Source organism: Podarcis vaucheri, assembly GCF_965113315.1.
Source record: "Podarcis vaucheri genome assembly, chromosome: 5".
Taxonomy (NCBI): domain Eukaryota; kingdom Metazoa; phylum Chordata; class Lepidosauria; order Squamata; family Lacertidae; genus Podarcis; species Podarcis vaucheri.
This window is the reverse complement of record NC_138763.1, coordinates 27,054,150-27,198,328: the sequence shown is the minus strand read 5'-3', so window position 1 is coordinate 27,198,328 and position 144,179 is coordinate 27,054,150. Positions and strand designations below refer to the sequence as shown.

At 43.2% G+C, this 144,179-nt stretch overlaps 2 protein-coding genes and 2 long non-coding RNA genes across 11 annotated transcripts in view; 2 read left to right on the top strand and 2 right to left on the bottom strand.

Annotated features, from left to right (window-relative positions):
- ZIC4 (Zic family member 4) overlaps positions 1 to 14,444 on the bottom strand; it is a 15,293-nt gene extending 849 nt beyond the window's left edge. Inside the window, exons 1-4 of one of the 8 annotated variants that reach the window (XR_014220103.1) lie at positions 13,034 to 14,444; positions 7,734 to 8,201; positions 5,184 to 5,309; positions 3,480 to 3,914 (exon numbers count right to left, since the gene is read on the bottom strand). Coding sequence is in view for 6 of the 8 variants with exons in the window: in XM_082224291.1 (XP_082080417.1) it covers positions 7,197 to 7,341; positions 7,859 to 8,201; positions 13,034 to 14,222 (1,677 nt within the window). In the remaining 2 variants the exon portion in view is untranslated. The other 7 variants (XM_082224295.1, XR_014220102.1, XM_082224293.1 and 4 more) reach the window with 7 other exon arrangements.
- A 13,394-nt stretch (positions 14,445 to 27,838) lies between these two features.
- On the top strand, positions 27,839 to 33,362 carry LOC309533196 (zinc finger protein ZIC 1). Its single transcript, XM_082224447.1, has 3 exons — positions 27,839 to 29,898; positions 31,024 to 31,187; positions 32,102 to 33,362. The coding sequence occupies exons 1-3, from the start codon at positions 28,905 to 28,907 to the stop codon at positions 32,297 to 32,299; spliced, it is 1,356 nt and encodes a 451-aa protein (XP_082080573.1). The 5' UTR covers positions 27,839 to 28,904; the 3' UTR covers positions 32,300 to 33,362.
- LOC309533365 lies at positions 32,502 to 59,667 on the bottom strand. The gene is made up of 3 exons (XR_014220171.1): positions 59,461 to 59,667; positions 58,422 to 58,487; positions 32,502 to 39,158 (listed from the first exon to the last, which is right to left on the bottom strand). It is a non-coding gene; the product is annotated as an uncharacterized lncRNA (long non-coding RNA).
- On the top strand, positions 41,842 to 140,953 carry LOC309533355. Its single transcript, XR_014220162.1, has 2 exons — positions 41,842 to 42,160; positions 140,263 to 140,953. It is a non-coding gene; the product is annotated as an uncharacterized lncRNA (long non-coding RNA).
- The last annotated feature ends 3,226 nt before the right edge of the window (positions 140,954 to 144,179 follow it).

The window sequence follows — 144,179 nt, the reverse complement described above, 5'->3', positions numbered from 1 at the left end:
GTCGCCGACTCTCCAGCGTTGGGTTGGGGTTAGGGGGCGTTGTTTTGTTTTTTTTTTGTCGTCGTGCTTCCTACTCGCCAACCTTGCCGTCTGTAGAACAACCCACATTCCCCTCACTTCCTTGATCTCCTTTCCCACGTTCCACTAACCTGGTCTTCCTCTACCCCACCTTGGTCATATAGTTCGGCTTTCTGTAGATGCATAGTAACACAGATGCATTCTGTGAAGAATGCAAGCAAGGAGTGTGAGGAGCACAACTAAGGTGGAATGGAAGCCTCAACACACTTGCACAGGGGGACTTGCTTCCGAACACACCAAGGAATGGACAGTCAACCCTATCCCAGCTTTACTCAGATCTAAGCACCGTTTGTATAAGCACACCTTCCTTCCCAGCAGAAAGGAAGTGCTACAGACGCTAGCCATCACACACATTTACTTGGGTGTGAGTCTCGCTGATTTTAGTGACCTGTCCTTCTTTAGTGCAATGACAGCCCGATCCTATATATAGCTTGCTTGCTCCAACTGATTTCGACGGGACTTACTGTCGAGTGAGTGCGCATAGGATTCCGGTCTTGCACTGATAATATTTCCAAGCAGGAGAAAGGCAAATCAACGACTTGCACAATGCGCATGTGCAGCAAAACGCAGTAGTAGGCTAGCAGCGTTCGAAAGATAGATATATACAGTTGTGGGAAGGCGGAGAAATTTGAGGGGACTCATTATGGACTATTCACATTGAAAAAGGGATTGATTACTATCTGCCAGTGAACTAACTTCTTAAAAACAAGACAATCCCACCCCCGCAGTTCTGGAAATATTTATAAAAACAAAACACTAGTGTAGTAGAAAGCAGATATTATTTTCCTGCGCCAAACCATTTCTTGGGCACCATAGCTTTCCAACCCTAACTTGAGAGAATCGTTTATCATTTTCTAGGGGCATTGTTGAAGCCACAACGGATACTTGATTTTCAAAGAATCAGCTGGAAGGGGGGGGGGAGAGAGAAAAGAGAAAAGTAAAGACGAATTTAATCACAAAGAAGCAAGTTTTATATTTCTCATGGAGGGCTTTATTTTAAAAGTACAAATTATTTCTCCATAAGATTGAGTTTTCAGATAGCAATGATGTTTTCATCCAATATTCGTTTTTTTATTTATTTAAAAATCCATAACATGTCCATAATATTCCAACAACAATAATTGCCATTACATCGCATTAGAAACCGACCCAAATTATACATGGTTGCTGCGTAGAATTGATTTTTCCTTTTGCTGTTTAGTGTACAAGTGATAGGAGGGGATTGTTTAAAAAAACCTTTCAGAAATAGCACGGTAGGGCGAAAAATAAAACATTTTAATTCATCTTTATAAAAAGAAGCACCGAAGCTTCGTAAATATTTAAAGATACAACAATGCTACGCAGAATTTGTACAAATATCCTTTTCAAATAAAGAAACATTAAACCCCTGGGGGAAAACTGCATCTATTGGTAGATTGAAAACTGAATTTGGATTATAATCTTCCTTTTTTGAAATCAGTTTTTTAAAAAATGAGATATCCTTATCTACAGAAGTTCCTGTATTCAATAGTGAGGAATCATTCATTGTGTGTTTCCTTACCCAATGATCCTAGAAGATGTAACCTGAAATTTGGAAAGTACCTAGGAGAACCTCTCCCCCCCCCCTTTTTAAAACCTATACCATCTATGCAGAAGTAAGTGACACTGAGTTCAATGGGATTTACATTTACTCCCGGGTCAATGTGTATCTGATTGCAGCCTTACAGCTCAATCCTGGTTTACCCGCAAGTCTCACTGTTTTCAATGGGGCTTACTCCTATGAAAGCTTCATTAGGAGTCATCCTTACTCCGCTATCTTTTCTCACACCCCCTTTTAAGAATGACACCAACGCCACGATTTTTCTCTTCCCCCCCCCACTCCGTTTTGCTGAAGTCTCAACTTTTGGAGATCTCAAAAACTTCCTCACTATTTTGTGACATTTTTGTTGACCTAATAAAAGTATTGCCCTACTACTATAGTGTGGGTGGGTGGGAGTTGCGTTGTGTTTCTTCTTTTGTCTATATTTTTCATTCTGATTAAGGCAAGTGCTATTTAAACCTCAATCCTGAATAAATGCCTAAATTTAAGATGAATCTCACTTATTTCAAAGGAGCTTATTACTTCAGAAATTGTTTAGGACCACAGAGTCCCGCTGGAAACATTTCAAAACTAAACACGATACATAGAAGTCATTATTTATTTCACTAGGACTTATTTCACATATGGATTGGAACTGATGATGTACAATTGGTTTAAAGGACAAATCCTTCTGCTAACTGAGGTATGGACAGGGTGCTTGCGAATTCCTAAGACGGCCTCCATAATGCAAGGCCCAGTATCTTCCAATAAACAGGCACCAGTTAAACCACTCTTCTTTCCTCAGCCTCTGAGCCAACAAAAACTTACTGGGATCACTGCCAATAGTTTACACTCAGCACTTGGCTGCGACAAAAGAGGGCCCAACAACGATGCTACCATTTCATGGGGACCCAAAACTACCAGTGTGGCAGAAATGCTAAACTGGTGAGCAGTGCATTCTCCAAGCCACTATCTCATTCCCAAAGACATCTATGGACTCTTGAGTTTGGTGTTGTTGTTGTTTTTTCCTCCCAATTGAGAGTACCAAGTTGCGGAGTGAGTGGGATGCTGTTACTTTTCTTTCCACTCGCTGATAATAAAACACTGAGACATATGGAAGCCATCGCTTTGAAGGCGTAACCATTTTAGTGCACTGCAGTAGAGAAACGTGCTTTTTAGTAGGTAGTCTCAGCATTAACACGAGCCGAGCCTGCAATAAAGGCATGTACGAGCTGTTGCATTCTTTATACTGGGATAATGGGAGGGTAGCGAGGTTCAGCAGCTACAGACTTGGTGTTCATGGACGGCGTTCGTAGGAAGTTGGGTTTTGTGCAAAGAACAAAGGCTTGGGCAGAATTCAAGCCAATGAGTTCGGAATAGAAGATCCAGTTCCTCTGGGGCTGAGAAGTTCGGAAAGCAGAAGGTCTCTCGCTCTCGTTCTCCACCCCCTCTCGTTTTCCCCTCCCACCCTCCCCACCCTAGAGCTACACGCTCCCCTCCACCTACAGAGAGACAGACATAGGCAGACAGACGTAGGTAGATGTATGTATCTGATTGTATACTGGGACATTTTCTGTCTCCATCCCAACGTTATCTTTTAAGAAGTTTGGTTCCATCTCTTTAGAAACGGTCCCAGCTAACGGGGCAGAGGGAGTTTGACAGAGGGGAGAACAAATCGCTGACAAAGAACCTTTTTACGTTTCATCAGCGTTGTTAGGGCGACGAGGAGGAATTTCTCAGATAATAACTCCCACTTCAAAGATTTTTCAGCTCAATAGAAATTGGACCATCCTTTTTTATTCAGCCACAAGGGCTAGCACTAAAGACGACTCGACTGTTTGAATTTTTTTTTTTTTGTTCGGCGTGTTTATTTTCCCCCTATTCACTGGGGTACTTGGATAAAATAAACAAGAAGACAATTACTGGAACATGGACTTCTAACTTTCCCGGGACCGTGGCCCATCGTCCGTGGCCTCAGACTTGGGAGTGTCAAGTTCTGTAGCCCTGGAAGGCATTAAACCCTAATTTCTTGGGACATGGTTTTTGCCACACACCTAGGATCTAGTCCTTGTTTGTTTCCGTGAAAGAGTCAAGAAATTCAGAAGATTCCTCAGTCTTTGTTCTGGAAATGGCATCCCTTTCTAGTTCAGTCTCTATCTTCAGCAATGTGTGTGTGTGTGTGTGTGTGTGTGTGTGGATGTGACTGTGGGTGTTTACAAAGAAGGAAATAGTGTCAAAAAGCAACTTAAAGCCGCAGCATTCAGCAAGGAGCTAGATCCTAAGGAGGATGGAGTCAGACACAGAAATATCGAAATGTTACTTGCAAAGCAAAGATCAGCAAATATATACATTTTTGAATAAGAATAGTGACACCAGCTACTGTTTGGACCGTGCTTGTAGGATGTCTTAGGAGGGTTAAGACTAGGGGCGTGGAGACAAGAGTTTTGTGAGCTCACTAGTAAACAAAACTGGTCCACTACTGACTTGCTCCTGAGCAGTCCTATTCTAGCCAGATGGGCTACTTTGAACAAAAGTGGGTCCTCTACTATTGAGTCCCAGCCCCAGATTTCCATGGGTGCAAAATTTCACTCGACACTGGTAGCTCTTATAAAACCGCCTCGCCCCCTCCCGCCCTCCCCTACTTCGGTTTCTTAATCGCAAAGATCCAAGATGCTGCAACAAAAGCCCTCCTTAGAGAGCAAGCCAGCAAAGCAAGCCAAAGGGGACGAGATGGAGGAAGTCCATCTCTGAGGAAGAGCAGATTGAATGTATTAAGCTAGCATGAAACCAAAGGTCAGTGCAAATGTATCTTAATAGACTGTCTCGAATGGAGTGTGCCTCCTTTTCAAGGGCGCTTGCTATTGCTAGGCTCATTACCATAGCGATCCTAACGTGGCATGTTGATGCACCATAAAGCTCACACTTTCAACCCCCACCCTCCAACCAAAAAAAATAAAATAAAAATCAGAGCCTTTGAACAAGGCCGGGCTTGATTAGACCTTTCTCCTTTTCTTTTCCCTCCTTCAAACCCATTTCCTCGCCTTTAGAAAAGTCGCCATCAAATCCCAAAGGCCGTCTCTGATCATGGCCCAGAAGGAGAGAAACAAAAGTGAACTGGCGGACGGCGATTCAGGCGGCCCCCTTTTTCTTCCTGACATTCTTATCCATTCTGATTATGGGCTGGAACAAGGACCCCCATTCGCGTGGGGGTTTTCTTGCCCCGGAAATTCGGAGGGAAAATATGCATACTCCACGTCCATCACGAACACAACATACAAATGTGTGTGTGTGTGTGTGTGTGTGTGTGTGTGTGTGTGTGTGTGTGTGTGATGTGGTTTTGGCACTGTTGGGGTGTTTTCTGTTTTTTTATATATACATCGGTGAGGATGGGAGAAAGAAACTGAGCCGCGAGGGGATGGGGAGAAAGAGAGAGAATCTGTTAGACCTAAATATTATGTCCTTCATGAAAAGACTGGACGGGCTCCAGACTTCGCTTTTCACTCTTTTTAAGTATGACTTGCCTATTGCTATAGAAATCTTAACTCACCATGAAGATTCACCGTTGCGAAGAAATACTTTCATTGTGAGAGACTGCTTTGATGTCTAAGGCATAAGATGCGGGGCTTTTCAGCTGCCTCTGTCTAGATTACCTTGAGAGCAACGGGATAGACATCTGTAACAAGCAAATGAAAAATTAAAGGTGATTAGCCTACACATCCAAAAACCGCTTCTGCAAAGAAAGAAATCAAGAAGAAAAGGGAGAGGGAGGAGGAGGGCCGAGGGACGGAGCCGGGAGGGGGCAACCCAGCTCCAGACAAGGTGGAAGCATCTTTCGCAGATGGCCTCCATCCATCCATCTCTACCTTCTCATTTCCACGACGGCTCCACTAGATCAGAGGGAGTAAACGAGCAGCAGCAGTAATGGCAACGAATATCTTGTTTTAATTTTTATCCTGAGAATCGGGACGGGATGGTTATTTCTTTGTTTGCTATGTTTCGTCCATTTAACTCGGCGATCTATTAAGGATCTCTCGCTGAGGCAGTGAGAAGGAATGGGGAACCAAGTCATGCACATTGTTCAAAAGGTAGATAGGTGATAGATGGATTGATACCCAAATAGGTAGACTTTCTTCTATTTTTATTTTTTTTATTTTTTAAATGTGAATGCCTGAATGACACCAACCGCCCCATCTTCAGACGTAAGTACCACGGTGTTCACAGTTCACTGGGATGTCCCAATGAACTCAGTGGAACTTACTTCCGAGTAAATAAGCATATGGTCCTGCTGCACAAGGAAGATAGAGAGAAAGAAAGAGTTCAGAAACGTGGGAATGTTAAGGAAGGTAGGAGAGGATATATTGTTTTGATATAATCCCTCCTCACTCACGCTCAGAGCACATTCCCTTTGGAGCCACATTCCCCTGTGTGTCCATTCTAGGCAACAGGAAAATGTTGTACTTGACTGCTCTAGGGATAATACATTCCACAAGAAATAAGAAATTTCTGTTGCTGGTGGTGTGTACATGGCTAACCCAGAGACTGGGCTGGACGTTTTGCTTCACTCTCCTTCACTGAACTGAAGGAAATGGCTTTGTAGAAGTGTTTTGGCTAAGATCTTAGAGCGCCTACAGACAAATGGGCCTTTCCATAGTTTAAAAATCGATTAGAATGAACCACGCCCCCTCCCTCATTCCTAAATATACTGCCTGTAAATAAGTTTCATTGAAGTATATGGGTCTTACTACAAAGTGATGCGTTTAGGAGCTACAATCAGTAAATGAAATCCATATAATAATATTTCCACAAGCATTCCACCCCCCCGTCTGGGAAATTCGCTAGAGACAAGGACTCACATAGGGCTGATAAGAATCATATAGCTTTAGACACCTCGACATATGTTCAAGATTTTAAAACCATTTTATTTTTACCTTTACAAAAAATAATAATTAATATTTCGAATTGTTATTTTACATAACTACTGTTGTGCGTTTGAAAACCAGACCACCACTGGGTTTACACCACGGGTTCAGAAAAAATCGACACGTCGTGAATCCTTTTGGACAATCCAAGCAACTCAACACAATTACGTCACTCATAACAACTCCCCCCCCTTCTCTCCAATTAACATGGATCTCACCTTCCATCCACTAAGGAATCACAAGAACTCACAATTCAACAGAAATAATGCGAGGGAGGGGGAAGAGAAAAGGAGAATATGTTTATGCATTTAAATCCATTACTAGTGTAAATTAAAATGTACCATAAATCATTAAGCCACCCTTGGGTCTGTTTTATTAGTGACAAGTGGGAAGAATATACTGGTGAAAAAGGGGCAGTAAAGAGATCCCCCCCCCGAAAAAAACGTCAACTGAACTGGTAAATTAATCAAAGTATTTAATTGATCGATTTGTTGTACAGTTCGGTAACAAATAATATATTTATAGATACTGATGTTCCTTTTTGGAAAAAAAGCACACGCACACAGCCCCCCCACCCCCGCCAAGAAACCCAATTAAAATCCAGACACTGGGCTAATAAAACTGTCCAAGAAAAAACACCATCACAAGATACCAGCACCGACGATCGCAGCTGTACAGCTAGAAATCCGTATTAAAACACTTTGGTTCATTGATACAAAAGGATGTTTCCATTCAAATCGAGGCCATTGTAAACGTATGGGAAGGAGTTGGTCCGCGGAGTCTGCCCTGGGAGGGTGTAAAATAAAAAGAAGAGCTCATGGAAAGAGGTGCGGGGAGGTGGAGGTGGCGGGAGGGGGGTCTGCTGTCCTCTGTGCCATAATAAATACAAAACGGGGGTGGGGGAGAGAGGGAGGAGGTTTGTCCACCCCCCCCCCATGTATCTTCTCTCCGATAGCCTGTGCAGCATTTCTGATCGAAGGTGACTGACTGGGGGAAGAGGGAAGAGGCTGGGGAGGGGGGGAGGGGGAGGGGGCTTGCTCCCCAGGCCTGGGATCGATTTCCGCCCCTCCCCCAAGAACCGGGCCTTGCCGACCCGCCGTTCGTCCAGTGTGAGCCAAGGATCCACAGCACCCCGAAAAGAACAATGCAGTCTCGCCGCCGGCGGCGGGCCATCCTACCGTATTGACTTTAATAAGTGGGCCGGGGCTCGCAGTTCGTGTAAGCGGCCTCTCCCGGGTGAGGTGACGGAGAGTTACTGGGTGGAGTCGGGATGCCGCTGGCCCCTGAGCTCTGACACACGTACCATTCGCTCAGGTTGGCTGCCGCCTGGGTGGAGGAAGCCGCTGCGGGAGGTGGTGGCGGCGGTGGCGGCGGCGGCGGCTGAGGGGGCTCCCGGCCGCAGTCCGACGACGGCGACACCAGAGACGGGGTGGACGACTCGTAGCCCGAGCTGGGAGGTGGGGACTTGCAGTGGACTTTCATGTGCTTCCGCAAGGAGCTGGGGTGCGTGTAGGACTTGTCACAGCCTCGCACTTTGCAGTTGTAGGGCTTGTCGCTCGTGTGCACGTGGGAATGCTTCTTCCTGTCGCTGCTGTTGGCGAAGCGGCGCTCGCAGCCCTCGAACTCGCATTTGAAGGGCTTCTCGCCTGCAAGGAAAAGAGGGAATCCAGGGAGACTTTGCGTAAAGGACCAGGGTGGGAAAAGGTGCGGGTTTTATTGGGGTGGCGGGGTGGCGTGTCTGCAGGTCACAGGTTATTGAGCGATGAGCTCTGTGTCGCCCTCGCCCCACCTCGATTTCCCAGCAGTGGCCGTGGAGCCAAACCCAGCAGAAGCGCCTAGCAGCACTGTATGTGAACAGGATTACAAGGGTGTGAGGAGAGAGCTCTAAAGCTGTGGGGTCTTCTGAAATGACAAAGGGGGGAAGCTTCGTGTGTGAGTTGGTGTGTTCATCCCTATCAATGCCTGCCTTCCAGAGGAAGGGTGGAAATGTTCCAGGCCTTGGATGAAGGGCCTGGGGCGACGAGGTGGGACAACGCTTTCTCTTCCCTAGGCTCCTTGCCCATCTCGCTCGCTCCTCTTATCCGTACCGTGTCCGTATGGACACATATTTCCCATCTCACAAATGCCCCTCCAAGCTCTCTAACCTGACAATCCCTTTACTTCAGAGATGGCTACATAACCTAGGTTAGGATCTGAAACCCCAGAACCTACGGATTCGTGGCCTTGTGGTGCATAGCTTCTTACCAGTCTCGGGCACTCCCACATAAACAACTCCACATGCTGCAAGGCACCTTCTTCTTGCGCGCGCACACAGAGTCGCACAAGAGCTCACATTTGACCTTGCCAATAGGCTTTGGAGGAAAGTGGGGTTGCAAAGTAGGCTTCGGAGGAAACGATGAGCAAATGTCAGCAGCCAGCTCATTAAAACCATCGTTTAGATATACCACGGCTGAACCAGTGTTGCACAGGTTTAGAAATCTATCGATCTATCTATCTGTATCTAACTCTATCTATCTATCTATATCTATCTATCATCTATCTATCTATCTATCATCTATCTATCTATCTATCTATCTATCTATATCTATCTATCTATCATAATCTCTTTCACCTCTCTCAAATTCATATAGAAATAACTAAATTAATACATAACTTAACCTAAAGGCAGTTCTGGTAGTTTCTGGAGAATAATCTACGATAGAGTATCTTTCCACTTCATATCCTTAGTATAGATTAATGATCTAGAAGGATCTCAGTAGCATTTTGCTCGGAAAGCCAACGCCTTACTGAGTAGGCCAAGATTTCATTTTGCTATCAAGGAAAATCTGCAGAAACTAACAGACAGGGACCTATTTAGCAGCGGAGAGAAAGAGAAAAACAACGACGCAGTCCTTAGTGCATTGTCCATGGGAGAACTCATTGATCTGGCTAGATGATATGCATTGGAAACATATTAAACACCATAAGCGGGATGAGATATTGGAAAGGTGAGGAGGGGTGAGAGACGGAAGGAAGCCAGATTCCCCAGGAAATCTACTGGAGATAGTCTGTACACCAAATGCTGCATGGGCGATTTTTCACCGATAAAGGAAAACACGTTGAAGCCACGTGCTTTGATGTCTCTACGGAGCACGGATGCCTTATTCTGAAAAACCAACAGACAGAGACGCTTGCGTACGAAAGTCGCGCAAAAAATGATATAACGCATATTTGACAGGGATGGGAATGAAGGTCAGGATACTATGCGTTTCTTAGAGGCAAATGTTGCCAAAATAGCAGGGTAAGTGCATATGTGTGTTAGTGTGTGTTTGTTTGTGTAGCATTTTAAAAACATGAGTTCCTTAATGAGGCCATGTTGTATATTCAGACTTCAGCACAAAACATTTTTTTTTAATTAAAAAAAGCTGTGTCTACTGAATATGCTAAGGCTAAAGTGTTCTTTAAGAAATGTTGGTGGGGAGCTAAGCAACTGCTACTCCCCCCCCCCTACAAAAGCATTCTCTGTCAGTGTAATGATTCAGGGAAATCCGCCGTGCTGGACGGCTAGTTATTGCAAAGAGTAAAATATGGTTCCACATTTTAAAGAATATCGGTGGCAAATACCAATATTGGTCTCAGGCCTGCGAGAAAACGACGTTTTTAGCAGGCTAGGCATGACAAGTGAGGCTCCGTGTGTACCTGCATCGAAAGGTATTTACTCATTTTGCTTTGTTTTGGCGGGGAGAGAAAAGAAAAGGAAGGTCATCTGTATATTTTGACGGCTCTTTAAGTATTTTAATTATAGTTCCTTGTAAAGAAACAGTTTGACCTTCCGCTACTCAGCTGAAATAACAAATCAAGCGGATTGGTGTAGCACAGGCAAGCAGTAAGTTAGGAGGCCCTGGGGAGAGGCCCCGTCATAAACCCAGCGATCGGGCGGAGTGAGTTACATCGTGGTATAAGACCGGTCTTGTTTCTCGCGAGCAACAACAAAAAAATAAATAAAAATGGCCAGCTTCCTTCCACACCTCGGCACCTTGGCAGAGGTAAATAAAGGCCCCGGCCACAAGAAATGATTGCAGAAAGGGGCTCTTCCTTGCTGGCTGTAGCGCATTATCTATGAATGGTTTCAGGCCTAGGGTTAATGTTAGAGTTCCCCCTGTTAAAAGGATAGGATTCCCTGCGCGTAAATATGTATCGGTCAAAAGGAAACGTGCTTGAATGTTTGTCTCTGACCCGCCGCACTTTTGAAAGTGTGTGTTTGGGGGTGGAGAGATGCGGGCGGGGGGGAGAGGAAGAGAGGAAGCGAGGACTGAGGAAGGATGGGGGCAAGGGCGCGCGCGCGCGCACACACCGCAGCGAGTCGACACCGCCATTTTCTACCCACACTTGTAGCTCTCATAGGACTCGCTGTGGAGAGCAATACGTACAGCTTGGAGATTTTAGCATAATCCTCCCAACTCTGGGACTGGATTAAAGTATTTGCAAAATTCTCGAGGGGGAGGGGAGGAGGGATATTGAGCTTGCCAGCGCCAGCACTATAAATTACAAGTTAAAACATACCTCTCTTACTGCGGCCTAAACACCACCTTGGTCACAATTGTCCCTTGGCCAGTTCTGATGGTAAGGAAGTGATTTTTGCTTTCCTTCTTTTGATACCTGTGCTACGTTATTGTGAATTAAGTTCGTTCTCTCTCCCTCCCTCCTTCCCTCCCTCTCTCTCATCTCCAGAAACCCATTCCTGTCTGCCCAGGCTCAGGGAAACGCAACGTCATTAATATTTGAGAAGGCAATTATTTTCTCGTTTAAATCTAGAACTGTCTTCATGAATAATTTGCAGGAAGTTCTATTGCCATTTCAGAAACATTTGGGTTTGAGAACTTAGGGCGGGGTGGGTCAATCGAAAACGCTGCCTTGTAATAAGGCCTAAGGATTCCACCTCCACTTCTCCCTCTCTCCACCCCAAGCCTAGCCCACCACCACTGCAAAAATAAATTAATTAAGCAGGGAAGTTCAAGCGAAACGACTACATAATGTAGTACATTTTGAATGCTGAACTCCAAGCCCGCACCCTTCCCAGGCACTCAACTGGTTGCACTGATGTAGGTCAAATTTACCAAGAATCCGACCATTTTCTGCTTCATAGACTTCAAAGGAGAAGGCGGCTAAAGGGCAGTAAAAGTTTGTTTACTTAAGAAAAACACTGTAATTAAGGGATGAACTGTGCTCTTCAGTGCTTTCCTACCTAACACGAAGATGCCTTGGTGTCATTCGCATAATTAATATTTTAAATAAAATAAGTAACAAAATATTCTCCATCAAATGCACAGCTTTATTTTAAACGTAGTTTTTGGAGGGGGGTAGGAGACTAACCTAACCATACTACAGTTAAGGCTACGACATTTTAGAACTGCAGAGAGAGAGAGAGAGAGAGAGAGAGAGAGAGAGAGTGTCTCGTTGGGTTGTAAGGATATCTTACAATAGGATTATGTCGTTTTCCTGGGAGTTTATAAGGCTGTGGAGTGTGTGTGCAAAAAACTGCACAGTGGAACGGATTTAATTTTCCAAAAGGGCTTATTTATTATCTTCTGGTGTGTGTGTGTGAGAGAGAAAGAGAGTCGGATAGGAAGGAATGGAGTGGAGAAGGCAATAAAAAGCTAAGAAGACCGGCTGCTAAACTAACTCTCTACAACTTCACAGGCTGAATTTGGAAGTCTGAAAACTTTATACCGCCAGTTTCATTCATTCACCACAGATGCTTCTGTGGATTCCGAGGTCAAAGAGGGTGTTGGCAAGGTCTTCCCCTTCAAATAACTTTCCTTTCTGTCTTAACGAGAAATTGTTCCTATTTCTGACAAAAATTTACTTCATAATTCTGTCCAATGACCGTTCAAAAAGAACATGCTAGGAAGACAAAATTAACTCCAAACACACACCACTACTCCCCTCTTTCCTTCCCAGGTTCCTAAAGAGCACCTTCCCATATTTCAATCTCCGTAGCACTTTAAGAAGGAAAAGGCTCTTACGAAGACTTGGGATGAAACATCGCAGGGTTCCTCGTACAAAACAAAAAGAGGGGACCTTGCAGCTGTGCTTTTCTCACAAGGAAGGCGGCAGAAGCAGCATCCCAGCAGCATCACTCAAAACTGCCTAGACAAGTTGCAACTTCCATTGTTCGCTCCTAATTTGCGAGCTTGCATCAAGATTGGATGCTTTTCCGTCTCTATAGGGCTTTTTAACTCTCCCCTCTCCAGGAAATCCCGATCTAAATCATGGAAGACCTTTCTTGCATACGCACATACACATACACGTCAGCATTATGCACACACACGCCTCAATTCTTCAAACGAAAGACAACAATCAAAACAAACTATTGATCCGGTCTTGATTGGCTAGTATTAATTCTATGTAGAATCATAGCGGGCGGGGGTGGGGGAGATCGCACATGCAGCAGATAGTTGAACAAAACACGAATGAAGAAAGACCTTTCCATACTGACCTGTGTGCGTCCTTTTGTGGATTTTGAGATTTTCCGAGCGAGCGAAGACTTTCCCGCATCCCGGGAAAGGACAAGGGAAAGGTTTCTCCCCCGTGTGGACTCGGATGTGGTTGACCAGTTTGTATTTGGCCTTGAAAGGCTTCCCTTCTCTGGGACACTCTTCCCAGAAGCAAATGTGGTTGGACTGCTCCGGCCCTCCAACGTGCTCCACGGTGACGTGAGTCACCAGCTCGTGCATGGTGCTGAAAGTTTTCGAGCATAATTTTTTGGGAGTCTGGTCCAGTTCGATCCACTTGCAGATGAGCTCCTGCTTGATGGGCTGCCTCATGTAGCGGAAGAAAGCCCCAGGGCCGTGGTGTGGAGCTAAATTCACGTTCAGGTTCATGCCACCGTAGCCGTGGAAGGAGGAAGCAGCAAAAGGATCTGTCCTGGAGACTGGTACTGTCGTGAAAGGTTCAGACCTGGCATACATTTCTCCAGGTAGCCCCAGCCTTATCTGTCCGTTTAGATGGCCACCTGGAGCTGCATGGGGAGGTTGCTCATGGTGGAGTCCAGTAAAAAGCGAGGGAGTTCCGGCTTCTGAGTGGTGGTGGTGGAGGTGGTGGTGGTGGTGGTGAGCATGGTGTCCGGGGTAGCTACCTGTTGTTGAGACAAACATTCCATGGTGAGAACCTGTAGCAGCAGAGTGTTGATAAGGGAGTCCTGGCATGACTGGGGCTGTCAGATCTCTGCGCAGGAAGAATTCCCTACCTGATGAAAGAGCATGACTTGGGTGAGGGACTGCGTAAGGGACTGTTGTTGACTGCGCCGGGCCAAATGCTCCTGCTGGACTGGGTACCACCTCGGCTTGGCCTGTCACAGGATGGTGGGGATGAGGCTGAGGGGCAGGGCTGAGCTTAAGGGCCGCTGAGTGATGAGGAGGATGAGAGTGGTGGCGGTGGTGATGATGATGATGGAGAGGATGGTAGTGGTGCCCCATGTGTTCTGACCGGAATGGACTCAGCCCGAGGCGGCTTTCTGCAGCGTACTCCCCAGGGTGCGTGGGAACCATGGAGTGGGGATGCCCGGCGAAGCCTGTCATGCTCTGAGGGGAGTGGTGATGGTGGCGGTGATGACGATGACGAGGAGCCCCTGCCAAGCCTAGTAATTTCAGCGCCGTGTTCCGTTTGGAGAGTGAAGCAGAGTCCATTACTGGGCTCCCCCAAAGCCTCCAAGCTCTCCTGGTTCTACTACAATTCTAAAAAGTCACCTGACGCCGAGGAGGGGGGAGCGAGGGAGAAAGAGGAAGAGCGGTGGAAAAACTTTTTTGAAAGTCCCCCCCCCCACCCGCAAAGAAAAAAGGTTTTTCCCCTCCCTCTCTCTTGGTCTGGACTATTTGGCTTTGTTTTGTTTTTGCTCCCCGCTCCCCCCCCCTTCCCCTTTCTTTTCTCCCCCTCCTCTTCCATTATTGTGTGTGTGTGTGTGTGTTTTTCCTCCTTCCTTTTTTTTTTAATGCCTACGTGGAATCCCATACGCTTTGAGAAGCAGCAGCAGGACGCTGGGAGGCTACTGAATAGCGCTTCACAGACTAGGCTCCAACCCAGAGAGCTAAACAATCAGGGCGGTCGCTGATTGGCCGAAGCTGCCTGACCGAAGTCAGCGCTGACAGGTCCCCGCTGAAGTCTGAAAAGATTTAGGAAGGGGTAAAGGGGCGGGGAGGGAGGAAGAGGACTCGGGAAGCAGTGCGCCTGCGCTGCGTTTGTGGATAATCCCCCCCCACCACCAAAAGCTCCTTCCCTTTCTCCTCCTCCTCTTCCCCCTTTGCCCCCTCCCTCTCTAGCCCTAACCAGTGCGCCGAGCTTGTCCGATGTTTGCATTTACTCCCCGCATTTTGTTTTTATCTGCGTTTAACTGATTAAGGGCCGCTGGAACCGTCTTCCCCAGACGGAATGAGGGGTCCTCCGAGTCGTTTACGCGCTAATGAGCAGTGGTTGCCAAAGGAGGAACAAGGCCTTGAGCAAGCGGCGGCAGCAGCTCCTGGGAGCGCCGGGGAGGCGAGGCTGGCCGGCGGGTGGCTGTTGCTTTCTCCCCACCCCTTCCAAAGACGCTTTGGTTGTCCCCGATCATCTGCTAAGAAGAACCAGGCGCTTGGAGGTATCCTGAGTGATCTCCTGACTCCTGCACGGCTTGGATCGTGGCTCAAGCCCCTTCTGCTTTCTGTTCTCCTGCTAGCCTCCAACCATTTACTTACACACACACACACACACACACACACACACACACACACGTTCTCCTTCCACACCCAGCCCTGTCTCTTTTTCTCACTTAGCCTCGTAATGAGCAGACGATTTAATGGAGAGCTCAGATCGGTGTCTGCTTCGGGGCGGACTGCCTGCCTGATTGGCCACCGAGCAGCTCTTTGTGGACTCACCAAAGTGCAATTCTCAACTCCCTTCCAGTTTCCTTCCTGCAAGAGCAACAACAAAGATGGAGAAGGGGCGGGAGGGGAGGAAGGTAGCACACATCACACAGGGACTTTCACAAAACTTCCGCTCTCGAGGGACAGGGGAACGGGGAGGGGGGGTGAAATACGGCTAGGCCAAGCCGCCGCAGAAATCAGCAGGGAAGGAGGTAGGGAGGAGAGAGACTGCCCGGAGAAGGTCTGCCGAGACGTAGCAAGCTCTCCTCCGTCCCCTTTCCCTGCCCTCACAATCGCCCAGATTATGAATGAATCCGAAAGACAGGAGACGCGCGGGGCTTTCTGAGACCGCCTCATAAATTCCTTTGCCTATGACCCACCATTGTAGGAAGTAGAGAAGCGCGCAGGTTTGTTACCAGGCCTGTTTTGGGCCAGGAGCAAAAGTCTAGATTATTTTCTTTAAAGCAATACAGCGATGGTGGTGGACCCCAAACCCCGGGCCAGGCAAGATGCTTTCGAGGGATCCAATCCTACACACACACTACCTCCACCCTCGCTTCCTAACCTCCAGCCCAACCGCGCCATCAATTTGACTGCTGATTATTTATAGCACAGACAAATCTCCGGGACTCCCGTCCCCAACAGAAATGGGCACAATGTGGAAGAGACAGGCTTTGCATACAGAAGTCCTGGGAAGCGGAACTGGGCAGCTAGGTATTTAGATTTCTGACACTTGTTGGCGGCCCAGAGAACCAGACCTTTAAAACAACAACAACAAAGGCTAAAGCTCTGCCACATCTTTCATTTCCCACGATTACACGATATTTATGTCCCCCTCCCTTTAAAAGTAATACAAAAAAGTCATACCTAATACCTGCAATTAACTGGCGCGTATAACCCAATCCAAATATTGCAAATCATTTCAGGAGGCTTATGCAACTAATAAGTCTCTGACCATCTGAAGCAGCCCTGGATGCGTGTGAAACATCGTGTTGAATCCCTTTGCCTCTCCCTGTCAAACGCAATCGCCCACATTCATTTATAAGGAGCAATTAAAAGATCAAGTCAATTTAAAAAGCAACCTGTAGATTAATAGATAAATCTATCGGACGTTATGATGCTCACATTTGCTCACTGTCAAAAGGAAAATAAACCGATTGCAAGTGTACTGTATCCGTGATGAAAATAAAAGTATAGAGTTTATTATTTTTACCCCCACCAAAAAAAAAGTCATTGAAAGCCCTTCCAATAAATGCTGGAACCCGATATTACTAAATTCAGGTAATTCTGTTCTCCTCCATTTAGTGGGATAATATCAAAATTCGGCCTTGAACTCTGGACCTAAACTCCTAAACGTAAAAGTTACTTTAAGTATACCCACTTTCTGCAGAAGGGCAGCTTTCAATGTTACTTAAAATCCAGGAAGAAACACGGCAATTTTGAGAATGTTTCCCCCCACTGAACAAGCAGCATTTTTTACTTTTAAATGACATCCTGCGAAAAGAGCCCTTTATTTTTATTTTATTTTTAAAAACTGAACCATTTGGGCAAAAGTAAAATGCAAAATCGACACGTACTTTTAAAAATAATATTCTTTCTCGCTTTCTGTCCCGTGTTAATAGCTGCACAAGTGATGTCCTGAAACCGAAAGCCGCTCTTAAGTTACTTGTGGTAATGCCCTGAGTATTAGTGAGGTCAGTGTTATTAAAGATGCAATCACAACACTCACTTGAGAGTAATCCCAACTGAATTCAGTGGAAGTTCCGAGGAAACATGCATAGGATGGGCTTTAACTCATTTCAGATGCAAGACTAGGTGGTGAATTAAAAGTGCCCCCCCCTCAAAGGAAGTCACATATTAAAGGAGAATAACATCATTTCTCGGGATACAGAACTTCAGTTTCAAGAGTAAATATTTCTTTCTCTCATCCTCGCAAAATTTACATATTGTCATACAGTAAATAAACTATCTGAAGCCGCACTGAACACTTACAGCTTTTCCACCACTATCCCCTCTCCCCCCCCCCAAAATATTTGAACTTTTTGTTTTTATTTTTTAAAAGCAACGTTTAGCTATAATGTTGAAACAGTTGCCAGTCACTGCATTTTAGAAAAATCACCCCGGAGACAGACCTTAGCAAACATCAAAACAATTTCTTGGGATATTCTAAAGTTGCTAGCTAAATGTTGTTTTTGTATGCTTGGGAACAACAATTCCCGACTCAGGCAATTGCCAATCAAATTTACGTAAAGCAGAAAAATAGGAGCCTGCCTCCTATAAAATATTTTTGAATTGCTAAATCGTGGAATATCGAGTTCAAGATGTACGACATGCATAAATAATTATCTAAGAAGCATCTCATTACACTTTATACCATAGCGGGAGTTATATTCTTGTTTTTGACCATTTTTGTACAGATCACAATACTGAGGATAAAATAAAAGGCAGCTAAATCGGTATTTATTATTGTATGAATGTAACGCGCGCGCACACATTGATGCCCCGAGGACCTGAAAAGTTACACACGCTGTAATTAACTAGCTCTCCTTACGTAACATGTTTATGTAGACAACTTAAACCCCCCAGTAGTTCAAGACGACCTTCCCTTGCCAGTTTCTTCGCCCTAAGCCAAAAACATTTCGTCTTTTCCTTCCTCATCCCTGACCATCTCCGAAGAAGATCACAGAAAGAAAGAAACGTTATCGGAAGGAGGACTCTGGAAGGCTGTTACTTACAAAGGTACTGAGAGTGTGACTTCCAAATAAAGCTGTTTTCCTCATCCCTCCTTACAACCACTTCACCTCTACACTCTTGACATCCTTCAGTCCTGACAGTCCTCAGTCAAGGGAGAAAACATCTGGAACAGTTTATCAATATATATATGTTACTATCGGTTGGCTTAGGCCATTCTAAAATATTGGCATGGCTTCTTGTCAAACGCTAATGGCTTTATCCGCTCTTACTTAAAACCCTGAGGTTCCTCACAGGGGTTTCCCCCCCTTGTTCCCCCCTCTGCTTGCATGAGTCCAATGGAAAAGAAATGGCCCATGGTGTCTCTCTCATTATATTAGGTGAAGTTAGTGCTCTCACTCCTAGCATTTGTTGTGTACCTTGGGAGACATATCTCTGTGCGTGTGTGTGTGTGTGTGCGCGCGCGCGCGCGCGCGCATAAAGGAGACAGAGTAGACAAGTGAGGGAGGGTGGTGATGCAGATCGAGCTGTACACATGACCAGAAGGCGGAGGAAACAGAACGAGGAGGGCCTGAACAAAGTTGCAGAGTTATCCAGGAGACTTGCATCTGCGATGCAGCTCCTACCTGTCTAATGTGCGCTTTTCTTTGTGGTTCCCTCAGTGTGTGTGTGAGTGTGGGCGCGCGCGCGCGCACGGTTCATTTAGTAGTTCATTTTGCCTGCAAAACATGTTCTATATATTGAGTAGATAAAACGACCAGAAGAGCAGAATAGCTCACCCTTCCACAAATAAACAAATCGGGATGGCAGGGACTCCCCGCCTTAGATTTTTAAACTGTCATGGCCCTCATGGACGCATTCCACTTCTAATATAAATACTGGAGCTGAGGAACTTGATGACAAGGAGAGCTGCACTTTGCAAGAATAACGCCCAGCCCAGTTGCGTTAGCATGGCCACTAGCCAAAAGCAGAATCTAGACTCCCCAAAGGCAATAACACTGTTTGGTTACTAGCTCCATTGGACTACTACTGCTGCTGCTGCTATTAGCTTCCCACCGGAGGACCGCAGCCGCATACGGCGTGGAACAGACAATTAGAAGTCCTTGCACGTTTGTCCACAAAATGTTTTGCGGATCGCAGTTTCTCCCCCTACTGACTGTCCTGGACAATGTGGCCCAATTGTAAAGTATTGGCAAGATGCCCTTTACTCACAGAGCCCAGTTAAGTCCACCTATTGGGACTATGTAAGCGGGTTTCAATGAGATTGCTGCGGCTTAACTGTCTTGTGAACTGGTTTGAGGATCCTAACAACTTGAACACCGTGGCCCAGTGGTTTGGGGGGGATCACAGACTTGCCCTGCCAGACAGTTAGTAGGAGAGAGATGAGGTTTGTTGAAGAAAAACCCTCCTATTACGCACACACAACCACATTGATAGCACCTACTAATAACCATTGAAAAGCTGAACAAATGACAATTGACTTCTTCCGTTTCAGGTTTTGCTTATCATAGCCTAGGAAATAAATGCATACCAGAAAGTAGGCAGCAAAGCAGCCATTCTGCCCTCTGTCTCCCACTGACACCAGCGACAATTATGTCTGCTTAAGTGTCGGCAGGATTGCCGCCCAATGGCGTGTTCTGTTGCTTCCAGTGACCTCAGGCACGAACTGGAAAAGATGTAGTTAAGATTTCTGCATAAGAGAAACCACAGTATTATTTCTGTAGGTTGGAGATTCAGCAGAAATCTGTTGTGGGAAGGAGATTTAAACTCCCCCCCCCCAAAATACCTTCTCGATCAGTTCCAAGGACCAACAGCCTAAGAGTCTGAGGTGCTTTTCTGCACTCTAAACCCAGATATAATCACATTTGTAGTTTATATTATCCTATCTTCAGCAAGGAATAGATTACATTTCTGCATAAACACGACACCTGGCTGATTTCCCCAATAAATAAGTAAATACAGAATGGGAAAGTGTAAGCTTTTTTAAAAAAAACAACAACAAATAAATAAATAAACTTCCTGAACTTCCTGGTCTTATACGCTGCCAGTATTTTCTTTACCCCATCTCTTTAACAGAGTTTATTAGGCTGTATCTGCTAGCAGAATCTGACCTTTAGCTTTTAGTTAAAACAGCCAGATTCTCTGGGCGATTGAGACTCGCAGAAACTTTTTTCGCGTTTTCTATGTCTGTCTCGCTGAAGGGTCATTGAATCAGTGTAGGGAAGTGGTGACCTTTCCGAAGAAGGTCTTCACTGCTTATGAAGAAGGAAAGTCTTGTGAATAAGGGATTTCTATGCAACTCTACCCCTTCCCACTTCAAAAATCGCCTGTAAACGCAAATCTTCAGGGTGCACTACGGACATTGTCGCCTTAATTCGAATAGCAGCGTAGGAATTCATAGGAAAAGGAACCAGCCCGATAAGAGGCTTCCTTAAGCTGAAATATACGGGTGCAAGACTTGTGTCGTGCACATGATTTCGAGGGAAACAATCCATTTAAAACCCAAGTTATCTGGGGGATTAACTGAGTTGTTGATGGGCTGTAAGAGAATAATACAGAGGGAAGCCCGTGTTTCCTGATCACCTATTCAGCATTTAGGCAGCCGGGAGACTTAAGAGAAGGGACGGAATTCACCAAAATCAAGAAGAGCCACGTGGAAGGATTGGTGAAGAATCGCCGCAAGATAATGATGAGAATTAAACGTGAACCCTCCCTTTTATTCAGGAAGGTATTGGCTCAGAAAATATGACGGAAAATACTGATGTAAAATAAAGGAGAAATTCTGTATCTCCCCCCCCCCTTTTAATATGACCTGCTGAAAACTAATGTCTAACTGGGCTAAGCTACAGGAAAGGATGACAAAGCAGGTAATAGATAGAAGGTAATGACCAGTTGTGAAGATGGGATGGCTCCAAATCCTCTTCCTCCCACCAGTTCAGAACTTGAATTACTGAAGATCAACCCAATCAAATGTTTATTTCAAATGGAATACTTAATCTAGTGCCTCAGATTAAGGTATTCCTGTCAGATAAGATGTCAATCAATGCCCTACTTAACTCCTCGCATGGTGGAAGTTGGGTAGCCAGCACATTGTGGAAAGCTGGTATACCGGGTAACGATGATACATATCATGTAAACCCCATCGCCAAGATCAAAGCTTTCTTCTTTAATAGGATCCAATACATGTCAAACCTCATTCCAATCAAATCGCCCGTAAATTAATGCAAGATGAATATGTCATAGAATAATGTGACAATGCAATCACAGAGGGTCAGGGGTTGTTGTTTCAATGAGAGAGTTGTCAAATATTAATTCTAGAACCTCCAAATGAATAGGCAGAGAGCAGGATTAAGCGCTTGCTGGTGGGACCTTGTGTGGCTGATTTGCGTTCATGCAAGCAAGTTAAACACTATAGGGGAGGAATCATATATTGTCTTTGGGCTTTTTTTAAAAAAGAAAGTCATATTTTAACTTACTTGACTGTCCCAGAAGGTTTCTGTAAAGTCGTTTTCTTTTCCTCATTACAAGGGTAACCTTGTGCCTTATTTTCTAACTTGGTTCCTGTTCAGGAGAGAAAAGTGGCAATATTTTTTAAAGTGTCTAGTTTATATGCAAGTGATAAATAATTGAAGAATGGCGTGAAATCTTTTTTTTTTTAATACCCCCATCCCGAATAAAAACCTCAAATTGTTTTGGAACTCAAGTCTTTGTGTCGCCAAAATATGGCAGAAGTAAAGAAGGGGGGGAGGGGGAGAGATGGAAGAGGTGGAATATATTTACAATAAAACATTTCAAAACTTCGTGCATATATTACAGAACAACCCTAGGGCTGATTTAGAGGAAGAGATAGGACAGGAGATTTCCAGAATTCTGCTTTGATCTGACACATACCTCCTGGCTGAGCACTGAGAAGTGTTACCACCGACGACGCTGCATTGTTTATGGACTTTTCAGAACTAACATTAAACTTTTCAGCGCTAATATCGTCGTGTTTGTTTGCAAGGCTCTTCCAACCAAAGATGGGATGCTTTAAAGCTGCCACTTTTGCACCGTCCAACTCTTACTTTTCAAAGGAGAACCAATGGCCTGACGGTGCCAAGAGAGGAGCTCTCAGTGCAGATACTAAGACTTAAGAGCAGACTTCAAAAAGCAATAGATTCAGCCCATGACTTAGTGCTAGTGGTTAATGTGAACAGTACAGTAGGAATAATAGGAAAGAGTGACGATAACCCTTGTGCCAATTGCAGAGGAAGTAAATGACCAAGTCTAAATATTGTTGCAGGAGCTCTTTCTGGATATATATTCCTGAAAGGGAGATAGGAAGGAGAGGAACATATACTTTATATTATTTCATAAGAACCAAATAATGCAAATATTTGAGCTCAAAGAGGGATTTTGTATAGCTGTTGTTTTTATAAAAAACTACATTAGAAAGATTTCCAATGGGAGTGAAATAAATAAATAAATACTCTTAAAATGCTCAATGAAGTTATTGAATCAAGGAGGGGCTTTATATGGGATGCCCAAACTTGACACTTTTGAATCATGATAAATTATTATAATGCTATTAATTATTTTTATTCTGGAATACGTTTTAATTTTCAAAAATAAACAGATGTGGGGGGAGGCAGAGGCCAGATTTCCTCAAATACTATCAAGATGGAGTGCAACGTCTCCGCACATCATATAAAATTTGGGGTTATTATTAACACCGAAGTAGTGTTCTGACCTGAAGAAGGGAAAAGATAAGATTTCCTGTTTCTTTTTGGCTCGAAAAAAGGAGAGGAAATAGGTGCAAGGTCCATGAATGTGGAAAAAACCCTGGCATTATATACCTTAACTTCACTTATTAATACTTTTTTCCCTCCTAGTTTAAAGTTTGACACGCACCTCACCCGAAATTTCAAAATAGGGGGCACCGTAAACAGCGTCTGTTTACAGCCCGAACTCTTTCTTATATATTCCATTCCAGAAGTGCATGAGATTATTTTATTGTGTGAGATGCACTTCTGAGATGAAATGGAACAAGCCTGTGTATGTGTGAGTAGGTGTTTGTACGTGTGTGTAGTATTTACATCCAGAAAGGCTGGACTTCTACTGCAGGTCGGCTAGTCAACAGCCTCTATTTCCATACTAAAAACAATTTGGCAGCACTCAAACCATGTCCGGTAACCCGACTCTCGATGCAGCCAGCCATTCTAATAAACTTCCAGCAAATCTTTTACAGATCCAGCTGACTCTTTGGAATACCATGCGGAATTTGGGGGTTCTTCTTATGAACTATTTCCATCCTCAAACGGCCTAGTTGAGGCAAGGGAAGCTGCAATGAATCCACCTCCCCTACGCATATTGTTTTAAAAGCATAACATATATTTTTCAACGCTCTGAGACTGAGCATACAAGGCTCAAGGTAATCCTAAATGTCTTATAGAGTAACTCAGAAGACACTTGGACAGATCTTGCCTTTCAAGAGCTAGACAAATTGTTTGCGGAGAACATTAGAGCAACTCTATTCTTGGACGAAGGTTAGGAAGTCAGGTTGAGCTAGTCGTTCGAAACGGAAGGGCGAACCAATGTGCACAGAGGCGGGGGCGCGCGGGCGCGCGGGCGCGCGGCTACACACTCGAGTCATTGTCCCGGATACGGTGGGCCCGGCACATGTTCCCGGTCGCAGGTCAGAGGTCAAGCTCCAGGGGTGTTTCCAAAGCCGGCCACTTCAAGAACTCAAGCCTTCAACACTTATCCAAACTGATTAACTACATGATCAACAGTAGCCAAGGAAATGCAACGGGCTTCACCGGTCTCGCCACTGCGAGAAATAGCCAGACCAGGGTAGAGTGTGTGTGTGTGTGTGTGTGTGTGTGTGTGTGAGAGAGAGAGAGAGAGAGAGAGAGAGAGAGAGAGAGAGAGAGAGAGAATGGCGGGGGAGATGTGACTTTCGTGGAAATCCCTCTCGATTCCCTTTAAGACTTGGATAGCCTAAAGCTCTGTCGCCCTCCTCCTTCTGATCCAGATTTTACAGATATTCTCTTTAAAGAATAAAATAAAAATGCAGCAAAATAAATCAGCGAAAGGGTTTGGTGGTGGTTGTTTTTTTTAAAAAAAAACCCAAACAAAACACCATGCAGATTGGTAGACATTTTTGCACGAATAAAAAAAGAAACAAGGAGTTAAATGATGGTGGAGTGGGGTGCTTGTGTGTAAGGGAGGTGGGAGTGTCACCCGATTACGGAGAGCTCCTGATCGAGATGGGAATGGAAGGTCCATTGTGAAAAGCTTACGAAGTCTTGGCTACTAGACCTTTAGCCACAGACATGGTTAACTCCTTCCTAACTACGCAGGAGAGAGTGCCTGAAACAGAGAAACTGGTGCCGAGTTCTCAAGGGGGAGCAAGACCTGGGCTGACCAGTCCCCGCCTCTCGGTTCCCCCCTGCACCTCGAGCCCAAAGCAGCGACTCATCTTCCACGGTTGGGAGGCTGGAGCAGAGGTGGACCGAGACAACCGCACTTCTCTAACGCTCGGCACCCTAGGGCATTGTCTGCTTAGGATACACACTCTGATGTTCTCCGCCTCCTGTTCCCTCTCTTCCGAGGCAACCGCATCTCTTTCGCTGCCCTCTCTTTTCTCCGTCTGCCCTCCTGTAGCGGGCATTCAGATATAGGGCGCTTGTCCCAGCGGCACCATGGGAAGCACCTTGATCACAAACGCCCCGATCCACTTGGCGGCGTGGACCTTCGGGTCGGGGAAGGGAAAGCCCTGCCCGCCTTGGGCGGTGGGGCCAGGTGCAGCTTTACCTCCCAGCAGTCTCCCGTGGAGGAAAGTCTCTGCCCACGTGCCTGAAAAGGTGCCAAACCACATTCGCAGAGTGTGTGCGAAGAGGGGGGGGGGCTCCTAAGGTTCATTCATGCACATAACAAGCCTCCTGAAGGTGAAAGGTTGCTCCAGCGCTTGGCCTGACACTGGCAGAAGGGAAGCCGCATTTCCTAGCCCGCCCCGCGTCTCCCACCCCTTGATCACCACTTCAGTCACTTACCCCACTCCACCTGTTGAAGCAGAGATCCCCTCATTTCTGCCTAGCATGTCAGAACTGACCAAAAAAAAGAGAAGAAAGTCGAAAGACAGAGGGAGACGAGAGGAGAGGCTGGGGGGTGGGTGGGATAGAGGGGGTAGGGTGGGCAGCGGTTGGATCAAACAAAACCAAAACACCTCTTGGGCGACTTCATCGAGGCGGTCATCCTTCATTTCTTCTTTTCTTGCTTTCTGGGAGCAGCTGGGGATTGTATGGAGAGGCAGAAATGAACCTTCAGGATGATATTTTAATGGCTTATATGTCACGTTGGTGCATGTGGCTTTGAACTGGAGCAGCTTTCGTTTCCTGCAGAGAGCATGCCGCAAATCCCACTTGATAACTTCTACAGCCCACAACACTTGCACACAGAGCGCGCGCAGACACACACACACACACACACACACACAAATGGACTTTATATCTGAACATGTTCCCAACAGCAAACAAACAAACAAACTTTGGACTGTACCCTTCCACGGTTGTTGACTCTTGAGATGGGGTTAATTGTTGCTCTGCATTTTGGAGAGGCGAATCTATTCCCTTTTGCTAACTTCAAGTATGTGTAGATTATTCTCTCTGGGACCAAACTTTCCTGAGATTCTTGCCCGTCGCTCTGGGATTAGGCATACTAGAGCGAAAGGGCGAAAGAGCGAGATCTCATTACATATACCAAGTCTAACACATGAAAACTCTTTATATTCCTTATCAAGGGAAGATGCTTCAGACCTGTTGCTTTAGGACCTTAGATGTGTGCTTGTATGTATGTATGTATGTGTGTGTTTGTATGCGTCTGTGTACACACACACACAAACATTGTGTGTATGCGTGCGTGCGTTTGTGTGTGCAAGCCTTCTTTCATGCAAGCAGCATTACCTCCGCTATCGGTCAGAAACTATGAAGCCGTGCTAATAGAACTGCCCCGAATATCCTCCTTTATGCATTGAACCTACTCGGAAATCTGATATATAGTATTACACTGCCGAATGGCAGTAAAAAGGTGGTTTTTGTTTTACTTAAACCAAACAGTGTGCCCCCCCCCCACATTTCACTGAAATATACAGCTCTGAAATAGGAAATATTTTTCGTGCACTTTTATCTGCCAAGGGAATTGATTCCTAACTCCTTTAACAGAAAACAGGATAAATCAGGTTGGGGGAAAGTCATAGCGAAGTCACATAAAGGCTGGACAAAGGTTCAAAACCCGAAGGCGCTTTGATTTCTAGTTAACATTTATTAACATCCCTCTCCCTCTCCATCTAACACACAGGCTTACATTTTCTGTATTGGGGTTGGTCCAGGTTAAAATATTATTATTATGTGTTTTTTTAAAAAAACAACAACTAAAAACACTGTTCTCAGCAAAACGTACTCTTTCTCAAAACTACCCGGGCATCACAGGGAATAACATACCCAAGTTGCTTTGCTTAATTGATTGAGTCACAAAGATTGTCTCTTTTTAAGTAACCATACTTCTGCATCTCGACAATCATTTTAATATATAGTCAATGGGTCTTTGTAACAGGAACAAAGAAGAACTATCCGTAGTTTTTCAATAGACTTGAGTTGGGTAAAGGCAGGTTAATCGAGGGGTTGCATCTAGAAAACAAGCAAGTGTTGTATGTTTGCACTGAATCCAAATGTCTGCATTTTCCTAACTAAATCAAAGGGAGTGTTATTTCTTTTTCTGCTCACTCATCTGAAGGTAAGTAAATTTTCTCTGGCGATCACAAGCTTGGTCAGCAACAAAGGCGCCGCCTGCTTTTTCCACCGTCCTGGTGTGGCAAGTTGAGGAATTTCAATAAATGTGACAAGGGTGACTGATTTGTGAACTAGAAAAGGTTTGAGCGTCAGAAAATTTATATTGCTCCTATCTAGTGAGGATTTCAAACACATTATAAAACCCCAGGATCCAAAAGCTCCATGCACCACAGAAGAGACAAAAGCAACTTTGGGGGGGGGGGAATACAGTCTTTTTTTTTTTTTTTACCTGAATGAAAGAGGTCGCGTAAAAAAGAAAGAAAAACAAGAAACAAAGTGCAAGGAGATACAATAACAACACTACACACACACACACACACACACACACACACACACAGGCAGAAAGTTAAGCGCTCTCACCCACCTGCCTTTTGATGGGTGCTAAAAAATAATTCAGAAAAAAACAAAGTGATGGAACGTTACAGCCGTTTCCCCACAGAAATCACGCCTGCTGTTTTAAAGCAAAATCTAATGTAACCAACACATGCGTTTTGGAGAGCATCTGAAAGAAAACAAGGAGGAAGCCCAAATGGAAAAGGAGCAAGTCACAAAAGGACTTCCCTGGGCAACTCCTTAAAAAGTTGTGTTGTTCAAAGATCTCGATCTCCAGGAACCAAGCATCACCATCACAAGAAAGAAGGAAAAGATAGGCACAGGAATAACATCTACATCTTTCTCTATCTCCATAAAACAGTTATAGAAAAGAGAGCTTTGGAATATTGCCGAGCCGAAATATATATCTATATCTATATATTATATATGTTTATGTATATAAAAAGTTGCTACTCCTGTACAAGCCTGTTTGTCAAAAGCGATGTCAATGCGCTTCACAATACCTGGGATTGATGAGCTGAGCTGGCCAATCAGGAGAGAAGAAAGGTTTTGCGCACCCTTAGTTGGAGAGGAAGGAGGGAGTTGCAAGCGAAAGTGGGAACCGCCAGGCACCAATGATCAGCGACGTCGGTCTTTACGTAGCTCCTCCTCCTTCTCCCATTCATCAAGGGGGGGGGGGACGGTGTCGTCTTTTCAATTCATTTATCTGCAGGAATGATTGCCGCTATCAGTCTCGCGTTCACCGCCCGGCTGAGGAGGTGAAAGTTTCTCCCCAGGAAGATAAACCGCAAAAGACAATATTGTGCATGATTTGCGCCGTTTTTTTTTTTTTAACAAAGCAGGGGGAAAAAAGGAAAGTGAAGGGGGAAAAAAGCCCAAGGAGGGGGAAAAGAGACGGAAGGGGGAAAAGAGTGCAAGAACTGGAAGAGAAGAGAAAATTGCTCGCTAGTCCGCTACATTCCTCTAGCCTCTTTTTTTAAATTAAAAAAAAAAACCAGAACTGAAGGAAGTTTAATTTTTGTTTTGATCCCCCCTCCCCCGTCTGAGCCTGTTTCCTCCTCTCTCTTCACCATTGTTATTCGCGAGCGGAGTCTTCTGAATCCTTTCCCTCCTTCCCATTGAACCCCCCTGAAAAAGTGCAGTCCGAGAGGCAAGAGAGGGGGCGATCGGTTTTTCTGTGCGCGCGCCGATGTCTTTTTTATTCTTATTCTCCAATTTTTGCAGCTTCTAGATTTCTTCCGCGGGCTCTGCCCACCCCTAAGCCCTCACCCACCCTCTCGTTTTGTGTGTGCGTGTGTGTGTGTTTTGGGTGCGCGGGTGCCGAAGGGGGAGTTCCTGATGTGGTCGCTTTAGTGGTGAACGTCGCGCGGACTTTTGCAAGAGAAAGAGAGAGAGAGGCTGCTTGGATTGGCGGCGGCGGCGACGGCGGCTCTCTTCCTCGTCGGCTGATCCGGCAGTTTGTTGGCTGCTGCTGCTGTTGCTGCTGCTGCTTACCCCCACTTCTTCCACGTCTCTCCCCCCCCCCTTTCCTCCTTAATTTATATTTTCTTAAATCTTATTTCATTTTTGCATCACTTTTCCTCGGCGGTTGCTGGCGCAGCTGCCTGAGAGCCGGGAGAAGATGTTGCTGGATGCCGGACCGCAGTACCCCGCCATCGGAGTGACGACCTTCGGCTCTTCTCGCCACCACGCCACGGGCGACGTGACGGAGCGCGAGGTGGGACTGGGCATCAACCCTTTCGCCGACGCCGGGATGGGCGCCTTCAAGCTCAACCCCAGCAGCCACGAGCTGGCCTCGGCCGGCCAGACCGCCTTCACTTCGCAGGCCCCTGGCTACGCGGCCGCAGCGGCGCTGGGGCATCACCACCACCACCCGGGCCACGTCGGCTCGTACTCCAGCGCGGCCGCCTTCAACTCCACGCGGGACTTTCTCTTCCGCAACCGGGGCTTCGGCGAGGCGGCGGCGGCGGCGGCCAGCGCCCAGCACAGCCTCTTCGCCTCGGCGGCCGGCAGCTTCGGCGGACCGCACGGGCACGGCGAGGCGGCGGGCCACCTCCTCTTCCCGGGCCTCCACGAGCAAGCCACCGGCCACGCGTCGCCCAACGTGGTCAACGGGCAGATGCGCCTGGGCTTCTCCGGAGACATGTACGGCCGGCCGGAGCAGTACGGCCAGGTGACGAGCCCGCGCTCCGAACATTACGCTTCGCCGCAGCTGCACGGCTACGGCCACATGAATATGAACATGGCAGCCCACCACGGGCCGGGGGCCTTCTTCCGCTACATGCGCCAGCCCATCAAGCAGGAACTCATCTGCAAGTGGATCGAGCCCGAGCAGTTGGCCAACCCCAAAAAGTCGTGCAACAAAACTTTCAGCACCATGCACGAGCTGGTGACTCACGTCACCGTGGAGCACGTCGGCGGGCCCGAGCAGTCCAACCACATTTGCTTCTGGGAAGAGTGTCCCAGGGAAGGGAAGCCTTTCAAGGCCAAATACAAACTGGTCAACCACATCCGAGTCCACACGGGGGAGAAACCTTTCCCGTGCCCTTTCCCGGGATGCGGGAAAGTCTTCGCTCGCTCGGAAAATCTCAAGATCCACAAAAGGACGCACACAGGTACGTTCCCAAACCAACCGACCGGGCCGAGCCGCCCGTTGCCTGTTGAAGCGAACTCTCGCGCTTTCCAAGAAGGAGGCAGCTCAAAACAAATCAAAGGGGGGAGGGGGAGGGAGGGGGATTAGGGAATAAATATAGGGGTGGGGGGCTCCTTTCTTAAACAAATCCACACCAAGAGCTGGATTCAGTTCAGCTGGTGAATTAATTGGCACTATAAACCAAACATTGCTTTTCTTTTTCTTTATTTTTTTAAGTGGGAAAAATCAAATATAAGGTAGGGCTCTAAATGTTTCAGGGAAAAGGGGGGAGATTAGGGTGTGGGGTGGAGGGTGGAGGGGAAAAGATGGCAGCGATCTGAATTGTTAAAATTTATTGGTTTTAATTAATTGGTAGTCGAGGGCACTGACTGTCTTACAGTGAGAAATCCTGCTAAATATATGGCTACCTAACCTCAGCTTTCCTTGCTATCTATTTCTCACCCTCTGTAAATATTTAATTATGTGGGGCTATTGTAAGTAATCTGAGCTGTACGAGTTTATGTATTATTACAAGGAAACGTGGGGGCTGGGAGCGCTGAAATCACTCGCAAATCACCAGCTCCCTGTTCTAATATTTCTTGTGTTGTCTTTTCCTTCTCCCTCTCCTTTTGGAAAAAGAAATCCCACAACCTGTCGTGTGTTTATCTATTTTTTTTTAAAAAAAATCTAAAGCTGGCGCTATTGTGATTTGAACAGTTTAATCAGAAGTGTGCAATGCACTGCAAGTTTAATAACTAATACTACAGTGCAGCCGTGGAAGGTTATGTGTACACTACGTAATAAATAAGGAAAGGAAGGGAAGGTAAACAAAAGCCAAATTTAACCATAAAAGTGGCAACAAACCTTCCCCTCCTTCCAAAACTGTGTGCAAATGTACTCCTTTGCCAGGCGTTCATTTTCTGGTGAGATGCCACAGTTCGCTGTTTAAAAGAAAGATAAGAAAAATTGGGAAAGAAAACAGGCTTTGATTTAATTTACTCTTGTTCAGTAAAGTGGGGGTTACAATTGGCTGTATGTGTTGCTCCATACTATAAAAATCTAGGTGCCAGATTTCCAATTAGGTCGACTTTGTTTGTTTTTGTAATAGGTGAAAAACCCTTTAAGTGTGAATTCGAGGGCTGTGACAGGCGCTTCGCCAACAGCAGCGATCGCAAAAAGCATATGCACGTCCACACTTCAGACAAACCTTATCTCTGCAAAATGTGCGATAAGTCCTACACGCACCCGAGCTCCCTCCGAAAACACATGAAGGTAAATGCTAGACGCAGTTTCCTCCCCCCCCCCAAGCTCTTTTCATTGGGATCTGCTTGGGCCGGGTGGCCTTCGCCTCTCTCTTTCCACCAACGACTTTGCACACCGCTATTTACTGGAGGAGGGGGGAGGGGGGAGGGAAATAAACATTTATTCCTTATAAACAGTAGTTTATACAGTAGTGACGCGACGTTCCGGACAGGAAACTGGGAAACTAGCCCGTATTGTTCTGTCACTCTGGAAATGTTTATTAAAGGAGAAGTGATTACGTTTGCTTAAAGGCGTGGAAAGTCTTCGTTTCTGGAGACCCGGGATTCCAGTTCTTTACGCTGTAAATTGTCTCACAATGGATCCCGGTTTGGGCTAGCCTGGGGTTGTGCATTGCTTCAGGGGGAGAATTTAAAGAAAAAGACTCGATGGGGAGTCTGAAGGGACACAGGCAGGCATAGAAACTCTGGGTTTCTTGTTCAAGCCTCCGCTAGGATATCGTTCTTCTTTTGTGTATCCCAGGGCCGTATTTATCTTGCATGGCAGTTCCCTGAAATTAGCTGAGAACAGGCGATCTCGGTGTATAGTTAAGTTAAGAGCTCGGCGTTTCTATGAGATCAGCCAACATCCTGATTAGCGAAGCAGTATTTCAAACTTCACGCTTCCCCCGCGCCGCCACCCTCCCCCCACCGTGGCATTTAGAGTTCAATCTGTGAGCTCAGCTCCGTGATTTAGCAGGTTGGGCAAGTAAATGGGCCAGATGCATACGTGCATATTGTTTGCATGGGTATAACAATATTTATATATTTATCTAGCCAGGGGTGTGTGTGTGTGTGTGTGTGTGCACCCAGCGATACACGTATATCTATGTGTGAATCCACACACACTTCAAGCATTTCCCTTTGTTATTCATTTCTGTTTTCTAGGTCCACGAATCGTCCTCCCAGGGGTCTCAGCCTTCTCCCGCTGCCAGTTCAGGCTATGAATCTTCAACCCCCCCAACAATCGTTTCTCCATCCACAGAAAACCAGACCACAAGCTCCTTATCCCCTTCATCTTCAGCAGTCCACCACACGTCCAGCCACAGCACGCTCACGTCAAATTTTAACGAATGGTACGTTTAAACAAACGAACAAACAAATGCAAATCCAACCTATTTAAAAGACTCCAAAAATTAATGAACACTTTGAAAATCGATCTTTTTGTGTGTTTTGATTTTTTTTTTAAATGCTGCCCATAGACCCAGGACCGAATCAAATCAAGAATTCTCTCTTTCTCTTTCTCTCTCTCTCTCTTTCTATCTATCTATCTCCCTCTCTTCTTCAATTTCTGTTTTTTTGTTTTGGTTTTGTCGTGTTTGGGGCAAAGGCTTGGAAAGCAAATGGTTTTTTTCTAGAGTGCGTGAGAAGAGCAGGGTTATTGGGCCATCTTGCCGATGTGCAGGGCTTTTTAATGGAACCACTGACTGGAGTTTTTCAACTGCATGTCTCTTTGGGCAGCGCCTTGTTTTCTGTAAATACAGAAATACTAGCTTACAATGTACTGTTTGATTTTGTAAATAGTTATACCACAAGTTGAATAAGGGGATACGTGGAATTGTGGTCTTTGCATATATATGTGGGGGGAGGGGAATAGGGGAGGGGGATAGGGGAGGAGGTTGAAAAGTGGGGGGGAAGGAGGGAGGAGGTAGCAAATCATCTATTTGTACTGAATGGCAAGGATGTTCTAGTAAATGTGTACCAAAATGTGAATTACTTTGTATTATTACAGTCTAAACGTCGACCTAACAGAATATTATTGGTATTAATGTGCTTTTTCTTTTGTATAAAGTGCAAACATTTCGTCCCAAAGTCCAGTCTAAGTAGTGCAGTAAAATGTTGTTACACGTCCTGTCAAGAAATTCGTATAGTGCAAGCCTGGATCTGCGTGTCAAACTGTTACATTTGTTTATGTAAAGTGGTATTAAAAAAAAAAAGCTATAAACTATAACCTGTCCATTGCTTTTGGCAAATACAACCACATACTGTATATACTTCCTAATTTCCATATTTATCCGCATGTAAAGGTCCGGTTATACATGTTACAGATATTCAATATTTATGGCTAGAAGAATTGGTATGTACAATTTAGTTTACAGAACTGTTTGGTAACATTTCGTACCTTATTAAAGATTCTGAAATCCCATAATCCGTGGTAGGAATCCTTATTGACTAAGCCTGCTGCTCTGCTGCAACTTAGCTAGTTTTCAGGACAGTAAACTACAGACTGGACCAAGAATCCTGCCCCATGACTCCTTATCCTACTGTACTACCATTATGTCATCACTAGACCAGCAAATTTGATATTAATGTGATAAATTGATGTGCCCCTGCTGGCATTTAGGGTAGGATGTAATTAGTATTTATATAAAACCTTATGAAACAAAAGTTTTGGGCTGCAATATAATTTAAATGACCATTGCTGACTCCTAATAATAACAATAACAACAACTACAGCAGAGTAGCAATAGATTGCATACGACCATGCAAATCTTGTCAGGGGGGAAAAAAGGATGAGGTGTTGCCACAATATCATAAAATGGATTTGCTCTTTGCTACAACCAGTAATTGCGGATTCATATGTTTAAATTTGAGAAGCTTTTAGGTATTATTTAATCTGAGTCATTTGAAATCACAAGCAAAGTCTTTTTTTTTATTCTTGCAAGGCCTTCTGCGATCCTCACCTCTTCCCCCCAAAGCCACACCATTATATTATATTCCTCTGTTTAGATGCTCCGTTCTGTGTTTGCAGTTGGTATATTTTTTTTACTATAATTTTGCCAGAGTTGCTCCTTACAACAGCAGCAAAATAAAACAAACCCAGAGAGGGTGGGAGGGAGTTTATGTAGTTTGATTATCTCTTTTATTTCCCCCCATTTACTTAAGAAATTCGTTCCATTGGCTGGCGGTGATACAGTAAATTTGTAAATGAGAAGACAATATATATTAAAAAAAAATCTAAATTACTTGTGCTTAATGACTGTGGCAGAACGCCTTTTTCTCTAAATCAGATTGTCTTTCTTGCAGTTTAGTTTGATAGATTTGCAAGCTGTGGTGCTTCCGTTAACTTAGCGACGCTTGTAGGAACCGCTAGGCTTTGTTCCTTGGTGTATGTAGGTTGCTTGATCGCCCCATTAAGCAGACAACATATCAACAGACAACACAGATCACGAGCTCTCTGTGTTTGGGATATTATGTCACAGAGTGAATTGCACCTGCTGACCTCTCTTGTAGGCCAAGATGGCATTTTAACAGCTTCTTTTAAAATATAGATATTTAGAAGTTCAGCGAGTCAGCCGCAGCATCAACGGCGATGAGGATTTGGGGGTAGTGAAGCTGGTTTGGATCCCCAAGTTATCTCAGTTCTTAATACGCATGTCTACTAGCTACTCACAGTATATATTGACCTGGTATATATTTATTATTTTGTGCAGGATTTTTGTAAACAGAGTCATGGGGGAAGGAGAAGCTTGTGTTTTGGTGTTTTGCTGGAATGTTTTACTTAAATCTACATAGGCCTCTCTAGACCCTTAGGAAGTAGGATCTGGGTCGCGGAGATGTGCTGCGATGTCTTATAGATCTTTTCAGTCGGAAAGAAACAGTTAAGAAATGGTAGAGCCTGTTTTGTGTTGTGTTTTTTTAAAAACTTCACTTCCTAGAAAATGTTATTCTAATGAGAAGCTCATTTATCAGCTCTTCCAGTGCAAAGAGCGCCACCTTGCAGGGCCTACAGATACTGAAAGAAGTTCGAGAGAACCATAGAGGCTGAGCCACAACCCGGAGGAACTGCGGCCGAAAGACACGCTGGGTATTCATTTAACCCTAAAGAAATGCAGTGATAAAGTTTAGTCGTCTCCAGACCGTTAGCCTTAGCGGGAACGTAGCAGTTTCAGCGATTTAGTATGCGAGCCTAAATGGAAAAGGAAAGAAGATATAGGGCAATATACAATATTATCTCCCTTACCCGCCCACCCCCAGCATGATTGAAAGGGATCATCGTTTCATTTTTACAAAATCTAGAAGAATCTTAAAAGATAAATGCCATAGCTTCTTTGGGTGTAGATTTTATTATTATTATTCACCAGTGGTAGTTTGTTTTAGAAATATGTTTTATCTGAATGGATTGCCTGGCTACCAATACCGAGTATTCTGTCATTTTCAAATCAGACGATTTTGAACATCACTAAAACTAAGTTCTATCTATGCTTGAAGTTGTATTGTAACCCACCCCCGCCCAAAAAACCCCATAGTATCCCCACGACCTATAAAACAACAGGCTTCTCGGAATAACCAGTCAGCTATACATATTTGGTTACACAACTCAGCGATGGGCGCTAGAATGTTTTAAAAGTTTAATACATTTAATTACAATATTGCATCTGTCTGGTTTTGAACAGATAAATAGACACGCACTATTTATATGTATGTGTGTGTTTATACACACGCGCGCACACACTCTCTCTCACACATATATGGAGAGAGATCGTGGCTTCTTGTAAGAATGCTTAATTAACTCTTTTACTGAATAAATCAATACCTGGCGAAGATCATTATTTTTTTAAAAAAATACTTGACAAGAATGCTATTAAGAAGAGAGGTTGCATTAAATGGCCTTTTAAACTCCAACCCAGTCTCTCATTGTGCGGGTACTTTTAATGTCTGCTTCGTGAGATGTATATTTCATACTTTTCTTCATGGGCTATTAGGTATGGAAAGACGTGAACGCTGGCTGAGAAATATGAATTGTTAGAGTCTATTTAGCAGAAACTCCAGACAATGTAGAAGCGAGCTTGTGGGGCACGGAGAGCCGCGCGTTTGGATTATGGAGGCAGCAGCCTGTAGCTCAGATGATGTTGTTTTATTCCCAGACTCCGCGTCATCTTCCAAAGGATGTAAGATTTCTGTACGCCAATGCGGAACCTTTGAAGACCACCCAGAAACACTGTCCAAAATGTGTGGATACGATTATGTTCGTGCGGGTTTTATAGGCACACACGCAAACCGCAGGTAGACTTCACTGGCTGCAATCCTGTGTACATTTACTTGGGAGTAACACCCATTTAACTTAGCATAATTTACAGACGAGTAAACACGCAATAGAAAAGATCATACTTTTATCATGCTTGCAGACAGAAGCTGTCTGCAACCTGAAGTTTTCATAAATATTTACGTTTTAAACTATTTTTTCCAATGCTATCAATCACCCTCCCATACTTTCTGTAAATAGAAAATAGGAGCCCGTACTTGCGAGATATGGGATGTAATCAGAAGCAGACTTTGAAGTAAAAACCACTGATGTCAATACGATTAACTTCTGAGTATACATGGTTCTGTTAAATCTTAAAATTGAGCTTTTTAAGAAGGAGCTACATTCGGAATAAAGGGGTTTGTAGCGCAAGATCACGTGGAATTTCGACAGTAGTAGAGTGGCCAATCTGTTGCATGCTTTACAACAGGAATAATTGTGTTTACAAACGTAAAACATAAACTACAATTCTCTCCTGTTGTTGTTTAAAAAAGAAAGTTGCTTTGCTCGAGAGCATATATATACCCCAATCCTAAATAATGCAGACTCTTGGTTTCCGCCTGATATTCCACTGAAACGATCAGAAAACGAAACTCCATTTTGAATTATTGATTTTTCACGGAAATCTGACTGAAATTCCCATTTATTTCCCTGTGAAATTCAGTTGATTCTACTTCAAAGTAACTGTTTCGGATAGGAGTCTACGGGCAGGAGAGGGAAGAGGCAAATGAGAGGGCAAGCTGGCCTACAATGTGAGCTCTCTAAGGGAGGCGGGATGGGGAAGCAGGGATGGAATAGTTCTAAATAATAAACTTGACGCATGGTTTTCTTTGAAGTTAGTATGACAATCCCCCGAAAATCTATATGGGAAGATCTATATTTCTGGCAGAGGAGTGGTAGCTGGCGTCTTTTTGTCGAAAAAGGGAACACAGTTGTATTTAAAGGAACTGAGCGCAAGAAATGGACGGGCGCTTTTACGCTTTTCCTGCTTCATATACCTCCGTATACCTACACTATCCACCTATAACCGCATTAGTGCCCTGTTCGGTGTATTTATTTACTTGGCTGTGTTTATGTAGCCTTTATGCGCACATTAATATACCTAACCTGCTCGAATGATGTAAGAATAAAAAGATATTGAGCCATTCACCAGTTACAAAGAGTTAAAGAGAGTCAGATAACATTTTCGAGAAGAAAGCAAAATAAGGCTATGAAGCTTTTGATGGTGAGTTGCGGACAAAGGGTGCGTGCAGAAATTAGATTTTTTTTAATTTAAAGTAGGCAGAGGACAATTTATTTATCACTCAGAAATCGTGACAAACCCACTCTTTTTACACCTGCTGAGATTCCTTTACATGGGTTTTCGATAGGGCCTCCTAGTTATGGTTTCCCCTGTTTATATAAAACTTTTGTTTGGGAGCTAAAAATATACCAGATACATACATAACTGTTATCTAATGTGCATCTAATGGACAACTATATGGTTTAGCTGTAAATTTCATGCATACTGGTTCAAATCACATATCCCTGCTTGTTTTGCATTTGGTAACTTCGCATTTTAATTAATTTTTATGTGGCTTTCCTCCCACATTGCCTCTGATGCTTTTTTGTGTGGTCTTACCGTAGTACACTCTCCCCCTCCCCCTCTTTGCGCTGTCTATCCACCACACACACACACACACACACACACACTCCTCACTCTTAGACGTTTGCTACTTATTCCACTTGTTAACTTAAGTGTGTGTACATGTATGATTATAAAGAGACCAATATAATAAAATAAAGAAATGCTTACTTCTCTATTCATTTTATAAAATAAATAGGATGTGCGCACGCACACACACACACACACACATATTATGCTTCTTGTGTACAATTGTAATATGCCCATTTATTAATTTTATTATGTATATCTAAATCTATCTTTTCAATCTGTCTCCTACACAGTACATAACACAATACATAAGCACTAGATGGTCAGGATATAAATCTTTGTGTAAAATAATAAACAAATAATAAACAATTCCAAAATAATAAGTCAATTCAATCTTTAAACCCACCCTTCCCCTTCTAGGTTCTGTAAGTCAGGCCTGCTTCATCCTCGATTAACAAGAAACAGGATCATGTGAAACCAGAGGGCTATTTTTACCGTGCAGCTGGAAGCTGTCATCAATTGGTAACATTTATTTCAGCCTTAGAATGATAGTACAAAATAGCATGAAGTTTCCAGATGACACCCCTATTGGAGGCAGTGTTTTTGAAGAATAATAAATCAAATTAACTACCCAATCATGCTGGCTTCTCCAAGATAATGTGTGTGTGTGGGTACACACGTTATCCTGGGAGAGTCTCTATTTATATATGTGTAGTGTGTGATAATCTTGCTTGCTAGGACACGATCCGGCAAACATAAAGCACTTTGAAGTCACATTTATTTCAGTGGGAGTATGAAGCATGGGCTTATACCACGTCCCTTGCAAGCAATGTGCTTAATATTGTTATGCATAACAATTATTTAAATATGGATTATACAAGACAGACGTATTCAATACCTGTGCTTGTTTTTGTTCGAGAATGTCCTTCTACGACCCATTTTTTTTGGACAATACTTTTAATGATATTTATTATGTGTCACCCAATTCGGTTATTTCTCATGTACGTGCGTTTTAAACCGAGACAATTTAAAAAGGCAAAGGGCAACGACAGAAAAATAGGGAGGGAAAAATAAATAAATAAATAAATAAATAAATTGCATTAAACACACACATACACACATCCCCCGCCACACACAAAAAACCACAAATAAACCACTCTAAGGCCACGTGGTTTCTTTTCGATACTGCTTCTTTCACGACAAGTGAATCTGGGGATTTGGAGATAGGTAACGTATTCTGCTTTGCTTTTTGTGAAGGAGAGTTCCTGGAAAACAAGAAAAGACCACGTTTTTAGAAGCTTCGCTGTGCTTTCTGGCTACATCGGGGCTGCCAGCGGTCTCTTAAAGAGTTTTCCAATGCCACACATGAAACAGGCTGCTCTCTTTAAGAACACACAACGCTTGGCGTTAGATGTAGACTCGACGCGCATGCGCCTTCCTCAAGCTCGGGCACAGCTTCCACGTGCTGTTGCATATTTATAACTCTCAGCACTTCCTAAACTGTCTAGAGAAGGTATCCACACAGAGCCTAAATCATCGGGAAACCGTTGGCGAGGCTCCCAAAATAGTTTGGTAGGGGAATATGCACGTGTTTGTTTTCAGACATCTATGGTTTAAGCAATATCGTAATACAACAAGGCCCAGAAGGTTCATAAACCTTGACAGATAAACAACAAACATTGTAACACACACCCCCACCCGGAAAAAAAACCCGAGAGGCTCTATAAGGCGTCGGCAGCAATAGCAGCAGCAGCAGCAGCAACAAGACCATTCTCAAGGAGCTTTCTGTGATCGCAGCTCCTCCATGAACAATCATTCCACATCGGTTGAACCAGGAAGCCCTAGAGTTGCCACGCAGTACTGTTTCTGAAAGAAAACTTTATTTTTCACTCTCCTCACGACCCCATATATCCACATCACATAATGTTATCAAATGCATTTTATTCCACGGTTAGGTGGGCCCAACCACGCCTCTCCAATAGATCTTTCCTTAGGCCCCAGTGGTGGCTTTTTCGCTACAGAGTGAGACCCTAACGCTTAGCTCTGGCTTGTCTGTCAAATATCCTCCAGTCTGTCCCTCCTCCCTTTCTCCCAAGCCTACACGTCGGACGAGCACAACCTATCGCGTTTAATGATTCCTTTAGCTGGACCCCTCAGCACTAATAATTTTCAGATGAGATGTCTGCCTAGGCCAAACGCTTTCTCTGGTGCTGGGTGCTGACCAGGAAACCCGCACATTCTCTCCGCCATTCCATCTACAAAGGGGCGTAATTTACTTCTAGATCTGCTCCTACTCTTTTGGAATTAAAAGATAAACAGCGTGAAATATGACTGGAACCTCGGACCTGGAAGTGCAGTGATTTCAGTTGGCCTAACTTTCTAGGACTAGGTAAATGTGTCATTTACAACTATTTAACGTGTGTGTGTGTTTAAAATGAGAGTAGAGCCACCCTAATAGGCCAAAAGGGAGAAAAAGCTGCATAAATAAAAGATGACTTTCTTTTTAAAAGAAGCTATTGTTTTCTAGCCCATTGTCATAATGAGGAAATCACGCACCAGGTACGCAGCAGTGACTGCTCGAGCTATGTTTAGCCAGGCTTACAACTCGGTCAAAGCTCTTGGATTTCACCCTTCAGCGTGCCATTAAAGTCTGTAAGAGGGCACTGACTTAATGCTTAGCGGTACTTAAGCCTCTCTGAGTTATAGGTGGGACTAAAGGCGTGTAAAATAGATGGCACCTCATACAAGACAGTGGAACCTCACTCGGAGTCAGCTTTGCCTCTCTCCCTCCCCCCCCCAATATAGACACACACACACACACACACACACACACACACACGAAATCACCAATTGTCGATGACAATTTCCTCTCATCCAGTTCACCTCAAGGTGACATCAGGTTCAGACTAGAGACTCATTTTCAAAGTTAGTGGCTGGGCTATTATGGGTGGAGTGAAAAGGCTACATGAATAGCCTTTGACCACATCTCATTTGTGGACACTCTCTCTTCCTCCTCCCATATTTCTTGCCCCCCTCCTCCCGTAATAAAGGATCTGCCATTATGAAGATTATTTCGCCCTAAAAACAGCAACAAAATAAACAAATCTCTTTGGCGTTCCATTTCAGACCCCTGACATCTAAGCACTAGATGTGACAAGTAATAGCTCTGAGCCTGCAAATAGGAATACAGGCTTAAATCTACTGTCTCGACTCCGATATCATTTACAACCATTTGTTTACACCAGGTTGGAATTTAAAACTAGAGACCTTTTTTAAAAAATGTAGACTTCAACGACCGCAAATGTCTGTCGCAGTCCTACAACCCTGCGCCCACAGAGCATATTTTAGGCAGGATAACGTAAGAGATTTTGGTGACTTTTAAGAAGAGGATTGAAGCATAGAGAACCACACGCGCACACACCTTGATCACGTGTCCAGTCAATGTCTGTGTAAACAGATGGATTCGTTTTGTTCAAAACGTGGGTGGAGAAGCCTCCGCCTCCACAACTGTTGATCATCTTCCTTTTTATCTTCCTTATTTAAGATCACTGCATTCTAAAAACACTGTTGCAAGGTTGCTTTGTTTACGCACATTAAATTAGCCTCTTAATCTATACTTCATAGATCCAGTTAAACCCCGGTTTCTTCTTCCAAAATAAAGATGTATAGATACTTTTTTTTCTTGGGGGGGATATTAAAATGCTAGGGTAACAGAGAATAAAATGCAGAAACACTGAACAAGATCCATAGTTTGATGTTTAGACCCTTCCCTTTCAAACTATCTAGCCTATTTTAGTATCTCTTTCATTCTTTTGGCCAATAATTAACAAGTACCCCCCCAAAAAAAACCCTACACTAGCCTGGAGCTTTGTTTGAAAGCTGTTTTGTTTACAAAATAATATTTATTGTCAGGAGATTTCCCCCTCCCGCCACATCTCTTACCTCCGGAGCGTTTAGACTTTTCGCTTAGCTGGAGGGAATGTGGAACTGAGATTTGGCCCTGGATATAATCTCCCCGTCTCTTTCCCTCTCCCTCTCTCTCCCTCTCCCTCTTTCTGTATAGATCTGGCACGGCTTTGCTCTCTTAACTCCCAGATCTTTGTTTCGGTGGTGGCGGCCAGAAAGAGCAAGAGAGCGCTGTGCTCTCAACTTCCCTCTGGCTTCCTTTAAAAACAACAACACACAAGTCCTCTTCCAACTTTTCCTCCAGTTATTCACTTCTCAACCCTACTGACAGCATTTGCCGAAAATCTACACTCCAGCTTTGGTAAGTGATGCGTTGCTCCATTGCAAAATGGCACTGCTCGGATAGCCTCTGCGCGCGCGTGTGTGTGTGACGTGTGGAAGAGAGAGAGAGAGAGAAAGAGTGAGTGAGAGAGAGAGAGAGAGAGAGTATGTTTTGTTTTGTTTGCGAGCAGCGTTGCCCAAGTACTTTCACATCAAACAGGACAGAGTTAAACTATTGTGGCGTTTGAAATCGCAACAGGAACAAGCATGATCACTATCTGTTGGCTCGGACAGACTTTATGGCACGAAAACTGAATCTGCCCAGCAACTTTTTGTTGCTGGTATTGTTTTTGCTAGAGCTACTTTGAGGAGATCGAGGCCATGATATGTACATTTTTTATACCAGGGCGTAATAACAAAGCTGTCACGGTGCTCTGAGATAATTCATTTAGGATTTAAGGGCAATTTAATATTATTATTAATGTTATTAATACTAATCACACTAGCACACTAGCACTAGTATTGTTGGAAATAATGCACCTAAAATATCCTTTTGCAATTTAAATGATATCTGCATAGAGCGTTTTCCAGTCTCCTCCAAATACACGTATTCACATGAACTTAAACTATTCTTATGAATGGCTTCTTAATGCGCCCATTCTATTAAATTGTAACTCGGAGTGACTGGAACTCACAGGTATTTAGAAAAGGTTTAATTTGAATTCCTCCTTAGTACCCCCCCTTTCCTTTCCTTTCCTTTCCTTTCCTTTTTTTTAAGGAAAGGAAAGTGAACATAACTGCTGTGTAGAGTTGACCTTTCGTTGACACGACTTGGTAGGAGACAGTTTGCAAATGAGGACTGGATAAATTAGATACTAAAGTTAGCGGGGTTTAGATGGTACCCGGCGATAAATCCACTGGAATTAGCCAGAGAAGTAGTTAGCCCTCGAGGTCTGAAAGTTTAACAAAGTTCAAGGGAGTCTGAACGGCATCTCGAGAGAGCCCTGGAAATTACAATGGAAGAGAAGATGATTCCCTCGGGTGAAAAAGCACAGGCAGTAGCACTAGCGGCGGCGGCAGCAACAACAACAGCACCTTCAAGTTCATTGCACTTTCCGCTTCTCGAAAGCTTTGGCTTTGGTTGTTCTCACTTTTCTGTAGTAGTTATAACAATAGCGTGGGCGCAGTGATTTCAGTTCTTGGAAAACCCAGCGCCGAGCAAGCGTGTGAAACAGTATGCTAACAGTTGTGCTAACAAGTGGTGTTACTTTCTTAACGCTGGAAGTGTGAACGTATTGCATTCCTCAAAAACAGCGTCCTTTTAAAAAAAAGTGGGTCTAAATAAAGAACTTCGCGGTTTATAAAACTGCACACCGAGTTTACTCGTGGATTCAAATGGATCTCTACCAAAGGGAGGGGGAGAGGTTTGGCTTCCGGAACAAAGCAAAAGCTGCACAAACAAACAAACATCACAATAAAAGCCATTACTCTTCTTGCCCTCTCTCCCCTCCATTCTCCTTACGGTGTTTACACAGTTTAAAGGAGCTAGAGATAATCTCGCCCTTGAACGCTTGTTCGTGTTATTAAACTTTATATATTATAAGACCCTCATATCTTTGGGTAGGTCTTAGTATGTGCTTTGTTTTTTTATAGCATTGGTGTTATATTAAATTCAAGCTGTTTGATTTGATACGGTAATACGAGACTTCCCACTGTCTGAAGGGCGAAGACGAGGTTCAATGCTAGAAAATGTCAATATAACTGCAGAGGACCGCCCCCCCCACTTCCCTTCGCACACCTGCCCCCGGCTCTGTTAACTTGTCAAAGGTTACTTAGTGAAGTCGTGCAACGTACTGACAACTTTTGCATTGGACTAATGTCTGTAAGGCTACAATCCTATCGATACATACTTACCTGAGAGGAAGCCCCATTGAATACATTGGGACTTAATTCTGAGTATCACACAGCAATGCACTGTAAGTTGCTTTCGGTAGGAATGTTCCCCTCCCCCTCCGATCAACATTTGGGGTGTGTGTGTAGACATTTAACGGTTTTCTTGCCCACCTAGCACCCTAGAATGGCAGATTCCACGAAGTCCACGTTTTCAACCATTTTAACTAGCTAAAATCTTCCTGTGCCAGGCACACGTCAACGAAACTTACTTTTATGCAATTTTGAACAAAATCTCGGGCCAAACTTACTGTTTCTTGGAAACAGAAATAAATGATGTTGACTAGGTAAGAAGCAGCGGGCGATTTTGCATTCTCTAAGATGGCAAATTGTCTATTGTTAGACAAATTCTGGGGTGACTGGTGTAGAAGTGAACAGCCCCCTCCACCAAATTAATTATCAGCGAGATTCTGCTTCGGTTAAGTCCTTATCCTGCTCGGAAAGAGATTTCAGCTGTACATAGATAGATCTCAATACCCCCCCCCCAAAAAAAAAAGGTCTTGGACCTCATTCTTCCACACGATTTTGGGGGAGACATTGCCAAGCGTGCTGGGGAGCAAACCCCTTTCATAATAAATGCAATGGTCAAGGAATGACTTTAGGCTAGAGGGATGGTGGATGTCTGACAGAGAAGTGGAATCGCACTCAGGTCACATTCTTTGCAGTCAGGTTTTGGTAAAGTACCTGGCTTTCCCTATGATATATACAGTGCGCTATATATGTCCATAAAACAGCAGATACGCATCTGTTATTGCCCCCAGTCTTAGACTATGCTGACAAGGTCATGGCAGTCTATGTGGAAGAACGGCATTTCGATGCTAAGTACATTAACGGTACTGCATTAGAGTGAAATCAAGGGGACTCGCGTCCAAGGAAGTGTACTTAAGAGAGGAGTATAAGACGTAGGAGTCTTAGTTGCAGCAGGTTTCCTTCAGTGGATGAAGCGCCCTCCCCGTCAAATATAAAGTAGGTCTGGCCCTGGAGGCTCTATCTTGAACACTCGTTTTGGCATATCGTCTAGCCTATAAGTAAATGCGGAGTAAAAGGACAGAGGTATTGGGAACGTATTTTAAGTTTGGCGAAAGAGTAAGCCTCAAATCACAAACTGCAGCCTTTCCTGATTTAGTTCGGACCGCCCACCCTTAGTTAGCGCAGCTACCTGGGTGTAAATCGATCTGAAGTGCATAGGAATGACTACTCGATCCTAAACAGTATCTAAAGAAACGTGATTGACCTCATTGGGGCATAAGTGCTTTTCGGACAGCAGCTGCGATCCCATAGCCAGATCACATCACCTGAAAGTATTCCAATCCAAACTGAAGTCCACGAGACTGGAGTTCTCATTGAAGTCAGCTGAGAATGAGGCTCACGCAAAAGGACTTTCCGGTGGATGGTGCCCAGCGTGTTTAGGATTCGGGTGTAAACTGGTTCAAATCCAAGTATTGCAACGTGTTTGCGTTGGGAACAAGCTCAGATATCTGATTACATTGTTGATATTACAGAAATCTACCAATCCATGTTCAGGAAGGAGAGGTGCCAATATCGCTCTGTGCGCGTTCAGACCTCCACACACCCTAATACTGTCTTTCAGGTCGGATTTGAACTCTCTGAAATCAATTCAAATATATATTTAACATAAACGGGGTTTCTATAAACACAGTTTGGTCGGAATACAGTTTGGCTTGCTGGGGGAAACATCACCTTAGGATGGTGTGCGTGTATATAGAGCACTTGTGTAGATATACCACATGTGTATAAATTCGCCACCAACAGCCATAACCCGGGGAGAAGATGGAAACAAACTGGGGGGAAAATCAGAATAGAAAAATAATGGCAGGTTTAAAAATTGTCTTAGCAGAACAACTCATCTAAAAGCGGAGTGGGTGGGTGTCGTCTGACAATATCCTGAAAACAGGCATATGTTGAAAATAAATTAGAATTGCTATCAGTTCTATTTCAATCCAGTTTTTATTGCAAGGCACCACATAAAAGCAGTTTGTAAACACTGTCTATACTATCTTCATCCTGCAGTCTGTCATTTTTAGACGGTTCTTTGTATCTGCAGAACATTTAGTTAATTAATCATGCTTGCGTTTTTCTTTTCTTGTCTGGAATCCACAGTTTAAGGAATGCGAAATGGTTCAGCGTAGCGCACGCTTTTAGACGACTGTTTACTGTCTACTGCTGTTATCTCTACTTTAGCATGCCGGCTGTAAGAGAGAACTACGACATACCTATATGTCTGGGCTAATGTAAAAAGGATAATTTTAGGAAAGGGAAAATGAAAGATGGCCCATTCATGGAAAAAGGGCAACTCTTTCCCCCATAGCTAATGCCAGATTTTCTACTGACTACTCCAAGAATACAGTATCACCTAACATCACCCAACAATCAAGCACCATGGATTTCAGCATGATTTTCTTTCATATAACAAGGAAACCAAGATCGGTGTGCAAAGTTTTTATTTTATTTTATTTGGTAGACTCTTTAGCATCTTTCTGTTTCTTAGCCACCCCTGGGTTCTTCTTTTCGTTACTAAAGCCAGCTTGTTGGGGGGAGCCACTATGACGAGCACCTCTTTAGCCTAGTGTTTGTGAATGAATTCCATTGTGTCTATCTTAAAACGAAAATAAGTTGCTGTATGACGTAACTGTTTTGATGTAAAGTTTATGTAATCAGGAGGTGCAGAAAAGTCAACAGAACGTGTTCTAAATTTGCACCTTTCTCATATAATTAGTTTTCTCCCTCTAACGGGAGTTTAACCTCCCCCCCCCAATATCTTTAATTGTTGAACGTTCCTGGTTGCAAGTCATTGCAGCCATAAAGGTTAGATGTATGATGGTGTGTTTTCAGAGACTTGAAAGGGGTTTCCTAATCCATGCACTCCATATTAAGTGGCTTGTGGATTGGGCTCACCATTAGCAGCAAGAGATAGAAAATATTTTCAAGGTATTAACTTGCTAATAGCCATAAGGTGTGATCGCTAGGCTGCATTCATACATCTTCCCTCTGAATCATTTGAGAGGTTCCTGTTGTTTTATTGGGAACAGGATCAGACCTTAAATTGAAAGTGGGAAAGCAGTAAAAACGATTGCACAGGTACAGGGTTGCTTTTGATTATTATTAATTTTTGTATTGAGGACTTAATGTACCTGGTGGCACCAATTATTTTCCTGCAGTCACTAGCAAACATTTCATTTTAAAAATAAACATATTTGACTTCCCAAAAGACTGAGAAAGTAGAAAGTAAACACCTCCAACACCAGAATTCATCAGTTCTTTATCTACCTTTAAGGTAGAACCTTAACTAAATAAACACAACTGATTTCACTGTTTTGAAAAACAATCATATATCTATGTTTAGTCAGAAGCAAGTTCCACTGTGTTCAGTGGGATTTACTCACTTGTGAGCATGTTTAGGATTGTAGCCTTAGGGTTTTATAGGCCTGAAGGAGATCCTTAATAAGTACCATAAGTGTTAACATAATAAAAACGCCATCAAAATAATACCTGCATAATGACTAATATTTCTGTTAATTGCTTTAAAAATGATTTCTGACACTGTACTACAGAATCAAAAACAGGCTAATATCATTCTAGTACTATTATCTAATATTCAAAATACATGAAATAATTTTAATTCACTCACCCCCTTTTAAATGATAACTTTATAACAGAGGGTGTCAAAAAACCCCCAAAGAATTATGCATACCATAATTTTATGATTAAAATCTTCATGCAGAAAGATTTCTTTTGAGTAGGATATCTTCTACATCACAAATTAAAATACTGCAATTCATATGAGAATGCATTCCAAAATGTTACATGGGGCTTTACTCTATCATACCAGGCCAAATCGTTCCTAGTTACTGAAAAAAAAATCTCATTGACATAAACTGTATTTTCTCATATCAGAATTGCAATTATATTTAACCATTGAGATATTAGAACTCATATTAAAAGTCATACACACCATCACAAAGTTGCTTAATAGGAGATAAAGAGACCCTGGAATGAAAATATAAAAACAGAACCAAAACCCTACCCTCAGAAAACACTGAAAATCTATCTGGCAACCATATGGAGTGTTTCAATCTTTTCCACGCATCCTTTTGATTATCTTATAAATAAAGCCAGAACTCCCCCTACTTGCTTATTTAGATATATATCATTATCAACAGATTTTTAAAAACAATAAATAACTTCAAATTCATATTTGTGCATTTAAAATACACCTGTGGGCCACTAAGAAAAAAAATACTTGGCATCAAGTATTTTTCTGAACAATTGGCTCATATTCTGTAACAACTATGCCATATCAGATAAGGAATATGATCCAACACAGAGTTAGGTCTTAGTTAAATATTCTTAAATCTGTGTTGGATTGTGACCAGAAAGAATATGTACCTTAAAAAAACAACACCCCACCATCACTGCTACCGTCATAATGCTATACTAATAAAATGTATTATATCGCGGGGAATGAAATTGATGCCTTAGGAAAGCAATGCCAGAAAGCAAACAGAATAAACTCCATTCTTTATAACTGTGAATTTACTTGGTATTTCTTTATGTACTAGATGTATGTCTCTTTCTTTTTCCTCTTTTAAGTAAACAGCACAAAACACTAGCAAGTGGCTAATGTCAAACATTAACAAGCTAACCAATGTCAAATGCACACTTTATTTTGTAAATTAGTTAGAAGCATCTACATCACTGTTGCTTGTTTATAAGTTAACATGCCCAATATCAGGTCCCTTTGGGCAAAGATATGTTGTCATGAGCTATTTTCTTTGGTTATCTATTGATACATCATTTAAAAATATGTTATCAGTGCATGGTTCTTATTCAGATTGGGTTCTACAGTTATATGCATATAGTATTTTTGCCTGACAATACTGTATAAAAATACGGTGTTACATTGTATGTGCCAAAAATTCTTATTCTGTGATTAACAAAAAAGAAAACAACCGTATGTGTGTAATTTTTGTATTCTGTATAAATGCACTGTATATTTTATATTATCGACTCAGTATCTGAGGGTCTTTTTATGTGTGTGTGTAGAATGTGGGATTTGTTTTCTTGTATTTTTGCAAAAAAAAATCCTGTGCAGTGAAGTGAGAAAATGTGTTATTATTAAGGGACAGTGGGATACACAAGTAGGAGAAAATTAAAGCCAGGTAGCAAGTGAAATTCCCACTATGATCTATGAGGGCTAGTATCTTTCCTTTTTTTTTTTATTCAGAAGAAAAAGGATATCAGAGAGGAATGCCAACTCTAAACCCAACAGCAGATCCTATGCAGAATATTCGAGAGAAAGTGGGGAGAGGACAAACTAGTTTATAATGCAGCCTTATTGCATGTATTTTCATGGAAGAGAAATGATCCATTTGTTTTTGCCTTTATCAGATTCAAAGCAAGCAGTTTGAATTCCCCCCAATATGTGTACTAAGTGCATAAAGTATTTTGAATAAATGCCATGAAGCTCTTTGGTAGCTTGCAATTACTGTAGCACTGGGACTGTGCTTTGTGTGTGACTATAAATCCTGCAAGCTAGCACTGTTATTTCTAACACACCATGCTGGATTTTATATAAGTCTGTAGGTTTTGTTCCAAGGAAAACAAAATAATGAAAGAATATAAATATTAGATACCATTGCTCCAGTGTATGGTGCTGTAAATCTCTGAAGGTTTACAAAGAGGCACTGACAACATGTTGTGCAGCTGCATGTAACACCATTTAATGGTCTGATTTGATGAACTAGTTTCTCAGCACCTCATTGACAATCACTGATCGTACACAAACAAGTTTTGGAATGTCCCATAGAGCTTTTCTAACACCCTTATTATTTGTTCACCCTAAAATAAATTCAAAAGCCCCAATCCTTTGCTGCTCTTAACTCAGAGAACAATATTTTATGTGACTTCAAGGGGAGTTGCGTCTAAGAGGATGCTGAAATGCTGTCTGTAGCACCTCTGTGCAATGTCTCCACTATTTCCCCCTCAACAATTTAAAGGACAAGTTGACAGTACTCTTGGACTGTGTGAAAATAATACACATTTCTACCAGGGCTAGCCATAAAACAAGACGTCTCCAACTTCCATAGCTCAACAGGTAATTTAGGCCACCTTGTCATAGGGCCAGTAAGAGATGTTCCAATGCAATGCATTGTATATGCAATGCATTTGTGATAAGCAGCACACTGTATGCTGAAAACATTAGGGCACTGGAATAGTATTACAATATTACTATACAATCATATTAGATTGGCTTCAGAGTGGTTAAAAGGTTACAGACGTCCTCACTTTCAGCAAAGCCACTGCAGAAGCCCAAAGGCTTGCAGCCTATTTCTCTCACCCTATTATCATATTTTGTGCAATTGTGTGACCTTAGCGGATGCACCCCAATTGGACTCTATGGCAGAAAGTATAGAAATGCCAATTAAAAATAACAATCATTATTTATAGGTACAAAAACAGGCAGTTTTTCAATTCTACCAAAACTGAGTTTCAGAGAAACAAATGATGGGGAAATGTGCATGGATGAGGGAAAGAGAACAACTCTGTAAGTGTCCCGTGGTAGCTCAGCTGACTGAGAATCACCTGAACCACTTTTACTGGAGCAAATAGTGGACACAAATGTGCTAGAAAGCTATGAGCCAGCACAGCTCCAGAGAGGTGAAACAACAGCATTATAGATATAGACCAAGTGGGGATCTTTGAAATGTAATAATAAGCACATGCAAACATGATATATACATAACACACACACACGCGCGCGCGCGCGCGCACACACACACACACACACACGTTTGCTTTTCCAGCATTAAGTTTGAACTCCTTCATTAAATTCTGATTCTCAAATTAGGCACAGGCAGTGAACTTTTTGATTGAACTGCATATGGCAACTTAGTATACTTCAATGAGGTTAATTCAACTTGAATAAAAAAACAAAACAACATCTTTATTGTCTTGTGGATCACACTTTTATTTGGCTCTGTAACCTACCCTGTTCCCATGAACTCAGGGTGGTGCTGTAATTCTGAAGATGAAAAACGGAACAGAAATGTGTTGAAGCGGGTATTCTAATTTGCCCTGTACATGTTTATCGAATATCTTTTGTATGCACAGAATTCCACTGGTGCCTCTTCCTCTAACATGAGAGAGAATCTGCTTTATCATAAGGCAATGGTCGTGTGATGGAAAGTTTGTTCATAGATGTCCATAGGAGGAGGATAGCAGCAAGGCTTTTTATGATGGTACTCATAAGAAAGATCTATAAACACCACAAGAATGTAAGCACCTGAATTTGTGCTTAATTTTACATTGATTTCTTAGGTTTTTTTTAAAAAAAATATTTGTATACTATGCTACTTATAGTAATAAATTATTTGTATACCTTAGATTACATTCAATATGACTAATTTCTCTTAAATTCTCAAAGTTTTCTTAAATAATTTGTGAATTGTACCACTGGGCTCTGAACAACCACAATGATTAAATGAAGTTTCTGATATGGAGAAACATCATAGACATTAATGTTGCCACAGCTAATAGGGTTTAACAATCACATTGCTAGATGTTCTGTTAGTTGCATATGTTAAAATTGTAATGAAATATGGAGTTCTCTCTGTGCACGGTAAATGTATAGCTAGGCTATACAATAAATATGCTACATTTATTAAAGAAAACAAGGGATCACACTGCAATATTAAAAAAGGTGTGTAGGTAGAACATAATAGTTTCTATCTTTTCAAACAGCACCTTCTGAGAACATATGTGGGTTTAAAAACAGTTGAAAATTGAACATAAAAAAATCTCAAAGTATTGATGCATGCTTAAATAGTACCATAAAAGGAATGGGTTGTTTTCAGTACCCAGAAATTGCACTTGTTTTACTGGAATAAAGTCAAATGAATGCTTGTATCTAAATTTGGATGAATGAATGGGTAGACAGGGCCACCAGTAGGAGGGTACAGGGTATATACATGTACCAGTCCTGAGCTAGCAGGGTCCTCAGACTCGTAGCTTGAAGGAGGAGATTATTAGCTGGACATTCTGAAGAAAGTTAGAGCACAAAACAGAGTGGCAGCTCTAAGGTTCACCACTTGGCAGGCAGCACCATTGCTAATGAGATTTAATCACTGTTTCTAAGCAATCAGGGGAACTGCTCTCACCCTGGGATGTTGGAGGTGCCCCCTCCCAGAGGAGCAGCAAAAGCAAGAGAGGCTCACGTTTGCTAGCCTGATGCTGGAGGATCCTGGGGTTAATGTTTGTTTAAGCACTTACTGTCATGTCCAGATTATTTTATTCACTCCCTAAGTGTGCTGCCCATACAAAATGAAACACAATTTACTGGCTTTGATATGTTTTACTCAAAAATTGTGGGTTAAACCACAGAGCCTAGGGCTTGCCGATCAGAAGGTCAGAGGTTCAAATCCCTATGGCAGGGTGAGCTCCCATTGCTCGGTCCCTGCTCCTGCCAACCTAGCAGTTCAAAAGCATGAAGTGCAAGTAGATAAACAGGTACCGCTCTGGCGGGAAGGTAAACAGTGTTTCCGTGTGCTGCTCTGGTTCTCCAGAAGTGGCTTAGTCATGCTGGCCACATGACCCAGAAGCTGTACGCCGGCTCCCTCGGCCAGTAAAGCGAGATGAGCGCCGCAACCCCAGAGTCGGTTACGACTGGACCTAATGGTCAGGGGTCCCTTTACATTTAATCCTTTGAAAGAGATTAGTCTTCTTTCCTACAAAGAAAAAAGGGCTCTGTTGGACCCTGTCTCCCAGTTTTCCATGTCTCCCACTCAGCCACCATGGGTTCAGTTGTCATCACTGGGCTGTTATTTATTAATATGCAGTACCCATTTAAAAAACAAAAAAACAAAAAAAGAACCAGAAAACAACTTACGGCTGCAGCAAGTTAAAATTCCTATAGACCATACACAAATAAAGATGTAAAAATCATTTTGCTGTGCTTGATAAAAAGTATATCAAGGAAACCAAAATGATTTTCATATTGGTTTTGCTGAGAGTTGTGAAATTGCATATATAAGTTGCTTGTTGTATCTTGATTTAACTCCCAGGAGCTCAAGACTATGTCTCCCTCTCCCCCTTTTATCTTCATAACTGTTCTTGGAGGTAGGCTAGCCTGAGAGTTGGTGGCGCAGACATCAAGGCTGGGAAACCGCACACACTTAGAGGTGTGTGGGTTGTTGTTGTTGTTGTTTGCTTGTTATTAATCAGGGTTAGCAAACATTTTTGGTTTTGGTTTAATTTTGGTACTTTGCTGTAAATATCAGGACTATGAAGTGCTGCGGTTAAAACAAAGGGGCAGCTATGAATCACATTATATACTTCTATCTTGCTTTTCCACTCAGGAGTGCAAGGTTATGTACATTATCTCTCCTCCCCGTCCCACTTTTATCTTTGTAATAGGATCCAAATCAAAATAATAATGATAATAATAATAATAATAATAATAATAATAATAATAATAATAATAGTAGCCCTGAGAGGTAGGCTAGCATTGGCTTTCAAATTTTGTTGGTGCCTTGTGTGAAACCAACATTTGGTGCCCCACCACCTTCCATTCTAAGTCATTGTTGTAGCACCCTCCTGTAGTGCCCTCTCAGCTCAGCGCCCGTGTGGGTGAACTGGTCATGCTCCCCTAAATCCACCTCTGAGACTAGGATAAATTAATACAGTGGTACCTCAGGTTACTTACGCTTCAGGTTACATACGCTTCAGGTTACAGACTCCACTAACCCAGAAATAGTGCTTCAGCTTAAGAACTTTGCTTCAGGATGAGAACAGAAATCATGCTCCGGTGGCGCAGCAGCAGCAGGAGGCCCCATTAGCTAAAGTGGTGCTTCAGGTTAAGAACAGTTTCAGGTTAAGTACGGACCTCCGGAACGAATTAAGTACTTAACCTGAGGTACCTGTTTATGTACATAAGCAATAGTTCTTGCCAATAGATTGAGAGACTGGGAACATAATCCAGAAACAATGTACTGGGCCAAGGAAATCCTACTGGTACCTTTGGATAGACAAATGGAAGCTATTTGTGTATAGAGGATCATGTAGCCCTCTAATAAAATTATGCAAAAAAGGTATATGTGTTTGAGAGAAGGCAGACTTCATCTCACAAGTGTGCAAATGACCAAATGATTGCAACATAGACATGCTGAGGCTGCACATATATGAGAACAGTCTAAAAAATTACCCCAAACCTCAGCAGTAAGGAAGCACTGGCCACAGCAGGCCTGTTAAGATTGTATGACTGCGGACTCTTAAGCTTGTCTGGGTTTTTCTTATGCATGTAAGCCTGTACTGTTTTTGTATCATTTCAAAATCTACCAAATATCATATGCCGACAAGAGTCTTAAGGGAACAAATAGGATAAGAGGGAGCATTTTGTTCATTTTATGGAACTACTTGTCATTGAAAGTGTTTTATGATTCTTATCTCAATCACTGTTCAACGAACTTGTACAGTAAATTATATTATTATTCCTATATTTAGGACTTGGAGAACTGTGGCTGAAAAACAGTGGCATTTTCCATGCAAAAGAATTGATTAAAGCTGCAATCCAAGACTCCCCCTTACACTGTGGGGGTTTGGCTTGAGTGGAGGCATCTCTCTGTCTGCTTCTGCTAAGTCAGCTGGCCTCCTGCTACTTGCAAAGCATGTGGGTGGTGTGTGAGTGCAAAAATTGTTGTAGCCCAGAAGAAGGCACTGAAAAGTGTTGTTCCAAGGCAGGCTTATCAACTTCAGGATCCGCTGGATCCCAAGCCACTCTGACAGCCAGCCCTGGCAAGAACAGCATCTGATCCAGGGAGAACCACTATGCCAGACTGTGAGATAACAAGCCTCATATAACCCACTTGCTAATTAATGCATGAAGGGGGTTAACGCTATAAAGCAAGCTGTCCTGTTAGCAATATGGCTTCCTCTCACTTTGGGAAATAGGGTGTGAGGAGGTTTGAGCTGGTTGTTGCAGCTCAACCACATATCTCTCACCAGCTACTCTTGTATATCAATAATTTAGGAACTTTTACCACTTCGCACCTAAGCTAACTTTTATTGCCTGTGCAACTTTTCTGACTGATTTATGGGAAAGCACATGAACCTGACCTTCGAAGAGTTTGTAAGTAAACCATTTTTTAACTTACCAAATGTGTGGTCTTTTCCTCTGTTGGGGGAATTGGGAAATTTCAGGATTCACTTGGAACGGCGTATTTTACAGTTCTAACAGCAAATATTTCCCCACACTTTACTTGGCTGAATATTGTGTGACTTTAAATCTCTGCTGCAGCTCTCTCACCAAAGAATACTTGCCCCAAACTTGGATCTTGGCACCCAGGAATATTTGCATCAACACAGCCTGGAGATGGGTTAGGGATTGGGCCCAATCTGCATACCCACCCTTCTACCACAGTGGAAGTAACAGTCCCAAACAGTCTTGCGCTGTCTGAGATCATCACCCCCCCCCACTATTGAACAGGATGGTTGTACACTACCCTGATATTTTGTATGGTGGTATATGAATACTTAAACAAACAAACAAACAAATAAATAAATAAATAAATAAGAGAGCACATTTGAGGGATTAAGGAAACAATCCAAAGCAAAATCTGTTGAGATTTAGGGATCTGGCAGATTTCCAGTTGAACCAGGAGCATCCTGGCGTAGCTGGGTTATTCCAGTAACTCTCCTTCCTAGCTGGAGATTCACCAATGTATTTTCCCCACCCCAGCTGAGCCTCAGGTGGTTGAGCTGAGCATGGCAGATCTTAAGCTAGTTTAAGTCCCCCCCCAAAAAAAGGGGTGTGGTGTGGCACATGCAGGACTGGGGAGGGAAGACTTCCGATGGATACTAATCTCGTTCAACTCAATCACATGTGACCAAGCATTAGTTAAGCTGGCAGAAAAGATGGAATGGCAACCTCCCTAAAGAAAGATGGGAGTGAGCAACTAGGTTTTTTTAAAGGCATCCCCAAACTCAGCCCTCCAGAAGTTTTAGGACTACAATTCCCATCATCCCTGACTACTGGTCCTGTTAGCTAGGGATGATGGGAGTTGTAGTCTCAAAACATCTGGAGGGCCGCGTTTGGGAATGCCTGGCTTAGATTCTCCCAGTCAGAACACTTGAGATGTCTGCTATTATGTGTAAGTGATATATTTCTTAATAATCAGCAGCAAGGTATTTCAGTTATGTGAAAGGAGAACCTCTTATTCCTCACCCAAAGGATCAAAGTAAGGATGTGGCACATTTGAAACAGAACTGGAACTTTATTTACACTCAGTGAGGGCTACAGCTTAGTGCAGGCAAAGGCAAACTCTGGCCCTCCAGATGTTTGGGACTACAATTCCCATCATCCCTAGCTATCAGGACCAGTGATCAGGGATGATGGGAATTGTAGTCCCAAACATCTGGAGGGCCAGAGTTTGCATATGCCTGGCTTAGTGGTTACTCTCTTAAGGCACAACACTTCATTTCAACCAAACACTCTTTACAAAGATAGTTAAGAACTTTAAAAAAATTCTACTTTAAAACGGTCTCTGAATAGCCAAATTCCTCCTAGAATAGCTATTGGACTTACACTGCCAGTAAAACACTGTGAGACCCTTCTAGGATCATTACCCTCCCCTCAGGGAAACAATCTAGGTACTCCTGCCTAGCTAACCCCTAATTCAGCCCTAGCCAGTCTTACTGCTCAGCTAGCAGTAGCCCTGCTCCGGAACAGAGTTTGGATCTGGTGTACCTCACACCACCTTGTTTTACATTAGCTTCTTGTATACAAAATTGCTCCTTTCAATAGTTTTGATAGGACTTAAATGAGGTAATTCAGAACTCTATAGAGAAGAAACACAGTGAATTGTGCCCAGAGGACTTTAGGAAGCCACAGTACATATTGAATTATTGGGTAGTTATGCTTCTGATAGACCATCACCAGTTGTAGCCTTTTAATAGTCTTCAGTTTCACATGCAAGACTTTGTAACAGTCAGTCCCTGAATATACAAAAGCACACATGAGGGATGCTAGATCTGAATCCAAAACATCTACGTGGGTCACCACTGCCACCAAACATCCATATATTTGTATACCATCTATCTTTCCTCTTACAAAATCACACAAGGAAGGATATTCGGAAAGAAACTGATTGGCCTTGACCTGCAATGCACGTTTCATAGCTGAGCAGGAATTTGAACCTAACATTGTGGAAAGCTTTCAAACAGCTTTTAAACAGTGTGCTTTCGAACTGCTAGGTGGGCAGGAGCTGGGACCGAGCAACGGGAGCTCACTCAGTCGCGGGGATTCAAACTGCCGACCTTCTGATCAGTAAGCCCTAGGCTCTGTGGTTTAGACCACAGCGCCACCCGCATCCCCTTTTAATCAGAGCTAGATATGTGTAAACCCACTAAAGTAAATGTCCTTTTGTACGGCTAACTCCCTGGTGGTGACAACTGGCCACTACCTCTGCTGCTATTATCATTTAGCAAGTGTTCAGACACTGAGTTGTATGGTTAACTTGATTTCAGTGAGTCTACTCTCAGTGCCACTAAATCAGTTTTAACACAAATTTACAAGTCAACCAGTTTATTATTATTATTAATTTAAGTTGCTGTTCAAATTTTCAGTCTGATTAATGACTGGAAAACATAAATTTTAACAAAAGTTTTTACAATAAATTGTTAACAAAAGTTACTCCAATAAAGCTTATCATTTTCTACAATTTAGGATTATAGGTTTGTTTCCTAAATATTATACTTTTGAGGGTTTTTAAAGTAATATTTAGTATTTCACTATTCAATATTTAGTAACAGGTACTTGTACTTGCTGCTGTTAAAATTCTGCAGAGAGCATAAAACTTTTCTATGTATACTTTTATTCATTAAAGACAAACAGCTCTTCAATTTTTTTTTAACTCACTAAAGAAGACTGAGAGGAAAAGACACTGATGGCTAACATTTCAGGTGCCACCAGTGAATTATTTTTACATAAACCTCAATTGAGGTAAATCATTTGGCAGACTATTCTTCTTGCATGATAGAGCATGTGTTGAGTTAAAAGACATTTTTACAAGGTCGTATGGAAACGGGGCTAATACGATCACAATTTTTCAGGTTCTGACCTTATTGCTGTTGTGCACTGAGCCTACAAATTGGACACTTGCAACCCTATTACATGAAAATAAATTGGAAATGACATTTTATTCAAGCAGATATATATGTGCCTCTTGATATTCTGAGGAAAGGGCATTTAACTTTTATTTACTGCTCTAGTAAAATGTAATTAAATAGCAGCTATGTTGATATGTCAGGATAGGCAATGATACAATAGTCTCACTTACATGTCTGGGGTTGGTTCATCATTTTGCAGCTGAGTGAATCCTTCATGAAGTCAGTCAAGATCCACCCTGTAAAGCAGTACGAAACATATCTACATATATCTTGGATTCGGGCTTAAATATATTTGCTTGAAAGCAGTTCCTACAGATTTTAATGGAATGCATTTCAGTGGGAAAGGTGGAATAGCAGCAGCAGCAGCAGCAGCTGCAGCAGCAGCAACAACAGGGAAAAATATTTACTTCTGATTCTATCAAGATAGAATCATAGGTAAAGGTAAAGGGACCCCTGACCATTAGGTCCAGTCATGGACGCAGTGGCGTAGCGTGGGGGGTGCAGGGGGGCCCGGCCGCACCGGCCGCAACATCTGGGGGTTAGGGGGTGCAAATCCACGGGTTAGGGGGCGCAAATTACTTGCCTTGCCCCGGGTGCTGACAACCCACGCTACGCCACTGCATGGACGACTCTGGGGTTGCGGCGCTCATCTTGCTTTACTGGCCGAGGAAGCCAGCGTACAGCTTCCGGGTCATGTAACCTGAAGTGTGTGTAACCTGAAGCGTATGTAACCAGAGGTACCACTGTAATGTGGTTGATAGTCAATGTGACATACAGGCACAGGCCTTGATAACATATCCCCTCGTCTTTTTGCCATAACACAAAGTAGCAATTGAAATTAGTGATGTTACTGAAATTCATATTTACCCAGTTCAGTATACAAATGTGTCACAATGGTAATTCTTGGCTTCAATAAGAAGTAAGCACAATTTCCTAAGGAAATGTGTAAGATGCCACCATGTGAATGCGTCAGCATGAAGATACATCGTGTCCTCTCTAAAAGAGGACACGTGTTGCGGTGAGACCTGGAGGCTGACCTCCTGGTTGTGGGTGGGTCTATTGGATAGCCACAACGCCCGATTGGTAGGTCCCTCGTTGCTGGGTGTAATCTGGCCAATGGGGTGCAGTCTAAATGGTTTGAGGGACCTATTTAATCCCTTGCACATGACCCAGAGATTCTCTTTCGCCTCGTGCAAACAGAACACTCACTTGTGTTACCGTTTTCTGGCAAGAGATTACACAGGGTAGCTTATTTGCCTAACACATCCACCTGCTCTCTTCCTCACCAGCAATCTATAGTTATCATACTGGAGCCAAAGAGCTTAATATTCAGGCCTCAGCTGTTCACTTTTCCCTCAGCTTTCTCTAGTTTTTGCCTCACAAGTCCTTCATCAATGAACTTTTATCAACTCCACACTATTTCTTCCAACTGACAGTTAGCTGTCTTTTCTTCAATGACTGGAACATCCAACCAATCAGAGCCTGTTGCTTCCCAGACCAATCAAAATGAATCCAAGTGATCCAGACATTCTGTCTATGAATACAAACTGCTGTTCTCGCTCTCCCCCCCCCACTTTCAAACCTATCACCAAACAGCTCCTGCAAAACAGACCTGCGACATAATAGCAGCCCAAGGCCTCAGCTATGACAGTTGACTGGGGCTGTGTCTAGCTAGCAACATCTGGAGAGCAACTGGCTCCCCATCACTGGTATAAGGAGAACTAATCCAGAGCCTCTGTTGCACACAGTCTGTAGGCAGAGCCAATATTGTTGGCCCGTCATACTCTGCTCTTATTCACACCTGGCCCCTGTTGAAAGTTAGTTGTCAGCCAGAGAGCTAGACAATCCAGTAAGCAAAATACTTAGTTTGAAGTATGCAGGAATATATAGCAAACCACAGTGAAAATGCAGTTACTCTAGAGTAACTGGTGTGATTATTTTGAGTATGGAGGTAAGCCACAAACCACTCAAGCCAGGAGTTTAGAATTCCACTTAAATGGGTACATATTGGCCTGATAGATAAAACTTAATATTGGTTTCTGTTTAAAATGCCAGGCTTCAGGCTTTTTAAACAAATATAATAATCAGAAGCTGGGGGACAAGTTGTAGTGAAGAAAAGGCATTTTGCACAAGCTTTTAAAAAGCAGTCCATTCATTGCTTCTTACTTTCTGGGTCTGATACCTGACATTGAATTTAGGTTCAGAGACAGAGTCTTGGGCAGCCTTGGCTCAGATTAAACCTTTGATCCAACAGACATTTGTAATGCAGTCTTATACATGCATACTTATAGTAAGTCCCACTGAGTCTAAGGTAAGTGGATACAGGATTACAGAGTTATGCAGAAGGAAATCAGGATCTACCACTGTCAATATGGAGCTGTACAAAGTCATAGCTCCCTGAAAAGTGTTCAGTCAGCTTGAAATTTGTTGCAGTAATACTTTAAAAATGTTTAGACATACATTGAAAACATCTTGGGTGTGCAGGCTCAATACAAGTTCAGGAACCTGATTTCTAAGTGTTACCAAATTAGCCTTAGCCTGTGATCCATATGCATGCTATCAGCTTACCCAGCTCCTTATTCTTGCTTATAGCTATTACTGAAAAGGGAGGAATCAAAATACCTTGTGGTGAGAAAAATTGTCGAATGAATTCTGCCAGGAAAATTAAGACCTGCAATGGCACAGCGTCCTTGCTATGGGGAAGATGGCAGGTCGGTGAGTTAGCGCACTTTTGCTTTCCTAAATGGGGATGTAGCCTTGTGAGGATTTATCACCTAAGCAGTTTTGGACTTGGTTTATGGTGAGCAATGGAGAAACCTGCTACAGGCTTCCATGAGAGGTGATTCTTAATGGAAGAGATAACCATGAGCTGATATTGCAGGTATGTAGTATGGTTAAGCAACAGGTTGTAGTCAACTATGATGCCTCTACTGATGAAGACTTGGTGAAGGATTTAGACAATGATGTGCAGATTTGTGGCAAAACTTGATGATAAACTGAGATAGGGACATGATATCCTTATTACAAGAATGTGTTAGTGAAATGTTTGGTTGGGATTTATTTAATTATTTTAAAAAACCCAGCTTCTGGTCATGTTCACGGATCAACATGTTCCCTTTCCTCCCCCTTTTTTTGTAAGCTCCTCTGGGTAGCTATTTCAGAAGAACAGGCTATAAATACTAAACAACAATATTGCACAAGAGTCTGGATGTGTGTACCAAAATGACAAACTACATTGAAAAAGGATGGTGATGCGGTTTGGAAGACAAATTGACTCCAGCTCCTGTTGCAAAAAAAACCCATTTAAACCAAACCTAACACCAGGCAGACAAATGCAATCCATATGTGCTGACAGACTGCAGAATTGTGGGAAAGTTGCCAGCTGCCTTTGGTCAGCCTCTAGGACTCAAGTTTGCAGGATATATAATGTGCAAGGCTGGACTACAACTGGGTAGCTCAGCCTCACAAGTGACGACCGTTGCTCTGGTAGTAGCTTAGCACACTTTTGCTGGTTTCTTTCGCTTTCCCACCCCTTCAGGAAAAGCAATTGTGCTTTTACCTCATCGAAGCCAGATATACTCTGATTTTTCTACACAGAAATAGAGAGGAAGATGTTTGCTACCAGGTTGTCACTCTAATCTGTGAAGGGCTCCCATTCTCCTCACAGCTTAATTGCCCAAGGCATGGCCCAGACTTCACTGATGCCAGAGATGAAAGCTTCCCTGCTCCCGGTCCTGGTCTCTCTTTTACTTTTCCTACTGACAGACTGCAGCTTGAACTCACACTGTTTTAAAAAAATGTAGCCTAACACTGACAACTGTTGAGCCCCTGGGCACTTAATTCCCAAAGTTCCAAGTGAAAAATTAAATAAGCATTTAGCTGGCATCTAAAGGCCAACTTACCAACTTATCAAACAACAGATAGTTAATCAAACAAGACCATAAATGAATAGATAACAATAAAGAATTGAAAAATCAAAACAACAATTGCATTTTAAAGCATTCCATTTGATGTGTTGTGTCTTGGAAACCCCTTTGGCACTAGATTCCACTCGGCAAAGAGTTCTAAGCAATCCGAAACTCATGAAAACTCACTTTTTTGCACAGTTTATTGAATAGGACTTCCAAATGACCGGCCGATTGCTGAGGGTCCTGCAACCAGTCATCTAATGTTGGAGGGTTATTCTGACCTTCACTTCAAATATAAAGGGGTTTGAGTTCCTCTGAATGATGGGCTTCTGAGAGATGTTGAGAAGCTACTGTACATCTTCTCCATTAACCATAGCTCTATGGTGGGAAAGGCTGGACCTGCTGAGAGTCTTTCTGTCATGCAGATTTTAAAAGAACACAATTCCATTTCCTACCAGAATCTGGAAGTTTCTCTTTCATTCTCATCCAATTTATATTCCACTTTTTCTACTCCCTCGTCTACCAAGGTTCTCTTCTTAAAAGGAAATGGAATGTTTTTCAGTGGTAGAGAGATTAGAGGTGAACCTTATTCTAAAACGAACACTGCCCTGTTCTTTGGCTGCTGACAGAGTTGCTGTTCCATGCTTCAGTCTATCAGCGCTTATTCATGCAACAAATATGTAGGTCCTAAGGTGTTACGTGCTTGGGAAAATTTACCCTGAAAGGAAAAAGCTTCCTACATTCTGCCGAGAAATCAGGCCACCTAACAAAGCTATTTTTAGTGTGCTTGTTTTCCTTAAAGCAGTACATGTGGAAACACATTGTAGTGACTTTTTTGTGCATGACTTTGTTCAAAACAATTGTCAGGCACCCTTTCATTGAGGCGTTAGGTTTAGACAAAACCTTCCTCTAAGAATATGGTTGGTGTGCTGACATGCTGACATTTTGCACCTGACCCTTTTTAAAAATGTACTGTTATGTTTGTGAGAAAGCCAAATCCTTCATCCTTTGTATGTATTTGTATATATATGGCTTAATGCAATGGGGACCATTTTTCTTTCATATCAATATATGAATACATTGAACATCGAATAAATATTCCAATTGCCCCTGCTTTTTCTTTTCTTCCTCTAATACAATATTAAATACAGCATCATACAATTTGAAGGGAACCTTAGGATGATATTTCCTGAACTGCATAAGAATTCATTAAATTTAAATTATATCTGACAGATGTTCACATCTAATACCTCACATACAATCTAGTAGTTGCCTTACTAAAGCTTTTGATGGAAAGATGATGGGACCGCTTAAACAATTTGCTTTTTCAGAAGTTCCTCAGGTGTTTTTACTTTGGGTGAAGGTCACACACTAACATATATAACTTCCGTATTAAAAAGAACTTGTGGACATCCAATGAAGCTCAATGTTGGAAGATTTAGGGCAGATAAACAAAAGTATTTTTTCATACAGTGCATAGCCAAACAATGAAACTTGCTTGCCCAGGAGGCAGTGATGGCCATGAACCTGGATGTCTTTCAAAGAGGATTAGACAAATTCATGGAGGAGAAGGTTTATGACAGCTGCTAGCCATGGTGGTTATTTTCTACCTCCACACCTGGAGGAAGTAAAGCTTCTGAAGACCAGATGCTGGAAACCATGAGAGGAGAGAGTGCTCTTGTCTTCATGTTCTGCTCCCTGGTTTCCCACAGGTATCTGGGTGGCCAGTGTGAGAAGAGGATGCTGGACTAGATGGGTCATTGTTCTGGTCAAGCAGGCTCTTCTTATGTTCTTGTGTTTAACATGGAAGTAAAATATGGACTACCCTTCAAAGAGAAAACTGAAGAGTACAAAATGACTTGTTAGATGCTGAAGTCGGGCAAACACCTGGGATGTCAAAATGGTGGTGTGAAACCACTTCTGGTGGTCTACCGGCCCTCTACCAAAATTGGGTGCCTTTTCTCTCTCAGACTTGGTGCCATTGCTAGAAGGTTTTCGAGGCACAGGAAACAGGAAGAAGCACTGCTGAGCTCTAAGATCTTCTGGCAATGGTGTCATGCCAGAGGGAGAAGAGGCGCTTTTCCAAGGAGAGTTGTCTTGCCCCTTGCATTGTCTGTTGGATGTGTTTCAATACCACAAAGTGACAAAACTGATTCTGTTCTTAAAATTGTGGTGCACAATGTGATTCCAAAGCTGTACTTTACCATCCTAGATGGAATGAGACTTTGTTAATGATTTCCATCAGCTCTCAGGTTAAAATATGAATACATCAGATATTAAAAAACTAATTTACCTTAAAAAGCTCTATACTTTATTAACAGATCACTGTGCATATTTGAAAGCTACAAGTAAGTGCTACATATATAGATAGAATTCATTTTCATTGCCCATTGAATATGATGGAAATTGAATTTGTCAGGAGGTTGATTGATATCTAAAAGTGTTTTGTTTTCAGTGACTGGCACTGCTGAGTTACAACCATCTATCATCTAACAGGTAATTAGCCAGATTTCTCATCATGAGCCTTCAATCCTGCTGTTTTATTATTGAAATACCACAAATCTGTAAGCATCTGAATACAGATGGATTTTCTTGTCATGGACAAAGACATCACTTTGCAACACAGCTCTAATATGTTTGAGTATCAGTGAATCCAATGAACTGTAAATTAAAAATATTAATACAAATACAATACAATAAAATACAAAAAAGTGACAAGTGGGGTACCACAGGGTTCTGTCCTGGGCTCATTGTTGTTCAACATCTTTATGAATGACTTGAATGAAGGATCATCTAGGGGGTCTTAGTAGACCACAAGCTTCACATAAGTCAACAGTGTGATACAGCAGCTTCATTGGAAGTTTTTAAGTGGAGGTTGTATGGCCATCTATCATGGATGCTTGAGTTGAGATGGACTAGATGACCCTCGTGCTCCCTTCCCTCTGTACAATTCTACGGTTCTATGATTCTATACAACCTTTGGGTTTTTTAAGAAATTGAAATTGCTACCCATAGCCAAAGGGTCATTTTCTATAATTCTTTTGAAAATGCTTCATAGATTCTCTAGAATCTCTTCTAAAAACATGGAACATTTCCAGGAAAATATGGATGTTATGGGGGGCAGTAAAAATCAGACTTTACAACATAACTATTTAAGAGACAGACCCATAAGTAAGATCCAACAGGAATCTTGAGTATCTTTGGAGAGGTTTCATGTACAACCCATTCCAGCAGAACTTTTATAGATCACTGCTTGTGCCCAGAATGCTGTTTTAGAACTCATTCCAAGACTTCAGTTTATGGTAACAGAATGTAATATATGCATCTCTCTTCCTGTATAAACATACACTCTGCTCACTAGTGGAGGAAGCCCTTCTCAGAATTTGATTCATAATGTTAAAAGAGCAAGGCATATATACAAGGATTTCAGTATTATGGCCACAATTTCCTTCTGTTCTTCCTTCCTTGCTTTTAGAGAACCATGCATGTTTGTTATTTTTATATTAATATTTCTGTGGATGTTTCAAGACACTTGATTTTAGTTATTCTGCTACTGCTGACTGTTTGCCTAGAGTGTTTTACTCTTGTTTCATGGTTTTCTGTTATGGTCATGTTCTGATATTCAGTTTTATTCAAAACATATTGAATTTACACAAAAGACAAATTTCTTACATTCATAGTAACAAATTAAGAAAGTAAGAAAGATTTCTTTGGCATATTAATACATGCTTAATCCTGAGAGAGAGCTCAGTTTTTTAGATAACAGCTTTTCCAGGACCTTTCTTTTAAGAATTTAAAGAAACACATGCAAAAGGCCAGGGCTACTTTCAAGAAATATTTTCCTGACCTCCAGTCACTTTCTCTATTTTTTAAAAAGTGCTGAGTGGTGTGTGATTTTTTTATTTATTTACTTTTTGTTTCAGGTGCAAAAATGTTCAAGACCAACACTGCGTACATAAACAAATAATTTATTAATTACTAATGAAGGCTATCAGAAAGAAAACAGAAACAAGCCTTTAAGAAAATGAACTAGATGAACAGCTTGCACAATTAAATATTCCAAGTTTCAACTTTGCTCTCAATGGATACTTGACAATGGAAAATTTGTTGTTTTTAGTACATCGGAGATAATGTTTGCAACAGGATGCAACTGTGTGAACAAATATTTGCAAAAGATTGTATTAATGTTCTTCTGCTTATAGGCAAATTGACGTTATCCAGCTGCAAGTCTAACTCAGGGCTTTGGTATGCCAATAATGTGGGCAACTTCAAAAGGTCTAAAGGCCTTTTTTTTGCTGACTGCATTTAAAAGAACACACACAACAGGATGTTTTAGAGAAACCCCCCCCATCTTTTTATAAAGTTGTAAGCCAAGCCAAGGCTAAACTCTTAATGAATCTTAAATGTATGGCATTTCCTCAAAACGTTCAGTGCTGAATGTAGGGAACTTTCAGTGCTTTCATGATATTGACTTGAAAGTGATAATTAAAAAGAGGGCCAATAGTTTACGAAGTTTTTTTGTATACAATAAAATTATTTTACAAATAAACTATACCAAGACATTTTGCATGAACAGTAAAAGTCTAACACTTCCCAAAACAAAGGCAACATCTTAATACATTGCTGCATAATCCTAAGCATGTTCACTCACAGGTAAGTCTTTTCTTCCATAGGACTTAATTCCTAGGAAATGGGTTTTAGATTTCAGTTTTATAATAAAATACTGTGAAACTCACTGTGTTCAACAGAGTATATTCCCAGGTAAATGCTTAGGCTTGTCAATAATATATTTTAGCATGCAATCCTATACTCACCTATCTGGAAGTAAGGCCCAGTGAAACTAATGGGGCTTATTTCTGAAGGGAAGCATAGGATTGCACTGACATAATTTAAATGACTGAGCAGTAAATATTAATGATTTTTTTGTTGCTGTATTGCACTGCATTTTAATTGTGCATCACTTTGAATGGGTTTTTCTGCCTTCAAGGTGACATAAATAAACAACAATTTCAATATGCAATAAACCACAAAACCCTAAAATAAGAAGCAACATAAATACAGAAAAAAATTCACCAAGTCTAATTGCACACAGGATGGAGGTGAAGGGAAAAAAACCTACTCTGGACCAAGGGACCCCAAATTCTACATTGAGTCTTCAAAAATTACACAGATGTTCATTAAATCACATGTATTTTATTTTGTTTAATGTTACAGTCCATTCTTGCAATCTTTAGCTCTTCTTATTTTGGGAGGGATATTTTGACAATGATTGCTATGGCAGCAAACTAGGGGAGACAAAGGTAGAAGAAGAAAGGTCTGTATTTATTGGGCTGTATGGGCTCCATTTTTGGAAACCAAGAGTGTACACTTGTTTCATTTTTAGTGAAGGGGGTCTATTTCCAAAGCAGCACTTTGTTGGTTCAACAGTTACTAGATCAGGACAAAGCATTATAGTTATATAATTTCCCCTGAAATGTGTTTTAACAATCTCTGGAAGGCGCACGTGTCTTATTTCTAATGTTTTACATTAGGAAGCACTTAATTTCTGCCTGTCCTGGTCTGCACATGCTTTCACTTTTGCCCCCTTTCTGTTAGTTTGCTTTTGATCTAACTTTAGATTAGTAATTTCCTATTGGAAGGCATCTTATTTTTTTTTATTATTCTTGTCTGGAGAGTGCAAATGGAATATTTCTGTTCTGGGTTGCCCCAGTCTTCTTGCCCTCCTATTCACTCTTCAGCTGTGCTGAATCTAAAGACCAACACACACCCATGAGCGACCTGTTTCTTATTGTTTGCTTAGTACTGAAAGAACACTGAGTATGAATAATCAACTAAAGTAAGCCTGTACAGCTGTCAAGCACCCTCATTCCAGCTTTCCATGTGTGTGCCAATGAAGGCTGTCTGGGAATTTCTTCATGATGGCAGATGCATCAGATCAGAGAAGTTTCAGGACAAAAGAACTAGGAAAGGGGCCAAACATATGAGCAACCTCAGCTCTGTTGGCCAACCAGTTTGCTGACTTAGTAGTTCCACTTCTAGTAGACTCTTATAATATTGTAGGTAGTGTGGGGAAATGTACAAAGGAAATATAATGATCTTAATGGGTCCTTAATCTATCAGAAACAAAAGGTGGAGAGATAATGCTCGGCATGCTCAAGCCTATTCAAAGCAATCAATTCAATCATTTCTAAATCGTTATTAAGATGTGGCTTCCACATTTGTTTGTTACATTTGTATACAGTGGCACCTTGGTTCTCAAATGCCTTGGTACTCAAATGTCTTAGTTCCCAAACTCAAAAAACCTGGAAGTAAGTGTTCTGGTTTTCGAACATTTTTCGGAAGCCAGACATCCGATGCGGCTGTCGGCTATTGTTTCCAGGGTGCCTGCACCAATCAGACTTGGTTTTCAAACATTTTGGAAGTCAAACGGACTTCTGGAATGGATTAAATTTGGTGCTTCTGTTTTTGCTATTTTGCATTTTTGTTTTAGAGCCTTTTTTAGTTAATTTGTTTTTGTGATTGTGTGGAACTCAGTTCAGCTACTGATTGATTGATTGACTGATTGTGTGACTGCGGAAATGGATAAAAGCTCCCTATCCAAACAATAACTGCCATCAGTGCAGGTAAGAAAATAATTTAATTTTAATTTTTATCATTACAATACTGTCTTGTGTATTTTATAGTACAGTACATTGATTATTGCTTTCATTTTATGGTTCAGTGGTCTCGTTAGTAAAATTTATGTTAAATTGCTGTTTTAGGGATTGTTTTTTAAAGTCTGGAAAGGATTAATTTGCTTTGCATTACTTTCTATGGGAAAGCGCGCCTTGGTTTTGGAACGCTTTGGTTTTGGAACGGACTTCCAGAACGGATTAAGTTTGAGAACCAAGGTACCACTGTACTGTCCTTCATCTGAACATCATAGGGTGGTTCACAACATAAAAATACAACATAAAAACACAAAATATACAATAAAAAAGCAAAACAAAACAATAACCCCCTTCTCACAGACACATTTAAAAGTCCATAGAATATTAATCAGCCCAACACCTGGTTGAAGATTTTTTGCCTGGCACCAAAATATATGCAATGAAGGCACCAGGTGAGCCTCCTTGGGGAGAGCTTTCCACAAATAGGGAGCCACCACAGGAAAGGTCCATTATCATGTTGCCACCCTCTGGACCTCTTGTGGGAGAGGCCCTTGAAGAAGGGCCTCAGATGATGATTGCAGGGTCTGGGGAGGTTCTTATGGAAAGGCAGTCCTTGAGATATTGCAGTCCTGAGCCATTTAAGGCTTTATAGGTTATAGCAAATTGAATTGGACCTGGAAACTAATGGGCAGCCTGTGCAGACAGGCCAGGATCAATTTAATATGCTCAAACTGTCTTGTCCTGGTGAGAAACCTGGTTGCCAAATTCTGCACCAGCTGGAGTTTCTGAAATCTCTTCAGAGGCAGCCCTACACACGACGAGCTGCAGTCATCTAACTGAGAGGCTACCGGAGCATAGACAACAAGATATGACAACATCCTGTCAAGATAGGGGCACAGCTAAGCCACCAACCAAAGCTGATGGAAGGCACTTCGCACCACTGAGGCCACCTGAACCTCAAGAGACAGTAAAGGATCCAGAAGCACCCCCAAGCTACGTACTCACTCTACGTACTCAGAGGAAGTGGAACCCCATCAAGAGTAGGCAACCTCCTATCCATGCAGTCAAGGCAACTGCCCACTAACAGTGCCTCCGGACTGAGCTTCAGCTAGTTGGATCTCATTCAGTCCATTATTGAAACAAGACATCCGCAGCACACCTGCAGATGTAAAGGAGAAGTGGAGCTGTGTATCATTGGCATATTGTTAGCAACGTATTCTAAACATCTGGATAACCCCACTCAGTGGTTTCATGTAGATGTTAAACAACATAGCGGATAAAACTGAACCCTGAGGAACTCCACATTGAAGGCACCACAGGGCTGAAGAGCACTCCCCAAGCATCACCCTCTGGAAACGACCATCCAAGTAGGACTGGAACCACTAAAGCAGGGCCACCAACCCCTAACTAGGACAGCCACTCCAGAAGGATACCATAGTTAGTGGTATTGAAAGCTGCTGAGAGGTCAAGGAGAATTAACAGGGACACATTTCCCCCATCTCTCTCCCGACAGAGGTCATTATACAAGGCAGCCAAGGCAGTTTCCATGCCCAAACCAGGCCTAAAACCCAACTGAAATTGATCTAGAAAATCAGTTTCACTAAGCGATGTTTTATTTTCTGAAACATGTAACACTCCTGAGTTTTGGAGTTAGGTGGTATGAAGGCGGGGATCTAGGAGGTGTGGAAGGGGCAGAAAAAGAGAGATTAATTGTTTTAAATTTAAGCTTCCTCTCAAAGGAGCCCAGAGTGTCATATAAACAAATGATAAAATAAGATCTAAAAAAAAATCTTAAAAACCCCAATTCAGTTACAGGTGCAGACTAGGAAATGAAGAAAAGAGAGTTAGATACAATATATCATTTGATTTATCTTGGAACCTCAATGCTATCTTTAGTCCCTGGCTCTTGCAGATTACGCCTCTCTTCTACTTCTCCCTCTGGTCTTTTATTATTGAATCATTCTGTGCCCCCTAGAATCTACCCCCATCAGCAGGCTGCCTGCATTCTTTATACTTGACCTTTGCAATTACATAATTCACATAACACTTTCACTCTAGGCAACCACCAGGATGCTAAACATTTCTTTCTCGGTACAGCAAGTTTATGTTACGTGATGCTATATAATCAAATTCCTTTATCATATGGGTTACTGTGCTTTGTTTTGTTTCAAATAATTGCAGCTTCAGCCTGGTCCCTGATATTGCATGTGCAGATGCAATTAAAGATTTAAAAGTGAAATGGAGCCTGTTTTTGAATCTCATCAAAAATCCTTGCTCACAGAAAACTAGCAATGAAAGATCAGGGAAAGAGCCTTCTCTTTCTGGGAAAGCTTCACCATGGGTTTCTCCTGGTTGTGAATACTGCAACGAAAATAGAGAATGCTTCAAGGTGATATGCTGGTCTCTTACCAGGATCACAGGAGAGCGAGGGTTCACACAGCCCACTAGCAAGACAAATGGTTGGGGGCTTTCTCCCTTAAAGGCTTTCACTATTTATGCCAATGCTAAACTAAGCATAACATTGCTGTTTAGCAGAGCTGCTTTCTTATGTAGGGACTGAGTCATGCACAATTATTATTTGTCCTGAAAGCCTCATATCAAGGAAGTTAGGTAATGCAGGTCAAACACAGTATGTCTTAACTAGCCCAGCATGTAATACTATCTCTGTGTGGCAGGACAAGGAGTGCAAATTGTATTTTGAGCAAGCATATTTCTTCAAGGCTTTAAGGAGCCATCTGACACTTTTGGAAAAATGAACTCTAGGACGAGGAGAGAAAATATCAGGCCAGTTTTATAAAATCCTTTATTGATTTCAGTGGTTCTGTGTAAATGGCCAGTGAATTATCCCTAGTGATGATTTATTGAATATCACCACATTAATACATAGATATATTTAACAAGTATACTGCTAGAGTAATCAGTTCAAAAAATTAATAATTGAGAAAGCAAGTGTCATTAGAGGCTAAGGAAGCAACTTGTTTTGCACAGATTCCATTATTTTCAACAAAACTTCTGGAGGAGGCAGGAACCATACGATGACTACAGCGTTCTTCTTCCCCATGAACAGGAGAATATTTCCATGCCATACTATCAACTACTCTTGAAGTATGCTGTGACCAATTATAGAACCATATCCTTTAATATTTATAACAAACTTGACAGCTATTCTAAGTAGGATCTTGTATTCCTTATACATTCCATGTCAACTAGTATTAAAAAAAAAAGGTAAAGGGCCCCGACAGTTAAGTCGAGTCGTGAACGACTCTGGGGTTGTGGTGCTCATCTCGCTTTACTGGCTGAGGGCGCCAACATTTGTCCGCAGACAGTTTTTCCAGGTCATGTGGCCAGCATGACTAAGCCGCTTCTGGTGAAACCAGAGCAGTGCACAGAAACGCCGTTTACCTTCCCACCGGAGCAGTACCTATTTATCTACTTGCACTTTGACGTGATTTTGAACTGCTAGGTTGGCAGGAGCTGGGACAGAACAACGGGAGCTCACCCCGTCATGGGGATTCGAACCACCAACCTTTCGATCGGCAAGCAAGCTCTAGGCTCAGTGGTTAAATTTTTACTGCTCTCCCTTCCCTTCCATTTTCTGGAATGCCTAACAGAGCAATCCAAAACCCCTGATCCACCATGCTGGAGGAGGGAAGGAGGAGGAGGGTCTGCCAGCAGGGAGCTCTGCTAGTTGTAGGGGGAAGCCTGCTATTGAGGATGGCTGAAATGAGTCCATTCAAGCAGTGGGCAGGCAGAAGCTACCACTAGCCTTATCCCTGCAGTGGTAATCAGCAGAACCCTCCCTCACCTGTGGCAAATGGAGCATTTTCAGTGTAGGGGGAAGGGCAAAATTCAGCTAGCTCAGAACTACAGCTTAAAGATTATTAGAATTGCCCAGAGCAACTAGAGGGAAACGATTAAAAACTAATTAAAACAGTAAAAAAGTAAGTTTGATTTTCCACTCGGTGTACAACTATAGTGGGTCGTGAAGCCAAATATTACAAATGCATTTAAATACACCTGTATCAGCATCACTGGGCGCCTTCACGTGCCCCAGCTGCAACAAAATATGTCTCTCCCATATCAGTCTCTACAGCCACAGCAGAAGGTTTAAAGGCACACTCTTCCCTTGTCTTCTGAGACAGATGGATGCCAATCAAATTTTAAAAAATGGAAGACTAAACAGGTTTATGACATAAATGTACAGCAAAGCATATCACATAGTCCATGAAACAGAACATCAGTCTCAGGATATATGTAAAGCTGGGGACAACTTATATGATCAGTTCAACTGATAGATTAACCAGGAAGGCATAGATGTGGCTGGCAGCAATCTCCATTATTGCAATACTGTGGTACCTTGGGTTAAGTACTTAATTCGTTCCGGAGGTCCATTGTTAACCTGAAACTGTTCTTAACCTGAAGCACCACTTTTGCTAAAGGGGCCTCCTGCTGCTGCTGTGCTGCCGGAGCATGATTTCTGTTCTCATCCAAAGTTCTTAACCTGAAGCACTATTTCTCGGTTAGCGGAGTGTGTAACCTTAAGCGTATGTAACCTGAAGCGTATGTAACCTGAGGTACCACTGTACCTGGAAAAAGAATGAATCATTCACCAAAATTGCTACCAGGAGTACTTCTTGCCCACCTTTGCACATATAGAGAAAAAACATGGTTGAGTCCCTTGGGTGAACAATATGATATGGATCTACCAATTGTATATGTTTTGGATATTTTCTGAGAGTATTTGGTAGAGCCACAGTGGAAACAGGAAGCTGGCTGAGAAGGAGAATGATGAGCCTTGTTCTAGTCTCCAAGATCTAAAGTAAAAATAAAAATTAAGCTTCCATTGGCAGAAAATATGAAGGGCAATAAATGCAGCTTGACATGAAATATTGGCAGAGAAACTATTATTCATGGCCTATTTATTAGCAGTAAAATATATGAGGGAAATTTGGAACTAAATAACCAGTGACAGATCTTCTGAGTTTGTGGAAAGTGTATCGCCTTCTCTGTTCACACTACAGAAAGGGACAGGTTTATCATAGAAGATTGGAAATGTGGCTTGGAACAGGATGGCAAGTTGGAAACCAAGAATTGATTCACATAAGGCTTTGGGTTTTACCACATCAGGAGTTACTTGTGACAGCATAGTTCATAAAGTGCAATGCGTTATAAAAGAGTAGCACATGAATATTACCCACTGTCAGAAAAATATATTCTGGGAGTAACATGATCATGGATGAGGCTTCATTTCATTTTAATTTGTATACCACCTTTCTATATCACTGTACTCAGGGAAGCTTACAACCCAATGATCTGACAAAAATAATTATACAACAAATATCACATTGTGATCCTAGATCAATTGAAAATATAATTTTAAAAATCAACAAAATTCAGGAATCCATTTCACATATAGACAAGATAATATCAGCGAAATATTAGCAAGGAAACAAAATAGCCCCCATCAGTTCCAACAAATTAAATAGTTCCAAACAACATAACCAAAAAGGCAAAAACAAAATGGCAGAGACCATGAAGAAAAAACAACTGAGCACCTAGATCCTTCCCTGTCCTGCGGAACTCACACACCCAAAGCAGAACAGCAATACCACCCAGACCATTCACATCCTGAGAACTCAGCAACATCTACTCCATAGATTCCAGATCAAGATGGTTTTAAATTGGCACTGCAGCTACACTGCTGTAGCTGAACTTTCCCAGTCTCTTACTACGGTGAAAACATTTTAGTTTGTGTGTTGTGGATTGTATATTTGTGGACATTTGTATGTTGTCTCCATATTTTGTTCTTACGTTTACCGTGACCAAACATACTGGTGTATATGCTTCGAGTTTTTATGGCTAATTTACTTATTTTTCTTTGATATGGAAATCCTTAACAAACAACTCTTATAACCTCTTTCTCAAGTCACTCTCAAATGAATAAATATCTGCAGCGTGGGAAGGGTGAAGCATGAAAACTCAGCCTTCAGCCCCCAGGTATTTCCACTTCCGCTCTCCCTCTGATCCATGTACAACTATATTGCATGATGTCTTTCTATGTATGCAGATGTGTTGCCTAACCATGCATGAGCAAAACCTGCAAAATATAATGTGCCATTGGCTCTTAGTCTCCCAACAAACTAACACCAGCATAGACCTTATTTGCTGGACCTGCACTGGCTGCCAATCAGCTACCAGGCCAAATTCAAGGTGTTGGTAATAGCATATAAGCTCAGGCTCAGGTTACTTGATACACCATATTATCCCATATATTGCCAGTAGCTCACAGTGCTTTATGGGAGAGTTTCTCCTGAAGGTGCCAAAGTGATCAGAAGACCTCTCTGCAGTGAAAGCAGAGTGACAACCTCTGTTCTGTGCAATAGGATTCCTATTAAGATATGACAGGCACCCACTACCTGCACTTTCATAGAATCCTAGAATTTGTAGAATTGGAAGGGACCACAAGGGTCATTTAGTCCAACCCCCTGCAATACAGGAATCTTTTGCCCAATGTGGGGCTCCAACCCACAACCCTGGTCCCAGAACAACTGAATACATGCAAAGCAGGTAAAACATTCATTATCCTCTTCTGCTTTGCTTTGTCACTGCTCCCTCCTGAAGGGAGAAGAGAGATGGAGCCACTCACCACTGATTTGTAACAGCTGTCCTTGACAACAGACTTCTTGGTGGGGTGGGGGGGTTAAATGGGAAAATTAGTTGGTTCAATGCAAATGATTTCTGGATTAGGGCAAGGCTGGAGTTTTGTTTATTTGCTGCTGAGTGGGTCAGAGTATTGCTTTGTTTATTGTGAACATTGTTTGCTACTATTTATACTGTTGATATGTCCCCCCCCCCATGCATATTATGTTACATGAAATTTTAATGTATTCTATGACCCCCCCCCCCGGTATTATGTATTGTATATTTTTCTCTGCTGTAAATTGCTTGGAGACCTTTGGGTGGCAAGCGACTAATACCGTATTTTTTGCTCTATAAGACTCACTTTTTCCCTCCTAAAAAGTAAGGGGAAATGTGTGTGCGTCTTATGGAGCGAATGCAGGCTGCACAACTACCCAGAAGCCAGAACAGCAAGAGGGATTGCTGCTTTCACTGCGCAGCGATCCCTCTTGCTGTTCTGGCTTCTGAGATTCAGAATATTTTTTTTCTTGTTTTCCTCCTCCAAAAACTAGGTGCGTCTTGTGGTCTGGAGCGTCTTATAGAGTGAAAAATATGGTAAGTTTAAATAAATATTTGTTGTTGTGGTTCAAACCAGCCCTACCAGCTGAATTAAGAGGTCTCTACCATGGGTGCTTTTAAAACTGTTTCTTAGCTTTTTACCTTATATTTTCGACATCGTCTTGAGACATATATGTGCAAGGCAATTAATGAATAACAGTAACAATAGTACAATTCTATTTTTCATGTTTGGAAATGTTTTAAACTGTTTTTCAAATGTTTATTTTATTTTTAATTCATATGGCCCCCCCCCCATATGCTTGTCACCCTGGCCTCCTTTGAAAGGAATGGTAGAACATAAAATTAAGAGAGAAACTCTATACAGGTCTACACAGAATAAGGCCCATTGTTTTAAAGGGGTCTTACTCCCAGGTAAATAGGTATGTCATTACATCGTAACAGCACAAACCTGCCTATGAATATTTGGAAGTAAGTGTGTTTAGAATTGCAGCTGGAGACCCACTCAGAACTGGGGTTTTAGCTTCTTTGTGAATTTTCACTTTCTGTACAGAACATATACCACCTAGTTTCTAGACTGAAGCCCAAGGAAGATAATTAAGGCATTCATACTTTGGAATAGAGTAATACAGGAAAGGGGTAAAAATCAATCAATCAATGGTATGTCAATAGAGTAAAATTCTTAGATGGTGAATGACTCTATAAACATAATTCAACATTCAAAAAATAAATCTTTCCAAAGGAACTTACTGTTGCCGTTCATGGCTACAGCTTTAAGGAAATGTGAAACAGTGACATGTGGCACTGAAGATTTCCTACTACATTTAACAGCAATGCATGTGTGTGTTATATGACATCCTTTCATAAATCCTAAATTTACACAGTATGCTAATGCTTGATTCCATAATTTCTTTTTAGAGTGATTATACCCTGCTGCTATGAGCAAAGGCATACTAAAATCAGTTTTCTATGCTTTTCCAACAATGAAATGGAAGCCAGCACACCACATAACCAATACTTACCATATGTTAGAAGATAATCCAGTAGGCTTCAGTCGCTGATATGATTTGCTTAAATAAAAATCCCCCGTTTTTAAAGCAGTAACAACATTCTACATTTTTTATATATATTATTCCTCCAGCAAGCTGCTAGAGAAATGATACTATTAGACAGAAAAATGATTTCCCACCCTGTACTGGTTTATTTTTATTGCACTTGCTATGACATAATTCTAGCTAAGATGTTAGGAGTGGAAATGAGCATTTAAACCATTCATTGAAATTAATAAAAACTCACACATTTTATTCACCACAACAAAATACATGACACAAAACAGCCACAAGATTGACCTGGTATATTGCAAGTCATGTAAAGCAATTAAGCAGAGTGTGATCTTTATGCAGTTAAACATTATAAAGAATTGCATATTTCATGGTAAGGAAATGAACATGTGCGATACATTGTCCATAAAGTTGCGAATTCATTATTATACACATTGCACATTGAAGTTAGTCAGGTTCTGACATGGAGCCTATCTAAGTTCATCAGATGCTCCCAGTTTGTGCATCCAATGAACTCATTATGCTGGATGCTAAAAATGTTTTTATTTTTATAAGCATTCAAGGGTGAAGATGACAGATGGATAGATAGACTGAACCTTACTTGTGCTGAGTAGCATATCAAATGACTGAGTGAATGCAAGTGTGTGTATGTCTCATCTACTCAAAACGTATGGTCATTTCATAATTTGCATCACCTTCCCATTTATTGCCCGTCAGTTGTTATTGTCCTTGATTTCTTTATGCACGAGGAATTATATTAACAAATTGTTGGGACATGTGACCCAGAAAATGTCACACCACGTGACTTATAGTGCAATTCCTTCCAAGTTCACTCAAAAGTAAGCCCCACTGTGTTCTGTGGGGCTTACCCTGGGGCACTACTAATACAGCTTAAAATTAGTAATGCAGATCACAAACGCCTGATCCATGTGTTGGTGCTTCTTCAGGGTGATAGACAGCTCATGAGTAGGTCTATGCCATCTGTACCTATATCATCATGTCAAAGACTAAATTCTGGCAGACCTCTGTGCTAACCTTTACTAGAGTTATATGCAGCTGGGACTGAACACTGTTTGGGAAAACTCCTAGTGCTGGAAGCTTGCCAAATACTCCTATTATATTCAACAATATCATTCAATAGACTACCAACGGCCCAAATCAGTAACTCAAATTTTAGCTGTTTTATTAAACAGAATAATTTGATTATGTAGCTATAGTATCATAGAACACAGCTCAAGAAACTTCAATGCTAGTTGAGTTTATACAGAATGTTTTTGTCCCCCCTACTTTTTTTTTTTGAATACAGGGGAGGAGAGTGTAAAACTTAGAATAATATATTAAATATGAAGCGCAAACCAAAAGGTTACATTAGGCATGCTCAAGGGCTTTGCATGTCAGAAGACTTCTCACATCCCCCCCCCCTTGGGACATCAGAAACCCTTCCCCGCACCACCACATTGTATGCCACAAAACTGCTTTTGAAACTACTATGGTTTACTAGGTAACATTGGCATACTGAAATAAAAAAAAAATCCACATGCTTCTAGGAAGTCAAATATGAACTACATGGATTGCATCCTTTGTGTCCTGCATCAACATTGGGTATTTTGGGAATATAAGAAGAACCATGGGATTGTAGACTTGGAAGGGATCACGAGGGCCATCTAGTTCAACCCCTTGCAGTGCAGGAATCTTTTTGCTCAGTGTGGGGATTAAACCCACAACCCTGAGATCAAGAAATGGGACAAAGTCCCATCTAGTCTAGCATCCTGTTATCATATTGGCCAACCAGATGTCCATGAGATGACCCAAAGCAGGAAATGAGCACAACAGCACTTTCTCCATCTGAAATTCCAAGCAACGGGAATGCAGAGGCATGCTGTCTCGGACAGAGGAGGTAGAACAAGCAAAACTAGCGTGGCTAGGAGCCACTGACAAATACAAACCTCCATGTATTTGTCTAATCTTCTTTTAAAGCTGCCAAGTTGGTGGTCCTCACTACCAGTTGTGGCACCAAATTCTACGGTTTAATTATGTGTTGTGTGAAGAAATACTTTATTTTGTATGTCCTGAATCTTCCAACATTTCGCTTTATTGGATGCCCCTGAGTTCTGGTATGAGAGATGGAAAAAATCTTTTCCATCCAGTTTCTCCACAAAATGCATAATTCCATATACAGTGGTACCTTGGTTTAAAATCAGCTTAGTTTATGAACAACTTGGATTAAGAACGTTGCAAACCCGGAAGTAGGTGTTTTGGTTTGTGAACTTTGCCTTGGAAGCAGAACATGTTCCGCTTCCTGTTGAGTGTGTTCCATTTGTAAATTGAGTCTTCTGCTTCTATGGGAAAGCACGCCTTGGTTTAAGAATGCTTTGGTTTAAGCATGGACTTCTGGAATGGATTTAGTTTGTACACCAAGGTACCACTGTACCTCTATCAGGTCCCCTTTACTCTCCTTTTTTTCTAAACTAAATAAATGCAAATGTTGTAACCTTTTCTGCAAAGGGTTGTTGCTCCAAACTCTTGATCATTTTGGTTGCCCTTTTCAAACTTCATAGTGACAATTTTGTGGTGAGGTGTTGTGAGCTGTATACGGTATTCCAAGAGCTGTCCCACCAAAGATTTACATAACAGTATTACAATATTCACAGTTTTATTTTCAGTTCCTTTCCTAAAGTTTCCTAGCATGAAATTTGCTTCTTTCACAGCCTGCCACATGCTGGGTCAACATCTTCATCAAGCCATTCACTGCAACCCAAGGTCTTGTTTTTGGTCAGTCACCACCATTTTAGACTACATGAGCGTCTATGTGAAATTTAGATTTCTTGCCCCAACGTGCATCACTTTACACTGAGTTTCATTTGCCATTTTACTGCACATTCACTCATCTTGCCGGGTTTCATATCTTTTTTTTTTTTGTTTTAACCATTCTGAACTATGTGGCACCATCCCCAAACTTGGATACCTCACTGTTCACCCCTCACTCTGGATCATTTATGATTTAGTTAAAAAAAAAACAGGTTCCAATACCAGTCCTTGAAGCACTCCACTTTCTACAACCTTCTGTTGGAAGAATTGCCCATTTATTGCTTCTCTCTGGTTCCTGCTTCTTAACCAGCTAATGGTTCACAAAAGGATTTCTTCCATGGCTGCTAAGTTTACTCAGGAGTCTTTGGTGTAGTATTTTGTATGACTAGGTAAAGGTAGAGGGACCCCTGACCATTAGGTCCAGTTGTGGCTGACTCTGGGGTTGCAGCGCTCATCTCACTTTATTGGCTGAGGGAGCCGGTGTACAGCTTCCGGGTCGTGTGGCCAGCATGACTAAGCCGCTTCTGGCGAGCCAGAGCAGCGCATGGAAACGCCGTTTACCTTCCCGCCAGAGCGTTACCTATTTATCTACTTGCACTTTGATGTGCTTTCAAACTGCTAGGTAGACAGGAGCAGGGATCGAGCAACGGGAGCTCACCCTGTTGCGGGGATTCGAACCGCCGACCTTCTGATCAGCAAGTCCTAGGCTCTGTGGTTTAACCCACAGCGCCACCCGCTTTCCTTGTATGACCAGCAGGCTAGATATTTGTTTTCCCACCCCAATGAAGTCAAATTTGACTGGGGGGCCATAGCAGGAGCGAACACAGCCCTCCCACCCATCAACTCATGTTACCCAGTGATACCAGCTGTTTGACAGGTGAGTGTGGTTTGGGGAAAGTTGGCCTCGTGGACCAACTTGAACCTTGGTGCACCCAGAAAATTCAGGGAAATCACATATTTCACATATTGAAATATGTGAAGTGGAATTGCATTGCTATATTTGCACTTTGTATAAAAAAATTACCATCATATTTGTTATTCTGCTTAACCTATGACAAAATAAGGGCAAATTTCCTATAAATGGAAGCAAAGACTCTTTAAAGATGTGTTGGGTACTTTTATGAAGAAGCCTAGAAAGGTGACAGAGATGCAGTTGACCTCCCCAAGGCACTGGAAGCACCTATGCAGGTAATATGACCTCATTTTAGCATACTAGGGGGGACCAGGGCTGGATTTAGGTTTGATGAGGCCCTAAGCTGTCCTTTGTCAACAACAAATTGTTTCTGTTTTTTTGTGTTGAATATATGCTATATGGTAATGGACCTAATAGGTATTGTCAGGGCTGCTACCCAGTCCCAGCTCACATAGGACCACGCTAGCCAGCGTTCACGTTATAAGAGTCTTTATTGGGTTACAGGTTCCATTTCCGAACTGCAATGTGCAGCCCTACGTCTTCTGCGTCAGACCGGCGAAGACCCGTCTGAGTCTCCGCCTCTTGCACACCAGCTTAGTACCCTAGCCTTGCTCCACCTCCTGCGCCTTTCCTTACGTCTCTGGGTCCTCCTGCCCCCCTGGGTCTCCTCCCTCCTCGACTCTTCCGAGGCTGAAGACCCCCCGGAGCTTTCTGCCTCCTTGCGGCGGGCTTTGGGACCTGGCTCACTCTCCAGGCTGCTTACTGCGCCAACTTCCGCTGCATTTGAACTTGGCGCGCGCGCCCAACCTTCTACTTTCCTCTTAACCGTTTCCTCGCTCCCTGATGTGGGCGTGACTACTCCTGACTCATGCCCTCCCTCCTGCTGCAAGCCTCCGGAACCTGATGCCTGGTTCCCTTTCTCCCCGCTGCTCCCAGCTGGGCACGTTGGTCCCGATCTCCAGCTGCCGCTCTCTGATTCCTCTCTGGCCCCTTCTTCCTGGGGTGTACCCCTGTGTTCCCCCCTTGCTCTGACCACTGGGGCTCCTTTCTGGGAATCCTCTGACTCACTGGAAAGGCTCGGGGATCTCGGGTCGTCATCCCCACTCATCCTTCCTTCGTATTCCTCCCCCTCGCTCTCTGTCTCCTCCCTTTTCTGCGTCTCTGCTCCTGAACCCCTGACATCCATCCCCCCTCGAAGCCCCCCTTCCCCCCTCCCTGCTTTCAGGTGTGGGTGCTGGGTGCTCCATCGTCACGGGAGTGAATGCCGGATACAGTTCTCTCCCCGTGGCTGGCCGCCAACTGAAGACCTCCGATTCTTCCTCCTCGCGTTCATCGACGTTGATCTGTTCCGCTTCCATTTCTGTGCCGCCGTGCTCGAACCCCAGATCATCCCCGAACACGTCCATGTCAGTCTCTGCGTCGGTCTCTTTGGCGTCCGTCACTCGACTTGGCATCCTCAGCCACTTCTGGCGCCACTGCTCCTCCGGTCGATCGTCCCACCAATACGAGGTGTCCGATGCCGAACCCGCTGGTGACCCTTCCGGGGAACGTGTGTCCCGTGCGGGTTCCCCGTCCGAGTCAAATCCATGGAACGTGCTGGAGGAAAGTGTGGGCGTGAACAGCCAGTCGTCGAAGAAGCCTGCTGGCATGGGTCTGTGTGGGAACAGGGCATGAAACTCGTCCTTGAGCAGGGGTTCCTCCAAAGCGTAGTCTGGCACCCAGCTATTAGCACTGGCCCGGGTGCCCTCTCTGGCTAGGAGATATTCTACTCCTTCGTCTCCCCATCTGGAGTCCAAAATCTCCGTGACTTCGTTGATGGGGTCCTGCCGTGTCAACCCCCCTGTCTCTGTTCTCTCCCTGAACGGACCCGGTGCCGTTCCTGGCTCCTGGAATCTGTGAGGTGCCCTGTAGGGAGTGAGCACCGACCTGTGGAACACCGGATGCATCCTGGAACCCTCCGGCAGCGCCAGCCTGAAAGCTACCGGGTTGATCTGTGCTTCGACTTGGTATGGACCGAGTTGCTTGTGCCCCAACTTCTTCTTGGCTAACGATCTGGTCGGCACTGCGTGGGCTGCCAACCAGACCCAGTCTCCCACTCGTATCTCCTCGCCAACCCGCCTGTGCTTGTCAGCTTGCACCTTGTATGCGTGCTTAGCTAGCTCTAGCTGTCGTCGGAGTTGATCGTGGACCTCCTGCAGCTCCGACGCGAAAGCGTCCGCCGTCTGCAGTTCCCCTTCCCCTACTCTTTCCAGTCCCGGGAAGGTTCTGGGATGTCTCCCGTTGTTGGCGAAGAACGGCGTCACTCCTGTGGACACGTGCTTCGTGTTGTTGTAGGCGAACTCGGCGAGCGGCAGGTAATCCACCCACGTCGCAGGCTGTTGATTGGCGTAGCATCTCAGGTACTGCTGCATGATGGCATTGACTCTCTCTGCTTGCCCGTTGGTCTGCGGGTGTCTCGCTGATGCCAGGTTGATTTTGACGTTCAGGAAACCCATCAGTCTCTGCCAGAAATTTGAGATGAACTGGCGCCCGCGGTCGGACAGTATAGACCGTGGCAGACCATGCACTTTGAACACGTGATCTATGAACAGTTTGGCGGTTTGTTCCGCTGTGGCCACCTTCGCACACGGAATGAAATGTGCCATCTTGGTGAACAAGTCCACCACCACTAGTACAGCTGTCTTGCCTCTCGAGCTGGGTAGATCCGTGACAAAGTCCAGGGCCACCCTCTCCCACGGTTCAAACGGTGTTTGCAGCGGTTCCAACAGTCCCGCCGGCGGTTTGTGCACCGGCTTGGCCCTCTGGCAGGTGTCGCACCTCGCGACGTAGTCCGTGACTTCCCCTCTCAGTCTGGGCCACCAGAAGTCCCTTGCGACTAATTCCACCGTTTTTTCAATGCCAAAGTGTCCGGCCGTGGGTGCGTCGTGCAACTGTTGTAGCACCTTGGCGCGAAGGTCGTCTCCCGGCACGTAGATGGCCCCTTTACGTATGAGCAAGCCGTCTCGTACCTGGAACTCGTTGCTCTTCGCCGTGCCCCTTTGCACCTCTGCCATTTTCGCTTGCGCGAATGAGTCGTCCTGCAACGCACGCCGCACTGCATCCAGGTCTACTGTAGCTGAGGCGCACGCCCACGCTGTTGGCGCGAAGATGTGCATGGCCGCCACTGGCGTCGTCTCTTCGAGGTATTGCGGCTTTCGGGACAGTGCATCCGCCATGACGTTGGTGTCGCCTGGGACGTACTCTATTCGGAAGTCGAAGTCCGCAAAGAACTCAGACCAACGTATCTGCCTCTGGTTCAGGAACTGCGCCGTGCGCCAGTGCTCCAGATTCTTGTGGTCCGTGCAGACTTGCACGGTGTGTTTGGCGCCGATCAGGAAATGCCTCCACGCCTTGAACGCTGCATGAATGGCCAGCAACTCCCTGTCCCAGATGGTGTAGTTCTGCTCCGACTTGCTGAGCTTCCTGGAGTAGAACGCTCCCGGCCTCCAGACCCCCTGCGGGTCCTGCTGCAGCAGGACAGCTCCCACGGCTCTGTCGGACGCGTCTGTCTCCACCCGCATCGGTCTGCTGGGGTCGATATGCAGCAGTTGCTCTTCCGACGCAAAGAGACGCTTAAGCGCTTGAAAGGACTGCTCCGCCTGCTCCGTCCAGACGAACCTCTTTTTCTTGGAGCTGAGCGTGTCCGTGATGGCCACCGTCTGGGTCGCGAACCCCTTGATAAATTTACGATAGAAGTTGGCAAAGCCGACAAACCTCTGGACTTCCTTCCGGTTGCGCGGGCTCTTCCAATCCAAGACTGCGCGAACCTTGGCGCTGTCCATGGCTAGCCCCTTGTCCGACAACTTGTATCCCAGGAAATCCACCTCCGTTGTGTCGAACTGGCACTTCTCCAGCTTGGCGTACAGTCTATGCTGCTTCAACCTACTCAGCACCTCCCGAACGTCTTGGTCGTGCTCTTGCTGCGATTCAGAGAAAATCAGGATGTCATCCAGGAAGCAGACGCACTTCTTGTAGAGGAGCCCCGCCAACACGTGATGCATGAAGGCTTGAAAACAGTGGGAACCATTTTGTAATCCAAATGGCATAACTCTGTACTCGTAGGTGCCCAGAGGTGTCAACATGGCTGTCTTCCACTCATCTCCCTCCCGCATGCGGATGAGGTTGTACGCCCCTCGCAGGTCCAACTTGGTGAACACGCGTCCCTTGCGCACCGTCGCTAGGAGGTCGTCGATCCGGGGCATGGGAAAATCAGAGGGCTTGGTCATCTTGTTTAAGATGCGATAGTCCACCACGAGCCTTTTTGGGGGCGTGTCTTTCTTCTTCACGAAGAAAACAGGACTGCCCCCCACTGCCTTGGACTCCCGGATGAAACCGCGCTCCAAATTGTGATCTATGAACTGCTTGAGTTCCTGTAGTTCGTCCTCAGACATGGAATACAGCTTCCCTTTCGGCAGCGTCGCCCCAGGTAGGAGGTCAATCTTGCAGCCATACGGCCGGTGAGGGGGTAGCTTGTCCGCCTCCTTCTCGCAGAAGACCTCCAGAAAGTCTGCGTATTTGTGGGGGACCGCTTGCAACGTTCCCAACTGCAGCTGCGATTCCTCCTCCTCCCCCTCCTGTCTTGGCAGGATGCAGTGTTCCGCACAGTAAGAAGAACCGAAGATCAGCTGTCGCTGGTACCAAGCCAGCGTCGGACTGTGCCTGTCCAGCCAACTCATGCCCAAAACAATGGGCGTGTCCGACAGTCTGGTGACATTAAAACTGATGACTTCCCTGTGGTTACCAAGTCGCATCACCATAGGCGGTGTCTGCTTCACCACCTGCCCCCCCAGCAACTCTCTGCCATCCACTGTGACGACTTGCAGGGGCAGAGTGGCAGGCAGTAGCTGTATAGCGTGCTGCTCCACAAAATCCTGCGCTATGAAGTCTGCATTACTTCCAGAGTCTACAGAAAGTGGCACGTCCACTGTGACGCCATTGGGTAGCTGGAGAGATGCGGTCAGCTGCACTACTGGTTTGGGTGGGAGGGGGTCTGTGGGCTGCAAAATCTCTGGGGACTGCTTCACTGATACGTCTGGCTGGGCCCCAGTACCTCTGTCTCCAGCCAGACCTCGTCGTTTCCCTGCTGTGGTTCTCTGCGTTGTGCCTCTGCAGTCACTGTTGCGGAGGCTGCAGTGTGCTTGGAGTTCCTCTGGGGACACTCTTTCGCCATGTGTTGAGGGCTTTCGCAGATGTAGCACTTCCGGTTCCCTCTAGGAGGCTTAGTCTTGGCTGCTCCTGGTGCTGGGGCTCTGGTAGCTGACTGAGCCCTGGCGCCTCCCACCTCCATAGGTTCCACCCCCCCTCCTGGCGGAGGTGTGGAATGTGCACGCGCTGCTTCTCTGGGAACGAAGGAGAAACTTCTCGCTGCTTCGCGCCCTCCACGTCCTTCGTCCCTGCACCATGGGCGTTCCTCCAGTCTCACCCCCACAGTCAGCGCCCTTTGGACCACCTCCTGCGTGCTCCGGGGCCTCTCCCCCCTCGCAATTTCGTCTTTAACTGCACTGCTCAGACCTTCCCAGAACAGGTCTCGAACTGGAGGTGAATCTCTGTCCCATTCCAAGGCACTGACCAGCGCAAAAAAGCGGGCGTGATACTGCCGTACAGTCGCCCTCCCCTGTCTCAGTCCATGGATCTCTCTTCGAGCAATATCCACGTCTATGGTAGATAAAAAACACGCATCCATCGCCTTGATAAAGGCATCTGCACTCTGAAGCGCCGAATCTTTATCCCTCCACAAATTGCGCAGCCAGGCTTTGGCATCCCCATGCAAATGGGACAGTATGAACCCCACCTTCTCTTCCTCATCTCTAAAGTCTTTTGCCAGCAGTTGCAGTGCGCACATTACGTCTGCTCGAAAATTGGGGTACTCTTGTAAATTCCCATTGAAGTGAGGCACAAGACCGCCTGCTCTCCGTGCTAACCCCACGCCCTCCGGTCTGGGTCCCGGTTGCCCGTGCTTAGTAAACGCTTCAAACCTGGCGTGGAGGTCTCTGTAGGCGGCCGCAGCATCCTCTTCCCTTTTCCTGGAAGCCAATACCTCTGCGTTCAACTGGGTCACTGCCTCTTGCAGCGCTGAAATTCTCTGTTCTTCCGTCATCTTGCTAACTCTTGTGAGCTTGCTCACAGACACCAATCCTCCCCCCCTCGCTGCGTCTGCTCCCGCTGCGAGGTTTCAGGTGTCCGAAGCTTTGATGAGACGGGTCTTACTGTCAGGGCTGCTACCCAGTCCCAGCTCACATAGGACCACGCTAGCCAGCGTTCACGTTATAAGAGTCTTTATTGGGTTACAGGTTCCATTTCCGAACTGCAATGTGCAGCCCTACGTCTTCTGCGTCAGACCGGCGAAGACCCGTCTGAGTCTCCGCCTCTTGCACACCAGCTTAGTACCCTAGCCTTGCTCCACCTCCTGCGCCTTTCCTTACGTCTCTGGGTCCTCCTGCCCCCCTGGGTCTCCTCCCTCCTCGACTCTTCCGAGGCTGAAGACCCCCCGGAGCTTTCTGCCTCCTTGCGGCGGGCTTTGGGACCTGGCTCACTCTCCGGGCTGCTTACTGCGCCAGCTTCCGCTGCATTTGAACTTGGCGCGCGCGCCCAACCTTCTACTTTCCTCTTAACCGTTTCCTCGCTCCCTGATGTGGGCGTGACTACTCCTGACTCATGCCCTCCCTCCTGCTGCAAGCCTCCGGAACCTGATGCCTGGTTCCCTTTCTCCCCGCTGCTCCCAGCTGGGCACGTTGGTCCCGATCTCCAGCTGCTGCTCTCTGATTCCTCTCTGGCCCCTTCTTCCTGGGGTGTACCCCTGTGTTCCCCCCTTGCTCTGACCACTGGGGCTCCTTTCTGGGAATCCTCTGACTCACTGGAAAGGCTCGGGGATCTCAGGTCGTCATCCCCACTCATCCTTCCTTCGTATTCCTCCCCCTCGCTCTCTGTCTCCTCCCTTTTCTGCGTCTCTGCTCCTGAACCCCTGACAGGTATCTAAAGCAATTTCCACATAACAAAATACAGTAGGTATTTTATCAAAGTAATTGTTGAATTGAAATGTAATTAAGAAGTATATTGATAGTGAAATACAATTAAGAAGAAGTACGGTATAGTAATAGTGAAATACAATTAAGAAGCAATATATTAATAGTGAAATAATTATTAAGCTCCAACTGTATGTAGGTTTTATTTTATTTGTTTATCTTATATTTTGGAAATGTACGTTCATTTTTTCCCCTTAAAATTTTTTTGGGGCCCCCAAGAGTGTGGGGCCCTAAGCTATAGCTTTTTTAGTTATGTAAATCCAGTATGGGGGTGGGAACCACCTTGAACCAACCCAAAGCAAGAATTTCACTATGATTACTCCAACTCCCATCAACACCAGCCAGTATGGCCAATATTCCAGAAAAATGGAAGTTGTAGTCTGAAAATCTGAAGGGCAGCCACCCATTCTTCAGTCCTACCGTACAGAACCATGTCTCACTAGAAACAGTTCAACAGTTATTATCTAGCCTCTGTCATAAAAATATTATTAAAGTGCCCAGAAGGATTCTTCAGTTGTTCAGGAGACTGTATATTTGAGCACAGGGATCTTTTACATGAGGCACTTCATTCATTTTAATGCAGTGCATGTGCAAAGAAATGGTTATGTATGTCTTCACTGAAACAAATGGGTTGGGGTTCACACTGGATTTCGCATGACCATAAGCACAGTGAACATAGCAAGCATAAATCACTATTGAGTTCCATATCTTGAAATATAAATGCAGGTACAATACAGAGCAGACCATTTTCCACCCTAAATGTTAATGTTAAGAGGTAAACTGTCTGGCCAACTTTAGCAACTTCCTTTTTACAGGCATGCTGAGGATATAATTTAAAATTGCAAATACATTTGTGACATATAAATGTCACAAAATTACATATCATCTAGATGTCAGAGAGTGGGAGGACTAATGACTTCCTAAAGAGAATCCAAGCAAAATATATTAAAAGAGCGAGAAAATTAAATACAAAACATATGAAATGTGGTACACATTTGATGTCATAATCACAATATTTAAAGAACATAAATCCAGATTTATGACCATTACTTCAGTGCAGGAAATAAATATGTATTCTGTTAAAAATAGATTGAAATGTGACCCTGTGTCATTAATAGTCTGCATTGTTTTATTTTTTGTGAAAATGTAGGGCAAAAGGGTTCAAAAGCAGGGTTCAGCTGAAGCTGTTTAGCTACACATATTCAGGGCCTGCCCTACCATTAGACAGAGTGAGCCAACCGCCTCAGGCCTGTGTTTAGCGGCAGCAGCAGCAGCAGCAGCCCCTGGCTAATCCTCCTGAGCTCTTAGTCATTCCCATCTGCTTCCACGTGTGTCCTGCTGCTCTGGGTGTATGGAAGTATCGAAAGAGTATTGAAGCAAGAGTCAACTGCTTCAAGTTGACTATTGTAAACGGAATTGTGAAGGAGTGTCATCTCCTTTCTCATTCTCCTCAGGCAGCAAAATGTACCGTATTTTTCGCCCTATAGGACACACTCCCCCCCCCAAATGAAGGGGAAATCTGGGTGCGTCCTATGGGGCGAATGCAGGCTTTCGCTGAAGCCTGGAGAGCGAGGGGGGTCGGTGCGCACCGACCCCTCTCGCTCTCCAGACTTCAGGAAGCTCTGCGCAACCCTCGGGAGACCGGCTCCGAGGGTTGCGCAGAGCTGCCTGCGGTCCTGGGACCAGCACAGCCCTGCCCGGCCACCGGGAGCGGGGCGCTAAGTCCCGCCCCACTCCGGATGGCGGTGCAGAGCTGCCTGCCGTCCCGGGATCAGCGCAGCTCTGCGCGGCCACCGGGAGCCAGGGGCGAAGCCCGCCCCGCTCTGGATGCCGGCGCAGAGCTGTCTGCCATCCCGGGACTGCAGGCAGATCTGTGCCGCCATCCCGAGCGGGGCGCTAAGTCCCGCCCCGCTCGGGATGGCGGCGCAGAGCTGTCTGCCGTGCCGGGACAGCAGGCAGGTCTGTGCCGCCATCCCGAGCGGGGCGCTAAGTCCCGCCCCGCTCCAAATGGCGGCGCGGAACTGCCTGCCGTCCCGGGATCAGCGCACTTCTCCCCATCGCCAGCCCCACAAGCTCGGGGGACAGCGGGGAGGCAGAGAGTGCCTTCCCACTGTTCCCCGACCTGGTTCTTCCAGCCCCGCACATGGGGGGGGAAATAATTTTTTTTCTTTATTTCCCCCCCCCAAAAAAACTAGGTGTGTCCTATGGGCCGGAGCGTCCTATGGGGCGCAAAATACGGTATTGAGCTACCCCTGTACATAGGATGAGAATGATGAAGATACCACCATGTTCATTCAGTTAGTACCTAACTAGTGTTGGGACTAAGGTTATTGAGCTCTTTTTTGTTTTACTCAATGTTTTTGAGTTGTGTTTTTTTTTGGCAAATTCGCAAAAAAGAGAGACGGGTTTAGGGGCTATTTCCAGTTTTTGGTCCTTCAAGGGGAGTAAAAATGCTCTTGTTTAAAATGGGACTAGTTTTATTTTATTAATTTATTTGGAATATTTAGACACTATTCGTTATGTAAGTATCTTTGGACAGGATACAATAACATGCATGTTGAATTTTCAAAGTCCAAAATTGAGGGGTGCTAAAGATTTGTAATGTGACTTGAGATTCAAAATATAGTTTGGTTAAATTAATATAATTCAGTTTTGCTTGGTAAGTAAAATGTGTGTAAAATTATAGAAATGATAAAAAGATTGCCAAGTACTTGCAGTTTTATCATTATAGAAATGATAAAAAGATTGCCAAGTACTTGCAGTTAATAATAATAATAATAATAATAATAATAATAATAATAATAATAATAATTTGGCATTACCTGACATTTTCAGAAAGTAAAATCCAAACAGTTTATGTGTTTCTTAATCAAATATAGCTAATCAAATATAGCTTAATCAAACCAAGCTAAATGTTGTCCAATCACAAAATAATAGCAGATTTGAATTCCTCACAACCCAAAGCATATTTTAAGACCCATCACTGAATTTGGGGGGGGGGGTAAAAATTAAGTTTCACCCCCTAAAAAGGCATGCCCCAAACATACAATACAAATGCAATGAAACAGTATGTAATAAAATAAAAACCTGTAACGACAGGCATCAAGAACCAGTCAATAAAAGAAATACTCATCTTACACACAACTGTAGCAGCATTGCAAAGGCCATTGTGGAGTAAAGTGGTACCTCGGGTTACAGATGCTTCAGGTTACAGATTCCTCTAACCCAGAAATAATACCTCAGCTTAAGAACTTTGCTTTAGTATGCGACAACGGTGGCGAGAGTCTTAATAGCACAAGGATGGAAGAATGAGGAAACCCCGACTAAAGAACTATGGCAAGAGAAACTGATAGACTATGCAGAATTGGCAAAATTGACACATAAACTACGGGACAAGGATAACTGTGACTTTAAAGATGAACCTTTTACAAAGTACTTAAAGAAGCAACAAAGTGAACTGGACTCCTTGGCAGGCTTTGAATAAACACTCACAAACCTTTTATTGACAATACCCAGTGAGATAAATTAAGGATTTATACAATTTTGTAACATGCAGAGAATAGCATCTGCAGAGAAACCAGAGATTGGAGCAGAGGGAAGTCAGAGATTGGAGCAGAGGGAAGTCAGGGGGGAGGGGACGGTGGGTCGTTTTATGGGGGGGAGGGGAAAAATGGGGGGAATTAAGGATGATATGTATTAAGATAATATGTTTTGTTCAAATTCCTAATAAAAAATATTATTTTTTTAAAAAAAAAGAATTTTGCTTTAGGATGAGAACAGAAATTGTGCTCAGGCGGTGCAGCGACAGTGGGAGGCCCCATTAGCTAAAGTGGTACCTCAGGTTAAGAACAGTTTCAGGTTAAGAATGGAACTCCAGAACGAATTAAGTTCTTAACCAGAGGTACCACTGTATGTAAATGATAAAGTAAGCCCCAAGCACCCACGCTTTCATAATAATAACACAGGAAGAAAATAGATTTACTATGTAACCTTCATTTATTCTTTATATTACTTGAAATTACTTTATTACTTTATTACTTAAAAAACTTAATAAAGTATTGAAGAGACAATCTTGTCATCTAAGAAACTGAAATACACTGTGCTGTGTTGTCTACACTTGATTTGACATGTCTCGACCACATGATTGCCATTGTTGCACTTAAACGACGGCAGTCGGTAGGTGTTCTAATTATTACTGGATGGTTTATTTTTCACATTGCTGCTCTACTGCTCCCTTCACTAGGAAATCATATAGCTAAATGGATCAGTTAAGATTAAATTAGTCAACATAATGGTAATCAAAAAATTGTTCTGACCTTTGGCAGAAAAACAACAATGTGTGACCTTGAAGCTTCAAGAGGAAAGAAGCTCGGGAACCCTTTCAAGATTACAAAACAACAACAACAACAAAAGGATGGCAGCTCTTTATGAAGAAAGGAAGCCAAACACCCAGTAATGTAAAAATCTTACATTAAGAAAATAATGTAAAGCGAATAACTACAATAGGCATATCTCCCGTTAGACATTTTTAGGCTTATATACTATTTAAAAAGGCAATGTAATTAGGACTTATTAGAAGTAGCTAATGTTCCTTGAGTTTTAAATAGTCAAAGAACAATGCATTTATCTGCCTTTCTTTTCAAACCAGATCAAAATGCTCCACTTGACAGTATTATAACATTTGTGTAAAGGAAGCAGTGTTAGCATAAGATCCAAAGCTCAACAGGGCTGTGATCTGTACATGCAGTTCAAGGGATGCAGGTAACACCTATAAAATGCCCTGCTTGCACAGCGGCAAATCTCTCCACTAAGTCTCAGTTCTAGTGATGTATGGAAGTGAGAGCTGGACCATAAAGAAGGCTGATCGCTGAAGAATTCATGCTTTTGAATTATGGTGCTGGAGGAGACTCTTGAGAGTCCCATGGGCTGCAAGAAGATTCAGCCCGGATACTGAGATCCAGCGCCGAGGGCCTTCTGGCGGTTTCCTCATTGCGAGAAGTGAGGTTACAGGGAACCAGACAGAGGGCCTTCTCGGTAGTGGTGCCCACCCTGTGGAACACACTCCCTTCAGATGTGAAGGAAATAAGCAGCTATCCTATCTTTAAAAGACATCTGAAGGCAGCCCTGTTCAGGGAAGTTTTTAATATTTAATGCTGTACTGTTTTTAACACTTGATTGGGAGCTGCCCAGAGTGGCTGCGGAAACTCAGCCAGATGGGCGGGGTATAAATAATAAATGATTATTATTATTATAAACTGATCCATTCTTAAGGCAATCAGCCCTGAGTGCTCACTGGAAGGACAGATCCTGAAGCTGAGGCTCCAATACTTTGGCCACCTCATGAGAAGAGAAGACTCCCTGGAAAAGACCCTGATGTTGGGAAAGATGGAGGGCACAAGGAGAAGGGGACGACAGAGGACGAAATGGTTGCACAGTGTTCTCGAAGCTACCAGAATGAGTTTGACCAAACTGCGGGAGGCAGTGGAAGACAGGAGTGCTTGGCATGTTCTGGTCCATGGGGTCACGAAGAGTCAGACACAACTAAACGACTAAACAACAGCAGCAACAACAACAACAAGTCTCTGTTCATACCAGAGAAGTCAGCCACACTGATCAAGAGCTCTACATGCAGTCCAAGATGCACGTGAAATCTCTACGTGTTAGTTGCCCACATTCACTACAAGAAAAGCCACAGGTCTGGACCAACAAGGAATGCAATTGCACACACTGAAATCAGCAGAGAAGCCTATGCAAGAGAACTCTGTGTGCACATAAAATTCTCCACACTTAAGAGGTTGCTGGGTTTGAGCTATAGCTACTGTCACATACACACACAAACTATTCAGTCACGGCAAGCATTTTATGGACTGCAATATTTTGCATACACCTGAAAGTAAAATCTGACCGACTCTCTGAAACGGATCGGCTTTCATGTCCTTCCATGGGATCGGCTTTCATGTCCTTCCATGGTTACAAACTGGTTTAAAAACAGAAATATTTGTTTTCATTGACAAATATATCAGTTCCTTTCATATCATGCAGACCTATGGAATTTTTGCTCAAGGTTTCTCTTCTTCAGCCACTTAATAATATTGAAACAAAAACAACTGCACCTAACTTATTAATAATCACCTCGCCAAATTAGTTGGCACCAAGAAATATATCACAAAAGACCATGGTAATGATGGTATTTTGGTAAGAATGCTTATTCTTCAGACTGTGCTAGAACAGACTGCCCTGCAAAGATGGGACACTGTAGATTAATCTAAAAGCCTTATTTTTGTCTTTTCATCAGGGTCAGTTGTTTTGATAGGATGCTCTCTTCAGCTTTCCTCCCCTCTATCAACAACACTATGTTTATAGTTAAAATAGCTGTAGGAAGAAGTAATGTCAAAAATGTCCACAATGATCTTTAAGGTCATTGTAATTTCAACAAATCTGCTATTGAACTGGAGGGAATCTTAAGGTTTAATGAAGGATTAAAGTCTTTTTGACTTAAGAAAAGGAATCAGTTTATTTGCAGGGGCATTTTCGCCGCACATCACTTTTCCAGCTCTTTCTGGAATTTGCTTTCACAGAAGTCAGCGAAAAGAACCGAAATGGAGTTCAGTAAAAATAGGGCCGTTATATTGCCTTTCATTTGGATATATTGGTGTTAATGTCTAACCATAGAGATTGTGCCTGACTTTTACTAATTAGATCACCTCAACTATTCATCTGACAATGTTTGAGTTTATATTTGACTCTGCAGATATAATAGCATTGAAGTATATTTCCCCCATCACTTTCCTAGCCTCATTTTGTGCTACAACTGCTACTAAGAAAGCTCTCTCCCTAGCCATCCGTTAGGCAGAATGAGACAGCTGCCACAGAAGCCAGGGAACGGTGGCAAGATGGTGGAGGGCAGAGCTCTGTGGGTCATGTGAGCTGCCCTGCATTCCCTAAGCTAACCTGCTGCCCCCAAGTTTGGAGGTGTTGGTCTTTTTTATTTTTTAATATAATTTTTATTGGTTATTACACATGTTTTCCAAACATAACATCTCATCTTATACAGTATAACAAACCTTTGGTTATCACAGCCTAGGACTTCCATCAACCTCGACTAACGGTTTTCTAACTTTGTTTCTGATTTTTTATTGCATTTTAATAGTTATTGCTATAAAATCCAAATCCTAAATAAACTCCTTCTGAGTCCTTTTTTTGCAATAATTCATATAGTTCTCCTTACAAAACTTCTTGCAACCCTACGATGTCAATTGATTACAATTGTCTCTCAAATATATCATAAATTTCTTCCAGTCTTTCAGGAAAGTCTGGTCTTGCTGGTTCCGAATTTTCCCAGTTAATTTCGCCAACTCGGCAGTGGAGGTGTTGGTCTTGTCACCTGTGCTGAAGTAAGAGCTAACTGTCAGTCTGGTTGGCTTTTGTCACTGGAATGTGAAGAGACACTGTCTTGTTATCTGCCTGAGGCAGCATAATGTTTTGGGCTGGCCCACCTAAATATAGAAGACAAGGTGTACTTGTGGAGGGCTTCAGATAAAGAACAAAGGCTTCTAAAATAAAGGACTGACTTAGGGAGATCATGTGCTCTATTAGATGCTAATATGTACATTTATTGACGTTAGGCAAGTGCTGTCATCGTGCTCCTTTAGATGCCTGTTCAAAACTCTTCTGTTTTGGTAGGCATATCCAGAAACATGATTTTGCTCTAATGCTTCTTAAATTTCTTTCAGATGTTTTATAGCGTTTAAATGTTTTCAACAGTTTCAACATTTCTGTTTTATTTTCAACGTTTTAAGTATTTTTTTGTTATGGAAGGGTTTGCCACCACTTTGGGAGGTATGGTGGGATATAAATTTAAATAACAATGCATTTATATATTTCATACTTGTTAAGTTTTTTAAAAAAAATATCCAAAAGAAAAGAGATATTCACTTGTTGCAGCTGGGAAACAGCTTTCGCTTAGAAGCAGAACTATGTGCAAACCTTTTGCCAAACCTTGTTTAACATTTGGTATGGGCATATGGGGCCAGATAAAACTGAATTCAGCCGACAAGACTGTCACTTGGCCATCTCACAAATATCTTGTCAATTAATGCTTCACCTTCAAATCACACCAATCTTTTTTTCCTATTTATCTATTGTTTGCTTTTCTGACTAGCTAGTTATCATTCATACTGATTCTCCCTTTTGCTGTTCCAGGCAGTCTTGGTACAGAGGAAAAAACTCCCCAGTCTTGATATGTTTTCATTGGCAAATTACTGATTCGTGAAATCAGTTTTCAGGAGCTTCTAAAAAATGTATGGGTTCTGAGAATATGATAGTTTAGCCATTCAAGATTTTGTACACTGGTAATTCTAGAAACTCGTAAACTGACAACAGACATATGGGAAATGCTTAAAACTGTTTGTTATTATCAGAATATGAAACACAATAAGCCACTAGAGAGATCCATATGAATTTATGAATGGCTACAGTGAAGAAAAACCAGAACAATACAGTCATGACAGTAAGTACTGTCATATGTGTCTGCTCAGCACTTCCAAGCCTTAGTGGCAAGGGCAACACATGGTCTGAAAACTGCAGAGAAGAATAGTGCTTGACTCTGCTGGAATAAATATTCTAAGGAATGCTCATTTGCAGGGCAATTGCCACTCTGATAATTAGGACCTCCAGCACCAAAGATGGATCCCCAAATCAGGGGCATAGTTTGTGAGGAGGGGGAAAGGGGGCATGGATCCCCAGGCACATGATTTTTAGGGGGCCCGAGCCAGGCACCCCCATGCAGGGATCCCCGTCCTGCCCTGCCTGCTGCTGGGGGTCTCTGAGCCCCGAAGCCCGGCCCAGCCTTGCCTTGCCACTGCGTCCCCAGCCCCCTCAATGAATGGCCACCTCGCCAGCATGGGGGCGGGATTTGCCTACCAAGGGCCGCAATGGCTGGTCGGTCTCCTCCCTGCATGGGTGGGCAGGGGCGCAGCACAGCCCCAATTGGTTGTGGTGGCCAGGGCTGAGGCTGGCACACAGGCTCTGTGAACTCTCTGTGCCCCAAGAGTGCATGCTCAGCAGTGTTGGTGGTGAGGGCTGGCCTGGTGTGGTGGATTCTGTTGGCCCTGCGTGCCCTGCCCCCACCCTGTGTGCACCAAAAAAAGGACACAACACCTCTGTCCCAAACTTCAGATCTGCTCCTGCAGAGGGACTGCAACCCCATCCAGTACAAACAGCTGACTTATATCCCAGTCCTGGAACTGCTCACCCTCAAAGTCTCTACAGGGCCAGCCAGAGATGTTTTGCTGCTGTAGGCAATGTGTCCCTACGCTGCCCCTGTCCCAACATGGAAGCTGCCCCCACATCTGGGCCCCCTCACTGCCCCTGCTATCGGCCCTGTCACCTCAACTGAACCCTTCCCTGTGGCGACCTCCATGCTCCCACCATGAAACAGTGGCAGCGGCGATGGCAACTGTATGGTGGCAGTGTTGCACTGGCAAGGATGGGGAGGGGGTTGTATCTGATACCCAAAGTAAGTTGCATCTTCTCCGCTCATGTATGGACTCCCCTTAGGCCTCTGACTTAATAATCAAGCATTGCCTCCTTCCCTCCCTCTGTTAGTGGACGCTTCCCACAGGAGTAAGAGTGCAATAAGTATATACAGTGGTACCTCGGTTCTCAAACGTCTCAGTTGTGGAACATTTCAGAACCTGAACACTGAAAACCTGGAAGTAAATGCTTATATTTTTGAATGCGCCTCAGAAGTCAAATGGCTTCCGCTGAGTGTTTTTCGATTTTTTCAATTGCATTTGCAGCCAACGCTTTGTGTTTTCGATTGTTTCAGAAGTCAAACAGTCTTCTGGAATGGATTATGTCCGAGAACCGAGGTACCACTGTATTACCTAAACCAGGGGCAAGGAACCTCAGGCTCAGGGACTAAATATGCTCCCCACAACCTCTGACTTACTAAGATTTATTTATTACCAGTTTATTGGCCCTCATTGAGCCCACCACTGTATCCAAACCCTGTACTAAGCTTTCCACAATCACACTTGATTAAGATGTAACAGACAAAGTGAACTAGTGTCATCTGCATACTGATGATACTGTGCCCCAAATGCATAATGACCAAATCCAATGGCTTCATTTAGATATTAAACAACACTGGGGATAAGATGGCACACTGTGGTGTACACAGTACAACTGCCAACTATTTAGCTTAGTTGAGTCAAGTGTACGGGGTCTAAAAATACCTCAGCGGTGTTTCCAAACTAGGCCTACAACTTCCAGAAACACACAGTCAGAAGATATAACCGAGCACGTACAGATTCTCCATTTACCATTTAAAGAGTTTACACACAAAGACATATACCGTACATTTGTGCCTAAACATGTGATTTGCCAAAGAGGTTGCAGGAGCGGTGTAAATGGCACTCCCTTTCTCAAAGCTGAAGCAGAGACACTATAAAAGGAACATATGAATGCCTTCAATGAATATGCCAGAATCATCCTGAAAAGTATTTAAATGCTTTAGATTAATCAGAAATTGTGTCTGATCCCTCCTGTTTTCCAATGATTTGCATGTGTTCAAAACAACAACAACAGTGAAACAGATTAAATTTAAAGATTATGTATTTATGTTGGTATTTGCTTGTGAGAGACTGAGAGTGAAGGGAGCGAGGAGAAAGAGAAACAAATGTGTCAGTTGTCTTCTGGACCATCATTGTGTTCACATTCTTTGAATAAGTTCACACAATGCCATTTGAATAAAGCCAGAACAAATTCTACTTGAGAACTGCATGGAACAAATGTGGAACAAAGGGGCCATGTTATACCCTTTAGTGACAGAACAATGGCCTTGTTACTGTTTGATCTGTTCCTTGCAGTTGATTTCCTTCTTTGCCCAAAGGAGCAAGTTATATTGCAGTTCAAAGCTATGTTCATTTGCTTGAACCTTGACACCCCTTTTCGACAGATTTAAACAGTTAATAAAGGAATCGGCTTTTGTCTTCTAAATGCTAGACTCTACCAATATTTATCTTAGGAACAAAAGACGCTTTTCCTAGAGATGCATGAATTGCTTTGGGACATATGCAGAATCTTGAGCATTGTTAAAAATTGTAACTTCAGGCAAGTATACCACAGATTTTGAACCAAGACTCATTTACAGAGCATGAAAAGCTCATTGTTAAATGTGCATATTACATTTGTGGTTTCATTGTAAAATTGTGCAATATTTCAATCTAGAATGTGCCTAAACAGTGGAACTTGCTGAAACAAAGGCGAACCTAAAATTCAAAGGGATGGACAGTGCAAATCCATAGTGATCTCAGCTAATATAGCTTTCAGCTATAATATTAATTGGAGGAGTAATTCACAGTTCTAATGGATTGCATTGAAAATACAAACAGAATATTCTATCTGCAATTGTCCTACCAGTGTCAGTAGCCTTGATGTTTTTTATATAGAGATGGATTGAAAAACAACTTTTGCTGTCGTTATTGTTGTTAACAACTATTTTATTTCACCTTGCCTAATCCTATTAAGTGTTAAGAGATCCATGGTAGCGTACAATATTGAGAGTACAGTAAACATACACTAATTTTAAAATGTTTAAAATGCAGAAGTCCCTAAGAATTATGGGTCTCATTTAAATTAAAATAGATTATAATAATTAGCTATAATATTTTTGTAAAAATAATAATTAATAAGATCTAAAAGGTACCTTGAGTTTGACCAAACTGCAGGAGGCAGTGAAAGACAGGAGTGCCTGGCGTACTCTGGTCCATGGGGTCACGAAGAGTCGGACACGACTAAACGACTAAACAACAACAACAACAAAAAGTACCTGTCTTTCATTGCTGGCCAGATTAGAGCAAGTCAGAATTTCTAGCATTGCGGACACTGCAGAGAGAATGCCTTGTGTTCTTTGCTCATCACGCTACTATAAACCATTGCTGAAATGTTCTGGTTTCCAATGAGTTTCCAATGACTTTGTTCCTCCCTGGGCCTTTTAAATCAGCATGACACAGTAGCTAAGCCAAAGTTTGGCTTAGCATGACATGCAAACCTGTAGCTCAGTTTTGTCCTATGCTATAGGTTGTCGTTACAAAGTCATGGTTAAGGTCGGGAGAGCATAACCATGATGCTGGGTTTGGACAACATGCTAAGCTAAGATTTACACCCACCCACCATAAGATTTAACAAAGCAGGTGTGAACTCCTTACCAGGAACCTGTATGTTCTTAATAAGCCATACTCTGGTTTACTGTGACATGTGAACCTAGCTACTAAGTTAAATGTACAACCTGAGAACTGCCTTCAGCACACACATTTTTGATGTATTCATTAGACACCTCTGGCAAGTTGCTGTTTTCTAGCCTCTCTTGGCAAAAGAGAGAGAATAAGAGTGGCCTGCAACATAGGGTTAACAGACTACAACAATACAATGTGCACTTTATAGCTGCAATCCTATGCACCCTTTCTTGTTGATAAGGCTAATTAAATTCAGAAAGGCTTCCTGCATAACCACCATTTCTATGTACACGTACTTAGAAATATTAGATAGGTTGTAAACATGCTATGAAAGTGTATAAAACTAGATTTTGAAAACATTAAGTTTTATGTCTCAGTATTCCATCCAGTCATAATTTCTGAGGAGAGACACAGGTATGGTGTCTGGAATGGTATTGTGAGATCTACTTTTGCCTCCCAAATATATCCAAGTGTCTGATTTTTAGCCATGAATATTAAACATTGTTTTTTTAAAAAAACATTCATTGGTATATTCATGGTCATTATAAGTGGAATACAGTATACTTTTTAAATATATCTTAACATATAGCATTAATTCTGCTTAGCGGGAATAACTACAGCACATCCCATTTAGAAATTAAATCAGGAGTCCTAAAATTTTATAATTTTGTATCATGAACTTCCCTTCAGGGCTTTCCAGATGATTTTTTATGTGCAATAAAAGTGGAATTGTTGCTTTGTAGTCCAAAGGTCTACAAGCTAACACATCTGTTGTGGAGTAATAACATGATCCCAGTGTTCAAGTGGCAATATTTTGTCATTGGGAAAATGGGATTTCCTCCCAGTTAGCACATTATTTGAGTTCCCCATGCAGAAGAAGAAGAAGAAGAGTTTGGATTTGATATCCCGCTTTATCACTACCCGAAGGAGTCTCAAAGCGGCTAACATTCTCCTTTCCCTTCCTCCCCCACAACAAACACTCTGTGAGGTGAGTGGGGCTGAGAGACTTCAGAGAAGTGTGACTGGCCCAAGGTCACCCAGCAGCTGCATGTGGAGGAGCGGAGACACGAACCCGGTTCCCCAGATTATGAGACTACCGCTCTTAACCACTACACCACTACACCACACTGTAGTGTTATTGTTAGACCATTACATGTACCTCTTGACCAATGACGATAACATCACTTGTGATGACGGACATACATTAGGCTAGATTTTTTTTAAAAATATATAGATAATTTTTTTGATAGAGTTACTAACTTGGTAGATCAAGAGAATGCTATGAAATGTAATTTAGGCAGCAACAATCTTATGTACAAATACAGGATGGATGACACTCAGCTCTACAGCAGTGCATGTGGAAACATCTGGAGGATTTAGTAGACCTTGAGTTAAACAGGAGTTCAACATGCTAGCTGGAAACACCAGCCAATTCTAGGTTGCCTCAACAGAAGTATAGTGCCCAGAATGTGTGAAGTAATTGTATGTCTTGCTCTGTTTTGCTTTTGCCTGATCTCACCTGAAGGGCTGTTTCCCGGATTGGGCACCACAGTTTAAGAAGGATATCAACAAACTGGAACATATTCTTTTTTTTTTTTTATAAAATTTTTATTGGTTTTACAGAAGTTTTTATAACAAACAAACATAAAAGAAAAACAGACAAACAAACAAATATAATTTCATAATGTCCTTTCATAGACTTCTTTCCTCGGACTTCCCCATACCTCCCCTTTCTGCATCCTCATGTCCAAATTTTATAGCAACTTATAAATGTTTTTTCCCGTCCTAATTCATCATAGTCCTTTCTTAGTCTAATCTTATATTACTGCAACCCTTTCTCTCTATAAAATCTCGACATTCTAAACTTCATCAAGTTTGTAATAGTCCTGAAGATAAATCTTGAATTTCTTCCAGTCTTCTTCCGCAGTCTCCTTTCCCTGGTCACGAATTCTGCTCGTCATTTCCGCCAATGTCATATAGTCAATCACTTTCATCTGCCATTCTTCCAGGGTGGGTAAATCTTGTGTCTTCCAATACTTTGCAATCAGTATTCTTGCTGCTGTTGTTGCATACATGAAAAAAGTTCTATCCTTTTTTGGCACCAATTGGCCGACAATGCCCAAGAGAAAGGCCTCTGGTTTCTTAAGGAAGGTATATTTAAATACCTTTTTCATTTCATTATATATCATTTCCCAGAAAACCTTAATCTTCGGGCATGTCCACCAAAGATGATAAAAAGTACCTTCAGTTTCCTTACATTTCCAACATTTGTTATCAGGCAAATGGTAAATTTTTGCTAGCTTAACTGGGGTCATGTACCACCTATAAACCATTTTCATCACATTTTCCTTTAAAGCACTACATGCCGTAAATTTAATACCGGTGTTCCACAACCTTTCCCAGTCAGCAGACATAATATTATGACCAATGTCCTGTGCCCACTTAATCATAACTGATTTAACTGTTTCGTCTTGTGTATTCCATTTCAACAGCAAGTTATACATTCTTGACAAATTCTTAGTATTGGGTTCTAACAATTCTGTCTCAAGTTTTGATTTTTCCACCTGGAAGCCAATTTTCCTGTCTTGTTTAAAAACCTCCATTATTTGATAATAGTGGAGCCAATCTTGTACTTTGGGTTTTAGTTTTTCATGGCTCTTTAATTTCAGTTTCTCTCCATCCTGTTCTAAGATCTCAGAATACTTTGGCCATCCGACCTCCATATTGACTTTCTTGTGGGCCTTAGCCTCTAAGGGTGACAACCATCTAGGGGTTTTGTTTTCCAACAGATCTTTATATCTCATCCAAACATTAAACAACGCTTTCCTTACAATATGATTTTTAAAGGCACTATGCACTTTGATTTTGTCATACCATAGATATGCATGCCAGCCAAATGCATTATTGAAACCTTCTAAGTCCAAGATATCTGCATTCTCGAGGAGCATCCACTCTTTCAGCCAGCAGAATGCTGCTGCTTCATAATACAATTTTAAGTCCGGCAGGGCAAATCCCCCTCTTTCTTTTGCATCTGTTAATATTTTATATTTTATTCTGGGCTTTTTGCCCTGCCAGACAAATTTCGCAATGTCTTTCTGCCACCTCTTGAAACAGTCCATCTTGTCAATAATCTGCAAAGTTTGAAATAAAAATAACATTCTAGGCAATACATTCATCTTAATCGCTGCAATTCGGCCTAACATTGATAATCTCAAATTTGACCATATTTCTAGATCTTTTTTGATTTCTGACCAACATTTTTCATAATTGTCCTTATATAGATTCAAGTTTTTAGATGTTAAATTAACCCCTAGATATTTCAGCTTCTTAACCACCGTCAGACCTGTCTCTTCTTGAAACTTATTCTTCTCCATATCTGTTAGGTTTTTCCCTAAGACTTTAGTTTTTTGTTTATTCAATTTAAATCCAGCTACCTGACCAAATTGTTGGATTATTTCCAACACTCTTTTTGTACTAGTGTTTGGCTCCTGCAAGGTCAATACAAGGTCATCTGCGAACGCTCTTAACTTGTAATGTTTGGTTCCGACCTTTACACCTTTAACTTGCTGGTCCTCTCTAATCATGTTCAGCAACACCTCCAGGACCGAGATAAAAAGCAATGGGGAAATTGGGCACCCCTGTCGTGTTCCTTTTTCTATCTTAAGTTCCTCAGTTATTACATTGTTTACAATCAACTTAGCTTTTTGTTCGGAATATATTGCACCCATACCATTCTCAAATCCTTGTCCTACCCCCATCCCATGAAGATTCTTTTTCATAAAACTCCACGAAATATTGTCAAAGGCTTTCTCCGCATCCACAAATATCAAAACTGCTTTAGTATTTATGTTCACCTCTAACTTTTCCAAAATGTCTATTATATTCCTAACATTGTCTGAGAGGTGTCTTTTTGGGAGAAAGCCTGCTTGGTCTCTGTGAATCTTCTCCATCAGTACTCTTTTAAATCTTTTTGCTAAAATGTCTGCAAAAATTTTGTAATCCACATTAAGTAACGAAATTGGGCGGTAGTTCTTCAGTTGAGTCTTTTCAGTCTCTGTCTTTGGTATGAGTGAAATATATGCTTCTTTCCACGATTCGGGTGCCTTTTTTCCCTCTAAGATCTCGTTACAAACTTCCTTTAACGGTTGTATCAACCATTCCTTTAAAGATTTGTAGTATCTGGAAGTCAGTCCGTCTGGCCCTGGAGATTTGCCCAATTGCATGTCCTGAATGGCACCCTCTATCTCTTGTTCTGTTATTCTCTGGTTTAGATCCACCTTGCTTTGATGAGAGATTTTTTGTAATCCATATTTATTAAGGAATTTATCTATGTCCTCTTCATTTTGTAATCCTTGGGAATAAAGTTTTTTAAAATAACTCACAAAACAATTTCTTATCTCGTTGGGTTTGGAGATATTTTTTCCATCCACTTCTAGACTTGTGACTGTATTTAATTTCTGTCTTTTCTTAAGTTGCCATGCCAGAAGTTTACCACATTTGTCTGCCGACTCAAATGTCTTTTGTTTCATTTGCTTTATTTTCCACTCTATCTCTTGGTTCATCAATTCCATATATTGTGTTTGATACAACTTAATCTCCCTCAAAATCTCCTGGGACTTTGGTTTTGACCTTAATTTTTTCTCTCCTTCTTTTATCTTTTCCAAAATTTTTTCCTTTTTCTCATTCTGCTTTCTCTTCTTTATTGAGTTTTGTTGAATCAAAAATCCTCGCATCACAGCTTTACTTGCGTCCCAGATCACTCTTTTTTCCACATCGCCCTTTAGATTGATTTCAAAATAGTCCTTTAGAGTTTTTTGGGCCTTCATGTGGATCTCTCTATCTCGAAATAGGGTGTCATTCATTCTCCATCTAAACTGACCAGTTGTTGTAAATTTCATTTCCATCTTCACGGCGTTATGGTCGGAACAGGTTTTTGGGCAGATTTCTACCTTCTTAATCTTCGGAGCCATTCCACTAGTAACCCATATTTGGTCGATTCTGGTCCAGGTCATCTTTGCTTGGGAGAAAAAGGTTCCCTCTCTTTCAAGAGGGTTCCTTGTTCTCCAAATGTCTATTAAGTCCATATTTTCAGTCATTTCGAAGAAAGTCTTCGGGAGTCTCCCTTCTTTAGTAAGCGTCAGCCTTTGTGTCTTGTCCATGTTTGTAGAAACTACACCATTCATATCTCCCATGATTATCATATTATATTCCAGATAATCCGTCAAAGTTTCATGTAGTTTTTTGAAGAATTCTGCTTTACCTTCATTTGGTGCATAGATCCCAATTATCAAAAATTTTTCTCCTTGTACCTGAATCTCCACCGCTAAATATCTTCCTTGTTCATCTTTGAACATCATTTTTGGGGCCCACTTCTCTTTTACATAAATCACAACTCCTCTTTTTTTCACTTTGTCCGACGAAATAAATTCTTGTCCCAATTTTTTATTCATAAGCAGTCTCCTGTGTGCTCTAGTTATATGAGTTTCCTGTAGGCAAATCAAGTCCAGTTGTTCTCTGTACAAAATATGAAATACTTGTCGTCTCTTCAAAGGCATGTTCATCCCATTACAATTCCAGCTAAGGAATTGCAAGGCCATCTTGTTATTTTTCTGGTATTCCTCCAACGGCTCCCAATTGTTGTTCCTCCTCTGTTGGTGGTGGAAGGTTCTGTCCAAACGAAAGGTTCAAGATGTCTATTACACTCTTTTGCTCAGCAATTGGGTCTACAGTTCCTTTCTGTAAATCTTCTTGATTTCTTTGCAGGAACCTGTCTTTATCCTGTATCGTCTTTATTTTCACCTTCTTCCCCCTATAATCAAAAGACAGTCCCTGTGGAAATTCCCACCTGAAGAGAATGGTGTTCTTCTTCAACAGGTAGACCAAATCCTTATAAGAAGCTCTCAAGTCCAAAATATGTTTAGGAATGTCTTTAAAGATCTGTATCGGTGAGTTCCCAATTTGTAAGGCCTTTTCAAAATGCAGTCTTAGGATTTTGTCTCTTTCTTCCTTCGATCTCAAGGTAATCAGACAGTCTCTCGGTGCCTTTCTGTTCTGTCTTCTGCCCAGTCTAAATGCTGTTGTAATTTTAAATTCGTCTTCCTCTAGATCTTCCCAGGCATCAGCAAACTCTTTCGTTAAAAAGTCTGTAAGATTGTCTCCTTCGTCCTCTGGAATTGATCGTAATTTCAGGTTCCTTTCTTTTCTCTGTAGTTCCCACAATGCCAGAGTTGCGTCGTGATCGTAAACCTTCCTGGCAATCGGTTCTAATTTTTCCTGGGTCTCTCCAGCAATAGTTCTGGCTTCCTCCGCAATTTGGCGTGTGGCAGAATTTTCTTGAGTAAGCCTGTTTATAGATTCTGTATTCAGGTCAAGTCTTGTTGTTAAATCTGTCAATTTCTGTGAATTCTCTGTCAGTTTCTTGGTATTTTCTGCCGTCTGCTTTGTTAGATTCTCCAAAGATTGGTTTATCTTAAGAAGGGCTTGCGACACTGCATCCATGGAGACTGCTGTACCTTTTTCTTGTCCTGTTGTCACTGTAGGGGTTATGCCTGAGATCGAGCCTCTTTTCTTGTGTTGCTGTAGCTGTTGTTGATATTGCCTTGTCTTGGCTCTCGTGCTTATCTCGTCTGCTGGGCCACTCATATCCCAAGGTCGTTTCCCACAAGAGCCTTCTCCTAAAGGAAAATTCCACTGTCCCAAAGCGTAGCAACTTTTAATTTACCCTCTAGGGGGAGCAAATCAAGATGTCCACAAACAAAGGCAAAGAGTATTTAAAAAGCAGATTTATCAGGAGGCTTCTATATATATATTGCAACACTTTCCCAATAGATAGAGTCCCAGCCTTCCCTGATATATTGTGTCCACAGAGTCCCAAAACTTTGTAACTAATGAGCAATGAAAGTTCCACTTTGTTACTTTCGCAGGAGTCTAAAGTCAGTTCAGTGTTCCTTTGTTTTATAAGCAGTTTGTGCCAGGTTGAAGGCTGCAGAGAGTTTCCTTTTCCTTTAAGTTGGTCATGCAGCTTATAAAATCACTTATTCCTCCCCTCTGCCCTGCAAGCTAGAGGGGATAGTCAAAGTCCAAATGTCGGATTCAAACAGTTAAAGACAATATCCCATACGGATGCAGCTTAGTAACTTTCGTTGCTTTAATTGTCATGCAGTCGGGGGAAGGCAGACTTCCTTAATTTTCGCCTTTCCCGTTTTCAGCCTAATTTCAGGTAGTTTTGACACGAATAGAGGTTCAATCTTACTCACGGGTCTTTTTTATCCCAATTGTTCAGGAAGGGAATCGGCGCTCTCCACTAATGGCGACGCGGCTTCACCCTGCGGGCTGGGTAGCGATTCTCAGCACCGCGCTCCCCGTTGTCGTTCCGGAGCCTTTAAAAAGGCTCTTTCTGCGGTAAAGGGGGGCGCTTCGGGTGCCCACCGAATCTCCTTGTTCACAGGCTCCGTTCCTGTGATTTTAGGGGTCCCCCGCTTGCCGTAGCGGGTCAGACCCGAACTCGCAGAGCCGTCCTCTCTCCGGAGCTCGGAGAGGGAGCAGCCATTAGCGCTGGCGCCGAACCGGAAGTCTCCCAAACTGAAACATATTCAGAGGAGGATGACAACTATAGTGAGAGGCTGAGAAATCTATGAGGAAAGGCTGAAGGAAATGGGCATGTTTATCCTGAAGAAGAGACAACTAAGAGGCAATGTGAACGCCATCTTCAAATATTTTTAAAGGGCTGTCATATAGATGATGGAACCCATTTGTTTTCTGTTGTGCTAGAGTATAGGACCCAGTGCTTTTTTTCCTTAAAAAAATGTTTAGGGGTACTCTGATTTTCCTACTGATATTGAAATGCTGTCCCTCAGTGAGGCCAAACTTAGATTCACAAAGTGTTTAGGGGTATCTGTACCCCTGCATCCCCCCAGAAAAAAGCACTGGTAGGACCTAACAAGAAAAAGGCTTTTAGGGCATTAAAAAGAACTTTCTGATGGTACAAGCTACTTGAGAATGGAGCAGGCTGTCTCAGAAGGAGCTAGACACTGCTCTGGTGAAGGTTTGAAGCAGCTTCTGGATGGCCAAATATTAGGGCTGCTGTATTTGTGGATTTCTTGCCTCAGCAAGGGGTTGATCTTTGAGATCCCCTCCTACTCTATGACCCTACAATTCTGATTCAATAAAGGCTAGTAAAACCTAACATGAGAGAAGCTCATAACTCTCCACAGCAGCACTCCATCCATTCTTGGGATGCTAGCTTTATAACTAGAAAACTTTAGATTCAGTGCTATGCAGTAATCCAAGCAGAGGACTGGAACTGAGAGTAAGCTAAGCACAAAGTAGGCTGAACAGATTTTTTTTTTTGAAAAATTATATATGTGGGAGCCATTTGGGGCAGACAATGAAGTTGATTTAAAACTAGCCAAGTGGCAACTGCAGCTTTTACATGTGTGATGACTACATAAACTTGTTTGCTCTAGGAATCTAGCAGTGACATCTGTATATGGAAAAACACAAAGCTGCAAGCCCAAAGCATATATTTAGCCTGTATCTACAAAACTTGCAGAAGAGCATTAAATCAGCAAAATGAAAAGCAACCAACAACCAGACAAGAAACATAAAATGAGCTGGCTACTCTAAGGCACAGCTACAGTAATTATTTCAGTCTTTTGCTTACGGGTATACCAACTGTTTACAATTTACTGTTTGGCAAAGCTGGGTGTTCTCATTTTCCCTCCTGGTTCAGGAGTCAAAAACATATGTTACCTTTCATAATGAACTCGTCTAAGATTTGAAGCTATCCATATTCATGTCACAAGAAATGTTTACGCGAGAGCAAAATGCTTGGATATCCAAATAAATCAGAAACATCTCAAAGTTTATATTTCCTTATGCTTCCTCGGCATAGTAAAGCAGAGAAATGTAGTTTAATTAAAAACAAAAACAAAAAAGCCTTTTCAAAAATCATTGCACTCTCAAAGTAATGCAAGCTAATGTGTAGTTTCGCCATCCTCTAAAGATTTATTGCCTATCAATAGATACAAGGAAATGTAATATAATCATATACTGTACACACCTTGCATATTTTCCATCTTCTCTGCATAAATTATATATTCATTTTCATAATTATACTCTTATTTCTAGTTTTAACATAAGCTGCTATTAACTCCTGGGTGCCTATAAAAATATTACTGTATTATATACCTATGCAAGTAATGCTTGAAATCTTTTTTTTTTTAAAGGAATCTATTTATTTAGATTATGGCTAGATTGATTTTCAACCTACCCATGACCTACTATAATGGCCATCTGTGTAAATGGTTACTACTGGAAAAAGTCCAATTTACAGCAAGCTGGTACTGAGCAGGATTCAGTGTTTGGCATGTAATTTTTGAGCATTTGCTGTGCCATGTCAGAGCAAAATTGAAGGTATGTTGGGGAATGAGCTTGCCTGGCTAGCCGTAGCTGTGCTTTCCCCATAGCTTATGCTTGCCCAAGAACAATATTACTACAACGGTACCTTGGTTGTCAAATGGCTTGGCTCCCGAACAAATTGGCTCCCGAATGCCGCAAACCCGGAAGTGAGTGTTCCGGTTTGCGGACATTTTTTGGAAGCCGAACAACCGATACGGCTTCTGATTGAGTGCAGGAAGCTCCCGCACTCAATAGGAAGCTGCACTTTGGTTTTTGAACTGTTCTGGGAGTTTAATGGACTCCCAGAACAGATTAAATTCAACAACCAAGGTACCACTGTATAGGAATTCAATAGGAATTGTTGACTACCAATTTTTCAAATATTAGATGTTTTATACACTTGTGGCAATGCAGTAAATACAAGGAGCTGCACCCACACAGTGCCCTTGCCCAAATACAAGGACCTTAGACCCAACAGGAATCATTCACTAACTGAAAACCCCACCCCAGTGCTGCTCTTCCTTCTCCTTGCTGTCACCTGTGCTCTCAAGGTGAATGAGCCGAAGCAGCTTTCACTTGCATTGCCCTCCAAGGGAGAGCCATGGAGAAAAGTTGGCCCACTCCAAGAAAACAACTCAAGGGAAGCAGCAACAACAAAGAGAAGGCAGGTGAGGCTATTGATGGAGATGCCACTTGAAAGCCACCTTGCCCAAACCCAAAAATGACAGTGCTTCAGGGAGGTGAGGTGACTATCCCTTTTCATAACAGTACACTGCACTGAAACCAGTGGAACTTGCTTCTAAACTGATGAATTTAGGACCAAGCACATGTCATAACGTGGGGGGAAGTGTCTAGGAGATGCAGTCAAGTAGTCAGAAGTTTGCTATCTACATCATGGATAAAGTTGTTGATGTCTTGTTTTAGTTACCAAGATGCCTCTAGTTAGACTGTGCTTTCCAGCCACTCTGTATAGAGACTTGTTGTTTACTAGGGCTCTATTCCACAGGGTCATCTGTTGATTTTGTTACTTCATTTATCAGCCAAAGATCCTCATGCATCTCTGTCTGCACAGCATGTCCTGTGAACTCTCTAATATCCCATATATTCTAAATGTCCAGGATATTAGAATACTCTGTACATTCCATTGCCATGAACATTGCATAATGTCTTCTAGATTGTGGCATGGTTGGAGATGAAAGGTTACATTATGTTTTTGCCATGCAATCCCAGATATTTCTTCCAGATATTTATGATACCATTTATGCTTGAAGTAGAATTGCTGTACTGTGGCTTCTTGAAACACCTTAAGGCAGACTTTGCCAACCTGAAGCCTTTGCTGGAGCTGGTAGGTTAAAATCATTGGACAGCACCGGATTAGCAGAGGCTGGTGTAAGGTGTCATGGACTTTGAAGACACTCAAGCTCAGAACGCAAGGGAGAAACGTGCTAAGAGGAAGGCACGCTTGGCAAATCCACACCGTGATCAACTCCCGCTCGGGAACCAATGCCACCACTGTGGAAGCACGTGTGGGTCCAGAATTGGCCTCCACAGTCACTTACGGACTCATTGTTAAAACCGTGTTTATGGAAGACAATCTTACTCAGCTACGAGTGATCGCCAAAGAAGAAGATGGGTTAAAAGGGGTTACACCCTTACTATGTTTCAGTCCTGCTGTTATTGATCTAGCATGCACAATTGGCAGATTCATTCAGTGCATGATAGGACTCCTACCTCTATAAGAGCTTCCAAAAATATCGTAAGTTGGAAGGGGCCATGAGGGTCACCACCTGCCACCCAACCTCTGCTTCAAAACTTCCAATGATGGAGAGTCCACAACCTCCTGAGGGAGTCTGCTCCACTGTCAAACAGCTCTTACCACCAGAAAGTTCTTCCTGATGTTTAGTTGGAATCTCCTTTCTTGTAACTCGTGTACTTTCTTGTATACTCTCAATTTATATTCCATGCTGCTGGTCATGGAGTAGCGCAGGAGTGAAAATGTCAGAAAATGCAATTTCTTCCTGCTGCACTCATTATTATAAGAAAAGCTGCTCCTGATGAAAATTATCTGTTATATCCAACTATTCAGAATTCTCGAGTCCCATACAAAATCCAGAAATCCAACAGCAAAGTGCATTCCTTCTCTGTTAGTCAGGTAAAGCTAACGGTGGAAATGTAAACTAACATAACATAACAGCATAACATAACATAATTAAAATAGGAGAAAATCTGTTTTTATTTCCTCAACTTGGAGGCACTGTTCCCGCTTTTCAAGTTTTGTTCCTTTGGACCCTCTGTACAATATTGATGAGTAAAGCTGGTGGAATTCTGCAACAAGCAAATCCCTGTGTCAACTTATATTATTAAGCAGCAGCAACCTCTTGCTAAAAGTGATTGGGTGAAATGGTGCTGTCAGCATGGTTTGCTAATGCATATCACATGTATCTAATGCCTTGGGCCCATCTGTCCTCACTGGATTTATGGATTTTACTCAGGCTTTTCTGCGAAAGGAGAGGAATGAGTGGGGGAAGGGGCTGTTGCAGTGTTGGCATGCGGCAACATTGGGCACTTGTTTTACTCTTTCCCACTGCGAGACACCTCATGCTTGGAAGGGTGCAATTCAAGGAGCTGACTGCTGGTGAGAATGGAAGGCTTTTTGGTTGAAATGACGACATTCTTGCCAATGAGTGATTTCATGACCCAGAGCACACAGGAGAGCCAAAGTCTTTTGCACACATCCAGAAAAAGGGCCTTGGTCATGAACTTCACCTGTAAATACTGTATATATGGCAGCTGTTTTACGCCTACATATGGTGGTGGTGGAATGCAGAGGTGGCAGTAGCCATATTGCTATGTAGCAGGTACAGAGCTATGTAGTATTGCCTGCAGAGGCAACATGTTAGGGAACAAAACTACCAGCCAAGCGTCCTAGAATTCCTTCTACGACTCTGAGGTGTTGGATTCCCAGCAATCCACAGGCAAATACTTGCTTCCATGCATACTCCTCTCAATCTACCTAATAAATGGATATGAATAGTTTTAAATCAGCACCTTATTTTATGATGTGGACAGTTGGCCAGTCTTGTAATAGTGGATGTTGTCTAATTTTGCTGTCCCTTGATGTGCGGTGAAGGGTAAGTGGAAGGCACGCACCAGAGTCATCGTACCCCAGCTGCCTTTAGATTCTGTTTGTGGCAATAGGTCTTAACCTTATCACAGTCCTTTTAATGATGTTTTTTTTTCTGTTTAATTTAACTGCAAATCATATTAGCAGAGTTTTGACTGCTCTGTCGGAGAGCTTAAAAACCGAAGTTATTTCAAAAGCTAAGAATGTGTCAAGTCTGTCATGTTTAGTCAATATGATCCATTCAAGTGTAGAGCTGTCAGAGAGGACAACACTGGCTGGTGCTTAATCTGTTCACTTCTGAAGAGGAGTAAAAAAACACACAACGGACTTGCAGGATAAAGTAATAGTTTTTGATCTATCATGGTTACAGTTAAATAACCAATTTGTGGATTTGTTAAGGGTACTAAGCAAGGCGCAGAGGTCTACAATAGAGAAAATGCATAGTACCACAGTATATTATGCAGTTCAGGGATTGCCAGTGTGGTGCCCATGGGCTCAGCTGCACCCTGAGGTCTTCCTCTGGCACACATAGCACCTCTGAGGCTCCCCACCTTGCCGTCCTCTTGGTCATGGGACGGTGAAAAGTACATAGATGTGAAGGAGAAAATTGGAAAAGTACTGGTATCTCTTTCCTACTTCTTCTTTCACCCTTATGCCCTTATGTCCATTCTTAACCTGAAACTGTTCTTAACCTGAACACCACTTTAGCTAATGGGGCCTCCCACTGCCGCTGTGCCACCGCCATGTGATTTCTGTTCTCATCCTGAAACAAAGTTCTTAACCTGAGGTACTATTTCTGGGTTAGTGGAGTCTGTAACCTGAAGCGTCTGTAACCTGAGGTACCACTGTATTTCTACTGGCTCTGACTTTCGGTCAGATCCCTTGGAAAGGTCAAGTATGAGTAAATGAGCTTCCTCTCTTTCTGTGTCCAGATGTGCCTACATGCCTAAAAAGGTTAGCATACCTTGCTCTAGTCAGTGGTGCCATCAGCAGGGCTGGCCCACCCATGAGGCAAGGTGAGGCAGCTGCCTTGGGTGGCAGGATTTACAGGGGCAGCAGATCTGGTCTCCAAGGAATACACCACATGCTGCTGCTGCTGCTGCTGCTGCAGTGGCTGAACCTGCTGCATCCTTGGCAGCCCTCCTCCAAGGCTGACTCTACAGTGCCCTCTTAGTGAATAGGAGGCTCTGGTGGTCTCCTCCCACTCTTGTTCCTGATGTAGATAATCATTCACCACTTCTTCCCTGGTGTACCATTTTGTGGTTTGCCTCAGGTGCCCTTGCCATCAGGACAGGACTTTGGGGCAGGAGGCCAGGGCCCCCCTCAGCAAAATGAGGAGGGCCCTAAAAAAAAAAAAGAAGCAGTACTGAATTACCATGCTTTGAAGTAATTGAAGCAAAACAACAGAATTGTGGAGTTAGAGGGTGTCCTGGGGGGTGGTCATCTAGTCCAACAATACCCTGTAATGCAGGAATCTCAGTTAGATCATACATGACAAACGGGTATCCAGCCTCTGCTTAAAAACCTCCAAGGAAGGAGAGTCCACACTGTGGACTCACAGCTGTCCATGGAGGCACAGGTTAAATCTGTATCCAGGGCAGCTGTCTACCAACTCCACCTGGTACGCAGACTGAGACCCTACCTGCCTGCAGACTGTCTCGCCAGAGTGGTGCATGCTCTGGTTATCTCCCGCTTGGACTACTGCAATGCGCTCTACGTGGGGCTACCTTTGAAGGTGACCTGGAAACTACAACTAATCCAGAATGCGGTAGCTAGAATGGTGATTGGGAGCGGCCGCCAAGACCATATAACACCGGTCTTCAAAGACCTACATTGGCTCCCAGTACGTTTCCGAGCACAATTCAAAGTGTTGGTGCTGACCTTTAAAGCCCTAAATGGCCTCGGTCCAGTATATCTGAAGGAGCATCTCCACCCCCATCGTTCTGCCCAGACACTGAGGTCCAGCTCCGAGGGCCTTCTGGCGGTTCCCTCACTGCGAGAGGCCAAGTTACAGGGAACCAGGCAGAGGGCCTTCTCGGTAGTGGCGCCCGCCCTGTGGAACGCCCTCCCATCAGATGTCAAAGCGATAAACAACTACCTGACATTCAGAAGACATCTGAAGGCAGCCCTGTTCAGGGAAGTTTTTAATATGTGACATTTTAGTGTATTTTTCATCTTTGTTGGAAGCCGCCCAGTGTGGCTGGGGAAACCCAACCAGATGGGCGGGGTACAAATAATAATAAATTATTATTATTATTATTATTATTATTATTATTATTATTATTATTATTAGATATAGATTGGCTGCGTTGGCACATCATGACAAGACAGGGTTCCTGATTTATTGTGGTTTATTGTGCAGAAGCAGCACATGGATCATGTGGCTCAATCACTCAGGCTTTGGTCCCCCATTCTTATTTGTATACCACCATTCATCCGAAGATCACAGGGCGGTTAACAACATTAAAATACAAAAACACAACACAAAATACACAACAACACAACACAACAATTAACCCCCCTCCCACAGACACACTTAAAACGCCATAGAATGGCTCAGGGGGTCACATAACTTCCCTGACATGAGTGGAAGAAACAAGCCTAGAGGAATATGACAGTGACTACTTGATAGTCCCTTTATTATCAGGCAAATGCTAGGCACTATAGGAAAGACAGAAGGGATTCAATATCTGTGCATTGCATGAGGCAGACTTAGCCAATGTGATATCCTCCAGATGAGGCTGGACTCCCATATCCATCACACTCAGCCAGTGTGGTCAGTGGTCAGGGATGAGGACAATTGTAGTCCAACAACATCTAGAGGGCCCCATCATGCTAACTGACTCTGGTCTATAGCACCCCTAAAGTCAGTGGCGTAGCATGGGCGCCAGGGGGGCTGTGACCCTGGGTGCAAAATTCAGATCCCAATTTCCACAGGGGTCCCCGCCTTGGCAAAAGTGGTGGAGCAGTTCAGGCCCATGGTGAGTGGGTGCAGCGGAGGAAGGTGGGCAAGGGGTGACCACAGTGCAGCCCAACCTGGCACTGTTTTCTGTGGGCATCAGGAGGATTTGCCCACCAAGGGCTGTGCCGGCCAGCCAGCCTTTCTCTGCATGGGCGCAGCCCCACTTAGCTCTGGTGGATGGCGTTCTGGTAGCATCAGCGGCTTGCTCACCCTGGTCTCTGGCAACCCATGCTACACCTCTGCCTACAGTTACTGTATGCCTGGTCTATAGTTAAATGCCAAGATAGGTAGAGATGAGATAAGTGATTGACGAATGCATCAATTTCTTTTTAGTTTGAGAGAACCTTGATATTTTGGGATACAGATAGAAACAAACCTGTTCAAATGCAATGGAATGAATTTGATGCCACCCTAATGGGTCTAATTACAGGTGGAGATGAATCCGCATACAGGGGGGAGGTTCATAAAGTATCTACATGGTGCTTAGAGAATAACTTGCACATAAATATTAGCAAGACAAATGAGATGGTGTCGGACTTTCGGAGGAAGAGAGGGGAACTAGCCCCTTGTATATCGTGTGTGTGTGTGTGTGTGTGTGTGGAGAGAGAGTCTCTTCCTTTAAATTCCTGGGAGTTTACCTTAGTGAAGACCTCACTTGGAAAAACAATATAAGTCAGGTGGTTAGGAAGGCCCAACAGAGACTCCATATTCTCAGGGTCCTGCGAAAGAACAATGTTAAACAACAATTGATGACCTCCTTCTACCAGTCCACAATAGAAAGTGTCCTCTCATATTGTATCACAGTGTGGTACGTTGGCTTGACAGCTACGGACAGAAAGACTTTACAGGGGGTGGTAAACACAGCACATGATATCATGGGCTGTCCCCTGAACCCACTAGATGACATTGCAAGGGATCGTTGCCTTAGGAGAGTGAGAAAAATTCTCAGGGATGATTCACACCCCGGCCAGCACCTCTTTAATATTTTACCCTTGGGCAGGAGATATAGAAGTATAATCAGTTGTACCAACAGTTTCTATCCGTGGGCTGTTAGGCTGCTGAACGGAAAATAATATAGTGCAACTGACTTTCGGGGTTGGTGTGTGTGCGACAAGCACAGAGGGTGCAATGAGATTGCGTGTTGGGGGGGAGGCTCTGTTAATTTGATTGTACACAGGTTGTACATTGACAATAAAGATTATATTATTATTATTATTATTATTATTATTATTATTATTATTATTATTATTATATTTGTGGGCCACCCAGTTTGCTTGTTCTTCCTGAAAACAGTGTACACATCATCACCACCTATTTCTAATTTGCCTGATGATGTAGGGCATTCATTTCCCTATTTTACAGACAGAGACATGAAGCTGAACTTGACTTGTCTAGCAGCCAGGAGGTTATTTGCTGCATGTGGTGGACTTTTGTGTTTCACTCAGTTTGAGTATGCTCTGGCCTGCATACTGTATCAGACTTTAATGGGACAGGTGCCAAAGTAAGAGTATGCCCTAGAGTTCCCTGTGACAGGGCAGTCCCACAACTGAAATTATAACCTGAAATAACTGACAGCAAAAAATCTCTTACTTTGCATGTATTCTCTCTGCTAACCTTCACTGACTGTGACTTTGCCTGACCAGAACTGCAGCCCTCCCAGGACATAGGATGCAAGATGGTGCATGACAGCACCAACCTAGATATTTGTGAACATGCTGCAATTAAGGGTGGGGGTGGGGTGGGGGTGGGAAGAACCACAAGAGATCTTTAAATGCAACTGTGGAGAAATGGCAACAAATAAATAACCAATCAATCAACCTTGCTAAAAGTTATAAAGCTGATGGAAGTATAGTTCTAGTTCAGGGGTCAGCAAACTTTCTCAGCAAGGGGCCAGGTCCACTGTCCCTCAGACCTTGTGGGGGGCCAGACTATATTTTGAAAAGAAAATATGAACACATTCCTATGCCCCACAAATAACCCAGGGATGCATTTTAAATAAAAGCACACATTCTACTCATGTAAAAACACGCTGATTCCCGGACTGTCCGTGGGCCAGATTTAGAAGGCGATTGGGCTGGATCCGGCCCCTGGGCCTTAGTTTGCCTACCCATGCTCTAGTTAATGTAAAGCCACTTCTGCCTTAGGAGGAGGTGGAGTTGCAGGCACTCACGACCCCTTCACGTGCACAGGGGTGTGGTCAGTCCTGCGCGACTGGGGGGGGCATTCCCGGCTGCATCACTGCCCAGGCGACCAATCCGATTGCTCTGGAGGTGTGGCCTGCTTGATTTAAGCAGGATGCAGCGGGAATCTCACCCCTTTTTGCGCTTCCAGCTGCTCCGGTTTTCCCACCCTCCCTCCCTTTAGGTTTTTTCATCTCTCTCTCTCTTTTAATTTTATTGACTATTTTCACATAACAAATTATTTCAACAATTGTATCCCCCCCCATTTCCCCCCTCCCACCCCCACATATTCCCCCTACCTCCCCCTACGATTTCCCTCAGTTCCTCTTTCTGGTTTATTAACATATACTGTTCTCTGCATATTATAAAAATGTGAAAATCTCTAAGTTATCCATCTATTATGTTAACAAATAAATTTGTGTATGTTTATTCAAAACCTGCCAAGGAGTCCAACTCATTTTGTTGTTTTTTTAAGTACTTTGTAAAAGGTTCCTATTCTTCTTTAAAGTCACAGGTGTCCTTATCACGTAGTTTTTTCATCTCTTGACCTTGCTATGGACTTCAGTTGGACGCCGTCAAGGGGCCTGATAGGACTTTTTCCAATTGGCCAATGGGCACTGGCCACTTGGTTTTCGCCTACCTCATAGCAAATCGTCTCAACTTTGTAAGGTTTGGTGGTTAGGCACTGGAATATTTATGGAGAAGAGAAGAGGGGAGGTAGCGCCATCACCTCCCCCGCACATTGAAGGGTATTCCGTTAAAGGATTCCGGGGGCCTGGCCCTGTCCGAAGCCTGGGGAGGCTAGGGCCTAAGGCATGACCCCTATCGGTGGCCCTGGGGAAGCTCCTAGATGATGTGCATCAGCAGGACTCCCCCTACTGGTGGTTAACCCTTCCCGGACTCCGCGCAGATGGGTGGGAGTCAGATATACCAGTAGTTGGTTAGGTCCAATGCCTAAGTCAATACTACTCACAATCTGTAACCAATAAAGTTGTTGCCTTTTTTAGCCCATTAACCTACAATATACCTGAAGGAGCGTCTCTACCCCCATCGTTCTGCCTGGACACTGAGGTCCAGCGCCGAGGGCCTTCTTACGGTTCCCTCACTGCGAGAAGTGAGGCTACAGGGAACCAGGCAGAGGGCCTTCTCGGTAGTGGCACCCGCCCTGTGGAACGCCCTCCCATCAGATGTCAAAGAGATAAGCAACTACCTGACATTCAGAAGACATCTTAATGCAGCCCTGTTGAGGGAGGTTTTTAATGTGTGACATTTTAGTGTATTTTTGGTCTTTGTGGAAGCCGCCCAGAGTGGCTGGGGAAACCTAGCCAGATGGGCGGGGTACAAATAATAAATTATTATTATTATTATTTTGCTGTCAAGTGTCTTTATTGGTCCTGTTTAGGGACCAATTTTTAAGGTCTGATGCTGTATTGCTTTAAATATTCAGTTGGAAGCCGCCCAGAGTGGCTGGGGAAACCCAGTCAGATGGGTGGGGTAATAATAATAATAATAATAATAATAATAATAATAATAATAATAATAATGATAATACCTTGGGGGGCGGTCAGGAGCTTGCCACGCAACTACCCAAATACCTTGCACTTCGGCTTACAATTTTTGCTGCAGCATCTTTACGGCTGTTATAATATGCAAGTTCTGTTAGTTATGGCAGATTGATACATATATCCTAATGACAGCTTGAGTCAGTGGGAATTTTGACTGAGTAATTGCTAAAGGTGTGAGCCAATGGTTCATGCTCATTATTGTTTTCATTAGAATTCCCCATTACAAACTTTAAAAGATACATTATTTGTCTTTATCTTCATGTTACGCCCACCCCCCCACCCCACATCCCTTTTGCATTGCAGAATACAATCTGGGAAAATGCATGTGCAATCTTAATTGTTTGACTTTGTTTATCCCATGGAGAAACCAATACAGCACTTACAGTAATTAAGATATTTTTTCTGGTCTTCTCATTTTGTTAATGATATCTTATTGAAGGCTGTGCAGTAATTACTGCCCACCGAGGTACACGCTCTGAAGCAAACTAATGGCCAATGACCAATAATGATTACATCAGTAATTATCTGTTATGAAGTATAAGCAAACAGCAAAAAAGTCTGAAATTAAAACCAGTGTGTTTGAAGCTAAAATTACTCATCTTATTAAACAATGCTAAAATTATATTTGCAATTCATTGGGAAAATATACAGTAAGCTGCTTTCCTCAACTGAATACTAATGTTCTAGTTGTTTTCCAATTATATTTCCAAAAATATATTTTTTCAACCCACTGCCTAAGGAACAATTGAAAACTGTAAGTGCCATTTTTTCAGTGGTGATTCTGTTGTTAATGTTGTGGGGGATTCTGGGTAAACCCTTTAAAATGCATGTTTAAATACTTGTGTCCCAAACTGTACATTTTGTTGTCTTATTAATACGTCTTAAGAATATAACATTATATTCCCCACTCCAAAAGTAAATGGAAAACCTCTCCCAAGGGCAGGGTGAGACTGAAGTAAATAGAAGCATTTTACAAGGAAATACATTCCTGTCTGCAGTATTTGACAAAACATTTGTAGCTTCTAGTCCCCAAGAAATTAAATATATAAGGAGTTGCATAAGCAAAATAAAGACAACCACTCTATTTCTATTGTTGTAAATGCACTGTAGGGAATTTTTTTTAAAATTTCCAATATATTCAGACATGTTATTGTCTACCTTTTCATAACCAACAGCACTGGTATGAAAAAAAAGTATTGGATAAATAATGAAATATTCTGTGTGTTCCTTTTCAGCCATGTGCCTGATTTTGACCTCATGCAAACTGTTGTTGAACATTATCAGCACTTGAAAATAACAACAACAACAACAATAGAAATAATAATAAATCTTTGGACCTTAGGTCTGGTATACACAGACATCAGAATGATGTGGCAATGTGGCAGGAGTCTGAGGTGGTAGAATGAACTGTTCCATTTCAGACATCAGGAGGAGGGAGGGATCACATTTTCAATGCTTTGCTACATAAATAATGAAAAAAACACACCTTCGAAACAGAAAATTAGCACAGCAGAAAGCAGGCAGGATTGGAACATCTTTGTTTGTTTGTTTATAAATGCAGTAGGGGTTTCATGCCAGGGCGTTCAGAATAAACTTACATAAACTGGAGTACATAAACTGGTACACTCCATTATTCCACCTCATAATTTAATTGCTTTGTTTGGCTGAAAGCGTAAAGAAGGCCTAAGCCTGTGCAGGTTACTTGCTCATCCCTGGTATACATTTCAGTCAGTAGGCAATTCTGGGCTCAGTTGTATCTGGATAGAGTTGGAGTTGGAGTTTTCTGTGTCTGCTTTGTACTTGTTGGAGAGAGAAGGTGCACCCAGTAGAGGGGGGCAGGCCTCCCCAAATATTTTCAATGAATGGGCTGGGCCCCTTCAAAGTTTCATGGCATCTGTGTGTGCATGCTGTGGGGCATGCTTGCATCATGCACACAAACTGCCAGGCATCTGCATGACACATAAGCATGGCCTGCGGCACGTTTGTGTCGTGCACACACATCCCACAGCATGCTGACGCACACAATGCAGGGGCATGTGGATGTCATGTGCGCATGCTGGGGGGTGTGGGTGGGTGTGCTAACACCATGCACACATGCCTTGGGGCCAGGGCCAGATTTAGGTTTGATGAGGCCCTAAGCTACTGAAGGTAGCTTACAACAAATTGTTGCTTTTTTGTGTTGATTGTATGCTATATGGTAATTTATGGACCTAATAGGTATCTAAAGCTATTTGCACATGCAGAATGTAGGCAACCTATATAAGGAAATGAGCAAACTGTTGATATGTTAGGGAGAAGGCCCATTACTTACATCATAGGAGCCTACACAACACAAAACACTGTTGCTGTATGTGGGTTTTATTTTATTTGTTTTTTATCTTATACAGTGGATGCTCGGGTTGTGAATGTGATCTGTGTGGGATGCATGTTTGCAACCTGCAGCATCTGCAACGCACAGCGGCACGTCTTGCGATTTGGGTTGCGATTCGGCACATCTGCGCAAAGCCCAATTTAGCGCTTTTGCGCATGTGCGACCGCTGAAACCCAGAAGTAACCCATTCTGGTACATCCGGGTATTGGCGGTCCGCAACTCAAAAAAATGCAACCTGAAGCATCTGTAACCCAAGGTATGACAGTATTTTGGGAATATACATCCAGTTTTTCCCCCTTTAATTTTTTTGGGGCCCCCCCAAGAGAGTGGGGCGCTAAGCTATAGCTGGTTTAGCTTATATGTAAATCTGCTTGGGGCCTGCACACACAGCATGCTGAATTGCATGCTTCCTCACATGTCCTGCACTGAATGGATCTCGAAGGCCTGTTGGATGGGGCAACTATGTTTTTGAATAGTGGGAAGTTTGAAACCAGTCTCTCTTGAGGTTACAGTGTTGCATGCAGTTAGGGCTCCTTTAATCCCATTGAAGCCTATATAGTACATTGATTTAGAACAGTGGTGTCCAAACTTTTTTCAAAGAGGGCCAGATTTGATGAAGTGAAGGGCTGACCAAAGTTGTTGACCTTTTGTTTTTTTAAGGATTTTACCCCATAGGGGCCGAATTAAACCGACCGGCGGGCTGGATTAGGCCCCTGTAATGGACTTTAGAAATGCCTGGTTTAGAACATTGTGTAACCAATACAGTCATACTTCAGGTTGCGTTTTTTCGGGTTACGCACCCGCCGAAACCCGGAAGTACCAGAACGGGTTACTTCCGGGTTTTGGCAGTTGCGCATGCACAGAAGCACTAAATTGCACTTTGCGCATGCACAGAAGTGCTGAATTGCAACCCAGGTTGCGAACACTGCGGGTTGCGAACATGCATCCCGCACAGATCACGTTCGCAACCCAAGCATCCACTGTATGTGTGCATGTTCATGCAGGTTTTCAGCTTATCATGTCAGAGTCGTGCACCAGGGGGTGCCAACCGTTTTGGGCTAGCGGGCACATTTGGCATTCTGAGACAGTGCCCTGGGTGCCAGTCAAAAAAACAGCTGCCCTGGGATGTGTGCCATCACACAAAATGGCAGCTGCATCTGAAACTGCAGTAAAAAGAGACAGGGACACAAAATGGTGCAGCCATGTCCCCCTCTATGGGGAAAAGGCACCAACCCCACCTACCACTTTGTTTGCTGCTCACAGAGATAAGCGTTTTGCACATCTCTTAGAGGACGGCGGGGTGGATGGATGTCCAATCCTTGCATCCAATAAAATGTGGGCATATTTAACAGGGTGGGGGTGTTCAATGTAGTTGAGGCTAAGCAAGTGCAAATGCGAACTGAGCAGGAAGAGCAAACGTCTCTTGTGTGTTGTGCATTGCTGGTGGTATATTTACTGAGACTTTTCTGGTGCCATGAGAGGTACGGGCAGGTGCACTGGTACCTGTAGACACTGGATTGTTGACTCCTATAGTGTCTCTGCTCTGGTATGAAGTTCTATTCTGTAATACAGGAATAGGAAACCCTTGGTTCTCCATGTGTTGTTGGACTACAACCCCCCAATCTGCATGGCATATGGCTCAGGGGTAGGCAACCTAAGGCCCGTGGGCCAGATGCGGCCCAATCGCCTTCTCAGTTCGGCCCATGGATGGTCTGGGAATCAGCGTGTTTTTACATGAGTAGAATGTGTCCTTTTATTTAAAATGCACCTCTGGGTTATTTGTGGGGCACAGGAATTCGTTCATTTTCCCCCCACTCCAAAATATAGTCCGGCCCACCACATGGTCTGAGGGACGGTGGACTGGCCCACGGCTGAAAAAGGTTGCTGACCCCTGGCATGTGGTGTGAATAGATGGGAAATGGAGTGCAACAATATCTGGAGGGCCTCAGGTTCTAATGCATTTAAACAACCCTCTGTGTCCAACCTGGGGATGCGGGTGGCGCTGTGGGTTAAACCACAGAGCCTAGGACTTGCCGATCAGAAGGTCAGCAGTTCGAAACCCTGCAATGGGGTGAGCTCCCATTGCTCGGTCCCAGTTCCTGCCAACCTAGCAATTTGAAAGCACGTCAAAGTGCAAGTAGATAAATAGGTACCGCTTTGGGGGTACCCTTTACCTTACTGTGTCCAACCTGCTTCTTCAATAAGTTCATAAAAGTTTAGGAAATCCAGCAAGTATGGAGAATGAAAACAGCCTGCAGAGTTGTGGCTGATATTGATCATCCTGGTGAAAATAGCAATATTTGTGGGAGGGATTTGCATTGGGAATACAGTGTGGAAGGGTTAACTCCCCACTCCCCAATCTGGATCATGCACCTAGGACTGCTATTTACTTTTTAAAAAAAGAAGCACACACACAATTGCTAATTGTCTGAGGATCATTGTGCATGTTATGCTAGGGCTTTGAAAGACTTGTAGGAAATGCTTTGGCTGTAAAAGGAATGGCTTGACTGCCTTCACCTTAAATCTCCCTCTGCAAGGAACATTCTGCACTCATTGTCACTGCCGTAAGTCTCAAGCCACACAACTGAAGTCAGTTCTCCAAATGGAGTTATAAATCTGAAGCAATTGAGAGCAAAATCTGACACAAATTTAAACCTGGTGTAATGTGTTTGTGCCTTTATATCTGGCAGCAAATTTGGCCCTATATATTTTATTCCTAATTCTCACCTTAAATCAGTTTCAAAGGCTCAGCTGAATAAGATATGCCTCTGTAAAGTGTGTTTTAAATTAGGAGCTGGTGAAATACTGTGCTTTTGATTCCAGGATGAAATGTATATCCCCCTTGGAAAAAAATGTGTTTCCATTGGCTGTTCCCCCCCCTCCTCACCCCCTTGTCAAGAAACCAGGATCCAGAGAAGGGAAGAGCTGAAACAAAAACCTCTTTTTAGTTCATCCTCCAAATTTCTTCTGGGTGCAGAGAGGTGGTTTAAAAGGGCAGGTTCTATTAGGCCCAAGTATTTCTTTCGGGTGGGGAAGGAGTTTGGTTGCTTTAGGAAAGAAAAAGAAAGAAAGAAAGAAAAAACAAGGCTTCCAACTGGTTTTAATTTTATTTGTAATGTTCATGGGAACCAGCCACACATGCTTGGCTGAACTCAGGACTCAGATTTTTGGCAGGTTTTTTTTATGAGCCCATCTTGGCAGGCTTTCAAGATGTCCAGATTGCTCACATTATATTTGAATAAGCACGACTCACTAGTTTAATCTGAATTGCCTGGTACACCTCTCATTAGTGCTAGTTAAGATGGGAAAATCATAACAGCACAAAGTGTTGCCGTCGGAGTTTGGCGGGGCTTGCCTGTAAATCTGCAATATAAAGAACTTTTAGGACCTTTCTGTGTGAACATTTAGTGTGTAAATTTATATTACTGCTACCATGGAAGCAATAAAAAAAAAAAATCCTAACCTCACTGGCTTGAAAACTATCACAGTAGCTGTGTATCTCTTTGTTAGTGTGGCTGTTTTAATCCCACAAAAAACCTGTATGTAGACGTTGAGGTCCAATGGGATGTAAGTGATGCATGTGTGTGTGTGTGTGTGTGTGTGTGTGTGCGCACGCATGAAGGATTTCAACCTGTCATCTGTCTGGCTTACCGCTGTATCATTCAATATGAAGACATTTAAAATCCACGGAAATCAGTATCACAGCCTGTGTTTAAAATCTGGAATACCACCGTTAACTAATGCTTTGTCCATCTGAGAAAAACAAAGCAAAATCTCCAGCAGCAAACCTGCTCCCCCAAGTCTGGTGTGGTAGCGTCCTATTATCACATCTGGACTACTGTTGTCAGCATATTGGCCTAGCTAGCCAACCATTAACTATTTCCCTTGTAATGATGGGACAGAATCAATAACTATGGCAACCTCCAGACGGCTGCTTCCCCACGGCTGATTTAGCACTGTAGTGTTACACCAGAATTAGGGCGGGAAGGGGGGGGGCGTGTTGTACATCGCAAGGAAGATGTGCCAAGTAATGCAAGAGTTTGTGCTACTGCTTCTCTGGACTGTGCCATCTGTACTGGTCCTGCTAGCTCCCCCAACCTCTCTGCCATTTGGACTGATGGTGTCCATCACAGGAACCAGCCTTGCCCTCATCTGGCTTGCGGGTATCAGCTGTGCTGAATCTGTGAGCCAGACACTCTGAAAGTTCTCTGTATGGAAGCATCCACTACACTCCAGCTTAGCATTTCTGATTATGCAAATTGCACCTGCTACCTTGATTATATGTAAATAGCATCAGGGGTTGTGTTATTCAGGTGTTAACAGATTTGCATGGTAAAGGTTTCGATAATAATTTGCACTTGCCCATATGCCGTGCAATCCTATGCATTGTTACTCAGAAGCAAGTCCCACTGCTTTCAATAGGGCTTACGCTCAGGAAAGTGTGCAAAAGAGAAAATCCAGTGTATAGCAGCCAGTTTCTGTTTCTCTACCTGTAAAATTAGAAAAATAATAGAATACTATATTTTATGATTAAAAGGAGCCTCGTTATGTCCCCAAGGTCAACTGAACTTGCAAGACCAAAGCAAAATTACAGCTCAGCACCTCTACCTCTTGAAAATCATTGCAGGTTCCTTGCATATTAATTAAGATAACATTACCAAGTCTCCTCTGCTAGGTAGCTTAGAACAAGGATTTTGCAAGCAGACCTTGGAAAAATTAGATTGGAGCTAGGTAACTGGCCAGGTTGAGCCAAGTTTTTTGACTGACTCCTATTAAGTGCCTTAATAGTCTATTTGTCAGCAAGCCAACAAGAGATGTGAAATGCATTGGGTTTACAATCAGTGTAGATAATATTTCAATCAACGTTTTAGCCTTAAAGTGCGATAATACAATGGAGTCAGGCCTGGAGCCAGCAATTCGGTGGTTTGGGGAGGTAAGGTGGTATGTAATCATTGCAGAACAGCCAGGCCATAAATACTGTAAATGGCTGAAATGTTAATTTGTGATTTAAAAACAATCTGAGAGACAGAGAGAGAACTGCCAAATGAAGCTGGAACATGTTTGTAAGAGAATATAGTTCAGGACTACACTGCTATTGGAAAGCCAATGATTAGGCTTGCCCCTTTCGTATGGCAACTGGCACTCTCTAATAAGTACGATGGGCTGGAAAAGCATGGAATTTAAATATATTGCTAGTGAATGGAAGTCCAAGTGGTAGGGGCGAAGGAAGGAGTGTGTGGTGGGTGCGATTCACCCTGGGTGTCATCCCTGAGGGGGTGAAAAAAGGCACACCACAGGCAGTGGCGTAGCGTGGGTTGTCAGCACCCGGGGCAAGGCAAGTAATTTGCACCCCCTAACCCGTGGATTTGCGCCCCCTAACCCTAACCCCCAGATGTTGCACCCGGTGCGGCCGGCCCCCCTGCACCCCCCACGCTATGCCACTGACCACAGGCGGTGGCACTTACTGTGGGGCTTGGCCTGCAGCGTGCCCAAGCCACATGTCTTTCCTGGGAGTGAGGCGGTGGCTAGAGGCCCCTCGCTGCCCAAAACAGCAGCATGGGACTTGTGTCTGCCAGTGGAATCCATGGGCGGATCGCCGCGGCACCTCTGTGGGCAGCTCACCTTGCCCCCGTTGTGCAGATCGCCACAGTGCCCCCATGCACGGATACCCCTGCCCCCGCCGCTCCCGGTGCTGGAGCAGCTAGCTACGCCCCTGGCAAGTGGCATAGGACAAATTCTGAGATCTTGGCTCCCGTTTCCTACCTGTACATCAGGCATTGGTTTAAAACAGATTTTCACACAGACATGTGAAGGAGGTCTGCAGCTTGGGTGTGCTTATTAGTACGACCACTGTTGAACTGTTTTAAATTTAACTTTGCTTATGTTTTAAGCTAACGCTTTACGTGGCTGTTCCAATCTGCTTGTTCACTGCCCTGAGATCCTATGGGATGGGATGAAGGGTGGTTTCAACAAATAAGCAGCAGCCAAATCTCTTCCCACTTCCTCAAGCAGCATCTTATGTGCCATTTTGGCTTATTGGCCCCGTGGAAACTTTCACAAACTGGAGTCAGCCATATGAGAAAAGGACTGGATACTGATGCATCCTAATCCACAGAAGTGAGATGCCTAACAAATAACAGTAACTATGTAGCTGAAAACAGCCAGTGTCTTCCTTTTGCTGTCACCCAATACATGCAGCTAAGCTTTTGGGAGGAGTGCGTTCAGACACTGTATTAAAATTGTCCAAGAACAAATTGAATAGTTTACTTTTTATTCTGTTTGTTAAACATATAGTGCTCAGATTTGATTCCTGAATGTACCCACTAAAAGAAACCATGACACTCCAGAATAAGAGATTGGAGGATTTTTAGCACATTAAAAAAAATGTGCCACAGAATTTCAAATTTTGCGTTTATGCTGAGAATAGGAATGAATCCAAGGGAGAAAGGAAATTGATTCACTTAGATTCACTTTTCACTTGCAGCACTGGTATTTCTTCCTTATGTTTTAATTGATTTATTGGCTAGAAGAACATCACTTCCTACACACACACACACACACACACACAGCTCCCCAGCTCCTTCTGAAAGCATTTCAAGCTCAATATTGAAGGACTGGCTGGATCGCGTTTTCAAGGGCATCTGTTCCTGTCTGCTGCTGAGGATGGGGCCCATAGAGCAGACTGGAAAGATCCACCTAGAATTGCTTGAATTAAGTCCTTGCACCTGGATATAATTGTCGTGCTGCTGTGCTGGGGTTTTCTTAAGCTACTGGTAAAACAAATTAGCTCATTTTAACTGGCATCCAGTAGGGAAGCACACAACTCTCCTCATAGAATGTTTTTCAAATAATTATTTTTCTATTGCCAGCTTTAGCTCATGAATATTTTCCTAAGGCTGAGCGAGATTTTATTTTAAAAGGCAAAGCAGATGCAGATAAATAATAAAAAAAATCCTATTCCGGGCCTCAATGTTAGCATTGCTTACAATTGGGATGTGAGATTTGTGTAGCCTTAATTGTATTTTTCTCCATTCGTTCCTTATCCCAACATAAAAGCCAGATCAAAAGGATTGTGTCATGTCAGTCTAAAACAAAAAGAAAGCATCTCTCCTCCCCTGCAACCTGTAAGCCCTGCTATATATGGTTCAAGTACCTCCCTAGTAGGATTTTCCCAGTAAGGATATAACTATTTTATATTGTGGCATGAGGAAGGATCAAGAATCTTCTATATTCAGAGTATGCATTTATGTGTGCTATGTGAGTGTATATAAAAACCACGAGATATCATTTCTTGGTGCATTCTGCATGTCTTACCGCAGTTGACTGCAAAAGCTTGCCCACATTTTGAGAAGTCCACTGAAGTCCACAGGACTTCCACTGGAATACATGCCAACAAGTATGTTAGCTTGACTTAGTTCTGCAAATGGCAGAGTGTTGAGAGAAAGGAATCAGGATTAAAAAGGTAAAGGGACCCCTGACCATTAGGTCCAGTCTCGGATGACTCTGGGGTTGTGGTGCTCATCTCGCTTTACTGGCCGAGGGAGCCGGCGTACAGCTTCCATGTCATGTGGCCAGCATGACTAAGCCGCTTCTGGAGAACCAGAGCAGCTCATGTTTACCTTCCCGCTGGAGCGGTACCTATTTATCTACTTGCACTTTGACGTGTTTTTGAACTGCTAGGTTGGCAGGAGCAGGGACCGAGCAATGGGAGCTCACCCCATTGTAGATTCGAACCGACGACCATCTGATTGGCAAGCCCTAGGCTCTGTGATTTAGACCAAATATTTGAACCGAATATTTCAGAGCTCTTAAAAAGGGGGGAGGGCAGGAATTATGCTCAGAAGGGAAGTGGTGGTAGTCTTTTGTAGGCAGAAGAATAACTCATTCAGTGAAAGGTGGGGCTGCGAGTACAAATAATATGCAGATAAGTAAGTAAGTAAGTAAGTAAGTAAGTAAATAAATAAATAAATAAATAGGAAGTCATAGACTGGTTGGATGGAGAGGAATGGTGGGAGCAACCAGCTACAGAACCCCCAAGGGAAGAAGGCTCAGAGCATGGGGAGTGGTGGTGGGACAACAATGAGTGGTCAGACAAAAAGAGGGAGGAACTGGTGTCAGAAGCTGAAGACGTAACAGCACTTATGGTTTGGGAAGAGTCTGTGGCAGAGAGAAGTCCAGAATCAGAAGCAGGAGAGTGGGATGAGGGAACCCAAGAGGCAGAGATGGGTCAGGCTTGTGAAGAGACACAGGGGTCTCCCCCTCCTGCTGTGAGAAGCTTCCCTCCTCCCATGTCTCCTAGAACCAGGAGAGGCATGAAGCAGAAGGAGCAAAGACAGGCACACAGGCACAGTCTCTGATTGCTTGTAGAAAACCCTGGAGAGGAGGAGACACAGCCGGCTGTGGGAAGGCGGAAACGTTTAGTCTCGGCAACTGCTTCACGGGTGCAAAACTTCATGGACATGAGTTGCTGTGCTCATTAGGCCTGATGCTCTTGTGCAGATCCTGTTTTTGCTAATAATAGAGACTTAATTTCAATGGGCTCGGTGTGATTTAATGTTGGCTTGCTCCTGTCAGCCAGGAAGAGTTTGGTGAGGACAAAGTTGCCCACCTTTGCCTGGGAGTGGCATCTGTTTTCTTAACAGTTTTGAAGAAGTGCATACAAATAGTCATGGCTTGCTGCTCTTTTGCCCACTATCCCTGCCTACCTTCTGGAACAGGGGTGGGGAACCTCAGGCCTTGGTGTACATATGCCCAAAAGCAACATTACTGTATCGTGCTTTAGACCACACGTGGATTACTGTGTCCAGTTCTGGGCGCCACAATTTAAGAAGGCTATTGACAAACTGGAAGGTGTGTACAAGAGGACAACCAAGATGATCAAAGGTCTGGAAAGCAAGCCTTATGAGGAACAGTTGAGGGAATTGTATGGTAGCTTGGAAAAGAAGAGACTGAGAGGAGACATGATAGCCACCTTCAAATATCTTCAGCTCTGTCACATGGAAGATGGAGGACACTCGTGTTCTCCAGCTCCAGAGGGTAGGATCCAAACCAATGGCTTCAAGTTACAAGAAAGGGGATTCCAACTAAGCATCAGAAAGAACTTTCTCCTTTCAAACAAGCAATTCCCCACCTATGATATCTGTAAACGAAACAGACTGTACAATACTGCCTATTGAACATTTAAATTGGCTCTACACAAATGTAAACTATACGGAGCAGCGGAGCAGCAGTTGTGGGGCTTTGCAAAGTCTGAGCAAAACGCAGAAATAACCCACCAGGCTCCCTCACATCACCCATTATAATAGTGTTCATAAATGCCCAACTGCTTAATATACAAACTCAGTTGTCTCTATCCATGGAAAGTACCGCCAAATGACTTTGTTTAAATTATACCAGTACTGATTCCAGCTTTCCTTTCCCCAGAAAATTGTGACCAAGAATAGCTATCCTCTAGTAAAACCGGGCTGGAGTAAAAAACTGGCACATCCAAAATTAAACTCTGAAGCTGCTGTCACTGTTTAATGCATTCCAAATTTTGGAGATGGTTTAAGCACAAATCTCTCATGGCTTTAGGCTACAATCTGATTTGCATGCCTAAATGGCAAATCTCAGCAAATCTCTGTGTACTGTAAACTCTGTGACTTTATCCCCTACATAAGAGCAGCCTCTGTCTAGCAATAGGGATTGGCAGGAATGGTCGTTAGCCGTCTTTGTTTTTAAAAATTGAGTTCTTGTTCTCAACAAATAAGTGTTGAATGCAATGGTTTCTGTACAAAAGAAAATACAGAATTCCTATAAACATAAGTTTTGAATTTCTGCAGTGTGAAGTCTGCTTGAAAGTCATATTCTAAAAGGCTAAGGATTGCTTTGCTACATTAGCTAAAGGTACATCTAGTGTTCTGCTTCCAATAGTAGCCAGTCTTGACACACTTAGAATTTTCTCTTTCATTTCTGTATATGCTGGATAGACCCAGACAGTAACAAAGGGCTGGGCTGTAATGGGAAGATGGGTTTTTTGTATGTGCATACATATCACAGTTCAGCGATAGAGCATGTGCTTTATATGCTGGCAGTCTCAAATTCATTCCCTGGCATCTTCAGCTAAAAAGGACCGCAGACAGACATGAGTACTGGAAAAGACCTTGGACTGAAGCGTTTGAGAGCCACTGGCAGCTGGGGTAGGCAATACGGAACTAATGGTTCAAGTGTCTGGCTTGGTAAAAGGCGGTTTCAAATATATTTGCATCCATTGCTGTGATTGATGCTGGTGATTGATTGCAAGTGGTTTGACTAGACAAACCTTGGGGTCCCTTCAAACTCTACAATCCTATGATCTATGAACATGTCTACATAAATGGTGAGATCCAATGTCACACCAGCAGATTCAAACAGATTCCCTTTACTTCCTCCTCGCTGCAGCCTCCTGTACCCCATGCAATCTGTTTGTTGCCCCCCCACAACTACCCAAAACAGATTTTAGGGCCACTCAGGACAGGCAGGAGAAAAAGGAGGGCCAGGAAGTCTTAATTGAGCAAGCAGAAGTCCTTTGTACAAGTGGGATTCCACAACTGAATATATGAGCCTTCCTTCCTCCCTCCCTTCCTTCCTTCCTTCCTTTCTTTCTTTCTTTTGCTACAAGGTGTGACTGGGAAGTTCGGTGAATGGTCACAGAAATCGGACAGCGAGAAATATTCAGACATACATACCTTACAGGCCTTCAAAGTAGGCCACCTCTGACACAATGCACCATTGCCAACGTTCGTAGAACTGTTGGAAACTTCTGGAGAAGTCCTCTTTTCGTACTGCTTTCAGTTTTCTCCTCACAGCAGCTTGGACGTGTGAAATGTTGGGAAATCACTGCCCTTTCAGTGCAGATTTCAGTTTTGGAAAAAGAAAGAAATCTGGTGGGGCCAGATCAGGAGAATATGGAGAGTGGGACAACTCAGGAACCTCAGTAATGATTTCACGCAGAATATGCAACTCTTCTGCCACCATTCGGACAGACAAACATTGATCCTGCATCAATAACTCATGAACTCTGTCAACAGTTGCCACCGTTCTGCTCATCAACGGTCTGCCAGACCAAGGGTCATCTTCGATGGTTTGCCGCCCTTTACAGAAACACTTAAGCCATTCATACACTGTCTTTTGAGTTACAGCTTCCTCTCCGTACACAATTGTGAGCATTTCGTGGGTTCTTGATGCCGATTGTATGTTCGAATATTTCTCGCTGTCCTATTTCTGTGACCATTCACTGAACTTTCCGGTCACACCTTGTATATATGCGACATCCCACTTGTGTAATTGGAGTTCCCCTTCCTCAACCCTCTTGAGCTGATTTAGAGGCTGATTTAGAGGGAAGTGGAGAGAAGTGAGAAGTTTTGTCGAAGAAGCAGAAGTCTGTTGCGCAAATGGAAAAGCAGTGTTTAATACAGCCCAGTGTGTGTAGGCAAAAATGTCGCATGGCAACTGTACACTACAGCAGTATTGACATTTGGGGATACATAACAAGCTTGGTCCACACTTGAACTTGAAGGAATCTCTGTAATGCTTACATTAGGGAAAGGTAAAGGGACCCCTGACCGTTATGTCCAGTCATGACCAACTCTGGGGTTGTGGCACTCATCTCACTTTATTGGCCGAGGGAGCCGGCGTACAGCTTCCGGGTCATGTGGCCAGCATGACTAAGCCGCTTCTGGCAAACCAGAGCAGTGCACGGAAACGCCGTTTACCTTCCCACCGGAGCGGTACCTATTTATCTACTTGCACTTTGACGTGCTTTCGAACTGCTAGGTTGGCAGAAGCAGGGACCTAGCAATGGGCGCTCACCCCATTGCGGGGATTCAAACCGCCGACCTTCTGATCAGGAAGTCCTAGACTCTGTCGTTTAACCCACAGCGCCACCCACGTGCCTTACATGGTTACATTACTTTTTGTGCAAAACTTAGAATGCTGGGCTGGGAATAATAATAATAATAATAATAATAATAATAATAATAATAATAATAAAATAATTTATTATTTGTACCCCGCCCATCTGGCTGTGCTTCCCCAGCCACTCTGGGCATCTTCCAACAAAGATTAAAAATACATTAAAATGTCACACATTAAAAACTTCCCTGAACAGGGCTGCCTTCAGATGTCTTCTAAATATCAGGTAGTGGTTTATCTCTTTGACATCTGATGGGAGGGCATTCCACAGGGCAGGCACCACTACCGAAAAGGCCCACTGCCTGGTTCCCTGTAGTTTTGCTTCTCGCAGTGAGGGAACTGCCAGAAGGCCCTTGGCGCTGGACCTCAGTGTCCGGGCAGAACGATGGGGGTGGAGACGCTCCTTCAGGTATACTGAACCGAGGCCGTTTAGGACTTTAAAGGTCAAAACCAACACTTTGAATTGTGCTCGGAAACGTACTGGGAGCCTATGTAGGTCTTTCAGGACCGGTGTTATATGGTCTCTGCAGCTGCCCCCAGTCACCAGTCTTGCTGCTTAATTCTGGATTAGTGGTTGGGAAATCTTTTAGTGTCTTCTAATTCATTTATTTTTTAGGGGGAGAGTCTGCAATTGCCAATTTGCTTAGTATTTTAAGATGTTCTGTGAAGTTAAAACAACATATTTTCGTTATGCATTCCCAAGTGCTTGAACTCTGATATCAGAGACCGGCATTTGTCGTGATGTCTTTCTTGCTGAATGCTTAGGTCCGTGTCTGAAGCTTCAAGTTCTGCATATTAGGAGTAAATGGGAACGGACAAGAACAGCCCAAACACAATAGTTTTGTCTTACATGATTATAATTCTAGGCCAATATTTATGAAGAGCCAACTTCCAGTGGGAAATTAAACTAATCTGAAAAGCATAGTAAAATTCAAACCATGTACACTGGGAGAATTCCTCCAGTGTTTCTCTCTCTTTAATGCTTATTAATAGAGACAATAGTAAACCTAGAAGGAAGCTGCTTATATCCCTTTAGTTTTTATCATAACATGGGCTTTTGTTTAGAAAATCCCGTGCCAGATCTTGTCATTTAATTATTGAGCGCACATTGTGACTAAACGTGAAAAAATAACGAATAATTTCCCTTGGAATTCCACTAAGTAAAATTTGTTACTGGACTTCTTCTTTTTTTAAAGTACTTTTAAGGTATCTAGGTTTTCATGTTTTAGTTTACAGTATTTTTTAACTTCATAATGCTGCTTATCATAACTAATATCTGTTTTTCTGTTCCGTTTCTCCGGCCTGATGCATTTTTTTAAAAAATGTTGTACATGCTATTGGTCTAAATAAATTGAAAAAGTGGTATGTGTTTGGGGGTATGGGACAAAAAGTGTGCAGTGGGGGCACACGTGTCATTGCTTTCAACAAGGAAGGTTCATCAGCAACATGAGATTAGTATACAAAATTCAACAGGGATAAGGTCTGGAAAAGTTGACATTTAAAAAGAAGGTGATTAAATGAGTCAAGATATCCCATTACCTAGAACACATCCACAATCCAATTAAATTCAAGTAGTGTTTATACACCAATCTAAAAGACTTTTGAATGGAAGTTATCCTCTATTAGCATGCTTAGAGTTGCAGCTATGCTCCCTTTGATTGCATCAGAGGTAAATCATTCGAAGCCCAAGTCCCTTGGCTTCATTGGCAGCACCTTTGGGGACCAGTAGTCCTTTTAAACACAAATCCCAGCATCTTTTCTCAATGGAGAAACTGGCTCAGCCACTGGTGAATGGCACTCAGTAGGTTTCTCACTGAAACTACACTGCAGAACAATGGCTCAGGTTGGTAAATCTTCCCCTGAGCTTTCAGTACTTTTTGCATATCCTATACTGGACAGTTTCCATTCATCTTGGCACTCAAAGCAAACAAATGTAACTATGCATCAGAGATGAAAGTGAAAATGCATATGTTAAATCCCAAGTGGGAACAGGCAAGTGAAATATATACATAGTGTTGCTTAGCAACAAACATGTTTCTTTTTTGGCCACAGGAACTGTGACATCAGTTAGAGAAGCCAGGCTGCATCACTTGTCGGAGATCTTCATCAGCTTCTCCCTTTATTTTGCTTGTGGTTAAAGATGAATGTATTTTTGTGTGTCTGTCTCTCTCTCTGTGTGTGATGAAATAAGGTTGCAAACCTAATGCACTGGCTCATTAGTAAAAGCTAGCAGTCAGCTGATTTGCAGTGGGCATGCATTTGTAGGCAGGGTGAGGCACAAGCAAAACCAAACAAAAGCAAAGGCATCAGTGTGGCAAGTAAACATTTAAATCACTAGTGACATCACATAATAAACATACTACAGTCGTACCTCGGGTTACATACGCTTCAGGTTACATACGCTTCAGGTTACAGACTCCGCTAACCCATAAATAGTACCTCGGGTTAAGAACTTTGCTTCAGGATGAGAACAGAAATCGCGTGGCGGTGGTGGGAGGCCTCATTAGCTAAAGTGGTGCTTCAGGTTAAGAACAGTTTCAGGTTAAGAACAGACCTCTGGAACGAATCAAGTACGTAACCAGAGGTACCACTGTACAGCAAAGGAAGGAAGGAAGGTCCATTTGGTGTCCTTGTACCCATGGAAGTGCTTTTGATCCAGTAAATATCATTACTAAGGGGAGGCAAATTTTGCCAGTTACTCCTTGAGGTTCCACTCCCCGGCAATGCTACTTCCTACCCTGTTCTGAAATGTCCATAATTATCTGGAGCAAATTTTAAAGAAGTGCTGGAGTGCAGGGGAAGGGGAAGAGGAAAAGGGACGCAGCAAATATTGCCCCAGCTCCTACTCTCAGACATGGTACTCGGCTTCTCAGCTGATTATTCCCGAATGCTTTATACCACAAGCCATTACATGGTTTAAACATAATTAGCTGATGGGCTACACAGAAACAGGGTTCCAAGATGCATGGTTAGGGCTTTTTCTCCAGCCAGACCTCACTGAAACTCAGTTCTGGCACCTCTCTGGTGGGCGCCATTGCAGTTCTAAGAAAAGAAGGGAGGCGTTCACGATGAGTTCTAGCACCTCTTTTTCTAGAAAAATAGCGTTGGCACAAACTAATAGGTTATCTCCCTGACACACACCCATGGTTTCTCTTTTGAAGAGTGGGATGGGCTCACAGTCACTCACATAGTTCTCATCCCAACCAATGGAACTGGGCAAGCAGGCAGGCACTCCTGTGAGTGAGCTGGATCTGCTTGCACTGGCACCTCCAAGGGCATGTCCTGGGTGAGAGATGCTGGCCTGGTTCAGCAGGGTCATGCTCCGACTCAGGTTCCCATGTCTCCCTGATTCCTTGAGCATCCTTGTTGAAAGGAGGTGGAGGGCTGGATCAGGTGATGCCTCCTCCACTGGGATGTCTGGCTCTAGATGGTTTATTATGTCTCCCAATCCACCATTCAGCCCCTTCCTGACATCAGACTCGGTGACCTCATCCCAATCCTCTTCCACCTCCAACCAGTCCTCCCAGGACGTCCCCATGGGGCTCATCAGAGGTATCACCTCTTTAGCTGGAGAGGCACCCACTCAATCAAATCCCCTTCCGCTAGCACATGAACACAAACTGGATTCCAACCAATAAAAACATTTCTAGAGATGTAAGAATGGCATTTATGCAGCCTCATTAATCTTCACAGCAGCACAGTAAGGTAGGAAAGATTCATTCTGCCCATACTGCAGATGGTGCATGTCTCTGTGCTGCATAGTTACCATACACTTAAGGCACCCCCCTCCAAGAAACTGGGAAACTGTAATTTACCCCTCACAGAGCTACAATTCCCATGATTCTTTGGAGAAAATAATGTGCTTTAAAAGTATGATGTGTATGAAGCCTAAGTCTGAGAGAATGTGCCTTGCCTAAGGTGAGATCATGGCTGAGATGGGCTATGGGTTGAGGACTTCCTCTCGCACATCCTGAACCACTACATGCAACTGGCTCCTGTTATTAATTTTAATTCCTCTTCTTTCTGAAGTAGAAAGTCACACACACACACAATGATTTTCATAATGGTATTTGTTTGAAATTGCCCACCCCCGGAAGAAAGGAAAGAGAAACTCTTGGTTGTACAGAAAAGTGATGTGTTTCAACAAAAATCTTATTCTGGGGGTATGTTTTTTACACACACACACACACACACACACACACACACACACACAGATATATATACAGTGGTGCCTCGCAAGACGAAATTAATTCGTTCCGCAAGTCTCTTCGTCTTGCGGTTTTTTCGTCTTGCGATGCACGGTTTCCCATAGGAATGCATTGAAAATCAATTAATGCGTTCCTAGGGAAACCGCCTTCAGACCAGGTCCGGGGACAGTCTGTCCCCGGACCTCTTCTGAAGGCTGGGGGGGGGAAAGGGCTTTTCTTCCCACCCCCAGCATTTTAAAAAACCCCTGGACAGCGGAGGACTTCTCCGCTGTCCGGGCGATCTTAAAATGCTGGCGGGCGGCATTTTAAAATCGCCCCAGACAGCGGAGGACTTCTCCGCTGTCCGGGGCGATTTAAAAGCCCCTGGGAAGGCAGGCAGGGGGGGACAAAGACTTTTGCCCCCCGCCAGCCTTCAGAAGAGGTCCTGGACCTCTTCTGAAGGCGGGCGGGGGGCGAAAGTCTTTGCTCCCCCCCCGCCTGCCTTCAAAAGGTGTCCCCGCGGCGGCGGGAGGTGTCCCCTGCCCCCCGCCCGGCTTCGGAGCACCGGGAGAAGCGATCTCCCCGCAGCCCCTTGCTGCAAAAGACGTCGGGGGGCAGCGGGGAAGAAGCGCTTAGCTTCCCGCTGCCCCTGGACCTCTTTTGAAGCAAGGGGCTGCGGGGAGATAGCGATCTCCCTGCAGCCCCTTGCTGCAAAAGACGTCTTGCGAAGCAAGCCCATAGGGAAATTCGTCTTGCGAGGCAACTCGAAAACGAAAAAACCTTTCGTTTTGCGAGTTTTTCGTCTCGCGAGGCGTTCGTCTTGCGGGGTACCACTGTATATATAACCTGAAATGTCTGAAGGGCTTGGAAAAGATCCAATACAAATGTCTAAAAAGAGGAATAAGAGGCTATAAAATGTGTAAAAAGATATTTCCAGAAAATTTTATCTGATCTTTTTCAAGTCTTTTAGACATTTCATACACACCCACACCCACACACCACCCACACCCAGAAGAAGATTTTTTTTTTTTTTGTCAAAATGCTCTGGGCCTACTAAACCATTTCCCTGTGCACCTGAGAGTCTCTCTTCCCTCCCTGTGCCCTCTGCTCTAATTTGTGGTCTTCCTAAATTTCTTCAGTCAAAACTAGGGTTTTCTCTGCTACCTTTTGGAGGTTTTTACATTGAAGCTCTTTCAAAGAAACCCCAAAACGCCCCCCCTCCTCTAAAAATGAGGGGAATTTATCATCTCAGAAATAAATTAACCCTGTGTCAAGGCCTCCATGCAACCATTTCATAGAATGCAGCTGTAGGAAAAGCCTGGATGTAATCAGTTCCAGACATGCCAACCTAGAGGGGCGCTTGTGTACATTCACATGGGACAGGCAGGATTCCAAGTGGCTTGTCATGTACAGATGTTCAGAAAGCAACATTTGCATTGGCTAAAAAATGGATCATGGGTGGAATTTTCTGAAAAAAGAATCTGCTTGGCCATGATGCAGCAAGACTTGGCTCATTTCTCTGTAATGCATGTGGGGGCACACATCAGGTTCCCCTGGTACACTGGAGATTCAGGACATGGGAAGCTGATCCAGTTACAGAGGAAGTCAAAATACTACGTAGTAAGTTCAGGGATCTAAGCCTCGTCACCACTGGGTTTTATGTCCCTGTAGCACTGCCACCTACTGGCAGGAGAAAAATGATGGGTGATGTGGGAGGCAGCGATTTCAATGTCTAGTACAGTCATACCTCGGGTTGTAAATGTGATCCGTGTGGGAGGCACGTTCGTAACCCACAGCATTAGCAGCCTGAAGCGCCGCGTCTGTGCACGTGCAAGACATGATTTGGTGTTTCTGCACATGCGCGTGACGTCATTTTGAGCTTCTGCACATGCGCGGGTGCCGAAACTCAGAAATAACCCCTTTCTGGTACTTCTGGGTTCAACCCAAAAACGCACAACCCGCAGTGTTCGTAACCCGAGGTATGTCATTCCACACACACACACACACAAACACAGAGTCATACATGGCCTTATCCAGAACCACAACTGCCTTTAGCTATGAAGAGCAGATATGGATAAGATGTGGGCAGCTAGCCCAGAAAGACTGATCCAGAAGAGTGGATCAGTACTGTTGGGCAAATATGCTTAATAGGAAAATGTATTGGTTGCTTGCGACCACTCTTAAACACAGCAAAAAGGCCTCAGTTTTTAACCAACAGTTTTTATCTGTGGTCTCCAAGATATATTGATGCTTTCTGATATCCCCTTGGTCAGCATGTTGGGAGTCAGCACCCCCTTGAATCATTAGCTGGGATCCTTTTGTGAAGTTTGGAGAATTTCTAGAGTTACATCGTTTAAAATTCTTCTTCTTCATCATCTTCATCATCACCATCACCAGCAAAATCGTCTTCCCACATTATATTTTATGTAATTAATGTGTCTCTTTTTTCATTTTACAGGTGAATAGCTGAACCCAAGAACAGGGCAAGCAGTCACTTCGGCCAGCTTGCACAAAGTTGGTTGTCCAACCTTTCAGAGCCATGTCTTACAGAAGCACAACACGCCTTCACTGGAATTCAGGCATTTAATGTCACCAGCCCCATGCTGTGGGACATTCTTTCAGCAGAGATTTGACAGGCTTGCTAGCTTTTTGCCTTTCATGCTTTGAAGATCTTTTAATGCCAACTAGCCTGTGCCATTGTTTAAAATGTTCTTGAGTAGCCAATCATCTTAATGATTGTGCTGTACTGCTTTTAATGGTTTCTAAAATGTGCTTTGTATTGCTTTGCACTGCCCTGATATGTGTGAGAGTGCGGTATATAAATACAAATGGAATAAAGGAAAACATTGGGACACAGCATTTTCTGAAAAAAACTGACGCAAAGACTTTGTGTGGCTAGAGGGAAAAAACACATTATACTTTTATGATGGACTGCTGGCCATTCATCTAACAAAGATTCTACAGGACAAATTGCACCTGCCGCATCCCACAGTATATGGTTGTTAACAGGTTCCTTTATATTGATACCAGCAACTTTCAGACTCTTTATATTGATATCAGCAACTTTGCTATTATTGTTTAGATCTGAACTATGCCTTCAGGTTGGGTTGAAGTGGTGGGATGGTTGGATGGTCAGTGTGCTCTCCCCCCCCCCACCATAATTAAAAAAGAAAGACAAAAGAAGAAAGAAAAACAACTCTGCGTTGTTTTTAAAATAATAATAAAAAATGCTGGAAGGCTAGAAGCCTCTGCCTAAGAGACTGGATGCTTATACAATAGGATTTGAAGAGCAAATGGTGTGATGAAGCCAGGGAGTTGAATCCTACATCAAGGAATGTAATGAGAATTCTGTGTCCAGGGAAGCTGTTTATCAGCTCCATCTGGTTTGCAGGCTGAAACCCTACCTACCCGCGGACTGTCTCGCCAGAGTGGTGCGTGCTCTAGTTATCTCCCGCTTGGACTACTGCAATGCACTCTACGTGGGGCTACCTTTGAAGGTGACCCAGAAACTACAATTAATCTAGAATGTGGCAGCTAGACTGGTGACTGGGAGTGGCCACCGAGACCACATAACACCGGTCTTGAAAGACCTACACTGGCTCCCAGTACGTTTCCAAGCACAGTTCAAAGTGTTGGTGCTGACCTTGAAAGCCCTAAATGGCCTCAGCCCAGTATATCTGAAGGAGTGTCTCCAGCCCCATCATTCTGCCCGGACGCTGATGTCCAGCGCCGAGGGCCTTCTGGCCCTTCCCCCGCTGCAAGAAGCCAAGTTACAGGGAACCAGGCAGAGGGCCTTCTCAGTAGTGGTGCCCACTCTGTGGAACGCCCTCCCACCAGATGTCAAAAAGAAAAATAATTACCAAACTTTTAGAACACATCTAAAGGTAGCCCTGTTTAGGGAAGCTTTTAATGTTTAATAGGTTATTGTATTTTAGTGTTTTGTTGGAAACCGCCCAGAGTGGCTGGGGGGACTCAGCCAGATGGGCACGGTATAAATAATAAATTATTATTATTATTAGTAGTAGTGGTAGTAGTATTACTGTGAGAACTGCTATTAAAAAGGTATGAAGGTCTAGCGTGGTGGCTGTGCACCAACGTTTAAGAAATGTGGTTAGTTGGAATGTGGGACAGGTCCTTCTCAGTTGCAGTACAAACTGTGCAACTCCTTTTCCCAGAGCCTTACCTGGGCCCTTCCTGATCCTTCTCTTGGCATCTGGAGAAGGCCATATCTTTTTCTTTCTTTTTGTCCTATTCCTTCAGTATTATTATTATTAAAATTTGTATAATGCCCTATACTTGCAGGTCTTAGGTAAGCACTTATTGCTGAGACTGACTGTTTCTTGGGTTTTTTGTGTGCTACTTAAGGTCCTATTTCATATTGTTTATTATTTGTTTTTATTTGATTGATTTCTTCTTTTATTGCTAATTTTCCATTGTATTGCATCAGACATTGAAATAGTTTTCTCCTAAATTACCGTAAGTTTCTTTGTTTGTTTTGGTATGCTGCTTTGAGAACCCCTTTGAAGCAGAAAAGCATCCAAAATAAATATAGTACTATCAGATTCTAGCAGTTAAAGAATTTGAGAAATTTTGGTTTTAAGAAAGTTTGGTAGTGCACCCTCTCTTGAAATCTCCTTTAGCAGTTGAATTAAACTGTAATTAAGCAGCTAAAGACAAATATTACAATTGCTGATCCTCAGTAGTCTCAACACTGGCTCCAAATGCTAGTCCAAAATAATAAGGTCTGCTTTAAAATCTGTTTTAGTCCATTTCCAAAAGGAATGGACTCCTGTGGTTTGGGACAGGCACCTCAAATATCTCCCTATATTGCCTGCCAATCTGAATATGATACAGAGATGGTATTGCTAAAAAGGCACTCACAACCACTCTGTTTATATTAGAAACTATGATGGGATCCAGGATGTGTTAGAAAAACTGTGTGTCTTAGGGGATCTTAACACCTGAGATTCTTAGGATATTAATGTAATTTATCCAAGCTACAGTGGTACCTCAGGTTACAAACACCTCAGATTACAAACACTTTGGGTTACAGATTCCGCTAACCCGGAAGTAGTACCTTGGGTTAAGAACTTTACCTCAGGATGAGAAGAGAAATCGTGCGGCGGCAGTGGGAGGCCCCATTAGCTAAAGTAGTACCTCAGGTGAAGAACGGTTTCAGATTAAGAACGGACCTCTGGAACAAATTAAGTTCGTAACCAGAGGTACCACTGTAGTTCTTATATGAACTTTGTAACATCAAGAATTTGGTACCCAAGTTTGCCTGTTTTTCTCTCCTCTGCCCACTGCCTTTTCCTTTTGTGCCATGTTGTTTAAATTGCAAGCCCAAGGGCAGATACTGTGTGAGGGGTTTTTTATTTTATTTTATTTTTTATTTATAAGCCAACCTTAGGCCACTTCTGATTTCTACTGTTATCATGTGCCAAACCAACATCCTGCAATTTAGCAGGGCTGGAAATTTGGCTTCTAGATTCAATCCATCTCCAATAGATTTTGGGAAGTCTTCTGTTATTTTACCTTAGCACATTTTTTTGTGCATTAGTTGTTAACTATAGCTATTCATAAGGCAAAGAAGTTAATGTGCTCTTCAAAGTATGTAATTTAAAGGGCCTGAAAGGCTGCCAGCCTTTTATATGCCAACATTCATAGATTGAGAAGCAGAGACTGCCAAGTAAAACAACAAGTGAATGAACGCACACATGCACAGGGCTGAGAAGAAGGAAGTAGGGTTCTGCAGGGCTGATAAGGGCTCTATTCTGGCAGCAAACGATATTGGAAGATCAGAATGATCGTGTGCCATTTATGCCAATTGGTAATAAGTATCCCCTGGAACAAGGAGCAAATTGTGTTCCCACTGGGCAACAGACCTCCCCACTTCACCAACTAAAGGGGTTATGAGGTGGAATTGGCCTAATAGGATCCTGAGGTCAGGGGTTGAGCTCAGATGATAAGCTTGCTCTGAGTCTAGTTTTCACAATGGTTTCTCATTTGCATTCCATAAATCATGCCCAACTAAGACTGTAATCTCTTCCCCACCTATCTGAGAGAAAGCGACACTGAATTAAATAGGGCTTACTGCCAGTGCATACCCTTCAACATTTCTCTGATGAAAATAGGGACTTCCCATTCCCTAATGATAATTTTACTATTTATACCACACACCTCTTACTGGGTTGCAACAGCCACTCTGGGCAACTTCCAACATAATAAAAACAATAAAACATCAAACATTTAACAAAACCCCACTCCCTATACAGGGTTACTTTCAGATGGCCCAGGGATCGAATAATTAGACAACCTCCAACATTTTGCCAATGAAGATAGGGACACCCTACCATATCCTCCAACATTTCTCCA

Coding starts and splice junctions, on each gene's coding strand:
- LOC309533196 (XM_082224447.1), top strand. CDS start 28,905: ATGTTGCTGGATGCCGGACCGCAGTACCCCGCCATCGGAGTGACGACC. Junction 29,899..31,023: donor CCACAAAAGGACGCACACAG/GTACGTTCCCAA, acceptor TTTTTGTAATAG/GTGAAAAACCCTTTAAGTGT. Junction 31,188..32,101: donor CCCTCCGAAAACACATGAAG/GTAAATGCTAGA, acceptor TCTGTTTTCTAG/GTCCACGAATCGTCCTCCCA.